This window comes from Lithobates pipiens, unplaced genomic scaffold, assembly GCF_037356315.1.
Source record: "Lithobates pipiens isolate NorthernLeopardFrog02 unplaced genomic scaffold, aLitPip1_a1.2 Scaffold_25, whole genome shotgun sequence".
In the NCBI taxonomy this organism is placed as follows: domain Eukaryota; kingdom Metazoa; phylum Chordata; class Amphibia; order Anura; family Ranidae; genus Lithobates; species Lithobates pipiens.
Genome location: NW_027507787.1, coordinates 39,727,746 through 39,871,924, shown reverse-complemented (window position 1 = coordinate 39,871,924; position 144,179 = coordinate 39,727,746). Strand labels below are relative to the sequence as shown.

The window sequence follows — 144,179 nt, the reverse complement described above, 5'->3', positions numbered from 1 at the left end:
AAATTGTTGCTCTATTTTTTTTTTTTTTTTTTGTAGCGCAAAAAATAAAAAACACAGGGGTGATCAAATACCACCAAAAGAAAGCTCTATTTGTGAGGGAAAAAAAGGACGTCAATTTTGTTTGGGAGCCACGTCGCATGACTGCGCAATTGTCAGTTAAATTGACGCGGTGCCGAATCGAAAAAAGTGGTCTGGTCTTTGACCAGCAAAATGGTCTGTAAGTGGTTAAAAAGCTCACCATGCTACTTACTTAATACCTTGTTAGGCCCGGTTCACACCGCTGCGGGTGGAGATCCGGATGTGATTCGCACAGCAAATCACATCCGATCTCCGTAGCGATGCGAGTTCAGCCATACAGATAGTATGGCTGAATTCGCAGCGCTCCCGCAGCAAACTCGCACGGGACCCTTTTTTGGGTCCGCAACAGAATCGGATCGCATGGGGGTTCACACCATGCGATCCGATTCCTGTGCGAGTCGGCAGATCGCACTGCGATATGCCGACGGATCTGGGGGTGTCATTAACATAACATTGACACTCCCAGCCGTCCGCATAGGGCAGTGTGAACTGCCGGCGGGAGGTGTGCGATGCGGGTAAACGCCGCAGATTCGCGGCGTTCCCGCATCGCTATAGTGTGAACCCGGCCTAATGTCTACTTTCTAAAAAAAAAAAGGGTAATTTGGAGGGTATTTGTACTTTCCTGACTTGTTAGTGTCTCAAATGAGATTCACCTGATGTACTGAAGGCCTAATCAGATCAATTTTCAGTGATTGGCACCATAGTTTGTAGACTCTATAACTTTCACAAAGAACAAATAATATACACTATTTTGGGTCATTTTTTTACCAGATATGTAGCAGTATGAATTTTGGCCAAAATTTTTGAAGACTTTTTTTTTTTTTTTTTTTTTACTAATTAACAAAATTTTTATGACCGAAACAAAGAAAGGTATTTTTTTTTTTCCACAAAATTTACGGCTTTTTTTTTTATTTATAGCACAAAAAATTTAAAAAACTCAACAGTAGTGATTAAATACCACCAAAAGAAAGCTCTATTTGTGTGAAAGGACAGTGGGTACAGTGTTATCATTCAAACTGTGAGAGTGCTGAAAATTGGTCTGGGCAGGAAGGGGGTGCAAGTACACTATTGAGGTGGTTAAGTTGAAAGAGGGGGGGGGGGGGGGTTTAAACCCAACTTTAGCCAAAAGATGTTTGTTTTTGGATATAATGGGGGAAGGTTGGAAACTCAGATTTGTTCAACTTGTTGGCATTGGGAGAGAGAGAGAGAGATTCATCTTTCTGTTCCAGTATCAAAGCGAACAGGAAGAGGAAGCAATGGAAAATCCCTTTTAATAGGGGTGAATTTGGCTACGTAAAGAAATGTTTCTGGTACAGTTGGGAAGTTTAAAACCTCAGTCAGGTTTTTATTGCGGAGTATGCCTTCCTGTCCAGTGATCCGTTTCCTATTTCTTGGTTTCACAGGCGCATAGAGTCGAGAGGCAGAATGGAATTGTCCCTAATGGAGTTTAAAAAAAAAAAAAATTTGAGTTTCTAACAGTTTCTCACTATAGAAATTGAATAGTGTAATTCTGTTTTTAGTTTTGGATAAAGCTTACCCACACCTTTTTTAGTGGCATTGGATGCATTTATTCCTGTTTCTTCTCTTCGCTTAGTAATCCTGCCAATGATTTCTAGACTTGGGATGGCAATGCTCACTTACTGTACTGTATCTATGAAGGGCCACCAACATAATCCTAGCTGGTATTTTTGATATGGACTTACAAATACCTCTTCCTTATAAGCTTTCTTGGATATATAACTTTGTATGACAACACTTGATTTATGACAGAATCACCAGCTGTGTTGTATTACTTTAAAGTGTAAGTTTACTTGTTCAGGAAAAAATAAAATGTGATTGGATACACTACACTCTCCCTGGTCCCCACAGTACGTCCCTCCATGGATAATGAGCTGTCAGTGCCCTTGTAGCTGGTGTAATGGTCCAGGGATTTGAAAGCCCCACTCTTCACCCTCTTTCTGCAAGGCTTCCAGGATGGATCAGAGCGATACTCTGCTTTGGCACTGACAAATGAGAATTGCTCTGATACATTTCAGAAGCAATGCAGAGGGAAGAGGGAGAAGAGCAGCAACTACACACCAGCTGTCTGGACACTGACAGCTTATCACCCACGGGAGGGTGTAGGATGTTCGTTCACCTTTTTTTACTCTTTTCTGAAAAGGTAAACTAAAGCTTTACGTACAGAAAAATATACACTGCAAATTTTTTATTTGGTTTTAATAAACTGTTAAGTAATGTTTCAATGTGGATTAAGAAAATATCAGGACGCATTATGCTCATCTGCATACTTGCATTGGAGTAAGTTATTCTAAAGCTGATGAAGCACAGAATCTGCACCACACCTGCCATTTCCAGAAGAGATCAACTGGGGCAGAATACATCTTTTAGTGTAGGTTTCCTCCAAAGTAATTCCAAGGTATATCTGGGTGGCACATAAGTGGCACAAAAAAATGTTTTAAATTTTCTTTATTTTTTTTTTTTTAAACCATCTGTGGTTTACAACCACTTTAACCGCTTAAGGACCGCCTCACGCCAATATAAGTCGGCAGAATGGCACGGCTGGGCACAATCATGTACAGGTACATTGCCTTTAAGTGCCCAGCCGTGGGTCGCACTCACGACCCAGTCCTGAGCTCCATGACCGTGGCCACGGGACCCGGTCCCCGCCGGTATCCCGCGATGGGGGTCACAGAGCTGAAGAACGAGGAGAGGTAAGTGTAAACCTCTCCTTGTGCTTCCTAGTAAGGATGTCACTGATTGTTCCCTGTTATAGGGAAAGACGATCAGTGATGTCAGACGCCAAGCCACACCCCCCTACAGTTTAAAAAACAAATAAAAAACACACACTTAACCCATACACTGCCCCCTAGTGGTTAACCCCTTCACTGCCAGTGACATTTTTACAGTAATCGGTGCATTTTTAATTGCACTGATTGCTGTATTAATGCCAATGGTCCCAAAAATGGGTCAAAATTGTCCGATGTGTCCGCCATAATATTGCAGTCACAATAAAAATCACTGATCGCCGCCATTACTAGTAAAAAAAAAAATATTAATAAAAATGCCGTAAAACTATCCCCTATTTTGTAGATGCTATAAACGCTTATTTTATTTATTTTTTCACCAAAAATATGTAGAAAATGTATCGGCCTAAACTGAGGAAAAAAATGTTTTTTATATATTTTTGGGGGATATTTATTATAGTAAATAATATTGAATTTTTTTCAAAATTTTCACTATTTTTGTTTATAGCGCAAAAAATAAAAACCACAGAGGTGATCAAATACCACTAAAAGAAAGCTCTATTTGTGGGGAAAAAAAGATGCCAATTTTGTTTGGGAGCCACATCGCACGACCGCGCAATTGTCATTTAAAGCGACGCAGTGCCGAATCGCAAAAAAGGGCTTGGTCCTTTTGCTGGAAAATGGTCCAGGGCTTAAGTGGTTAAAGCAAGCTTAATCACTTGCCGACTGCCGCATGTATATATACACGTCAGCAGAATGGCATGGCTGGGTAAATGGGCGTACAGGTACGTCCCTTTGAATTTGCCGCCGTGTGGTCACGTGCGCGCCCCTGCCAGGAGCTCTGTGAGTAGGATCGTGGGTCCCGCAGACTTGATCGCCGCAGGGATACCCACGATCGTCTCATGGAGCTGAAGAATGGGGAGATGCTAATGTAAACAAGCCTCTCCCCATTCTGCCTAGTGACACTGTCACTGTTCATAGCTCCCTGTGATCGGGAGTTATGATCAGTGAAGTGTCATTTGTAGCCATGCCCCCTATCAGTTAGAATCACTCCTCAGGACACACTTAACCGCTACCTAGTGGTTAACCCCTTCACTACCAGTGTAATTTTTACAGTAATCGGTGCAATTTTATATCGCTGATCACTGTAAAAATGACAATGGTCCCAAAAATGTGTCAATTGTACGATGTGTCCACCATAATGTCGCAGCCACAATTAAAAAAAAAATAAATAAAAATAAAACAATTTATAAAAATGCCATAAAACGAACCCCTATTTTTGTAGACACTAACTTTTGCGCAATACACGCTTATTACAATATTTTTGGTAAAGAAAAAACAAAAAAAGTAGAAGAATATGTATTGGCCTAAACTGAGGAAAAAAAATGTGTTTTATATATTTTTTGGGGATATTTATTATAGTAAAAAATGCTGTTTTTTCAAAATTGTCTCTATTGTTTATAGCACAAAAAATAAAAACCGCAGAGGTGATCAAATACCACCAAAAGAAAGCTCTATTTGTGGGAAAAAAAGGACATCAATTTTGTTTGGGAGCCATGTCGCACGACCACGTAATTGTCAGTTAAAGCAACGCAGTGCCGCATCGCAAAACGTGCTCTGGTCTTTGGCCAGCAAAATGGTCCTGGGCTTAAGTGGTTAATGTGACATTAAACTACTTTTTTTTTTTTTTTACATCTATAATACCAAATGGATGTTTTTTATTTATTTATTTTCAATGAAAGTATTTTCAGGCATATTTATTGTCCTGTGCTCTTGGTCTGGCACTGATGCACCTCACTGCTGTTTTCTGGTCACATGCTTCGCGCTATGCGTACTTCAATTGCCATAGACCTGAATGTGTCTACAGGTAGATGTGTAGTCTCAGGGCAAAAAGCAAAGGCTACAGTCACATACTGGGGAATGGAGAATGCATGTAGCCACCCCTAAATCAGGAAGTCTCAGAACCACAAAAAAAAACAAAAAAACTTGCATTTGAGATAGAAGACAAGACAGATAGAAGGTATATTCTGGAGGTTATATGTAGACTTTATTGCGTTTTTATTTAAGAAAAAAAAAAAGTCTAGATTTAACTAGAAAATACATTCTATCTCTAGTATTCTCTCAAATGCAAGGTTTTTTATTTATTTATTTATTTATTTATTTATTTTTTGGGAGGGGGGGGGGGGGGTTGAGGTTCTGAGACTTGCTGATTTAGGGGTGGCTACATTTCATTTTCCATGCCCTCTTTGTGCATGTGAATGTAGCCTTTGATTTTTGCTCTGAGACTACACATCTACCTGTAGATACATTCAGGTCTATATTGAAGTATGCATGTACGAGCAATATATCATTTAGTGACAACTTTGTGCAAACAAAAAAAAAGTTTTTAATATTCCCGCAACTTGTGGCAAAATACTAAATATTTCATGGACTCAACATGCCTCTCAGCAAATAGCTTGGGGTGCCTACTTTCCAAAATGGGGTCATTTGGGGGAGTTTTGTGCTATTTTGGCATTTTATGGCCTTTGAAACTGTGATAGGTAGTGAGGAGTGAAATCAAAAATTTGCACCCTTAGAAATCCTGAAGGCGGTGATTGGTTTTCGTGGTGCCGTACGCAGCTAGGCTCCCAAAAAGTCCCACACATGGGGTTGTATAACATTTTTCATACTAGGCCTTTCCCCTCTGAGGTTCTCTGCACCCCATAAGAAACTAGTACGCCATGTCCTCACAGCAGCACGATGTATGGCAGTGCTAAACTGGAAACGCCGCACACCCCCCTCTGCAGATGCCCTCTTCTCCAGAATTAAGGATGTAGAACTGATGGAGAAAATGACAGCTAGGATTCAAGACAGGCTGGAGGCTCATAACAAGGTCTGGGAGCTGGGGCACCTCCAGGAGGATCCATCCTAAACAGGTAAAAATAAGGAAAAAAAAAAAACAGAACAATGACTCACCCCCCTCTCTCTACCTCTCTTCTCCCTTCTATCCTCTCTTTTTCAATATAGAATATTCAAAACGGTTAAATACAAGATGTTACAGCTTAGTAAACATAAGGCCCCTTTCAAACTGGGGCGGTGCGGGCGTCGGCGCTTTACCGTCGTTTTAGCGGCGGTCTGCGGGCGCTAGCGGGGTGGTTTTAACCCCCGCTAGCTGCCGAAAAAGGGTTAAAACCGCCCGCAAAGCGCCGCTGTAGCGGCGCTTTGCCGGCGGTATTGCCACGCTGTCCCATTGATTTCAATGGGTAGGAGCGGTGAATACACCGCTCCTTCACTGCTCCAAAGATGCGGCTAGCAGGACTTTTTTCACTGTCCTGCCAGCGCACCGCTCCAGTGTGAAAGCCCTCCAGCTTTCACACTGGAGTGAAAGGGGCCGGTTTTTTTCAGGCGCTACACAGGCGCTATTTTTAGCGCTGTAACGCCTGAAAACCGCCCCAGTGTGAAAGGGGCCTAATAGTGAAGCATGTTAGACAAAACGGCAATGCGAGTGATCTTCCTAGCCTAGCATCAGCATGCATACATGAATACTTGACTGTACTGATGCACAAATTGTTATGCACCTCTTTTTATTTTGGATCGCAACCACAAAACTTTAATAAAAAAATGTTACTTGGAAAAAAAAAATTTAGTTTAGCGTCACATCAAGCTTTCTTTAACCACTTCCCAACCAGCGTCGTCATACTGCGGTGGCTCGATCCTGCAAATTGCTGTAGGTGTAGGTTGGCTCTTACACGTCAATTCGTGGGCGCATGTGTGGCTCCCCTGCTGGCCAGTGGGAGCAATTAGTGGGTCCGGTGGACTCCACTTCTGCCGGCCACCTGCGATTGTTCCCCACAGTGACAGAAACACTGCTGGTAACGTCACAGGCTACTCCTCCCAACTAGGTTCATCACGTGTCTGGTGATGAAACTAGTTGGGAGGAGTAGCCTGTGACGTTACCAGCAGTGTTTTGTGTACACTGTCCGTGTATGAGGAGATCCCAGTGTTATGCTGTATGCAACTGTGGGAAAGTGTGAGTGAGGTTCACCCCAACTAAATAGGGATCACTTTGTTATAATATCTGCAATGGTCTTGTTTGTTCCTTGTTTTTCATGTTATGGAAGCCTGCTGAAAGCTGGAAATTCATCCATGGGTATCAGCAGTGAAATCTCTGAATGAACCATCTGTTACTCAGAAGACTCATTAAGGCTTGATTATCTAGTCCCACATATGTGAACTTATTGGCAGAGACTTTGGTTTGTACACAGTGGAATGTGATATTCGTTTACTTGTGGCAAAAGTTTGCTTTGTTACACAGAAGGAATTTTTTATATTTTTATATATTTCTTATATTTTGTATGGTTCACTATATGTTCATAATTATTCACTTTACTTTATTTGGTGGTACACTGTGCAATATTAGTAGGTTAATATTAGCGCAATTATTCATTAAAAACATTTTATTTTTGTGCATGAAAATTCCAGTAGATCAGAAGTTTTTAAAATACTCAGACCCAGCCCTTCTGGCACCAACAACCATGCCACCATGTTCAAAGTCACTGAAATCCCTCTTCTACTCTATTCTGATGCTTAGTTTGAACTTCAGAAAGTCATCTTCACCACGTCTATATGCATTGAGTTGTTGCCATGTGATTAGCCGATTAGCAATTTGTGTGACTAAGCAATTGAACAGGTGTACCTAATAAAAAGCGGGGCTGGTGAGTGTACAAGTTTAATGTGTTTCTTAAATTTTGCACCATTACCAGTGGCAAGAATACTGCAGTGAGGAAGGTGCAGGTAGCAAGAAGCAGTGCTGTAGGATGGAGAATTTGCACTGTGGTGATGGCTAATTTGACTTTGCTCAAAAGAAAAATGACCGGGAGATTTAATAAAAATCCGGTGCAGCTGTGCTTAGTAACCAATCAGCTTCTAATTTTATTGTCAAAGCCTAATGGAACAAGCTGATGTTAAAGCGGTTGTATAATCTTTTTTTTTTTTTTTAAACCTTTACCTACAGGTAAGCCTATAATAAGGCTTTCCTGTAGGTAAAAAAATAAATAAAAAATATCTGCTAAACCTGTATGGTTTAGGGGATATTCACTTCGCAATGAGCCACTGACTGCAGCGGGGCGCATGCGCACAGGGGATGCTCGGCTGAAAGCCGGGCAGACGCCGGACCCTGCTGGAAAGAAATCTCCTGCATGCATGCACGGGAGTGACGATATTGCGGCTCCAGCCACTCACAGCGCCGGAGCTGCGATACCCGGAAGACACGCCGAGGGAACATATCATCTCCCTCGGCGTGGATCGGGTGAGATGTCGGGGCCTTGTTCTAAGGTAAGTATTTCATAATGAGCTAGTATACGGTGCATACTAGCTCATTATGCCTTTTGCTGGTCTGGAAAAAAAAAAGTCGGGTCCCGCTTTAAAAGTCAATTGGTTACTGTGCACAGCTGTACCAGATGCAGTGTGCACCAGTGTTAAAGCGGTTCTGCACCTTAAAAAAAAAATATTAAAAGCCAGCAGCTAAAAATATTGCAGCTGCTGACTTTTAATAAATGGACACTTACCTGTCCCAGGGTCCAGCGATGTCGGCGGCAGATCGCTCGTCTCTCTGCTGCCCCCGCCGCCATCCTCTGTCAGGGAATCGGGAAGTGAAGCGTTGCAGCTTCACTGCCCGGTTCCCTACTGCGCATGCGCGATTCGCGCTGCGCGTCTCTGCTGGTCCCCGCTGTGTCCTGGGAACTGTGTGTTTCCCAGAACACAACGGGGGGGGGGTGGGGCATCTGCGGCGGTCTGTCCCGGAAGTGGGTGCAGATACCTGGATTATCCAAGTAACTGCACCCCCCTCCCCCCTGAAAGGTGCGATTGTGGCACCGGAGGGGGGGAGGGATCAGATGAGCGGAACTTCCCCTTTAGGGTGGAGAACCACTTTAAGTGTTAACACGATCAGACTTTTTGACAACAAACATGCAAATTAGCTGTTTTGAGGCAACATCCGACCGTGTGTACGCTCCATCGGACAAACTTTTTTTGGTTTTCATCTGGCTTTTGTTGGCTGTGCGAACGGACAAACTTTTTGACAACATAAGTCCAATCGCGTGTACACAAAACCATCTGACTTTTGTACAAAGTACAAACACGCATGTTCAGAACCAATGCAAAAGATCAGACAACAATACAGAAGTTGACCAAAGGTGGCTCTGGAGTAATTGAATGTCCTCTTTTGAAGTTTCGTCAGTATGCTGAAACGTCACTACGTTCGTGTTTGTTGCCTAAAAAGTCTGATCGTGTGTATGCAATACAAACTTACAGCCAACGCCCTTTGTACAAAAATCCAAGGGAAATTTTGTACAAAGTCTGATCGTGTGTATGGGGCTTTAGTAAATTTGTGTACCAGGTTCTTCTGGGCCAATTAGAGCAAGGGAGGAAAATGCATTCTAATTGCACCAACTTCTAGCAAAAGATCCCTGGCCTGGAGCCTAGGAAATCTATTGTCTGGATGTAGTCTGAGCCATTAAAATGATTGTTATTTAAAAAAAAAAAAATACAAGGGTTTACAAACATGTCATACTTCCCTCCACTTTGCAGTTCATTTTGCAGAGTGGCCTCGATCCACCTGTTATAGGGTCCCCTGGCGGCGCTATCAGTTCCACCTTGCATCTGTAAACCCTGTAAGAGAAGCACTCTCCCTGGGGGTTAACGCACGGGCGCGTTCCCAAGTCCAGCATTTGCATCCATAGACACAGAATGCCAGCTCAGCCCCGGTTATTGAATTTGATTGACAGCAGCGGGAGCCAATGGCTGAACTGCTATCAATCTATCCAATCAAGAGCCGAGGCAACGGGCAGAGAGGAAGAGCGCGTCTCTGCCGAGGGAACAAACGGGTCAGCTGATTAAAACAGGGGGGCTGAGAGACCGGTCAGTGTCAGAAGTTTTTCTTTTTTTTTTGCAAATATGGTTTTATTGATTTTATCAGTATATACAACAAAAAGAAAACAGTCTGGCTTCTGTAACAGATAGGTAAAAGAGAGTGGCGACACCCGGTGCGCAGCACAGGTGGAAAACAAGATCCAGCATATAGTAAACATTAATGAGTGCCTGAGAGTTCAGGGTAATTCACATATGCATAGTAAAAGTAGCCGCTGCGGCAATCATCATCTGTACACATAAAAGCTACCCTAGCCGTATATCACCACTCTGTAGTATCAAATGGGTAATCAGGAATCACCAGAGAACAAAGAGAAGAGATAGTCAGAAAAGAGAGAAGGAAAAGTAATAGGTAGAGAGAGGGATTGGGGGAAGGGGGGAGGGGGGGGGGGGCGGCAGGTAGATATGCCGTTAGCGGTATGTCATAGGCTCTCTCAGGGTTATTAATAATATCATACAATATTATCTTCCCTCTGCAGAGTATTTAAATATATTCCAACGGGTCCAGGTCTGAAGATATGTCTCATGTTTGTCTGCTGCTGTCAGAATAAAATCTTCCATTTTATTTATTTCTTCAACTTTTCTCAACCACAATGCCACCGTAGGTGGGTTTTGCTGTTTCCACAAGAGGGGAATGCAGGCCTTGGCTGCGTTCACGAAGAGTTGCAGTATAGATTTTTTATAGGTTTTGATAGACATGGTAGAGATATGTAACAGGAAAAAGGCAGGGGGTCATCAGGGATCACGAACTCTGTGAAATCCTGAAATATAGTGCGTACAGAGTTCCAAAATGTTAAGAGCTTGGGGCAGGCCCAAAAATATGTAGAAATGTCCCCTTATCCGTGCCACATCGCCAGCACCTATCTGAGGTCTCCGGGAACATAGCACGGAGTCTGCTGGGGGTCAAGTACCATCTCATCAAAACCTTGTAGTTAGTTTCCTGTGTTTTTGTACAAATGGAAGACTTGAGCGACAGGTGGATCATCTTTTCTGTCTGTTCTGTATCAAAGTCAAGGTGGAGATCTTCGCCCCATTTCTTTATGCATGTCAGTTCAGGGAGGACTGGGGGGGGTATTGAGAAGGGTATATGCCTCAGAGAGGGTCAGAGTCAGTGTCAGAAGTTTTTCACCCCCTTTAAATACTGCCTGAATTACAGCTTTGATCAGACATTTGTCCTGTTCCCTGGTCCTCAAGGGACACCCCTGCCTCTAAGTCTATTGCAAAAAGGATTAGAAGTGCCATCACTAGAGCATACATTCTCAGGCCCAAATATACTTACACTATCCCCAGGGATCAGTGGGAGGTGGGCTACTGAAGCCTGGTGCTGAAATGCCAATCTGTGCAAGGGTGCCAGGTTGTCAACTGGTCCTCTGTTCATACCTTCTACTAGGTGAAGTAAAATCTGTAAAAGCAGTTTCAGTTGCAAGGTTCTTTCAGCAGAACTCTGAAGTTGGTCTGAGTCTTGTTTGGCCTAGTAGTTGCCCATCCTTCTCAGTCATTGCTTGGGGACATCCCAGGGTCTGAATACCTGTGCCCTGTACACCAAGATATGGAATTTTAGAGGCAATTTCAGTTTTCTCAGTTTGATGTAATTTTGTATCTTGGAGTACAGTACAAGACTTGATCCATAGACCATGGGTTATATGCTGCTATCCTCAGGTGACATTAGTAAAAGCCTTGTTGGGTATAGCCTCTAGCGCCCCCACACAACCCTGCCCACGCAAAGAGGCTCACGTTATGTTAGCATGCAATAAAGAAATCAGAAAAATAACCAGGGGAGGGATCTTTTGTCCTGTGCTTTAAGATGAGAAAAGCAGAGTTAGTTCTTACCGGTAACTCTGTTTCTGGTTCCAGGGCAGCCCTTGAGAGATGGAGCTCCTCCTCACACACAGGAACACATTGCCAATAATTTTTTTATTGCGGGTTTAGCTAGAAGAAACGCTTCACCTGGGTGTTTTTCCGGGATGCAAACAGATCTATATGTGGTATTCCCCAACGGGCTGTAACTTCCCTGAACACCTCTGGGTGTAATACCCATTCCTCTTGGGAGATCTCCTGGTGGCTGAGGAAGTCCGCCACTTCATTTGTTTTCCCCTTTAGGTGGACCGCTTCCAGCGACAGTAGATTCCCCTCTGCCCATTGACAGATCTGGTTGGAGATGTGGTTTAGGGAGAAGGTCTCCTCATGCACCCTTGTTTGTTCACATAAGCTAATGCCGTGGCGTTGTCCAACAAGATCAGGGTGTGATGACTTCTTAGTTGGTCTTGGAAGTGTTTTATGGCTTTGGCTATTGCCATAAGCTCCCTCCAATTCAAAGATGCCTGGGCTTCTTCTGGGGACCATCTCCCCTGAGCATGTTGCCCTGCTAGATGGGCTCCCCATCCCCAATGGCTCACATCTGTGGTCAACTTCCATGAGGTTGGGAAAGACCATGCCAAACCCTGGTTTAAATTTGTGTGGATCCTCCTCCACAACCAGAGCGACCTCGTCACAGGTGGTTGAGAGTAAGCACCTGTACACACGGTCGGAGATTCTGCCAACCAAATAGGTCGGATTTTGTGTGCGAAATTGTTGCATACACACGTTCGGACTAAGTTGTCGAAAAATCCAATCTTTTAGAACGTGATGACGTAATTTCGTTACGATGGGACTGCATTCAGGCTAGTAGCCAATAGCTTTGATGTAGGAATTTGATCTGAGCATGCGTGGCACTTGGTCCGATCAAAATTCTCTACACATGATCGAAGTATGTCCGATCGAACCAGTTGGTCGGGAAATATTTCCAACATGTTGGAAAATTGGGTCCGACGGATATTCGGACGGAATCAGTCCGATGCATACCACACACAGTCGGATTATCCGACGACACGGTCCGATAGGACACATTCCGACAGATTCTCCGACCGTGTGTACAAGGGCTAAGAGTGTCCTGTCCAGATCCTGTTGATTTCTTAGGAGAAAGACTTGTAAAGGGCCTTAGATGATACTTGGCACATTGTATTGCTGGTATCGTTGAGGTCATCAGACCCTTGATGGATATCAGTAGGTTGTTCTGTACAGAACTTATTCTCTAGGCCTTGAATCTTCTCCTCTGGTAGAGACGCCTTCTGCTCTATGGAGTTGAGCAGATATCCCAGAAACCTGATGTTCTGAGTGGGACACAGGTTGGATTTTTCGATGTTTAAAATCCAGCCTAATGACTTTAGCTATAGTTGAGCTTCTGCCGGGTCTTTTACCAGCTGTACTTCTGACAGTGTTGCAAATAGTAGGTTGTCTGAGATTGAAGAAGCTGACTGTAGTACCGTACCTAGGGGGCCAGGGCTTCTGCTAAAACTTTGGTAAAATGGGATTTTTGTACTCACCGTAAAATCCTTTTCTCTGAAGTTCATTGACGGACACAGCTCTTGACCTTTAGGGTTATCACTCCACCTTCAGGAGAGGACTAGGCACAACGTATAAAACATGTAAAAACAGCAAGACTGAACAGCACCGCCCAGGGGCGTTCCCTCTGGTTATAACCCCTCACCCTGCTTCCTGCAGCTCAGTTCGTCAAAAAGCAGTACAAACATAACTAGGAGAGGTGGGTGCTGTGTCCGTCAATGAACTTCAGAGAAAAGGTTTTTACGGTGAGTACAAAAATTGCATTTTCTATTTTGTTCATTGACGAACACAGCTCCTTTAATTCTTGACCTTTGGGACGTCCCCAAGCAGTGTCAAAAAACGAGGGGTGGAAACAGTAAAACATAACTTTACCCACAACAAAAAGAACACTTCAACAGGGGAGTTGCCATCTTAAATGGCCTCCATCAAAACCTGCGGCCAACTTATGCATCAAAAGATGCGTTCACAACAAACTTGTAACTGAAAGAAAGTGTAAATTGCAACCTTACACAGCCGCCTGTAAAACCTTGTGGCCAAAGCAAGCATCCAAAGATGTGCTTACGTCAACTTTGTAGAATTTAGTGAAAGTGTGAATGGACGACCAAGTCACCACCTTACACACCTGGGAGACAGACGCTTGATGTCGGAAAGCTCAGGAGGTTCCAGTTGCCCTGGTGGAATGAGCCGTGACAGGAAAATGGGGCATCCACCCCTTTAAGGCATAGGCCTGAACCACGATCTGTCTGATCCACCGAGAAGACCTTTTTTCGGACCAGCCACTGAGACAAACAGAGAGTCTGACTTCCAGAAGGGAGCCGTAGCAGACAGATACACCTGTAGAGCCTGAACCACGTCCAGAGAATGTAAGGCAACTTCTTTCTGGTGTGTCAGCTTAGGACATAAGGATGGTAACACGATGTCCTCATGTAGATGAAATGCTGAAATCACCTTTGGAAGGAAAGACGACTTCGGACGTAGCACCGCCTTATCCTTGTGGATAACTAGGTAGGGAGACTTGCATGACAAGGCCACCAACTCAGAAATCCTCCTGGCAGATGCAATAGCCACTAGAAAGACTACTTTCTGAGAAAGAATTAACAAGGGAATCTCCCTAATGTTTTCAAACGGCGGTTTCTGAAGCGTCGATAGCACCAGATTCAGATCCCACAGAGGTATTGGTGGTTGAACCGGAGGAACTATGTGTCAAACCCCTTGCACAAAAGTACTCCCAATGAGTGAGTCACCAAGGGATGTAGGAAAAATACAGCCAAGGCTGATATCTGCCCCTTGATGGTGCTTAAGGCAAGTTTCTTTTTTTAATAAATTCTTTATTTTTTCATCTTTTCTTTCCATAGATTTCACATTACATTTCGTTATATATCTACAACTTCTTTAACAGCTATGTCTTATAATATTTCAATCCATACCTCAATTCCACATCATCCTCCCCCATCCCTCACCCTTCCCTCCCAAAAAAAACAAAAAAAAACAGAATTTTCATAATAATCCCCCCCATGACCCGCCAGCTCTCCCATATTTCAAATGTTTTACATCATACTTTCTCCATAATTTAAGTATGGAGCCCAAATCTTCTGATATTTCTCATCTTGATCTCTCATTGTCATTGTTAAATTTTCCATTTGTTGGATTTCTACAATTCTCTGAAACCACTGTGCTCTAGCTGGAGAGCTGCTTTTTTTTTTCCACAGAACCGGAATACATGCCCTTGCTGCTATCAATAAGTGTCTCAGCAAAGAATTTTTGCATCTTTCTATTGCCATTGGAATATCCAGCAACAAAAAAGTTGCCGGTTTATCTCCCAGGTCAATTCCTGTAATCCTTACAATAGTATCAGCTACCATCTCCCAGAACACTCAAATTTTTGGACATTCCCAAAAAATATGTAATAGTGTTCCCTCTGCTCCACGACATCTCCAACATGTCTCTGATATCTGGGGGTAAATTTGATGTAGCACTTTTGGTGTTCTATACCACCTAGTGAGGATCTTATATCCCCCTTCTTGATATCTGCTTGCCATCGAGGCCTTTTGATTAAACAGCAACATCTTATCCTTTTGTTCTGGGGAAAACATAGTCCCTAAGTCTCTTTCCCAAGCCTGCAGAAAAGGCAATTCTTGTGGAGTCTCCTGTTCTATTAACATACTATAAAAATAAGACATCAAATGTCTCAGTTCCTCTCCTTTCAAACAGATCTCTTCAAACTCAGTCAATGCCCTTATTTCTACATATACTTTTGATTTAGATCTAATAAAGGCTTCTAATTGCCTCATTCTGAAGGGATCTAACTCTAATGTCATTCCTTTTTCAATATCTTTTTTTGTCATTAACCGATTGCCTACCGTGAAAAGTGAAAAATTCTGCTCATGCCTCTTGTCTCGTATTGTTTTGAATTTTGGATCTGTTATTCCCGGTAGAAATGCCGGGGTACCCAGGATGGGAAGGAGCGGGCTGGGAATTCTTGAAATAGATGTTTTTCTAAATACTTTTTTAGTTATTAGAAATGTCTCCCCTAGTATTGGATGTTTTCTCATTTCTGCTGGTATTTCTATATCTGGAATCCACACTTATCCTTCCAATGGGATATCTATCGCTGCTTGTTCTGTCTGTATCCACGGTTTTTCATTTTTAAGCCTACACCATTCCACTACTCTGGCTAAATGTGAAGCTTCCTGGTATTTTATTGTGTCTGGGAGTCCTATCCCTCCTTTTCCTTTGGGGAGTACTAAGATATCTCGGCGTACTCTTGCTGGTTTCCCAGCCCAGATGAACTTCATAAATCTTGATCTAAGATCCTTGAAAAAGCTTAGAGGGATCTTAATCGGTATAGTTTGTATTATGTATAGAAGTCTAGGCATCACATTCATCTTAATAATATTGGTTCTCCCAAACCATGTAAAAATCTTTGTCCAATTTTTGAAGATCACTTTTGATCTGTCTTACCAATGGGATATAGTTAAGTTCGAACAGCTCATTTAGGTTTTTTGACATTTTTGTTCCTAAATAACTTATATATGAATTCGTCCATCTAAAATCAAATTGCGTGGATATTGCTTGTAGCTGAGATGAATCTATTTCTACCCCCATTGCTTCTGATTTTCCATAATTTATTCTAAAGTTAGATATTTTCCCATATTCTCGTAGCTCCATTAGTAAAGACGGGAGAGATGTAATTGCGGACGTTACAAAAAAAGATCAAATCATCTGCATAAGCTGCCAACTTCTGATCTTCATTTTTTATTTTTACCCCCCTAATATCCACATTGGCACGTATTTTCCTTAAAAAAGGTTCTATTGTCAGAATGAATATCAGGGGTGAGAGGCAATTTTTGTACCAGGTAAATTGTGTTCACCACTCGTTGCATATTTTCTCTTCCTTCTCTCCCTGGGACGAATCCCACTTGATCTGGGTGTATTAATTCCGGTATCAAATTTACCAATCTCATAGCTAATATCTTTGTGAACAATTTAAGGTCCACATTCAACAACGAAATAGGTCGGTAGCTGGGACACTGAGAGGGATTCTTTCCTTCTTTTGGTATTACTGTTATATGCGCCAGTAACGTTTCTGTTGGAATTTGCTTCCCTTCCCATATTAAGTTATAGGCTTCCATGAATCTCGGAGCCAATTTCTCCGCGAACATTCTATAATATGACAAAGTAAATCCATCTGGACCTGGTGATTTTCCTAGTTTCAATATTTTTAATGCTTTTGCAACTTCCTCTAGAGTGATTGGTACATCTATTTCTCTGGCCATTTCCTCTGTTATTTTTGGCATTTTTGTCCTTTTAATGTATTCTCTAGCTATCTCTCCTTTTTTTAACTCCTCTGCCAAAGTAGATTTCTTTTCCAGCTGATATAGCTTCTCATAGTATTCTTTAAATACCTGAGCGATTTTCTGCGATGTATTAACCATTTAATCTCTGTGTCTTAATTTGTGTAATTTGATTCCTAGTTGTGCTTTCTCTTAGAGCATTTGCCAGCAGTCTCCCTGGTTTATTCCCAAATTCATAGAATCTCAGTTTCCCTCGCGTTAGCTTTGCTTTCACTTTTTCTATTAATTGGAGATTTAATTTTTCACGCAAACCGTCTAATTTCTGTTCTACTGCTTGTGCTTGTGATTTTTTATGTACTATTTCTAGTTCCCTAATCTCTTTAAGCAAATTATCGATCGTTTCATTCAGTCTGCGTTTTCTATGTGCTCCCAGGGATATAAATATTCCTCTCATAACACATTTGTGTGCTTCCCATATACAAAAAGGTGTTGTTTCTCCTACTTTATTTTTTTGCGAAAAAAAACATCCAGTTCTTGTTCTAATTTTACCTTATATTCATTATCCTTCAGTAATGTTTCATTTAACTTCCATTGCCATTCCCTTGGTTCCGCTTCCCCTAACTCTATCACACAACTCGTCGGGGCGTGATCTGATAGTGTAAATAGGCCAATTGAGGCTTCCACTAGGGATGTAATCCCATTCTGGGAGATTAAAATGTAGTCAATTCTAGAGTAAGATTTATATTTTGCCGAGAAAAATGTATAATCTCTGCTCTGTGTATGAACAGCCCTCCAGCTATCAATCAGCTGCAATTCTTGCATCATTCTCTTTACTTTCCTTAATTTGACATATGATAGATGAGACAAGCCTTTTGATGTCTTTTATTGGATCCAAAGCCATATTTAGGTCGCCTCCTAACACTAGTATTCCCTCTTTATGTTGTTGAATAATCTGTAGATAGATTTCTAGAGAGGTTACTTGCTCTTCATTTGGCAAATATATATTTACCAATGTCACTTTTTGACAACCCAATGTACCCTTTACTATCAAGAGGCGACCTTCCTCATCAATGTGTACCCCTTGTTCCTTCCATGGTGTCTGTCTTGCTATTAAAATAGACACCCCACAGGATTTCGAGTTCTGTGAGGTGCTATGATATGCCCAGGGGAAATAGTGACCTTTACTCCAAGGGATCCTATCCATTTTAAAATGAGGCAAGTTTCTGATCCACTCCTCGCTGCAAAAACAGCAGGATCCTGGAAACTGAATATGTGCACGTGGAGATGTAAGCCTTCCACGTACAACTGTAAATCTTTCGAGAAGATGACTTCCGTGCCCTCAGCATAGTGGAAATTACCCAGTCTGACAGACCCCGGTCCCTTAGTACTTTGTTTTCCACAGCCATGCCATTAAAACCAGCGACGGTAAAGCAGAATTAAGTATCGGACCTTGCAATAGAAGGTCCTATCGCATCGCCAGCCGCCAAGGAACATCCGCCAACAGTTGTACTAGGTCGGCGTATCAAGGACGTTGAGGCCAATCTGGGGCAATCAGAATCACTAGAATCCCCTCGGCCTTCACTCTGGGCAGCAGATGTAGAAATTTGAGGGGGAAAGGCATAAATCAGCCGATAATTCCCCCATGGAGCCACCAATGCATCTGACGCGTCCACCCAGGGGTCTCTTATCTTGGACACAAACCTGTGCACCTTCCAATTGAGCCGAGAGGCCAAGAGTTCCATATCTGGTGTGCCCCACTTTAGGCAAAGGAGCCGGAATACATCCGGATGCAACGACCATTCCCTTGGGTCCAGCATCTGATGACTAGGGATGAGCTTCGTGTTCGAGTCGAACGTACGTTCGACTCGAACATTGGCTGTTCGGGCGTTCGGCGAAATCCGAACTCTTGGTCCGTTCGCGTCAAAATTTGTGTGGCGCGCGCGGACCACAATGCACTGCGGTGGCGCAGTGCATTGTTGGCTCGTGATTGGCCAAGCATGCACTGTGACCCCGTATGCTTGGCCAATCGCAGCGCCAGCAGCGAGGAGAGCCATGATTGGTCACAGGCATCCTGCCTGTGGCCAATCATAGCTCAGGCTGTGTAGTGCACGCCCCACACTATATAAGGCCGCCTTTGAGGCGGCCTCGTTTAGTGTGTTACTTAGCATCTGAAGCAGTGAGCATCCGTGATGCACTCGAGAGCATCCGTGACCGCCGGGTCGCATCACGGATCACGGTAAACGGCCGCTCGTAGCGGCCGTTTACCACGTGATTGCTCCGTCAAATGACGGAGTGATCACTTGGAAACAAACCGGCGTCATGTTATGACGCCTGTTCCTCCCTCCCCTCTCTGTACCGATCGGTACAGCGGAGGGGAAAGAGATCGGTGTCAGCAGCGATGTGGGCTGCATCTGCAGTGCCCACATCGCTGCTCACCGAATTTAACCCCTCAATTCCCTGCCAATACTCTGCAATACCAGTGCATACTCTGCAGTACCCTGCCATTACTCTGCAGTACCCCGCCATTACTCTGCAGTGCAGTACCCTGCCATTACTCTGCAGTGCAGTACCCTGCCATTACTCTGCAGTACCCCCCATTACTCTGCAGTACCCTGCCATTACTCTGCAGTGCAGTACCCTGCCATTACTCTGCAGTACCCCCCATTACTCTGCAGTAACCCCCATTACTCTGCAGTACCCCCCAATACTCTGCAGTACCCGCCATTACTCTGCAGTACCCCCAATACTCTGCAGTACCCTGCTATTACTCTGTAGTACCCCACCAATACCCCGCCAATACTCTGTAATACCCTGCCATAAATTGCCATACCCAGCCATACTCAGAGATACCCAGCTATACTCGGTGATACCCTGAAATACCCAGCCATAGACGCCCCCCACCCCTCACCGCCCTCCGGTGCTTCTACCAACTCGCCAGTACGATCAAAGCCAGAATCTTTTTTTTATTTTTTATTTCAGGCTTCCCAGCCTAGAGGTGAGATGTGGGGTCATATTGACCCCCCAGATTTCACTGTAAAGAGGACCTGTCACCCCATATTCCTATTACAAGGGATGTTTACATTTCTTGTAATAGGAATAAAAGTGATCAAAAATATATTTTTGGGGAAAAAAATGTCAAACTAACATAAATAAAGTAAAATGAACAATAAAAAAATAAAATAAAAATTAAAGCGCCCATGTCCCCATGTGCTCGCATGTGCCACACATGTGAGGTATCGCCGAGAATGTTAGAGCGAGAGCAATAATTCTAGTCCTAGACCTCCTCTGCAACTCAAAACATGTAACCAGTAAAAAAAAAATTAAAGCGTCGCCTATGGGGATTTTTTAAGTAGCGACGTTTGGCGCCATTCCACGGGCATGTGCAATTTTGAAGAGTGACATGTTTGATATCTATTTACTCAGCATAACTTCATCTTTCACTTTATGCAAACATTGGGCTAACAAGTGGTTAATAATAGAGCTTGCAGTCAGTAGTGTTAGGAGATAGTGCGTGCTGTCTGCGTGCTCTGTACCCAGTACATACCGCTATAATATAGGGCAGGCCCCTACTTTCAAACATCCAACTTACAAACATCTCCTACTTGCAAACGCAAGGAGACAGCAGCAAGTGAGATGAAAAAAGATGGACGACAAAACAAATTATACAGGGGTGATAACCCTTCCCTATGTTTTCCAAAAAGCTTAAAGATAGTTTTTTTGACTGGAGCTACACTTTAAAAATGTACCGGTTGAAAATGACAAACAGATTCAACTTAACACAACAAACCTACACAGTCCCTGTCTTGTTTGCACCGCCTGTATACTGCTGTTCTGAGTATATAGGGCCTGGGGGCCACACGCATTTCCTTTTTTTAATATGGGTACGGGGTTCCCCTTAATATGCGTACAAGACCCAAATAGGCTGGTAATGGGCAGGGAGGGCTACCCATGCCATTTTTCTTAATGATTTTCAACCATATTGCAGGAACCAGATATAACATTAAAACCGCAAGCAGTTTTAAATGGTGTTATTTCCGTTTAATGTCATTTTGTGCAGGGACTGTTCTAAACACGGGAAACACGTGGCACTTCACAGGCATACTACAGACACCCCCCAGGCACCATATTTAAAGGAATATTTCACTTTTTTTTTTTCACTTTAATCGTCATTAAAATCAGTGCTCCCGCCAAAACGGCAGTTTTTAAAACTTTTTTTTGCAGTGACCCATGTCCCCTGAGGCAGGAGGCAGGTCCCCAAACCCTTTTTAGGACACTATCTTGCATATTAGCCGTTAAAATAAGCACTTTCCAATTCGAACGTTCGAGTCCCATAGACTTCAATGGGGTTCTAACGTTCGTACCGAACGCGGGGGTCGTTCGCAAGTTCTGGTGCGAACCGAACCGGGGGGTGTTCGGCTCATCCCTACTGATGACTCAGGTAGTCCATCTGCCAGTTTTCTACGCCCAGAATGTATATGGTGAACAGGGCCAGCACGTGCCGCTCTGCCCACTGGAGGATATGAGCGACCTCCTGTGCTACAGCCAAGCTCCTTGTTCCTCCTTGATGGTTGACATATGCCACCGCCATGGCATTGTCCGACTGGATCCTGACCGGATGCCCCTGTAGCCTCCTTGACCATGTGGAGTGGCACTGCCTGATTGCCCAAAGCTCGAGCACATTGATCGGCAGTTGGGATTCTTCCCACGACCAGAGGCCCTGGGCTGACTGTATGCCCAAACCCCCCCCCCCCAACCGGTCAGGCTGGCATCTGTTGTGATCACCGTCCAAAGAAGAGGAAGAAACAATCTCCCAGACCGAAGGGCCGGAGACCTCAGCCACCAGAGAAGGGAATCCCTGACTAGCTGGCTCAAATTTGACAATCCAGGGATAGCGGAGATTTGTTCCATTCTGACAAAATCTCCTTTTGCAGGACATGAGTGTGAAATTGAGAGTACGGTACCGCTTCAAAAGTGGCTACCATGAGGCCCAGAACTCGTATACAGAAGCGCAGCGACAACCACCTGAGGTTCACCAACAACTTCACCACAGCTTGTAGAGTCTGCAGCTTGTCTGAAGGTAGAAAAACCTCTTGCTTCTACAGTAAGCCCAGGTACTCCAGCCGTTGAGTCGGCACTAACACAGACTTCTTTAGGTTCAGCATCCAACCAAACTCCCATAGAGTCTGTATGGTGATCGCTACATCCTCCCTTAATTCTGAGGCGGAAGCTGCTCTCAGAAGGAGGTCATCTAAGTAACCCACGATTGCGATCCCAAGTTGCCTTAACAGCGTCAGAATTGGAGCCAACACTTTGGTAAAGACTCGGGGTGCTGACGCCACGCCAAAAGGGAGAGACACAAACTGGTAGTGCTCTTCCCCCACTGCAAATCGCAGAAACCTCTGATGCCTGAGGCATATGGGTACATGTAAGTACGCATCCTTGATATCCAAGGACGCCAGGAAGTCCCCCTGATGGAGTGCAGCAACCAGGGAAGGGAACTGATTCCATCCTGAACCTTTGCACTTTCACAAAGCTGTCGAGGGCCTTCAAGTCCAGGATTGGACGTACCCCTTCCTTTTTGGAGACTACAAACAGATTGGAGTAGAATCCCTGAAATCTTTCCAGTGTTGTATCACCCTGCGCAGCAGGTCCTGTACTGCCCCAAACAGGGCTTCCTGACGAGCCGGTGTTCTGCCGCATAGTGTCCGGCTATCAAATAGTGTCCGCCCCGTACTGCGCATGCGCAGTACGGAGCAGACGAAGCTTCGGAAAATCTCCGAAGCTGAACAGCCGTGAGTGGAGGTGGTAGTCCCACCATCCAAGTGGACATAGGGTTGTGAATATTAGAGGGCCCCTCGCAGGCGAGCTTCGCTCACCCCGCTTCGGGCTCGGCCTCGCTGCGCTTGGCTCTTTTATATTCCTACTCTATGTCCACTTGGATGGTGGGGCTAGAACCTGGACTCACGGCGCAGGCGCCGTTCATCCTCGGCAATTTTCGGAATCTGTGTTGCTGTGTACTGCGCATGCGCAGTACGCAGCGGACACTATCGGATGGAGGACATTATATGACAAGACACCGGAAGCAGAGGTTGGTTGGAGGGGAAAAAAATCTGGTGGACAAGAAAGAAATTCTATCTTGTATCCCGATGAAACCAGTTTGCAGACCCATTGGTCGTACAATAGGGAGGTCCACCAAGCTGCAAAATTACGAAGGCGACCCCCTACCAGTCGGGCGGGGGGAAAACCTTCATACGGTAACATTTTTGCTCACAGACTTGTTTGGCTTGCGAAACCAGGGATGCTTTTGTCCTTCAACAGGCGCCTTGTCGGACTGGGAACGCTTACCTGCTAACCCGGGCGGGTGAAAAAGCCATTTCTGAGCAGAAAAAGAGGGCCCCTGCCTACGGTGTGGCTCCTTACCCTTCCTGGACTGTGGGAGCAACATGCTCTTCCCACCAGTAACATTTTTAATAATGTCATCCAGCGAAACTCCAAATAGCCTCTCACCTTCGAAGGGCAAATCCGCCAGTGCTTTTTTAGATGCCTGGTCCGCAGACCAGCATTTCAGCCAAATCAGGCGCCGTAGCACCACTGCTGATACTGATGCTCTAGAGAGCAGGGGGACTGTATCCAGGGCTGCATCACAGACATACTTAAGGCCATGCACTAACTGATCTGCCAAGCTCTACGCAGACTAGGGAAGACTGTTGCTTCTCCAATTCACAGTGCAACAACTTTGCCCACTCAGTAAGCCTCTGCGACACCAAGGCCGTGGCCACCACAGGTCGTAACGCTGACCCCACCACTATAAACATGGACCAGGCCACGGCCTCGGTCCTCCTGTTGGCAGGGTCCTTGAAGGCAGGAGTCCCTTCGACCGGAATCGTGGTTACTTTATTTAACCTGGATACCGGGGGATTAACGACCGGAGGAGAGGCCCATTTTTTTCAGGAGGCTCTCCTCAAAGGGGTAACGCACCTTTTCTTGGGACTGAAAAGGCCAGTTGAGGGCTTCCCCATTCCTTGTAGATGAACTTATCAAAATAAGTCAAATACGGAAATGCCTTAGGTGTATGGGCCGGTTTGCGGGACCCAAAAGGGGCCGCCACCTCAGCAGAAGTTCCTGCTGCATCCCGTAACTTCAGGATATCCCGCATCGCAGTGATAAGTGCTCCTACTAGCGCTTTTTCCTGTGCTAACCTGGACACAGAGTAATTCTCACTGTCCCAATGGTCCTGGACCGCATCCTCTGACACGTCAGAACAGGGGCCGCCAGTCACCGTGGGGCCCTAGTCTGAAATCAGAGCTCTCCCCAGAAGACTGGGGGGGGGGGGGCGTTTTTTACCCCCCTTGCACCCGCATGCTGCTTCCACCCTGGCAACAAAGGTCTCCAGGATCGCCGACAAAGCGTCCATAGGCACCACATTTTGAGCAGGTGAGCCGGTTGCAATAGCAGGGATGTCTGGGGAAGAAGCGCCAGCTTCTGACACCATGCTGACCCTCATTCGCCTGCCACAACTTAGGGACTTAAGGCAAGGTACACAAATCCCACCCTCCTAGCTGCTCGCAGACTGAGGGCCCCCCCCACCCCACAGGACTCACCACCCTGACCGAGTGCTGCTTTGTGCTGCCGCCGTCCACTCTGCCCTGTGTCAGTCACAAAGTGCCCAGAGTAAAAACCGTGCTGTTCTGAGGTACACAGACACCAGCACTAGAGGTAAACCGCATTGAAGCTACAAGAAAATGGCCGCCGGATGTCCTAGCAAAAAAATCACAAAGAAAATGGCCGCCGAACCTTTTAGAAAATGGTTGACAGTATATAAACTGCATAAGACTATAGGAAAATGGCCGTGGCCCGCGCGGCTGCCTCTCCTCATGTAAAATAGCCTAAGCACCTCACAGTGAAGGATAAAAGGCAGCGAAAGAAAAAGCGGACCCTAACAGCCAGCGCAGTCCCCCGCCAAATCCCGGAGGACCCCCTGCCAGGTACATACACCGCACCTCATACCCAGTCACACAGCGGCCCCAGCAGGGGGAGGAGGGAATGAAGGATAAGTAGAGAGGAAAGGGAGAGTGAGAGTCCCCCTAGTCGACCTCCCAGGGAATGCCCAGCTGCTCCATCCTGCCGAGACAGGGAGAGCCGTACTTACCCCTCCTGTCGGGATTGCTGGATGCATTCCACCACAGACCCATCACCCGAGCAGTATGGGGTGGCTGTTGGTCATGGCACACTGTGACATGGACAGCAATAGCCCAGTCATATGTGTGCCCCAAAGCATATAACTCACCTGCCGCCCCTGGAGCAGAAGGGGCATGTCGCGGTCGACTCAGCACGTAGCTAGTCTGCTCACGCTCGATGGCCAGGCTGGGGAGACTACAAGGATCTATATTATCCAGCCTGTCACCCAGCCCGGCTGTTGATTGTAGATTACAGGATCAAAATTGCAGAAGAAATGAAAAAATTCCCAGGACCAATGGTCCCCTCATGGAGTCAGGTCCTTCTAAACTAGAAAATAAAAATGAGCTGTGTTTTACATGTTCTGCCTAGTCCTCTCTGAAGGTGACGTGATAACCCTAAGGTCAAGAATTAAAGGAGCTGTGTCCATCAATAAATGAAAGAGAAATATCTTCGTCGCCAAGGATAGCCCGAAAGGAAGACCCCTGCTCTGGAAATTATACTCCTTTCCATCTATCTCCATCACCAACCTCAGGTATCTCTGGGATTCTTCTTGTATGGGGTTGTGGAGATGGGCATCCCTGAGATCCATGGACACCATGAAAGTTCCTGGTTGAAGGGTATTCTTGACTGAGAATATGGATTCCATTTTTAATTGTATTGCTTGGTTCAGGGGGTTTTAGATTTAGTATCAATTGAAACTTCCCAGAGTGTTTTTTGATGCAGTAATACTGTGGCACACTGTGGTGTAGTGGTTAGCACTTTCGCCTAGCAGCAATAGGGTCGCTGGTTCAAATCCTGACCATGACACCATCTGCCTGGAGTTTGGATGTTCTCCCTGTGCCTGCGTGGGTTTCCTCCCACACTCCAAAGATATGCTGGTAGGTTAATTAGACCTTGTCTTAAAAAAAAAAAAAAAAAAAAAAAATTGGCCTTAATATGTGCATGTTAATGTTGTATGTGTTTGTAAGCATGTCAGGACCTTATGGGGTAAAGGACCACAGATGGTGGCAAGAAAGCGCCATGAGGAGATTCAGTTCGCATAGGTAGCGCTATACAAGTCACTCACTCACTCTGATCACAAAAATGTGAGTGTAAAAACGCTTTTGTTTTTCACCCTCTGGGACTGAAGTCAGTACATTCTGGTCTATCATCTCCCCCAGTAACCACGGGAGAGCCCTTGCTTTTTCATGATCCCTGGGAAGTTTTGTTAATAGAAATCTCTGGAGGATAACAATTGAATTCCAGGGAGCAACCCCTTTGCGACGATGTCTATGTTAAATTGGTTGGCTGTTGTCTTCTGCCATTGAGGTAGGAAGGTAGCCAGCCTTCCTCCTACTGGCGATCTGTCATTGTTTTGGGGTTAGGTTAGACGAGCCAAAGAAGACATTACTCTTCCTTTGACTTCCCCTTGTGACAAGTACAGTGCTTTTTTTGGGGGGGTAATCTCTTTTCCTTTTGTGGACTCTCTCTTCACCCATGAAAAATAGGATTTATAGCAGCTTACCTGTAAAAAATCATTTTCTTGGAGTACATCACAGGACACAGAACCACAGTAATTACTGTATGGGTTATATGGCATCCCCCATATAACCCCTCCCCTTACCGGTAGTACCTCAGTTTTGTAGCAAAGCAATACATGTGTAACCAGAAAGAGGGGAGGGACCTCTGTGTCCCGTGATGTACTCCAAGAAAAGGATTTTACAAGTAAGCTGTTAAAAAAATCCTATTTTCTTTATTGTACATCACAGAACACAGACCCACAGTAATTACTGTATGGGATGTCCCAGAGCAATGCCACCTGAGGGGAGGGGACAAAAACAAAAGTAGGGTGCAATCAGACCTGAGGACCCATACTGCCGCCTGCAGTACACTGCGCCCAAAGGCGATATCCTCATGCCTTCTTGCATCCACCTGATAGAATCTTGTGAATGTATGGACTGAAGACCAGGCTGTGGCCTTGCAGATTAGAGCCATGGAGGCTTGGTGGTGCGCAGCCCACAAAGCACTAACAGCCCTGGTGGACTGCGCTTTGATTTGAAAAGGTGGAACCTTCCTCTTCAAGCCATAATCTTGAACAATTACACGTCAAATCTATCTGGTAATAGTGGACTTTGACGCTGCCTGTCCTTTCCTAGGACCTTCAGGCAACAGGAAGATGTGTGTGTCCTCAGTGTACAAGATGCACACTTTGGGGTGAAATATTTCTATTTCCCCCTGAAGTAGATGCACAGTCCCTGCATCAATAAGTGTTGGGGATGGGTCAGGACGGCACAGCAGGCATCTTGTGCACTGAGGAGGAGGCCCGCATCATCCTGATACCATTGGTAAACCCCAGTATAGGCTTACTATAGAGCGGTGCACTGACGCACCTAATCTGTGTGAGTACCCCTGAAGGGGATCTTTTTTTTGCTTTATTTAATAAACGGTTCAAACTGTACTTCCACTAGCGAGTTTTTCCTGTTTCATATCCCAGTTGATGTATGCTGAGGAATCCAGGAGCCCAATACCATCATAGAGCCCAGAGGCGTTTAACATGCATGTTTTGACTTAGCTTAATCGCAAAGTCATACGCTCCAAGGTGAGCATTTATTACCTAAGTGGGGCACCTGAGTGATGACACCTCAGCACGGCTTGGATCACAGCTTTTGGATTACACAGACCTTTATCAATACTAGATTAGTGATGCAATTGGTCGCTACTTACATGCACATGAGCACTTTGTTATATGATTTAAATCACTTGCAGCATTGTTTCTCAGCACGGTCATTATTGACTTATTTGAACACTATATGAAAGCACAGAAGCATTTTGATATATTGCTGATTTTTTTATGTATTTGTTTTTTGGCTTGTAATACAGTTATGAACTAGGCACTTTTAACTATATCCATAGTAATATATGTGCATTAACATTTATAATTCACTGGTTCATTATTTATGAGATTATTTACTGTACACTGAAAGGTTATGTTAAGCATGCATCTTGTTTCTGTCAGCCATCTTAATATTCACAAACTTCCATTTTACAATATGTACAGTTTGAACACCCCTTTAACTTCTCAGATCGCTGTCTCAACATGAGATTCTTCTAACTCATTTGTTCTCACACACTTATCTAAAACGTTCACACATTTTCTCAGCATTCCTTCAGCTACTGGAGAAATCATGAACTGTCTCACGTTCTTGCTATCTTTTTTTTCACATTATTTTAGCCAGTTTAGAACAAATAACAATAGCGTTTTGTCTTGACCAGCTGTAATCGTCTTGATGTCTACTGCGCATGTCTTATTCTGTGTGACGTGTAATTTACTATATGAATCACTTTGTGATAACTCAATACAATTAGTTCTCAAGGGACAGCGTGGTGTGAGTGTGGTTTTATTTGTCCTTTGAAGGTCTGAGAGGTTGAAGGGACCACCCTAGACACATGATTAACCCTTTCAGCACTGGGGGCTCGTCCAAAGGATGGATGTTTATTTACTATTAACGGAATTGGAAAGCTACTTTTAACGGTTAAAGGATTCGGTAAGTTAATTCTATTCTTATTGAGTGAAATTGACTTGCCGGGGTCCAGGTGTCAGGTGTGTGACTTGGCTTCTATTCCACAGAGATTTCTGTTGGGTTATAGAACCTCTCATAAGTATAGATAAGTTGACCGGTCATGACCTTGGGGTCATATAGTGTTTTGGTGACCTTAGAAGAATTTACAGAGTACTCTAGAGTTTTAGTTCTGTTCGGGACAGAACTGGTGACTGATGATCAATGTATTGTGTAAACTCTGTGTATGATTGTATAACTGCTTTGCTTTAAAAGTATCACGCTGAAGGAATTGCGCTGAGTGTGTATATGTGAACTGCTATTTTGTTTCAAGAAGCAAAAGGCATACTTGGTGAGTAGTATTCCCGGAGGTTATAAAGCTACAATTTGGGTAAAGCTATTTTGGGAAAGGTAAACAGATTAAAGAGGAAGTAAACCCTGATGGGTTTACTTCCTCTTTTTTTCCCTGCAAAGGTAAAGCATAATGGACTACTATGCATCGCATAGTAGCTCATTTTGTGTCACTTACCTGACACAGGAGCCAGCGAAGTCGCCGCTGTCCCCTGTAGTCCGCCGCATCCATGTTGCTTGTGGCGTCTCGCAGCTCCGACGAATCACAGCAGCGCAACCGCGATGACGTCACTCCCACGCATGCGCACGGGAGTCGCGCTTTGCAGCTCCGCCGCTGTCATACGGCGAAGCCGCGATGACGTCACTCCCGCGCATGCGCACGGGAGTCGACAAATTTGGCAAATCCATGCACCGTAGACAGCGGTGCCCATTTTCGGGCAAATATCTCCTAAACCATATAGGTTTAGGAGATATTGCTTGGACCTACAGGTAAGCCTTAATCTAGGCTTACCTATAGGTCCAAGTTGTTTGGAAGGGTTTACTTCCTCTTTAATGTACATTGCAAAGTTAATTTCATAGGTGGTTTAAATTTGTCTGAAACAAAACGGCAGCTCCATGAGCAAGATTGTGCATTTATTGTATGTCTGAAATACTCTTGAACTTGTTCCACATGTATTCTGTTACAGACTTGAAGTTATTGTAGCTGTATTAGTATAAAAAAAAGTATCATGGACAGTACGAATTTTTTTGTTAAAGGAATCCAAGTTGAGGTATTGTCTGATTCACACTGTTGTCTGCACCGCTAGGTGACAGTCGAGCACGATAAATTGTTTTGTTTTCATAGGAAAATGGAATGTACATCACTGCCTAGTTAACCCTTGGTTGGATAATATGGCAGGATGGACAGAAAGCCGGATTGGGTATTCTGACAATTTTGGATCCATTATCGATTCAGACTTTCCTGAGTAATCTCAAACCCCATTTAGTGGTCCCAGTCAAACAAATGATTACTGAATGTTCAAAACTTTCTAGAACTGACTTTGGCAAAGCTCTTTCACAGAAAGATGCAGCAGGTGGTTTTGATATACCAAAGCCATCGCCTGTCTCCACACAACATTTCCAAGGGAATATGAAGGGGAACTTTAGAGGCAGAGGAAATTTTAGAGGCAGATTTAAAGGCAGAAATGGAATTGGGATAAGTCGCTCTAGAAACAATGGATGTTTCAATTGCAGTGCTGAGGATCACTGGGTGAGTCAATGTCCTCACCCCACCCCACCCCTCCTCAGACTCCCGATTCCAGCTCTGTCCCTAACCAGACACAACAACCACAGGCATCCATCCAACAAGGTCCAACATTTCCAATCAAATGGAAAATCAACAATGATGGGGCTCGGAGGGTAGTGTCCCAGCTTTTCCTTTTGTCTGACAGTCCAATGGTTGTTATTTCAATAAATGGGAGACTCCTCCCCTATCTCGTCAATAGCGGGGCCACTAGGAGTACTATTTGTGAAGATCATTTCAAAGGCAAGTGGGAACCAGCGGAACCCTCTTTGGGAATTAATGGGATACTGACAAAAACATATAGGACCCCACCCCTACCAATAGAAGATGATGAAGGGTACACCATATGCACACATTCTTTTAGGATAATACCAAGGTGTCCTGTAAATTTGTTGGGAAGGGACTTGTTTGGGCCACTAGGAATCACAATTAGAACCAACTCAGGAGGTCTAGACATTTCCTCAGATAAAATCACTATAGTAGCATGCAAACCAGGTTTATTGATGCTGTCACAATAGTGAAGAAGATTTTGAGGATATAGACCCCCACGTTTGGTATACATCAGATCTGGCTGTAAGACTTATTTCATGCACACCATACAAGGCCACTCTCAAAGAAGGTGCATTTCCTATACATCAAACAGTATCCACTCTCTAAGGAAAAGATGGATGGCATAGTGCCAATGGTGAAAAAGTTTCTGCAGGATGGAATCCTGGCAGAAACAATTTCTCTCTTTATTACAACACGCCTGTTAATCCTGTAAAGAAGCCGGATGGCTCCTTCAGATTTGTACAGGACTTGAGGGCCATAAACGACCCCATAGTCCCAATAGCACCCATTGTACCTGATGTTCCATCACTACTGTCCTCCATTCCAGCAACAGCCAAACGTTTTACTGTAATTGATTTAAAAGAATGCTTTTTTTTTTTTTCTTTTTTCTCTGTCCTTGGAGACAAGGCCACTCTTTGCTTTTACTATGTTGATTGACCGACACAATCGCCAGTTTACCTAGTGTAGAATGCCCCAGGGTTACATAGACTCACCTGTGGTCTATTCTGTAGTACTCCAAGCCACCCTCAGGCCTTGGACTGCCCCTCATGGTTCTGTACTGTTGCAATATGTTGATGCTCTTTTGATTTGTAGTTCTTCAGAGGAGGACTGCCCAGCTGATAGACACTTTGTGACCACATGTATGTAACCATTTCAAAAAAGGATAGACTAGGAAAAAAATAAAATGGTGTAAACAGGAGGTTGAGTACCTAGGGTTTGTGCTGGCTCCGGGAGTTAGGAAAGTCAGTCACAAAAGAACTGTTGCTAGAGTGGGTCTGCCCAGCCCACTTTCCAAGAAAGACCTGCTAACCTTTCTTGGAATGATTGGTAACTGCCGCCAATGGATACCTGACTGTTCTATGACAATATATTGAGACAAGCAACCCTCTCTGAAATGTCTGATAATGTAAAATGGTCTGATGAAATGTTAAATGCTTTTTGCCATGTTGAAATGTGCAATGGTTACCAGCCCGAGCCTCGGCCTCCCTGATTTTGGCAAAATGTTTCACTTGTTTACCAGGGAAAATTGCAGCACCACGGTAGGAGTACTGGCCCAGGAACATGGTGGGAGACTGCACCCGGTAGCTTTTTTTTTTTTTCTCCTCAAAGATGGTTCCAGTACAGGTGCAAGGCATGCCTGCTTGTCTCAGAGCATTGGCTTCTTGTTCTATGGTTGTAGAGATGGCAGCACCATTTACCTTGGGCCATAACACTACTTTACACACCTCACATAATGTTACCACACTCCTCAAAACTTTACATACTCAGCACAAATATTGAGTGGGTATGAAGTCATCATCCTCCTGTCTGTTCCAAACCTGAAAATAAAAAGTTCAAACAAACTCTGGCGCAGCTCCAATTTTGAATGCCTTATTAGGTCTTAAATGAGAACAGGATGACTTACCGCCACCTCATGACTGTACACAATCAATACATCAGGATGCTTCACCTAGAGCAGACATGCTTTCAGTAGCAATTCCTACTGCACAAATGGTCTGCTGCAAGAGCCATCAACAAAAACTAAGTGAATTTTGTAAAAGTGTAAACAGACGACAAAGTCACCGCTTTACACACTTGCGCGACAGACGCTTGATGTCGGAAGGCCCAAGGCATTCCAACTGCCCTGGTGGAGTGGGCTGTGACCGGAAAGGGGGGCACCTGCCCCTTCAAGACGTAGACCTGTACTACAATCTGTCTGATCCACCTGGAAATGGTGACAGACAAGACTGCCATGCCCTTTTTCAGACCAGCCACCGAAACAAGGATTCTGGCTTCCAAAAAGGGAGCCGTAGCAGACAAATACACCCTCAGAGCCTGGACCACATCCAGCGAATGGAGGGCTACCTCCTTAGGAGGTGTCGGTTTATGACACAGAGATGTTAATACAATGTCTTTATTGATGTGGAATCCCAAAACCACCTTCGGCAGAAAAAGGTTGCAGACAACACCACCTTATCCTTGTCTTGCAAGTCGCCTTATCCGTTTATCCACAAGGCCGCCAGTTCCAAAACCCTCCTGGCTCATGTAATGGCCACTAGAAAGACCACTTTCTGAGAAAGGGTCAGAGGGATTTTTGATATTTTTAAATGGCGGTTTCTGGAGCAGGATGGAGAATCGGACCTTGAGACAGCAGGTCCTCTCGTAATAGCAGTCACCATAGGTCATCCGCCACCAAGGATGCTGGGGCCAATCAGTATTACTGGAATCCTCAAGCCCTACTCTGCGGAGCAGATGTAACCGATTCAGCGGAGGAAAGACATAGATCAGCTGGTACTGATCCCACGGAGCCACCAACGCATCTGCCCAAAGATCTCTTGTCCTGGACACGAATGCAAGCACATTTTGATTGAGACGGGAGGCCAGATGATCCACATATGGTGTTTTCCCATCACAGGCACAGTAGACTGAACGCCTCCAGATGCAACGCCCATTCTCTTGGGTCCAGCATCTGGCGACTTAGGTAATGCACCTGCAAGTTCTCCACTCCCCGGATGTAAAATGCTGATACATGTACCTCTGCCCACTGAAGGATATGAGTGACCTCCCGTGTGGCAGCCAAGCTTCTTGTTACTCCTTGACGATTGACATATGCCATGGCATGGTCTGACTGGATCCTGATCAGACGCCCTCAAAGTCTTATCAACCATGTGGAGAGGCATAGCCTGAACGCTCGCAGCTTGAGCACATTGGTCAGAGGATGAATCCAAGTTGCCGATCAGAGGCCCTTGGTCGACTGAACTCCCATTACTCCACCCCAGCTGGTTAGGCTAGCGTCCATTGTGATCACTGTCCAACGTAGAGGTAGGAACGACTTCCCAGACCGAAGTGCCAGGGACCTCAGCCACCAGAGCAGGGAGTCCTTAACTGGCTCACCTGAATCTGCCGATCCAGGGATAACGGAGATGTCCCATTTTGTCAAGACCTCCTGCAAGACTGATGTCAAACTGGGCATATGGTACCGCCTCGAAGGAGGCCACCATGAGTCCCAGGACCCGCATGCAGAAGCGTAGCGATGACCACATATGGTTCATCAGCAGTTTTACCCGAGTCTGCAGCTTGTCTGAAGAGAGAACACTCTCGATTCCATGGAGTCCAGCAGCAAGCCTAGGTACTCCAAACGCTGAGCTGGTACAATCACCAACTTTTTTTTATTTAGTTTCAACAGATTGCTGAAGGGTCTGCATGGTGATAGCCACATCCTCAAATTCTGAGGCAGAAGATTCTCAGGAAGAGATTGTCTAGGTAACCTACGATAACGATCCCACATCTCTGCAGCCATGCCAAAACAGGAGCAAATACCTTGGTAAAGACTCAGGGAGGCTGATGCCAAACCAAAAAGGGGAGAGCCACAAATGGGTAGTGGGCTTCCCCAACTGCAGAAATTTGACGCCGAAGGCATAGGGGTATGTGCAGGCAAGCATCCTGGATGTCCAAAGATGCCAGGGAGCACCCTTGGAGTGCAGCAACTACTGAGCAAACAGATTCCATTCTGAATCTCTACTTTTACAAAGTAATTGAGGGCTTGTAGATCCAAGATTGTAGTCCCCAAAAAAGGGGTACGTCCAAACAGATTGGAGTAAAACCCCTGGAAACACTCCGGAACTGGTACCATCACCCCACAACTCAGCAGGTCCCTTATTTCCCCCCATTAGGGGCTCCCAGTGAGCCAGGAGTATGGGTATGCTGGAGGGGAAGAATCTGTTTTGCAGCCAAGAGAGGAACTCCATCGTGTAGCCTGAGGAAATCAGATTGCAGACCCATTGGTCAGACAGCCAAGAGGCCCACCAGGCTGAAAACTCCTGAAGGCGACCCCCCACCTGAGTTGCCTTCATGCGTTAGCAATTTTACTCGCAGGCTTGCGGTTCCAGGGACGTTTGTCCTTCAAAAGGTCATCTGTCAGGCTGGAGACATTTAGCAGAAGACCCGGGCGGACGAAAAAGCAGTTTGAAAATTGGAAAATGAGGGCCCTTGCCTACAGCATGGTTCCTTAGTCTTCCTGGTCTCTGGGGAGTAGTGTACTCTTACCACCTGTGGCATTTTTAAAATATAATTATAATATATTATCAATTTTAAAAATGCCACAGGTGGTAAGAGAGAGAGATTATATATATATATATATATATATATATATATATATATATATATATATATATATATAAAAATCCAATGAGGCTCCAAAGAACTGCTCACCATGGAAGGTTAGATCTGTCAGGGCTTTTTAGATCTGTCAGGGCTTTTTAGATGCCTGGTCAGCCGGCCAGCATTTTAGCCAAATCAGGTGCCTCAGCACCACTGAAGCCCTGGATAACTTAATCCTTACACTAACTGGTCTGCTAGTTCCACGCAGACAGGAGAAGCCTGTTGCTTCCCCAATTTGTGGTGCAAAAGTTGTGCCCACTCAGTGGCAGTGATAAGTGCGGATGGCACTACTGGTCACATTGCTGACCCTCCACAACCAAGGAACACATCACTGCCTCTGTCCGTGGGATCCTTAAATGCAGGAGTCCCCTCTACTGGGATCGGGGTTACTTTGTTTAACCTGGATACTGGGGGGGTCCACGACCGGAGGAGCTGACCATTTATTTTTTGAGAAGGCTCTCCTCAAATGGGGGGGGGGGGGGTAACACACCGCCATGCATTTGGGGAACGAAAAAGGTCAGTTGCGGTCGACCCCATTCCTTGTATATGAACTTATTGAAATAAGTCAGAGACAGAAACACCTTCGGTGTATGGGCTGGCTTACGGGACCCAAAAGGGACCACTACAGCAGAGGTATCTGCTGGCTCCTGAATTTTCAGAGCATCATGCACAGCTGTGATAAGTGCTCCAACAAGCGCTTTATCGTGCACGGACCCAGACGGGGAATCATCCCACTATCCGAGCGGTCGTGGTTAGCGTCGTCTGAAATTACAGAGCAGGGGGTCACCAGCCTCAGCAGGGACCAAGTCTGCATCAGAGCTCTCCCCTGAGGATGGGGGGACGGGACCATTTTTACCACCTTTGCGCCCACGCACCGCCTCCATCTTGGCAACGAACTAATTAAGGACCACCGACAAAGCGTCAAAGACAAAGCTTCCAGAGGCACTGCACAGTCTGCAGGTGAACCGGTTGCAATTGCCTGGATTTTAGGGGAAGAAACATGAAGCCATGCTGACCCTACCCTGTCTGCCACCTGTTGGGGACTTAAAACAGTGATGGTCCCACCCTTCTAACTGCTGCAGACAGAGGGGCCCCTACCGCAGGACTCGCCACCCTGACAGTTCTGTGCCATCCAAATAGGTGTGCCTGTGTCAGCTCCCAGCTGAAGGGACAAAACTGTGCTGTGCTCCTCAGTATAGCGCTGAAGCAGAAAAAATGTTTCAACAAAATGGCCGCAAGCATCCAGTATAAAGGACATAATCACAGGAAAAATGGCTGCTGGACTACAGTAAAATGGAGACCAAGCATGCTGCTCCCTGGTAACAAAAATGGCAGCTGAACACTGTATGCAATAAACAGTGGAAAAACAGGTAGAGAAATGGTGGTAAACAGTGCTACAGCGATCAGACAGCCTCCAGGGCATAGCTACCCACCGCAGGTGAGAGCCGCCCCCGGGAGCCCCTGTATGACACACTGCTCAGCAGCCCATGCAGCATCCCCCGCAGGGAGGGGTGGTGGGGACGATAGGGTGGTGAGGGACCCCCGAAGCCACCTCCCAGGAGAATGCCCAGCTGCTCAGCTCCACCGAGGCAGGGAGAGCTGTACTTATCAGTCCTGAAGTGCTGGGAGACATTCCATCATAGACCCACTCTCCGTACGGGGTGGCTGCTGGCCCGGCACACTGACGCAGACATCAGTAGCCCGGTCATGTGTGCCCTGGGGCATTAGGCCCACCGGCCACGCCTGGAGGTGGGGGCATGTCGTGGGTGACGCATCGCGGAGCTCTGGTCTGCACATGTTTGCTGGGCAGACCAGAATAAGGGTATCCAGCCCGTCACACAGCTGGCAGTTGATAGACCACAGGATCTTTAAATCTTGCGCAAAAAGCAAGACTTCTGCAGAAAAATCCACGGACCAATGGGCCCGCAGGGTTCCTAGGTCCTTCACTAGGCAGAAAAAACCTGAGGCTACAGTAGCAGGCTGGGGGTTGTTAACTAAGGGACCGCCCCTTGGGTGGAACTAGAAAGTTCTAGTTTTATTAGAACATAAACATGTTCTGCCTAGTCCTCTCCTGAAGGTGGCGTAACAACCCAATGGTATGAGAAAGGAGCTGCGTCAGTCACTGAACGCAAGCAAAATGGGAGATTACATAGTTTCATCTTGGATGCAGGACCCCCTGACCAAGTTTTCATCCAGATAGCCAACCTGATCTCACAGCCAGTTTGACAGATTCTGCGGATGCATACGTCTTGTAAACAACCACCTTGGAGAAAACCAGTAGGGTTTTCAAAATCTTCCATTTCTAAAATGGTCCTGAAGTTGAGCCAAAAATCAAACCTGGAATACTTTGGACTTTCTTCCTTAGACCTTGGTACATCAGGTAAAGTTTTGATGGAAGTTTTTTCTTCCTCCATTTCTAAAGTCCTGTTTATAGCCCCAAGCAAGTTCTCTACATCTTCTCTGGACAATTTATACTTGGGCCCCCTTTCCTTCCCCCACATGTTCCTGCTCTGAATCGGAGCTGTCAGTGGCTCTAACCGCTCACTTGCTCCTGATCTGGGTGAGGCCAAGGAAGAGGAACTTCCAGGTTTTACCTTTATATATATTTTTTGGTATTAAAAAAAAAAAAAAAAAAAAGAAATTACAAATAAAAAGTCTGTAATTTACAATCTGTCTAAGCAGACTTCACATAGTGGCTGTGTATCCCAAGGGTATCTTGGTGGCAGATTGCGTGAGGAAAAAAAAAAAAAAAAAAAAAAAAAAAAAAAAAAAAAAAAAACACACCTTTAGTGCCCCAGGGTGCTAGAGACCACCAAGTAGCCTGCCGTTTCCTATATGGACAAGGTCCAAAATCTCAGCCCTTCTAAAGCACCCTCCTTTTTAAATAGGCACAGCTTTTTTCATTTTGGTGTCATTCACAACACAGTAGGAGTTAAACATTTTTATTAACAGATTTTGTAACAATTAAAAAAAACAAAAAAGACAAAAAACAAAAAAACATAAAAATACTTCCACAGGAAGACTGTTCATCAACACAACCTTGAAGTCAAGTAAAAAAGTGCAGTGATGGGCATGGCATTTCAAAATGCTAGAAAGACACTGGTACATTAAAAACAAACCTCATCAGGTCTAAATTAAACTACTGTGATAAGGCAGGTCAACCGCTCTCTAACCTAGTTAAAAAGCAAACAGTAGAAAGAAGTGCAGCAGAGCAAACTAGTCTGGGCATCTCAGACTGCAATTTCCTCCACGTCTTCAAGAACCATAAACGTCTCACTTTCTTTGCAAGGTGCATTTTTTTTCATTTGTTCTAGAAAAGAATGGAATAAAATATTAAATCACAACAATACATCATTTTTGTATTACAGGAATGCCCAACTATTTGTTATAAAATGTATTTCCAAGCACCAAGAACAGGTACAATTACAGTTAAAACAGATAAAGCCTATATTCACAGATGGGCCACATTTCTCCACTGAAAGTAGCAGAAAGGCAGGGTTCAGTTGGCTGGCACATGCCCTTTATTAGTGTTCATATCATGGGAAAGCAAGCCATGCACATTTCTCTTTTGTACGCATCATCCAGAAGGTTCAACTCACCAATGAGGTCACTTCTATCAAGTAACAATTCGAGGTCTTTGTCACTCATGACTTTTCCATTGGATCCGTTTACTTCTCTGAAAATAGAAAAACGCTTAAACTTCACAAAATAAAAAAAAAAAAGTGTAAAAGCTGCCAGGCAATTTAAAAGTACTCAGATCATACCATGGCTCAAGCAACTATGGAATTACACTGCTGTATGCTGTATGTGCAGGAGCCTGAAACCTACTTGGGCCATACTTTGCACTGGTACAGGTTTGCTGCACAGCATGCTTTATAATCTTGATTTCCCCATGCATTTTAAAAATGGCCTCTTCTACTCAATGGTTAAAGGATAGCTTAAAAAAAAATTGCATCATTTTGAAGGTAAAAAATTTGCATTTTTCTCCAGAACTTGCAATCGATTGCAGGTAAAATGTCAAGCTCCTGCAGACTCCAAGACCCCATTACACACTACACAACTTTTTGCTCAGATTTCCTTTAGACTTACCAAAACCATGTAGTGCCCGATTGCATATAAAATAGACCCTCTTAAGGTTTGACCTCGGTTTTGGTAAATCTGAAAAAACCACAGAAATTTTATAGTGTGTATCCAGCCTGTGTCCTCACCTCTGAACAGGCGATCAGTTTCAGATCTGTAGCTTTCTGTGGAAAGCACAAAGTAGGAGCATGCTGATCAGCATTCTGACAGTGAAGAGTGCGGCTGCGTGGGCAGAACACGTTACTAAAAACAGAACTTATTAAAATTTTCACATTGAAGTTAAAGGATAGAGTATGGACATCACTTTCTCTGCAGCCCCATCTCTTTCAGCAGCACCCAGCACCAACTGCCAGTGCCTAGGGTCCCAAATGGGCATTGGTCAATATCTGCTGATACTTTAACCCACTTGGCTACTGGGCACTTACCTCCTTCCTGCCAACACCAGTTTTCAGCTGTCACGCTGAAAATTACATGGTGATGCTACACTGTACCCAAAATGAAAGCTCATGGAAAAGCATAACCGCTAGAAAATTTTAATTCCCCCCCCCCCCCCCAAAGACAGAACCCCCAATTCTTACCTTTCATGATCCCGGGACTGAAGCAACTCTAGTAATTCTTTTGGATCAAGACAGCTTTTAGATTGGTTCATTCCATTGTGTCCACCTTTAAATTTATCTGGGGGAGAAAAAAAAAAAAAAAACACATTTATATACAAACTAAGCTAAAGCTGGGTATTTCACATTCAAAACCTAACCCCCCCCCCCCACACACAGACACGTGGAAATCAAGAAACAAAACCCCGATCTGCAGACCTGAGAGCACAAGCACCCTAATCCCCCCGGGTCAGAGGGATGAACCATGGGGAGAACCACACCAATGGTTCACCATCAGAACTAAACAGTGGTTGTAAACCCTTACAATCTACTTTGACCTACAGGTAAGCCTAGATTAAGACTTACCTGTAGGTCCAAGAAATATCTCCTAAACCTATACAGTTTAGGAGATAGCAGACAGCGGCGATATGCCACTCTTGTAGTCAGTCTTCAAGCAGGAAATGTGATACTCCTAAGAAACAAGGCCTTAGGGGTGCCTCTGCTACACCCAGACCCGAGAATGAACTGCTTGTGAAATGAGATTATACGTGAGGGGAAAGAATAAGGCCCGAGGAACCCCTGCAAAATGGCAAAATACCTCAATGAACACCAGTGAAATAGCCCAGACACATACCGCCCCAAGAGGGTGAGTGGCAAAAAGACCAATAGCAGGAGTGCGAAAAGCTGAATACCCGGGAAAATAGTCCCATGGCATGATACAGACATACCCAAGCCCCCTCCCCCTACTTGGAACAAGCTGGGGATCAGAAAAGAACTGGACTGATGTCCCCAAGTAGAACTCCAGGCAATAAGTTTAAACAAGATCAGAGCCAAGAGTGGAATCCAAAACCATTATGACATCTGCCAAACCTACCCCCCCAAAGACCGTCATGGGGGCGTGGCTTAGAAAACACCCTGAGAGAGACTATACATTCCTGGGCGGTAACCAGGGCCTCAACACAACAGGACATCAACTGAAGAAAAAGTTGCGACTGCTTCTGACCCAAGGGTGAGCCCAGTGGTGAAGTGACATCAGCACCAATCAACTAGCCCCCAACAACGGCTGGGCTGATGGAAGTGATAGCAAGCATGGTTAATATCGGTATGGATGCCAAGACGGCCCAACCTGAAACAAACTAGAGAAATGGCAGACAACCAGACATGAGAACAACAACAATACCCCCCCGCCTAACTAAGAATGAAACATGAGCAGAAAAGTCAAGACCACCATGTAAAAGAACCGGATGGACCCCCCCACCCACATGTAAGTGGCAAGAGAGCCAGAGTTACCTGCAGTGCAGAGACCGGTAATTAACTGAAAACTCAGGGCTAGTGTACCCACAGGCAATGGTGGGTAGTCGTATAGATGTGGTGAATGAACATGCAACATATGACGTATGGTATATGGGTGAGAAGATTGTGGACAATCAATTAACAAACGAAACCTCAGCCTGTATGGATCTATAGACTTGACAGATCCTGATGTGTGAGCCCTAGCTACCTGACCCAGGTACAAAACACGACACAGACACGATGGGACATGACAATCAACAGACGAAAGACTACGAGTATGCCATGAGTGAACGCCGCCCCTCTGAGAAACTCTATCATAGTATTTCAGCCTTGGTGTTCAGTCTCAGACATGCTGGCAGCAACGCCAAGACAAACACAACTCGCCGTGACAGAACTGCTGGACCAAGCGCCATGACAGAAATGCTGGACCGAGCGCAATGACGGAGAAAGCTGGACAGACCGCTATGACAGAAAATGTTGACTGAGCCCAGGAAGTAGGTGCGCGGAGGTGGACGACCATGACGGTCGTTGTCCCCCCCCCCCCATGCAATGCACATGGGAGAGAGGAGCTGGGGCAGCCGATCACCCCATCCTCATGCTGGAAGAATCATCCCCACACTGGAAGCCTGGTGAGGCTGAGGGACCCAAGTGAATCCAATCTTGTGGGTATCGCCAAACCAGCTGGAAGATCCAGGTATTACATGTGTTCTACAAGTCCTAGATTCTTACATGCTCTACAACAATGTCTGTGGCAGAGACTTCTTCCCAATTTAAGCACCTTGTTGGCTGCTAGGCCTTGCGAGAGGGACTATACAACCTGAGTGAACATCCAGCTGTGAAAGGATATTCTCTGGATTTAGTCAAAGAGTTCTTCATTATTGACTTTGACACTAAGAGTACCTGAACTTTCCTCCTAACCCTCTGATCCCATTTTAATAAGCTGTTAACTAAGTTTTTTGCAAATAAATAAATCCCTTTAAGTGGATGCGTCGTCAGTCTCAAGTTACTGGGCCATCTACCACGGGAAACCCCTTGACATAAATAGAGAAGGCAAGGGCAAGCCCAATCAAACCAGCAGCTCCTTCGGGGGTTAGTGCTACATACATCTTACAGGTTTGGTACTAGAGCAGTGGTTCTCAACCTAAATGCTGTGACCACTTGATAAAATTTCAAGTTGTGGGGGCCCCCAACCGTAAAAGTTTTCGTAGTCTGGGTTGTCAGCACTAAAAGGCAAGATAAGCAATTTGCACCCCTAACCCATGGATATTTAGTACTCCCTGGTTCCTTTCCACTCGTACAGTATTAAAAACCCTTATGGTACATTTTAGGATGTATCTGTTCATCTGGGGATTTGGCAACCCCTGGCAAATTCAACCAACCAAAGGGGGTTCCTGACCCCAGGTTGAGAGCTACTGTACTATAGAAACAAGTTTCTCTACCATCCCCCATGCAAATGTAAAATGTTCATGCCACATGCAAGTCACCAGGAACGTCAAAGTGAGCACAATGATACCAGACCTGTGTAACTGGTAACCTGTGAAAGGTTTAGGCATCACCTATGGAGATATTTAGGTACTGTAGTTTGTCGGGTGTATGCAACTTTAAACCGACAGGTATCCATTTACTTGGCGCATCATTTATATTTAACAAAAAAAAATGAAATATTTTAATGTGTGCATATACACACACACACACAATATAATCAAACACAAATTTCTCTATGTAAATAATTTCTGAAGGTGCCATTGACATGAATCCATGCAACCCCCCCCCCCCCCATTCAGAAATTAAGTGTAATAAAATAGTGTGCGCAATATTCTTCATTCCAACTGAAATGTAATACTTTGTACAAAATCCTTTGTTGGTAATGACAGCCTCAAGACACTTCCTGTATGGAGAAACTAGTCGCATGTATTCAGGTGCGATTTTGGCCCATTCTTCCAGTCTTCAAATCTTGAAGGTTCTGTGTGCCTCTATGAACACTGATCTTTAGACTCACCTGACTTGAATCCAAGAAGAACTAGCAGCTTTATTTTCTTTGAAAGGAAGTTTCATTGGCCGTTTTTTGAAATCTTGCTGAAATGTCTACCCTCATTTCCTTGTAGATGGCAGCTATTCAAGAAGAATGTCTTGGCATTCTCTTCACCCCCCCCCCCCCCCCAAATTCATCCTTCCTGCAACGACGGTACCTGATGCAGATCCTATATCTGGCACACACACAGCTGGCCCACACCTCTGACAAACACACCCCCTGTACACAAACAGCCTAGTCTTTCCCCTTGTACTCACAGCCCCTAGTGCTAAGGTGGTCTTCCTTCCCAATGTCCCTGTGTAAATTGCTGCCAGCAAACAAAAGCAACCAGAGGTGGCAGAATAGAGCCTGATGTGATCAGTGACACTGAACAGCAGACACTGCACGAACAGAGCCAGCAGCCCGATACATTACCCCACTCCACGGATCGTGGTGTGTGCCGAGCCAAACAGGGTGACCCGTTCAGATCACCGATCATGGACGATCCGTTGCACCCCTACTGGATGGCATGGCTTGTTACTGACAAGTGGTGAAAATTTCAGTCGCTAGCACCTTCAGAAATATTTACTCATCTTTACATGCAGTCTCACAAACATGGGCTTTTATCCACACAAGCAAAAAGCCCCGGGGGAGGGGTTCATTTAAAACTTTTGCTCTAGTTTTTTTTGGCCCAAAAATTGCCTAAGACCCCCAGGAGCCTTAGGTTTTCTGAAAGCAGAGGCCTTGTAGAATAAAACAGTTGCATATTTGCACAACTGTTTATCAAATGCATTTTTCCTGAAAAACACCCACTATGGTTATGTTTTAGGAAATTGCTCTCACTTGTGTTTGCATGATAACCCACGTGTGGTGTGATTGCAGTTTACCCAAGATGCACATGTTTGCATTTGGTACATGTAATTTTGTTAATATTTTTTTTATATTGATCTAGGGGTTAAACGCCATTGTAATAGCATTGGGCAGGTGATCCTTATCCTTTATGGACCCAAGGTCTCTCCTGCACTCCAAAAGCAGCCAACACAGACCTGCTCAATTAGCCACTTTACATCCAGTTGAAGGAACAGCATAACCTTGTGGCTGCTATATGGAATATTAGATTGCGTGGGATAGCAGGCATTACAAGTATTGTACTAGATTAACAAGATCTAAACTATTGGTAAACTACAAGTGTAGGCAACTTACTTTTGTGGATCACCATCTTCTCTAGCTTTCTTTTGGCTGCTGCCCTTTCCACAATCTTTTGATCTACAGTATTTGCAGTCACTAGTCTATACACCACAACAGGTTTTGTCTGACCAATTCTGTGGCATCTGTCCTGGGCTTGAAGGTCAGCTTGAGGATTCTGTGCAAGACAGGATGGACATTTTAGAAAATGCATCTATACCAAGGACACAAACAATTTGTGTAAACATGTAACTGGTAATTAAAAAGTTCCACTATGCACAAGTATTAGGCTAACAAACCAGAGTAATGAAGGTCCCTTTAACCGCACATACAATTATGACACTCAATCTCAAGATTCAAGGCAAGAACCTTGTTGCTGAGCGGAGAAAGATGCTACCCAGTAACCTGTACTTCTAGATGCAATTTACCACTAGTGCTGTATTTGATTTAAAGGAGCCAAGCAGCATTAAACACATGGTACTTGAATGGAGAACTAGGGTGTTGGAAGACCACAACTAGAACATCAGCTAGTCGTAATTGAAATCTCCACAGTTCTGCTCCGACTGAAGTACTACAGAAACACCAGGATCTATTTGGTTTACATGCTAGCAAGAAAAAACACTTAAAATATTGTCAATATAGATTACAGAATTAACATTTGCTGCATCTTACATTGAGACTTTTGAAAAATGCATTTACCCAGTCACTGTCATAAAGGATTACTGTATCTGCTGCTGTCAAGTTAATTCCCAGTCCCCCTGCCCGTGTGCTAACCAGAAAGATGAAGACATCAGGGTCAGTATTAAACTTGCGCATCTGCGAGAAAGGGAAAAAAAAAAAAAAAAAAAAAGTTAAAGTTAGAGGGGTATTGCAGAACACATCAATAGGTAAACCGTATCCATATACAGAGCTGAACCTTACATTCTCTTCTCTTTCTGCATATTTCATAGTGCCATCCAATCTACAGAAGGTGAAATTTCTGTAATAGCAGTAATCCATTATTATGTCCAACATCATTGTCATTTGTGAGAAGATCAAAATCTAAGAAAAGATGCACAATAAAAACAGATATTACAAAAAGGCAGGATTTTTACTAAACGCACAAACGGATAGGTAAAAAGCAAGCAGCATTAATACCTTGTGTCCCCTTTTCTTCATTTCTGGCAACATCCGATCCAAGATCAAGAACTTTCCTGAACTATTTATCAGCTCCTTATCAATCTGGTGGAAAAAAATTAACAAATGCTTGTGTGACTTGTATGGTATTTTGCACAGAAACACACTGTATTTATCCCCGCAATATACATAGCCAAGTGTACTCAGCTAGGCTCCTCAGTCACACCCTATGATGGACATAACACAGGGACTGGGTGTGACTGAGCGGAGCCGAGCACACTCAGAAGGCGCTTGGCTCCTCTCAGTCCCGCCACTGGACCTGTTCCATCATGGGGGTGGGACTGCAAAAGGAGCCGAGCACACTCGGCTTTGTGTATGTCGGCAGCACTCGCTCCTCTTAGTCAGCGGACATCGGCGCCAATTTTTAATAATCAGGCTGCAAAGAAACTGGGCATTTGAAATGTAAGTTTTTTCCTTAAAATTACCTTCTAAACTCAGGGTGCATGTTATACGCCGATAAATACGGTATGTGGTGTGGGAAACGCAACAAATCCTCAACACTGCCATACACTGAAAAACTGCACTCAGTTCATGCATCTGCCACCAGTGTTAAATGTTAATGACACCCCAAAAAGATAGCAAAATGTAGTGAGATTGTAAGAAATCACATAATTCAGAATGCAAAATATAAAATAAAAGATGCCTGCACCTTATTGCACGGTGCAAACTGAATGGGCTTAAATCGCATCTGAGCATATGTGAACCCAGCCTTTGTTGCAGCTATAAAAATGTTCTCTTCAGTTACACATAAAGACCTCTTGAAACCTCACCTTGAACTCCTGGGTTACGGGATCTAGAGGATATTCAATCAAATATGGGTGGTTACAACATTTTCTCAACAACATCATGATATTCCTCATTTTAAGGTTCACTTCTGCACTCCCTGGCAGATTGACTTCCATCACAGCCCTGCAGAAGACAGAATGTTTAATATACACTAAACATACAGCTGGTCCCCAATAGAGCAGAGTTGCATAGCAAATACCTTTCTTGCTCAGCTTCCTGCTGTTTGAGGAGGCGGCTAAAAAACTCATCCGGAGTTTCTTTAGCCGCCTCACAATAATTCACCACTTTGCGACTTCTTCTTCTCCCTCTTCCATTAGTTATTTGCACTGGCTCCGTGGGCTAACCAAGAAAAAAAAAAAAAAAGGATGCACATTAGGCAATGTTTTATAGCATTAACAAAAAAAAAAAATGTCCGAGGGGGAAATTAGATTACAATTCCAAAACACAGATAGACCCAGAACAATTCAGTTAAGCTCTGCGTAAAATATCTTAAAGGGGAACTTTTCAGCCTGGGTCCCTAACTGACAACTTCTCCCTGTGTGCTGTCTGAGCAATTTGACCAGCACAGGATGAAAACTCCTGTGCAGGGATGATGGCAATTTAAGCTGAGCATGTGCAGCAGTTTACATGTTGCAGAACTGTGAGCAGGCAGTTGTGGATTTTATGGAAGATATTTCATGCCTTAGATACTGAAGCCATTTTTCAAGACTGAAACTAGGCATGCGGTTTATATTATTGGAAATACTGAAATTAAAAATTTGGCTGCCATGGGAAATTGCTTTTTTTAATCTTCAGTTTCACAAGTCAGTGTTTTGTACTAAATGCTCAGTTTTATTCATAACAGAAAACCCTAGGAATACATATGAAAAGAATTTTACACTGTTACAAAGCATACAACCAAATCTTTAATGCCAAATACACCAAGTGTGCCAATGCCTACAAACCGACTAGTGGCGCTATTAATATAGTGTACTGTAATAACTTCTAAAAACACAAGAAAACTCGCAAAAGTTTACCTATAAAATTTGTGCATGAATTTAGTGATTTCCTACTCCGAAAGGAACAGCAATTCACATGAGAACTGAATATGGGGGGGGGGGGGGGGGGTGTAGGAACCCCACACATGCATGGCCCCAGCTGATGTCGCAATGCAAAAGGAGACAACATTTTCCAAGGCAGACCAAAAATAAAAAATACAACTTAGTGATTACCTTATCTTGTCCCACAATTTTTTCAATGGTCCGATTCACTATAGCTGTGTAAAACTCCTCTTGTTTCTTTGTTAACGGAGCATAGACAATAACTTCACGTTTTGGTGGCACCTCCAATGTTACATCAGTTTTTAGTCTTCTTAACAGGAAAGGTGTTAAAATCTAGAACAACAAAAAAAAAAAAAAAAAAAAAAACACACAACCCATTATAAATATATAAAGTTTGCTTGTGCCAGAGAACCAGGGATTAATGTAATGGCATATTATGGGGCATGGGGACTGCTCGATTCAACATTTAAGATATGTTATTACCTGGTGCAGCATATGTAAAATGTTCTGTTCACGTTCCTTGACCACAATGTCTTTAGCATTCTGAGAGATACCAGTTATATCAAACCAGGATTCAAAGCTTTAGAAAAGTAACGAAAATGGAAGGGTGAGAAAGCACACTGTAAATAGCCAATACGGTGAATTCAGTCAGTGTTTAGTTACCTTCTCAAATCATCAAACACATCTGGTAGCAGGAAATTCAAGAGAGACCACAGCTCTGCTAGGTTGTTCTGTAGTGGTGTGCCAGTGAGGAGCAGCTTATTGTCAGACCGAAATTGTTTTAATTCTCTTATAAGTCGACAGTTCATATTTTTAATCCTGTGCCCTTCATCTAGAATCATGTATTTCCAGGATCTATGCTGTAGAATTAAAAAAAAATAATAAAATAAACACCCCCACACACCATGCAATACAGACTACCTCTCTCCCCCCACCCCCCCCCCCCCCCAAAAAAAAGTCCTTCTGCCCAATTGCCAAGGCTAATCCAATCACTGATGTAGCTTCCACCACCCCATCCAGCACTATGTTGCCTCCCGCTCTCTAGTGAATGGGTGGAAAGAGGCAGAGCTGTGGTGACGACCTAACAGTCTGCTCCCTGCAGCCAAGAGCGACAGCTTGCCGACCCCTGCTTTAATGCACATCTGTACAATATTATACAATACCTGCAAGACTGGACGATCTCTCATGGCAATCTCAAAAGATGTGATAACCACAGGATAAGTCTGCAAAACCCCATCTCGTTTATTAATTTTTTGTGCCAATTCACGACGTTCTTGTTGGTTACCATGGTAAAGCAGCACTGGAATCTGGAACACATTACAAAATGTATATTTTCAGTGGATTTCAATGAAATTAAAAATAACCTGTCTGCACATTGTTGGACAGCTTTTTTTTTTTTTTTTAATGGTGTTGCAAGGGGTTACTCTAGTGTACATCCACAATTGTTCTATTAGTTTTCTTATAGAAGTTCTTTATACTATAAATCACTGCTCAAAACAATGGCAACAAGTGACGATTGTACTAGTTTGAGTAACAAGCTGCCCTATTCATTTGGCTCCTTCTAATGGGGGGACCCACAACTCAACATTTAACCACTCCCAGACCAGCTGCAGTTTCACTGCGGCAGGTTGGCTCGGCAAATAGTCGTTACCTTACGTCACTTTCGCCTTTTGGCCACTAGAGGTGTGCACGCAGAGCAGATGCGATGGTTTGTGACAGAGCAAGAAACAGGATCTGTGTGTCAACACACCGATCCCAGGCGTCTCAGGAGAGGAGACAGTATGAACCACCGATCTCTTCCCTACAGTTAGAACACACCTATGGAACCCAGTTAATACCTCTCAGTGAAATTTACACAGTTAGTGCATTTTTTAGAGCACTAATCACTGTATAAATTGTCAATGGTCCCAAAAATGTCCAACGCAATATCACAGAAGGAGAAGGAGGAGGAGGTTTTCAAAATAGTCGCTCCTTTATCTGGTTCCCGACCGGAGCACGCCGATGTACGTCGGCAGAATGGCACGGGCAGGCATATTGGCGTACAGGTACGTCCAATCTTCAATGCCGCCCTGCCATCGCGAGCGTGCCGCCAGCGGTGTGCTCGCATGCCGGTCGGGACCCCCGTGAGTCCGGTCACAGGTCCTGCGGACTCAATCGCCACGGGCATAACCGCAATCGTCTCACGGGGCAGCTGAATGGAGGAAATGCCGTGTAAACAGCATTTCCCCATTCTGCCTAGCAACTAGTGACGCTGATCTCTGCTCCATGTGATTGGAGCAGAGATCAGTGTTCACTAAATGAAAGCGCATCCCCCCCCCCCCCAGTTAGTAACAGACCCCTAGGAACACTTAACCCCCTCAATGCCAGTGTCATTTACACAGGAATCACTGCATTTATATAGCAGTGATTACTGTATAAATGACAATGGTCCCAAAAAAAAAATATATATATAAAAAAAAAAAAAAAAAAAAAAAAAAAACTTAAAAATGCCATAAAACTAACCCCATTTTGTAAAGGCTATAACTTTTGCACAAACCAGTCAATCACTTGTGTTTTTTTTTACCAAAAATATGTAGAATACGTATCGGCCAAAACTGATGGAAAAAAGCGTTTATATATTTTTGGGGGATATTTATAACAAAAAGTAAAAAATAAGTTCTCAAAATTGTCGCTCTATTTTTGTTTATAGCGCAAAAAATAAACCGCAGGGGTGATCAAATACCACCAAAAGAAAGCTCTATTTCTGGGGGGAGGGGGGGAGTAAATTTTGTTTGGGAGCCACGTCGCACGACCGCGCAATTGTCAGTTAAAGCGACGCAGTGCCGAATCGCAAAAAGTGGTCTGGTCTTTGACCAGCAAAATGGTCCGGTCTGTAAGTGGTTATATATTGCAAAAAAAAAAAAAAAAAAATAGAAACGGCAGAGGTGATCATTTTGTTTGGGTACAGCACAATTGTCAGTTAAAGCGATGCAGTGCCATATCACCAAAAAAAAAAAAAAAAATTGCCTGGTCATTAAGCAGCCAAATCTTCCGGGGCTGAAGTTGCTAAAAAAGGGCTTTTGCACACGGTAGTGTATTTATAGACAATTCAACAGTCCACGATCTGTGAACCTGTGTCCCGAGACGCGTCATTCCACTGGTACAGCATAGAGAAGCAACCAGCTGCCCCCCTCAGAGCCCACTCAGGAGGTGCCTCTGCCCATCCTATACCAGTCATATATGTTACTGCTCTTTTCATACTGCAATGTTCAGAGAACAGTTAAAATGGATTGGATAACTGCATATCAGTTATTAGCCATGTTTAGTGTATCAAAACAGCTGAAGCCCATCATTACGTTGTCTTGAAAACTAACTGGTAACATTTATTTTAGGGACACAACTATGAAACATCCCTTAAGTAAAAGTACACAAATCCACGAGTACACTTTTGAACTAAGGAAGCCAAGCATGCACAGCATTAAAACAAGCTTAGTATAGTTTAATACAAAAATAAAATTACCCCAGGAGAGAACCGTTTAAACTCAGATATCCAGTTAGGAAGAGTAGACAAAGGGCCACAAACCAAGAACGGTCCAGGTACACCTCTTTCAATCATCATTGCTATAGTAGCAATACATTGGACAGTCTTCCCCAATCCCATTTCATCAGCCAAAATGCCATTAATTCCATTCTCCCACAACATCTGTTAAAGAGAAAAAAAAAAGGCTTACTACATGAACAAAGTGAAAATGTTACTAAAGCAGTAAAAGACAATTAGCAGAGACTCCATACAAAACAAGACTTTGTAACAGATGTACCAGTCTACCTACTCCGTTCCTGACCGACTTTAGCATTTGTCTGTACCCAGGCTGCCACGCAAATTCCTCTGGCCAAATCGGTAACACAATATAAAACAAACAATTGGAAGCTTGGATACAATTTTTTTTGGCTTGGCAGCCTGTTCAGATTTTCATTAAGCCAAGTGTGATATAATGGAAGCACTATTGGATCTAGAATTTCAAGGAAACTGACAAACTTGCACCAAAAGTAGCTTGTATAAATACAAAATGTGTAGCGCCGATCTTGAATAAATGTCCAAAGTGAAAAAACTACAGAGGAAAACTTCAAATTATGATTGACCATAAACTGCATGAAAATTAGCCTCTTAAAACCTCTTATTTCAATGGAAATGTGAGGCGTTAATCTGCAGGAGGCAGGCATCTCCTGTAGAATGTATTTTACCCAAAGTGCGGTCTGTACATTCTACACAGTGACATCCCACGCCAGTATATAATGCACTCACCAGAAGAGATGAGCCTTCTGTTATAAAACACATGGATCGGTGGTGATGTCAGCCAGGTCTTGATCCCCTGATCAGCATCCAGGTGGAAGTGGAATAAACAGCAAACTTTTTGTACTTTGCCATGTTAGCGCAGTAGCCCCCCCTCCCAATACTTAGGCTGCTTATGTGCATCTTTACTCCACTGCCACATTTCAGCCCCTGTAATCCAGCTAGGCTCGTGCAGTAGGGAGCTGGCTGTGAAGACTCTTCACTGTCCCTTACTGGAGATACCTGCACCCTAAGCCAGCTAGAGTCGGCTTGGGTGAGGACATAGATGGATCCCTGTACAGGTAAGTGTCCTAAAATAAAAAAAATAAAAAATAAAAAAGTCAGCAGGTGCAGTATTTGTAGCGGCTGACTTAACTGGGAAGCCTGGAGCTCCAACATGTTGGACAAAGTGCCAGTGCAGTCATTCAAGGCGGGGAAAAACCCTCATGAAAAATACAGACTTGAACATTAAATATTTAATGGGATAACAGTAAAATGCCTGCAGTTTCATGGAATTCCCTTAAAGTTAACCTACCCTGAGCCATTCCATGCCTTCCACCTGGTACCAGCGCATCACACCTCCAACAAAGTACTTTGGCTGCTGATAAGGAACTGGCTGGCCATCTACTTTCCTCACAGGGTCCAGCATATGCTTAGCACTGTCCCTCACAGTTTGAGACAGGCGATCTTTAATTACGGTGTTCGAATCTCCCATCTGCTCAATTTCTTCAGATGTTAGTTTACAGGCAGAAGAATTGTTCTATTGGGGTGGGGAAAGGAGAGCAATATGAAAAAACAAAAAAACAAACACCCAAACCCCCCCACACACCCCAGTACAAATTCCTCACACACATACCTCAGACTCCTGCTTGGATCGTTTAGAGGCAGTTAAAATATCCTTAAAAAAAAAAAAAAAAAAAAAAAGTTAGATTCCAATAGAATATTTTGCAGTGCTGCAATTCTATTAAGATAAAAATGCTCTTCTTACTTCTTTTGACATGACATCTGAGATGCAATAGCTTTCCTGGCGTGGTCTTTTCTTTGCCTGAGCTGTAGGAAAAGAAAAAGCACCCCTTAACTGCCACATAGCACACACTGGGTGAATGTACATACAAATACCATAACACACCAACCCACACACCACAAAGACTCACCTGTTTTGCCAGAAGTTTCTTTTGGCTACAAATAAAAAATAAGAGCTGTAAGCATATCCCATATTTCACAAAGTGAGTGAGTTACTAAATAATGTAATACTACATACACATTATCTGGATGACTGAAGTCATGCCAAGTTCACTTTGCAAAGTGAGAATTTTCCCCTGGGCTTAGTGATGGATGAAGATGTACAGACTTCAATCACCTAAATTAGGTGCACGCAGATATGATTTTTTATTTTATTTTTTTGTACTAAAAAGTTGACTGCTACCTACAGGATTAGCAAAGAAAAACTAAACGATAGCCCAAGGTAACCTGTCTCACTGGGTCTGTAGCAAAATATTAGAAAGCACGATTGTAAAACACAGGTAGGACCTAGTCCCCCAACAGACTCCAAGAAAAGTATCTTACAGCGAGTGTAAAAATATATATCTAATTCATAGAAAATTTACACAGAATTATACCTTGGAGATGTCCAAAAGCAGTTTGAGGTATGGGCACCCCTAGGGTGGAAACCAAGTCAGCAGCTACAAATACTGCAGCTGCCAACTTAGTCGGACACTTACCAGTCCCAGCGATGTGGGGAAACAAAGCGCTGCTCGTGTCCCCCTCTGCGGCACAGTGACTGGCCAGGCAATCTGGGACATATCCCAGAAGATTGCTGAAGGAGGTGATCTCCCTTCCGGTGCACCAGGAAGTGGGATACCAAAAAAAAAAAAAAAAAAAATCCGCTCACCAAAAAAAAAAAAAAAAAATTGACATGCCAAAATGTGGCATGTCAGGGGAGTCACCTTTCCTTATAGTGCAAGTTCAATTTTTGGGCTGAACTCAGCTTTAATATTGCATTGCCCAGGTAGCATAACAGCAAGATCTAAATCTCTTGTATACTCTTAGAGTAGCTGTTAATAGGAACAAATAGGAATAAACATTCCTAGATAGAGTTCCAAACTCGCATTTTGTATGCTTCTGGCAATTCCCTCAGCTAAGGGGGGAGACAGAGCATGTGGCCGCATTAAGGGTCTTCAATCTTCTTCCGCCATAGCCCTCTGAGCTTTTCGGAGTGCATTCTTGTTCGCATCTATCCATGCTGAGGCTTCAGCACCATGTTCAAATTAGTGCGTTTGCCCCCTTAAGGTTATGTGTAGTTTAGCTGGGTAAACCCTTGCATATGAAGCCTGCAGCTTTTGCAGGCTTTTTTTAATCTCAGAACCATGACCTACTCTTCTGGACAGCAGCTGAGAAGTCAGGGTAAAAGGACTCTTAAACAAGATGTTTTTTTACCTCTGGCAAGCGTCAGAATAGTTTGTCCCTGTAGTTCAATAATTGCACCAATAGTGGGCAGGGAGGGTGTCCTGGTGGTAATTGTCTTGCCAGGACTGAGCCCTTTCCACCGCATACAGGTGTGCACAGTAATCCACTGCTCCACAAATTGGGTCACCGCCCTCCATCTCAGGTAACCCCCCTATTCACACATGGAGAATTGCTTAAGACGCAACAAAGTCATCTGCACACATCAGTGGCTTTAGCTAAGCGTGTAGTGGATTGGGACTGAGCATTTTGGCAAGTTTGGGTGGGATGGGGGTGTCCAGTCTTTTGGGTATTTAAGTTGACACAAAGCATGTGGTAGGGAGAAAGTGAAGGAGGGGGCGCGAGTAGATACCAAAGCGGTGCCATTTTGGTGATCCAGCCGCAGGCCGTCTCCTCGAGTCAGCATTGCCACCGTTCAAGGGTAGATGTCTGGGTGTGAAGGAAGATGTTCCCCTGTGTTTAACAACTGAAGATGGATCAATTCAAATAGCACAAGCTCTGAAGAGGCATATGCTCACAAGCCGCTCCCAGGCTAGTTAGAAGGGGGGGGGGGGGAGAAACACACACACACACACACACTTCCTTCATCTTGATCCCGCAAAGCTGACAAGAAGCTTTGGCTATATTGATCCAAAAAATACCAGATTATCTTCTGCTTCCACTAGGATCCCTGTACCTGGAGACCATCCTGTCCAATGGATCCACATCCAGTATCCCCAAACTACAATAAGTGCTGAACAAACCAAGTGAAGGAACCACTACTCCAGGATTCAGGTGCTGCCGACTGTGGAAGCCTGCATACCAATTATCTACACCTGTAACGCCCTTGTCTGACATTCTGCCTAGAATAGGATCCAATCCACCCCTATCCAGTAGGACTTGTCCAAAGCTGCAGACAGACAAAATGGCCTCAAGTTCAAATTGGGCAACTGGGAGAGGAAACTCTTTAGCGATCACAGGTGAGTAGCCACACCTCTGCGGAAGCTGGAAGCTTACTGCAGCTAATTACGGGGTTCTCATGTGCAGTCAGTATTCACAGGCAAGAACGCACCCCTAATGTTCCTGCTTTAAAGCAGGTTTAGCCATGTTGACATGTCTTAGAGTACGTGTCAAACCAGGTCTCAGGGCCAAATCTGGCCCACCAGACCATTTTATGTGGCCCCTTGCATCCAGGGCTTTTGCTGGCAGAACATGGTGGAACTCACTTTCTCCACTTCCCATTCACCACTGTTACTTGTAAAGGTAGAAGTCTGTGTTCACAAGGACAGCCTTCCTCAGAAGCTTGATGCTCTTAAATCCCTGCCTGCCCTCATGGCGGAGAGATGCCGACAAATGAGCTTCCTGCACGCCAAAGCCACCTACACTGCTGGAAGGTACTAGAGCCAGGCCAAGTAGGTGAGATACAAGGAAACTTGGGGGGGGGGTACAGAGGTCAGAGAAGAGACGGGGGAGGAAGTGAGATGTGGACAGCCTGTGAAAGAGCCAAACCCTGCACACTGCATAGCACACCCCTAAACCATGCACAGCCCTTTGGAGGATAACCATAATGCTGATTCGGGCGCAATGAAATAAAGTTAGTTTTCTGCATACTAGGGCAGGGACAACATTCTCTGCCTACACCTAAAAAGTTCCAGTAAACATTGAAAAATGACATGCCTTGCAGTATACGCATATAGAAGTAGCCTTTAAAAAAAAAAAAATCAAAGGAAATCTAAAAATTTTATGTAGAGCCCGCTTAAAGAGCAGAAGGAACATAAAAACCCCACACACCAAATATGCCAACAGCACAAACCAGGTGCTACAGTGGGCTTACTGAAAAGCATAGTAGCTTGTGTTTTGAGAGCGCCCTTTTCTCCAGCTGCAATCATCCACAACCTAAAAGTTCTCTTGTCCATTCCCCTGAACAGCAGGCCAGATTCTTTACCAACAAAGGGCTATAGAACCCTCTACCTTAGGTAGGATATGCTAGAAGCAGCGGTTTTGTTTTTAGTCAGTGCAGGTAAATTTAGGCAGGCCCAACAGTGAGCTAGGCCTGTTTGTTTTTGAGAGTAGCAGCAGGTGACAGAAGGTGCCAGAGATGAAGTACATGTCAGTTTCTGGAAGAGGCAGGGCAGAGTGCATCTGAGAGCCATGAACAATCCCCAGCCAGGTTTGGCAGGCCTCATACACACACTCATGGTCAGCCTGCTGTGGGAGGAGTGAACTAGTGATAGCGTTAGGCTGTCAGGGCCCTTAACGGAGCCCCCCTTTCTAGGTCTTTCGGGACTGGAGTTTGGAAGGAACCACTCCATACATGGTCATTGAGAGGTGTCTGGAACAGGAGGAAAGCAGTAGGGAGCATTGCCAGGACCCATTCTGGGGTCAGTCAGTGACAGGCAGTGTGGAGATCTGAAAGACATGCCAGGATTGAATGTGAAGCCAGAGGCAGAGACTGATGTCGCTGGGGTTTGAGTCAAATTGCTGCAGCCAGGACTTGCTGGGATCAGTAGTCCAAGATTCAGTTAGCACAAATACTTATTTTTATCGCTATTGGTTGCTAGTGCTACATCAAAGGGGCCTGCAGACCCCTGACAGAAAATTGTGGCTATTGGACAGTTGACTTATTCAGAGTGAGGCCTAACAGGATTCTAGGATTGTGCAGTAGAGAAAGTGAAGTTGACTCAAGTGATGTGCTGGAGGAATAAGGCGCTATATATCCCTCTATATAGGGAAACCAAGTTAGAGGACTGTTCATTGACTGATGCATGTATGAAGTGAATGCCTGGCCAAGATGTGTGGAACCATTACGTTTAGCAATCCCACTACAAGGAGATAAGGAGAGAGTGCCACAGAATGCAGAGGCAGCAGGATTTAGGAGGGGGGTGGAGATAGAGCCAGCTATGACAGTGTTCAAATTTTAAAACAGAAACTGCTGTAACATAGGGATCCCTGGGGATTTAACAAGCCATTTTATTTTGCCGACCTTTTTATCTTTGCGTTTTATTAAATCTATAAATAAAATATATCGTATCTTTTGCACTGCAGGCTTATGTTGGATTAAATAAGGCAGTTTAATATTAATTGGCAGATTGCAAGAAGATTTTTCCAAGTTATACACCTTTTATGTCTATAAACTTTAAAATTCGGATACCTGTCCAGATTTCGGCTTCTTTTCAAGTTTTTCTTTCCTTTTAATCTCCTGAAAAAAAATAAAATATATAATTTTGTTTAAAAACCCAAGAGGAACGCTGTTACACAGAGCTGTATCAAAAATTCAGTCATCTCTGGCTGTACCCAACTCTACAGCAGCAAATGTTACCTGAACAAGCAAAATGGCTTGCCTTACTTATCCACCACAGTGCACATCTAGACAGCATAGCATGACTTTATGTACATTAACAGTGCATGTAAATAACTTACCTCCAGCTGCTGCTGTTCCATTTTAGTTAGAAGGAACTTTGAATAAATGTTACTTTTCTCAAGCAAATGCTGAAGCCTTTTATAGCGCATTTCATTGGAGTCTCTTTCCCAAGACATCTGAGCCTGCAAGAGTAACCCAGATAAGAAACTTGACAGAAAAGAATAGTTTTGTACATCTTTGTTAATGGGGGTACACAAAGTATTGTGTAGTACAAATAAAAGTTTTTACATAGAGAAAAAAATAAATAAAAAAAAAAAAAAAAAGGCACTAAAAACTAGAACTCCATTCACTTTTCCCACTGTCTGGCCAGTTTGGGGAAGAAAACACCCCCCCCCCCCTCTTCCAAAAGCTGCTTTGTAGTGCTGGCCAACACTGTACCCGGTCAAGGAAGCCCATCTAGTCAAATGGCCCTCCATGGCTAGTGTCCCATCACCTTAAGGTGGCAGCACAACTTAAGTAGTCAAGAATATGAAGAAGCCTTGTGTTCGGTGATGTGCAATTAGGTCTAAGGCGAGGGATATGCAATTAGCGGACCTCTAGCTGTTGCTAAACTACAAGTCCCATCATGCCTCTGGCTGTCATGCTTGTGGCTTTAAGAGTCTTGCTTTGCCTCATGGGAATTGTAGTTCTGCAACAGCTGGAGGTCTGCTAATTGCATATCCCTGGTCTAGGCCCTACAGTTTCCCCACATCTACCTGTATAAAATTTCAAGCTACCATCTGTAGACTGAAGGAAGGAACAAAGATCTTGAAGTTAAGTTTCAGCTGGTTTTCTAACAACTTGGAAACATCTGCAGATTTAAAATAGAGGACTGACAAAATATGTTCTTAAAGGGTTAGTTCAATAGTGCATAAAAACAGAAAATAAAATTGAACAGCGGACACACCCCTATACCCTTGGTCCCCACAACCTATGGAGCTGCTCTAAGCAGTAGATCTTTTCAAGCCCCAGCTTGCCATCTTTTAGTTGCACTTCTATAGCAAAACTAAAATAAATATACCTACATTTATATTGTTAGTTTTAGGTAGTCTATAAATAAAAAAAAACTAATGTTTTAAAACATGGTCATGTATTAAAGGAGGTTTTACTTTGCAAGCATGCTACTAGAGATAATAAAAAATAAAATAAAAATCCAAACATATTTGCACCTTTTCCATCATTTTGCGCTCCTCAACTTGAGCTGCTTGCTCAAGTTTTTCCTCTTCCTTTAACATTGCTGGCGTTATTAATCCATCCAGTAATTGAGCCATCTCAGATTCTGATGAAGCTGCAAACAAGAACATTTGTTTTAAAATTTGTAGTCCCATTTCTTTAGCTGCAAGGTTTAGATATTGAAACATAAAATTCCTGTTCCATTTTCATTAATGTTCCAGTGGGACACTTCACATTGCAAACTTCTTCAGTCACATATGGGCTGAAAGTCTTTTAGGGCTCTACTACAATGATGGTATTCCAAAACAAAGTTGCCCATTATGGAACACAGAAGCTCATTGCATGCGTTATGAATGTCCCCCCATAAGATCCCATTTTCAAAGTTAATGGTTTCAAGAATCCTGCCATTACATGAAGCAAACAAATACATTAGCATTCGGTTTACCTACAGGGCCAAAGTGGTTAGCACTTCCGCTTAACTGCACTAGATTTGTTGGTTCAAATCCCAACCACATCACTACCTGCCAGGAGTTTGCATACTCTCCCTATGTGGGCCTCCTCCCACACTCACAAGACATGCTGGTGGGCTGGTAGGTTAATTGGCTCCTGACCAAACAGGCCCTAGTATGTATGAATGAGAGTTAGACTGGCCATACACCAGACAATTTTCTTTAGATTTACCTTCAACTGTAGTGCCTGATGGCATACACATTAAAAGTGTTTAGATTTACAAAAACCATATGAGGTCAAATCTAAAGGAAAAAAATTGGAGAAAATCATAATAGCAAGTTAGGAGCTAGTTTTTTGTAACTAACAAACCTTATGGATTTAATGTCCCCAAAGGTGAACTTCTTTAGCCCTTTCATAGCCAAAGTATTTTTTGTACACGTAAAAAACCCACACATTCTCCATATCATTTTAGGCTTGAAGATTACATAAACACGATTAGGACAACGTCTCACAGCTTGTGATTAGCGCTCCACAGTGCACGTGCTGTTTGCAAACATGCCTGAGCTCATCCTTGGCCTCCACCTTCTCTGGGTTCAGATGCTGATCTTCCCTGCATGCAGTCTTTTTTCCCCGCTTGTACTTGCCTGCTCTGTGTAATGGTTTTGCACAGAGCAGCCCTGATGCATCGCTGGGGGACCCCAGAAAAGATTCTGGCTCCTGCCTTCAGAGTGCCCCAATTGCAAGCTGCAAATTATAGCAGTGTGCCCCCTACAGCAAGGACACAAAAGGTGTATAATGAAAAAAAGCTGCCAACACACAAACAAAGTCCAAGAAACAATAACAGGTAACTAGTGTAGAGCTAAACAAAATGCGACTAGATGAAATGACAAGTCAGTCGCCTCAAATAGACATGGGTTAAACTAAAATAAGTGGCATAAAAACCCTACACCAAAAAAGGAGGTAATACTAATGAACCACAATAGTTCAATAACCAAAATGTCCACATATAAAGTGTCCAATAAATGGAAAACTCTTCAATCTCAAACTGAAGTAGGGAACATGTGGTCAAGATGGATAAATGAGCAGCACCTCTTTGCTAAAGAGGGACCTCGCCATGTCCACCTAGATTAAGATCCTGACCAGCACAGGAACTTCCAGTGAGTGGATTTGAGTTACTTTCATGGCATCACCATCCCTTTTGGCTCCATCTCATCACTGCGGATCCAGTACTTATAAGTGCATTAGACGCACTGCCGTACGGTAAGTGCATCTACCTGGTGTGGCAAGAGTACCCATCTTCACATTTGAATACCTTCTAGATGTATACCATTATATATTCAATCCATCTGCATTTCTGATTTATCCATCTTGACCATGTGATCCCTACTTCAGTTTGAGATTGAAGAGAAAGTTTCCCCATTTATTGGACTATTGTGTTTCATTAGTAATACCTCTTTTTTGTGTATGTTTTTAGGTCATACTTATATACACGTTTATTTGGAGGAGACTTAAAAATGTCATTTCATCTAGCACTACACCATTTACCTGTTGTGGTATATTGCGTTATAAGTGAAGAGCGGGTGTTTAATATAGCAAAGGCGCATTTAAGAAAATAAAAGAACCCAGGCACACCGAAGTCTAGAGACAGAATCCGGATGGTAGTAGTGTCCTCAAATAGGATATGCTGCACACCCATGTGGTGTGCAGCATATCCCTTTGATGCCATGATTTATTGCGCCACTGAATGTATTGCTCATCACACCGAGTTACATTCTTTCCCAGCCCCTGCTTCTGTACTGAGTGGCACCCGCTATGCCGGTCCCAGAGGGCCCCAGATGGGCAAGCATTCAGGCAGCAGCCCAAGCGCCAGGTCAAAATTTCTTGTTATGTCGGCTGACAGCACTATAAAAGAACCTGAAATCAAAACTGACAAACCAATGGCCTAGGAGGAATAACCATCATGATGATCTAGGAAATGCTTTAGACCTTTTTACACTGGAGGAGTTTTAGCACTAAATGGCACCTAAAACACCTCTAAATGCTCCCCATTGTTAAAAAGTCCTGCAGTGTCTTTGGGGGCGGTGGAGGAGCAGCGTATACACCACTCCAACATCCCTGCCCATTGAAATCAATGGGCAGCACTGCTTAAGCAACGGCGCTACGCAAGCGCTAGTACGTACCCCTTTTCTTTGGCCACTAGCAGGGGGAGGGTAAAAGCACCCTACTATGGGGCTGAAAATCTAGCAGTTCTTTACTGCCGAGGCTCAGTTCACATATGTGCATGCATGTTTACACCCATGTAGTGGGTACAGCAGCCCATTCATTTACTGCAGGCATGTTAAATTTGTGCAGCTGCATCCTCTTGTATTGGCTGCTGTGTGCATCTCAGGGGAAATACATTGGGCGTTAGTTGTTGGTGCTGTCCCCATGCACAGCATTGGGTGGTGCCAACTGTTGACAGACCACAAGATCATACTCTCTGCCTGACATGTGTGCAGGGGTGCATTTCATAGGGAATGATACAGCTGTTTAATAGAATCTGAAAGTAGAAGTGAACATATATATAAAAAAAAAAAAAAATCTGCCCATACATGCATCTATAGTGCTGCCACCCTTATGTATATGCAACACCAATATTTCCTGTACAATCACATAGCACTGATATGACAGCCTGGAGGACTTAGTCTAGGTCAGTGATGGCGAACCTTGGCACCCCAGATGTTTTTAAACTACATTTCCCATGATGCTCATTCACTCTGCAGTGTAGTTGAGCATCATGGGAAATGTAGTTCCAAAACATCTGGGGTGCCAAGGTTTGCCATCACTGGTCTAGGTGAACCCATTTCTGATAATATGGGTGCGCGTATGTATGTATACACATTCTACATGGGGAATATGGGTGGAATACTAAGAAATACTAAAGAACTGCTGGGTGCTACAATTTATGTCACATGGTATTTGCCCAGCAGTTTAAGCCCAATTTTTTGGAAATATAGTAAAAAAAAACCCCACCAAAATACATAACTACATTTTTGATAAAATATAAAAGAATTTTATGCAGAGTAAATAGATACCAAACACATCATGCTTTAAAATTGCGCATGCCAGAGCAATGGTAACAAACGGCGTCAATGTTATTAACTATAGGAAACTCTTTAAAAGCCTTTACAGGTTACCACTTTAGATTTACACAGGAGGTCCGGTGCTAGAATTACTGTCCGTGATCTGACATTCATAGCGATTGAGGTACGCCCAATAGAAGCAATACCCAGAGATACCCTCACTGATAATGAAAGGTTCTCCCTTCTTTGTCAAACCTTCTGGATTTATCGTTTGGGTTCTATCGCCTGAAGGTATGAAGAAATTGATGTTCAGTATTATGTAGTGGTAGTTTTTAATTAACTTTGACTTTTAGGTGGTTTTAAGCAATTCAATTAATGTTTTTTATTGGCGATTAGTTACATCGTATCATGAGTGCATTTTCATTAGTGGTTATTATCTTAGCGACTGTATTTATTAGTGACATTTCATATACATATTCACCATATTTGTAGTATATTCTTATAGGGTTCTTTTGTGTAATCAATTTGGTATTTGTGACTAGTCACAAAAGTACCATTACGAGTGGTCACCAGATGGACCAATTTTTTGATTGACATATTATATACTTTATATATTCATAGTAGAGTTTTTATGATAATTTATTTTTTTTATCGGCGATTACTTACATTACACAAGTACTTTTACCATTAGTGGTCACCAGATGGATCATTCTAGTGATATTTATAATTAGATACTACTTTATACACTTGGGGTGCGCTGTAAATCGGACACGGTTTCAGCTGGTGCGTGTGTACACCCTGCACCACGTGTATCCGAGCGGTTGTTTGGTCCTAGAACTTTGGTGACGTTACTCTAACAGCATACATTTTTTATTCTGACTACGATGTATGGAAAAGGGCCAATCATGGGCATACTGTGCGATATATTGTTTTAATTCATTAGATGACCAGTTTACCTCTATCCGAATGTGGGCATCAGCGTCGGACTAGGCATTTTCATTTTTTCGCTGCACCACTTGGCGGGGGTCTGATATTTCTGTTACAAGGAACCAAATATCTTCAATACTACTCCCAGAGATGTTCTGCTCAGTGCATTATTGAATGCATCAAAATGGTTGCAGATATCCAATTTGCACACATGGAAATATTTTTATTAAGGATGCAACGGATCGTTCCTTAGATCAGATTTTTTTGGATCAGCAAATAATCTGCAAAAACCTGTGAAAATTCCACCACCATATAGTCCCCACTGTAATGGACATCTCCCCCATTGTAGTATTGGCAGGGTATGGCAGAGTATTGGGGGATGACTGACTGCAATTGTCACAGAGCAGCGCTGTGGGCACTACAGATCCAGCCCACAGTGCTGCCGCCATCCAATCATTTGACGGAGCGATCACATTGTAAACGGCCTGGGTGTACAAAGATGGCCGCCACGCCAGAGCTAGGCTGAGGTCACAGCCTATCCTAAGGCCGAGGCCGCAGAGGGCTCCGTGGCATGTGCCGTTTCGAACAGGGTGACCCGTTCGGATCACGGATCGGTGACGATCCGTTGCACCCCTAATATTTACATATATTTTTATTACCTGGTGAGTTTTCTTGCAATAGCTTTTCTAATACTTCCTACCAATATTGTATGTTATTAATATTCATTAACTTATAATTACTTCCTTTATCATATTACACACCCCCATTGTTTGTGAGGACCAATTGGGTCCTGTGGTGACGGCAACGCCTATTAGGCGGGCCTTGGCATTTTCATTTAGTTCACCTCAGAGTTTGTAATTATTGTAATAATTATACATTTCTTTGAATCTGTTATGTTTTCCCAGCGAGTCGCTCTCTGAAGCTCCCGAAGAAGCGCAAGTCGCATAACATGTAGAGCTCCAACAGTTGTAATACTCAGTTGCAAGCATTAAGTTTAACCTATTAATTTGATGTAGTATTGGATACATTTGGTATGACCATTGTATTAATCACTAGAACTATATGGTTCATCTATATATGGGTCTTGCATACTGATGTTATATTACCTGATTTTGAGACATGGCTGTGCTCGGTTTTTAATGTTTTTTGTATAATAAAATTTATTTAATATACTAAAGTGTTTTGTGCCTATAAAGTCCGAACCCTCCTCCCTTTTAGTCCCCCCCCCCCCCCCCTTTTCTTACTTTATACACTTACCCATATATAGAATTTTTTGGGTTGTTGGTGGTTGTAAAAGTGCCTTGTGTTGTAAGTAAGGGGTTAACACTGCTTGTTTCATTAATTATCCCCTCCCTTCATTTCCCCAGCCTTTTAAACAAGTCTATGCCGGTGGCTCCTGTGACTTTGACAAAGAGCAGGCACGTGAAACATGTCAGTCACGGTCACCACTGCAAACTGACTGAGCACGCGTACCGCCCAATTGTGTTCCAGTTGGGGAGCCGTTGGTCTTCCGGGTTCTCTTCTGACATCTGGACGAAGGGTTACCAAGGACGCCGGTTAGTGCCATCTAGGATGTGTAGCAAAACTGGAGGCAGTGGATCCGTCTAACCTACAGCAGATATCCGTCTAGCCATCAGATTAGTGGCTGTTCCAGTGTCACTCCTTGTGTCACTGCTCACAGCTTATTGTATCATCAAGCCCCCTGCATCCAGATTGAGATGAGCTATGGTTACACATTCAGGTTAACCCCTTGCTTTCATCTTTTAAAGGTGGTATTGCCATTTTGCTGCATTCCTGTGATGAACTTTCCATGGCATCTGACTATTGATCCTACATTCATCCGTCAGACTGTGTTGTATGTTTCTGTGCATTATATTAAATATTTTTTAAACATAAATTTATTTCTCGACTGGTCCCATTGAGCGCTGTTATATGTATAGCCTTCATAGTGATACCTGAGACGTGAGAGTTGATCGTTGCATGTGTGGCACACCGATGCATGCATCTGCGCATGAGCATGTGGGGTGAGGGTGCTTTAATTTTTTTTTTTTTACACCGTTAAATTTTAGTTAATATTTTTACCACTTATTGCTGCCACATTGCCTGTTGTCACAAAAAAAAATGTAAACATGCAGAGATGGACACTTTATGGAGACCCCAAATCTCTCCTCTGCCCTTAAAAGCAATTTATCCCACCAAAATCAGTGATCAAATGCTTTCCATTTTTAAAACCCATGCCAGGGAAACCGGAAGTAATGTAAGCTAATCTCTTCACATTTCCTATATCAGAGGCTGTTCTGGTCTTTGAACGCCTCTGATCAGCCAGTGGAAGTGCTGGCTGGTCGATCAAGTGTCAGGACAGCTGGCTGAAGGCAGCAGAAGGGGAGGAACGTCCCTTCCCGCTGCTTGTAAAAGTGGTCAAGTGGCTAGTTAGCTGCTTGGATTGCTTTTACAAGAGTTGACCGTCAGTGCTAAACCTTGCTACTTGCAGGGCTAAAGAGGGAAAAAAAAAATAATTCTTGCCTGGCACCCAGAACTGCATGGCCTGGTGATAGGAATTGAACTTATCTGCAAAAAAACACATTTGACCAGATTTTGATAAGATGGGTACAATTAATTTTATATATGGAGATTAAGGAGGGAAATCTCATGCTTAAAGGGGTTGTAAACCCTGGAGGTTTTTAATCTTAATGCATTCTATTCAGCCCCCCACCCCCCTTTTACTTACCTGAACCTGGTCTTTCCAGCAACAGGATGAGCACACCAGCTCTAGCCGGTGTCTTGGGTCCCGATTGGATAGACTGAAAGTAGCACAGCCCCGCTCCTGTCAAGCGGATACAACATGAAAGTGTGGGTGTGGGTGTGGGGGGGGTGTCGGGGTTAGGGCCGAGTCCTGCTGTCTGTCAATGGATGCAGGAGACGGACATGGGAGCTCCCCTGCACAAGTTTACCGAGGGAGAGGGCTCTCCAACGGGGCACTCGAGAAGAAGAGGAGCCAGGAGAGTCACTGAGGGACCCCAGAAGTGGAATATTTGGCCACTCTGTGCAAAACCAACTGCACAGGAGGCGGCAGTAAAAAAAAAAAAAAAAAAAAGCGTACGTTTCATTTTCAGTGGAACTCCGCTTTAACAAACATTTAATCTATTTCTGAAACAAATATGCGCATAATTATTTGTTTACTTTGGTATTATGGGTGGAATATCATATTTACACATTCCAAGTAACATTTAAACTGTTCGATCAGAATATTGGAATTTTTATTAATTTAATTTGTTATGCATTACGGGGGGGGGGGGGGGGGGGGGTCATAGTGATACTAAACATATGTTGGCATCTTTTTTTCTACATGAGGATTATGGATGGAACATCATGGCTACACTTGACAAGAAATATATTTAACATGTTCTTGATAAGAGAATGGATCAGAAATAGGTTAAACATGTTCCTATGCAGGGGGGAATATATTTCGGCTATCAAGGCGGTCCGCTCTGAGATGTCATCTCGGATGCGGCAGCTTGAGGGGAGCGAGGCCGAGGCGGCTGAGGCTTTTTCCGCCTCGCCGACCCCGGAGCGCTTTACTCGGCTGGCTGATTCAAGGCGGGCCCTATCCCTTCATCTTGCGGAGGCCACACACTTAGATCTGAAGTCTCTGGCAGGGAAAATCTTCGAATCCGGGGACAAAAATGGTAAGCTTCTGGCAAATTTAGTAGCCGATTCTAAAATGCAGACAGTTGTCTCGGAGATCTATGGATCGGATGGTCAGTTGGTGTCCGCGCCTGACATGATACTTTCTGAGTTCAGGGCCTTCTATGAACAACTGTATGCTGAGGTTCCAGGGGGGTCGGTGGAAGCGCAGAGGGAATTTCTTTCCTCAAATTTGCCCTCTCTATCACAGGAGGACCGGGAATTCCTTGATAAGGATTTTACCTTGGAGGAAGTGGAGGAGGCAATTCGCTCACTCCCTGGTGGGAAGACTCCTGGACCTGATGGTCTACCTGGCGACTGGTACAGGATGTATGCCCCCCTGATTGCTCCCAAGTTGTTAAAAGTGTTCTCCGATAGCAAACTTCGGATGGGGCTTCCCCCATCCATGTATCAAGCACATATAGTGCTTATCCCCAAGCCTGGCAAGGATATCTCCCTGTGTGCTTCCTATAGACCGATCTCCCTGCTAAATTACGATCTGAAAATTTTGACGAAGATTCTGGCCACCAGGTTACGGACGGTCCTGGCATCCCTGATTGAGATGGACCAAACTGGATTTATGCCAGGGAAGTCCACTGATATAAATCTACGACGGGTGTTTACACATTTGCAGTTGCCGGCCACGGAGTCTTCTACGAGGGTCATAGTTACACTAGATATTGAAAAAGCTTTTGACTCTGTGGCCTGGCAGTTTATGTCCTTAGTTTTGGAGGCCATGGGTTTTGGAGTGGGATTTTGTAATTGGATACATATTTTATATAAGGAGCCCCTGGCGCAGATTAAGATGGGTGGCGCCTTGTCAGATCCTTTTGCTGTTAGGAGAGGAACGCGGCAGGGTTGTCCATTGTCACCGGCTCTGTTTGCCCTGGCAATGGAGCCACTCGCGTCGGCCCTCAGGAAGGCGGAGGGAGTTAGAGGGATACAGGTGGGTTCCATACAGGAGAAGGTAGCCTTATATGCGGATGACCTCATACTCTTTTTAAGTGACCCGGCCCAGTCTCTCAGGGAGACGCTACTTATTCTTTCTCACTTCACTGACTGTTCAGGGCTCAAGGTAAACTGGGATAAATCTCAAATTATGTCAATAGATAGGGAAGCCAAGGCAGCTGCGGATCCCAACCTGCCACTCATGTGGACAGATACTATGAAATATTTGGGGATTTACATTTCCCCCTCTACCTCTGATTTTTGTTCCCTCAATCTGGATCCACTGGTGCGGCGGATGAGGACTAGACTGAAGGCATGGTCGCATCTCCCTCTCACCGTGATTGGGAGAATTAATTTATTTAAGATGAAGCTTTTGCCTGCTTTTCTCTATGTTCTCAGACATGCTCCAGTCTGGATTCCTAAAAAAATATTTCGCACGATAAATTCTCTTTTGGTGTCCTTTCTCTGGGGCGCTGGTCAGCCACGGTTTAAGCTCACGGTATTGCAGAGGCCTTGGGGGGAGGGTGGATTAGCTTGCCCGGATTTGTACTCCTACTATGTGGCGGCTCTTCTGACCCATGCTCATAATTGGCTGGTTTCAGACGAGTCCAATGCGGCGGTGGTCCTGGAAGCGGCGTGGTTGGGGTCATATGAGGCACTAAGACACTTGGTGTATCGCGGTCTGCGAGCCCCTTTTCCTCTTACTGCTGCAATGAGGGCGGTTATAAGGGCATGGAAGGCTGCCAATCTGATGCGCCCCGTACCCTCGGGACACATCTCCCCGCATAGTCCTCTTTGGCTCAACCCGAATTTACCGGAGTTTGGCTCTATTCCCGACCCTAGTGTATGGGCAAGCAGGGGTATTAAATATATTGATCAACTCTGTGTTGAGGGTAAAATTCAGACCTTTGACAGGCTGAAACAACAGTATACACTGCCCAACTCACACTTATTCAGATACTTACAACTTAATCATGCCTTTCGATCGCAGTTTGGAAATGCCCCCGTCGCATTTTACACCTCAAGGTTGGAATCTCTGCTCAGAGATGTTGATCTGTCCAAACCGTTGTCTGCTATCTACAAGGTATTACTCCCAGGTGTCCATACCGGTCTGGAACTCCAAAGGGCAAGGTGGGAAGCTGATTTTCCCTCCTTGGACACGGAGGACTGGGAAGATGTATGGGAGTATCCTTTCCTACAGTTAGTGTCAGCCAGAGATAGATTGGTGCAATTCAAAATAGTGCATAGGGTATATTACACTCCGCAACGTCTTCACAGAATCTATCCATCTGTCCCTGATTCTTGTTGGAGATGCAACTCACTTTCGGCGGATTTCATACACATGTTCTGGAGCTGTCCTCAGATAGCTGGGTTCTGGGTGGAGGTGACTAATTTTATTCTGGCGGTTACCACCGTTAACGTACCTTTATCGGTCGAGATATGCCTCTTAGGACTGGTCGAGCCGCTGGCTACACGCCGAGCGCTCAGAACACTCCTGGGCTTATTGCTGTACTATGCCCGTAAGTCGATTGTTCTCAAATGGAAGGCCCCGGTAGCCCCCTCTATTAATTTTTGGAAGAACTTAGTGAATACGGCTCTCCCTCTTTACAGGGCCACCTACCTTTCGCGAGGGTGTGGCACTAAATTTCATAAAGTATGGGGCATTTGGACGGAGTCGCGCGACACCAACGCTGACTTGAATCCGGACTGATGGAGTTTCATTAGTGACTAGGGGAAGAGTTCTAAGTTGTGTGCTATTCATGTAACCTTGGGTCATTATTTACGTGGGCAATAGGGGATTGGTAGGTGAAGGGTGATGTATGCATATTTTATCCTGGGTCTGAGTGTGGACTGCGGTGGAGCAGGGGCGAATTAAGTAACTGTCCTGAGTAATGTGCAGTGGTGCTGGAGCGTACAGGGGGAGGGGGGGTATTTCTTTTTTCTGTTTGGATGCACACGCCGGTGGCGGTGTATCGGGTGGGGGGAGGGGGAGGGTTCATTGGTTGTTCCCTGATTGTTTGACTCAGGGGGGGTTTTGTAATAATCAGCCTGGGTATGCCCAATAGGCTGTAGGTTGTTTTATTGTTTTACTTGCAAATTAATAAAAATAATTAAAAAAAAAAAAAAAAAAAAAACATGTTCCTATGTATGCTTAACTAATTTTTCTGCTATAATCCCCACGTAGAACAATTATATGCAAGTTCTTATCAAAAATAGGTTAAATATATTCCTAGGTATGTTTAACTATGAGATGCCACCCATAATCTCCATGTAGAAAAACGATATGCATATTCTTATCAGAAATGGGTTGAATATATTCCTATGTGTGTTAACCAGTTCCCGACCGGCGCACGCCGATGTACGTCGGCAGAATGGCACGGGCAGGCATATTGGCACGTCCAATCTTCAATGCCGCCCTACCATCACACCGGCACGCTCGCATGCCGGTCGGGACCCCTGATCGCCGCCATTACTAGTTTAAAAAATAAATAAATGTATTAATAAAAATGCCATAAAACTATCCCCGTTTTGTAAACGCTATAACTTTTGCGCAAACCAATCAATAATCGTTTATTGTGATTTTTTTTACCAAAAATATGTAGAAGGCTACGCATCGGCCTAAACTGAGGGAATTTTTTATATGTTTTTGAATAATAATGCGTTTTCAAAATTGTCGCTCTATTTTTGTTTATAGCGCAAAAGATAACGGCAGAGGTGATCAAATACCACCAAAAGAAAGCTCTATTTGTGGGGAAAAAAAAAAGGAAAAAAAAAAGGAAGTCCATTTTGTTTGGGAGCCACGTCGCACGACCGTGCAATTGTCAGTTAAAGCAAAGCAGTGCCGAATCGCAAAAAGTGGTCTGGTCTTTGACCAGCAAAATGGTCCGGTCTGTAAGTGGTTAAGTACAATATTCCACCCATCATCCCCATGTAGAAAAATGACACACATTCTGAAAAGAAATAGGTTTAATACATTCCTATGCATGTTTAACTACAATATTCCACCCATAAGCCCCATGTAGAAAAATTCCACCCATATTCTTATCAGAAATGGGTCGAATATGTTCCCATTTTTAATATTCCACCCATAATCTCCATGTAGAAAAATCATATGCATATTCTTATCAGAATAGGTTAAAGCGGAGGTCCACCCTAAAGTGGACCTTCCGCTCATCGGAACCCTCCCCCCCTCCGGCGCCACAATTGGCACCTTTTGGGGGGAGGGGGGTGCAGATACCTGTACAGTACAGGTATCTGCACCCACTTCCGGGATAGCTCTGTGCGGAAAAGGGCGTAGATTACGCCCCTTTCCGCAAGTGCCCACCCCTTTCCGCAAGTGCCCCGCTGCCTGCTGGGAAACACAGATCCCAGAGGCAGCGGGGACCGTCCTTATTGTGCAGCGCGACTCGCGCATGCGCAGTAGGGAACCGGGAAATGAAGCCGAAAGGCTCCATTTCCTGATTCCCATACCCAAGATGGCGGCGGCAGCACCCTTGAGACGATCTAGAGATCGGCTTCGGGTGCCGACATCGCGGGCACGCTGGACAGGTAAGTGTCACTATTTTAAAAGTCAGCAGCTGCAGTATTTGTAGCTGCTGGCTCAAAAAAAAAAAAAAAAAAGCGGAGTCCCAGCGGACTCCCGCTTTAAATATATTCCTAGGTACCGCATTTATCGGCATATAACACGCACATTAATTGTAAAAGGGAAGTTACAGGAAAAAAACCTTGGGTCAGTGGCTATCAATGCAGCCTGATCAATGCCCATCTGCAGCCTCACAAGTGCCATCAGTGCAGCCTGGTCGATGCCCATCAGCAGCCTAGAGGGGAGGGGCAGGACAAGCGCCGACAGATTACATAGAGTGAGACTCTCCTATTATAGACAGAACAGTGGTCCAATGGCAGCCCAGGAGACAGGAATTCCTATTACAGAGGCCGCCAAGTAAAGAGGAGATTCTCACTGTTCGTAATCCAACGTCACTCATGCCCACCCCCCCTCCCTCTCCCCTCCGAGGCCGCGGCGTATGACACGCACGCGCCATTTGCAACAGATTTTCATGGTGAAAGTGAGTGTTATACACCATTCCACCTATAATTCTCCATGTAGAAAAATTATATGCATATCAGTAATGGGTTAAATATGTCCCTATGTATTTTAACTACAATCTTCCACCCATAATCCCCATGTAGAAAGATTATATGCATATTATCAATAATGGGTTAAATATGTTCATTGCCAGGTGTTAACATGATATTCCTCCCATAAACCCAATGAGAAGTAATTCTACCCATATTCCCTATCAAAAACAAGTCAAAACGTAATTTTTCCATTACTTCAGTATAATTTACAATAATTCTGTTGTACATCTCCATATATGCATCAGCAAGTGAACAGTTAAACATTAGCAGCTGCTCCTTGCAACACTATCAAGCACTGCAGGAAAAAATTAACATATATAAGGTGTATAACCTACATTGACATCTCGTGAGATTTGAGTATTGCAGCCAATAATCCAATCATCCCAATATGCAGTTTAGCATGTCCCGTGCACACACGTGGGTCCAGTAACGAGTATAACAACGATTCTATCCGCCAGCACACAATAGATCACAAATGTCGCACAGAAGGTCGTTTTTATTGGAGAATTCTCACAATCATTGAAAGAAAGGTGCAACGTTTTGGTGCCTTAGGGGGCAAAAAAAAAAGTGGGGAAGAATATCGGGACATTTCACTGCAGATAAAGCAGCCTATTCAAAATGGTCTGTGCGCAACTGCAGAGAGACGCAAAAACATGGACCCTTGGCTACGTTCCTACCTTTGCACTTTTGGGAGAGTGTTAAACAACTTACCGAAAACACATTTAGGGTCCTTTCACACGGGGCGGATCAGTTCTGATCCGCCCCGTGGATATCCGCTTGCTCAGCGGGGATCACTCCGTCGATGCCTGTTGAGCAGGGAGATGACAGGTCCGTCTCTGCACACTGCGCAGGGACGGACCGGTCACAGCGCCGCTCTCCCCTATGGGAGATCGGATGACGACGGACCGCAGTGCCCGTCGTCACCCGATCCGATGACGGATGGAAAAATAGCTTTTTCCTCCGTTACACTTTTTCGGATCGGATGTCAGCGGACATGTCACCGCTGACATCCGACGCTCCATAGAGCTCTATGGAGCACCCGTTCAGGTCCGCCTGAAAAACTGACAGGCGGGCCTGAACGGTACGTCAGTGTGAAAGGGGCCTTAAGTGGTTGTATATTCATTTTTTTAACTTTTACCTACAGGAAAGCCTATAATAAGGCTTACATGTAGGTAAAAAAATATCTCCTAAACCTGTACGGTTTAGGAGATATTCCCTTCGGTATGCGCCGCTGACTGCAGCGGCACATGCGCACAAGGGGATTCTCGGCCTGAAAATCCGGCAGTGGCTGGCCGGAATGAAATCTCCCGCGCGTGGCCGTGCGGTGCATACTAGCTCATTATGCCTTTTGCTTTGCAGGTGTTAAAAAAATAATTAGCGGGTTAACTACGGCTTTAAGGTAGATTTATAATGCACTTTTGAGGCTCAGTTCACATCCACGTGTTTGGCATGTGCAGATCTACAGGTAAGCACTGCAATGCATTTAAACCTTATTTTCTAATGCATTTTTTGAAGAAGGTACATGCTTTTTTTTGGCAACGGCATGTTTTTGGCTTCACAGACTTTAATAGAATTGCATCAGACAAATCTAGGTGCTTTTGATTTTTTTTTTTCTACACAACACCTCTTTGCAACACCAACAGTCTCCATTAGCCAAAAACATGCAAAATGCAATAAAAACCACACCTGAAAAACTGCCAAATGTGCAACAAAAACACATTAGCCGCACATGCAGAGATGTAAACCTATAGGGAAAAAAATCCCTGAACCTCCAAAAACATACTGCAGGGGATGCATAGATGTGAATGGGCCCCATAGGAAGCTCCAATCACCTGATTGTACTGCCTTCCTGAAAAGGCTCCAAAATTGGGAGACTTTGGAGTGCAAAGTTGAATGGGTGCGACTTGGATGGGACTTGCCCCTCTTCAAAGTCAGACCCACTGTTGCATATAATTATTAACTCTTTCGGGTACAACTTTCTTGCAACTTGAGAGTGAAGAATCTTTTCACACTAGCCTACTCTTCAGTGCAACTGGAGTCCGTAACACAGCTTTTAAGTGACTTTGATAAGACTTTGACACCCTCTGACATTGAAGTTGTGTCAAAGTCAGATCATAGTGATGTAGAAACCTTTTCTGAAGTTGCAGTGACTTCAATAGTGTCAGTTAGACCTGCTCAAAGAGATGCATGGCATTTCACATGTCCTGTGACTTGGAGGGGGGGGGTCTCACAAGTCACACCTTAAAGTGGGTGTAAAAACTTAAATCACTTTTCACTACAGGTAAGTCTATAAATAAGGCTTCCTTTCAGCGTCTGTCTGGCTCTGTTCTCACAAATCCCCAATAGGAGAGCTGCTGACTGTCAGTCGGCATCTCTCCTCTGTGCTCCACCACACTCATTGGTGCGTTGAGCTACAGAGGGGTGTAAAGCGGCTTGCTGAGAGACTGAGACAGCCATCACTCCAAGTAGCTGGCGGATCCTGACTTGAGAAGTCGGAATGACGTGCCTCGCAGTGATGTCAGCAGACCGCTCTCTGATAAAAACAGGTGACAGGAGTGCAAAACGAATTACACTTCTGAGACCCAGAGAAGCCCAGGCTTCACTTCTCCTTAAGTCACATATATATGAATGGCTATTGTTGGAAAACATGGGGTAAGACTTGTCATGCAACTCTGATGTCCAAAAATCGCACACCAAGTTGACCAAGGGGGTGATCACGGTGTAAACCTCCATAGATGTGCCACCCCACAATACATACATACATACATACATACATACACGTCTGAGGGCTGCTGACATCAACTGGCTGTTGCCATTAGAGAATTCTGAAGTCTGAGCCAAGCCTGTCCTACTCCTAATAGCTTAGTGGGCAGCCAGGCAATTAGCATTTCCAGAAGAAAGCCTGTCAGCCAACATAACCCTCTTACTAAAAGTTTCCTTCCCTCGTGAGGAGGGCAGAACCCCTCGGCACCCTCAGGGCACAAGGACCACGTGGTGTGTTATAGGCAGAGGACATTACCGGGGTCGGAGAGCGGCACTTCCACAGCAGGCATGGTTCGGTCCCGGTACACACAGCTCACACAAACTTCCACCACGACCAACTCGCGCCAAATCACCTCACAGATCTCGCGTCCCAATCAAAAGTCTGACAAACCCCGCCCCCTTTCCTTTGAAGTTTGCCCACACTCCGCCCATTCCTATGTTGGAAACATCGCGAGAGCAGACTTAGCTGTGTGCAAACGGCGCGAGTTTTTTTTTTCCTTCTCTCAGTGCAGTCATGTGACCTTCATTTTTGGTGGGGAAGTGTGATATAGCCGTGTATTGGGGGAGAGGCGGGAGTTCTGACAGATAGGAGGTGAGGAGGCACCTCAGGGAGAGATGGAGGATACGACAGTTCTCTTTATTATTGTCTAGAACATACAATTCTCCTCCATTGCTGTGCTGGCAGCTGGAGGGAAAAGTCTGAACATGTCCTATATGGGGGAGGGGCCTGTGCTCATATTATATAAACCTTTATGTCAGTCACAGCGCCCTGTTGAAGTATAGAAGTGTGTGGTCAGGGTGGAGGGCTCATTCCCAGCAGGGACGCGAGGTGAGGGGCTGCTATCAGCCAGGTACACACAGGTTACATATTCACAAGCTACATATTCCATTCTCATTCTACAAAAATATTTATAAACGCTGTCCGTTTAGCCACGTGCTGACCAGCTGCTGTCATTGTACTGCGGCACAGCTCCCAACTGTCCCTGATAAAGGAGCAATGCCCCTCTCCCCCCCCCCCCCCCTCATTTGCCCCTCATTTTGGTCTGATCTATATAAAATGCACTTTTTATCTTTCAAATAGTGTTTCCCTGTGCAAAACCTGTTTCTTCCAAATTCTAAAAAGGAATAGTAGTAGTAAAAAAAACTTGTGGATTTAATTAATCTTTTTTGGGGGTTAATTCTCCTTTAAGGGGGTGTGGCAGGGGCCGTGTCCTATGCCTACATACATTTGCTGGCAGGTGTCCCTCATTCCCATCTCAAAATGTTGGAAGGTATGCTGCAGCAGGTCAGCTCGTTCCCACGATCGCCGTCATTGTACCGTGGCAGGTCAAGTCATTCCTACAAATCGCCATCGTTGTACAGAGGCAGGTCGGCTCATTCCCAGAAATTGTCATCGTACTGCGGCAGGTCGGCTCATTCCTGCAAATCACCATCATTGTACTGCGGCAGGTCGGCTCATTCCTGCAAATCACCATCATTGTACTGCGGCAGGTCGGCTCATTCCCACGAATCATCATCATTGTACTGCGGCAGGTTTGCTTATTCCCAAGAATCACTGTCATTGTACTGCGGCAGGTCGGCACATTCCTGCAAATCACCATCGTACTGCGGCAGGTCGGCTCATTCCCGCGAATCATCATCATTGTTCTGCAGCAGGTCGGCTTGTTCCCAAGAATCACCGTCATTGTACTGCGGCAGGTCGGCTCGTTCCCCACGAACCACCGTCATTGTACTCCGGATACTCGTTCCCATGAACCGCTGTCATTGTACTGCGGGTGCTCATTCCCGCGAATGGCCGTCATTGTACTGCGGGTGCTCATTCCCGCGAATCGCCATCATTGTACTGCGGCAGGTCGGCACATTCCTGCAAATCCCCATCATTGTACTGCGGCAGGTCGGCTCGTTCCCGCGAATCATCATCATTGTTCTGCAGCAGGTCGGCTTGTTCCCAAGAGTCACCGTCATTGTACTGTGGCAGGTCAGCTCGTTCCCCACTAACCACCGTCATTGTACTCCGGATACTCGTTCCCATGAACCGCCGTCATTGTACTGCGGGTGCTCATTCCCGCGAATCGCCATCATTGTACTGTGGCAGGTCAGCACATTCCTGCAAATCACCATCATTGTACTGCGGCATGTCGGCTCGTTTCCGCGAATCATCATCATTGTTCTGCAGCAGGTCGGCTTGTTCCCAAGAATTACCATCATTGTACTGTGGCAGGTCGGCTCGTTCCCCACGAACCACCGTCATTGTACTCCGGATACTCGTTCCCATGAACCGCCGTCATTGTACTGCGGGTGCTCATTCCCGCGAATCGCCATCATTGTACTGCCGCAGGTCGGCTCGTTCCCCCGAATCACCATCATTGCACTGCGGCAGGTCGGCTCGTTCCCGCGAATCACCCTCATTGTACTGTGGCAGGTCGGCTCGTTCCCGCGAATCACCCTCATTGTACTGCGGCAGGTCGGCTCATTCCCGCAAATCACCGTCATTGTACTGCGGCAGGTTTGCTCATTCCCAAGAATCACCATCATTGTACTGCGGCAGGTCGGCTAATTCCCGCAAATTGCCATCATTGTACTGCAGAAGGTCGGCTCATTCCCGTGAATCGCGTCGTACTGCGGCAGGCCGGCTCGTTCCCGCAAATCGCCGTCGTACCACGGCAGGTGGGCTCGTTCCCACGAATTGCGTCATTGTACTGCAGCAGGTCGGCTTGTATGTCCGCTCAGGAACTCTATGTTGTGTGCGCGCCCACTGGTCAGCGGTCAAGGCGGACTTGATGTTTCACCGGCCACCCGCAATCTTTCCCCGCAGTGACAGACTGGGGATCTGCCTGTGTAAACAAGGCAAATCTTCGTTCTGACGGGAAATCACACAGATCCTGTCTTTCTGCTATGCAGGAGCACGGATCTGTGTGTTTACCCAGGCAGCCCATCCCCCATACAGTTAGGAAACATCTGCAGGGGACACGTTTAACCCCTTGATCGCTCCTGATGTTAACCCCTTCCCTACCAGTGTCATTAGTACAATAACAGTGCATATTTTTAGCACTGATCACTATAATAATGTCACTGGTTCCCAAAAAAGTGTCAAAAATGTAATTTAGGTGTCTGATGTGTTCACCTCAATGTTGCAGTCCCACTAAAAATCACAGATTACTGCCATTACTATTAAAAAAAGAATAATAATAATACAAATGCTATAAAGCCCCTATATTGTAGACGCTATAACTTTTGCGCAAACCAATCAATATACGCTTATTGCAATTTTTTTTTTAACCAAAAATATGTAGAAGAATACATATCCGCATAAACTGAGGAAGAAATTTTAGTTTTTTTATATATTTTTTGAGATATTTATTATACAAAAAAAAATTGCTTTTCTTTCTTAGATCAGGGGACACAGAGCTGTAGTACTTACTACGTGGGTTATATCGGCATATCAGGTGATGGACCCTGGCACGCCCCTTAAGGCATGAACTTCCCCCATATAACCCCTCCCACTACTGGGAGTCCTCAGTTTTTTCGCCAATGTCTAAGGTGTTGGTCTCATGTAAGGATGTGTGTACTGAGCTCCACGGGCAGTAATCCTTTGATGAGAGCCAGCCATCCTGACCGGATCCATTCTGATGTCTCCGTAATAAACTAAATGAATGGTAACTGGGCCTCGTCATCCAAAGACAAAAGTTTTTGCTTGCAAATGCTTTTAAAGCTGGGCCCTGGGATCCAGTACTTTTTGGTAGTAAAGCCAATAAAAGTTTACTGGCAGGGTCTTCTCGCAGGTCCAGGATTGCGGGATTATCTGAGTGTACCCCTGTTCCTGAAGGGTTCCTTTCAAGGTCTCGGAGCCTATTGAGAAGGGCGAAAATTTGTTTTTTTATCTCTGATAAACCCTGCTGTGAGGAAAAGTAGGGGAGATTTTCTCAGGAATCTCTTCTTCCATGTATTATGTTGTCATGTCATGTCTATGTGTCACCACTGGAGGCTGTATTGAGCACTCACCATTCTGACGCTGGAAACAGCAGAAGCTCCACTCTCCTCTGAAGGGGGGTTCTGATCACTTCCTGGGCCCCCAAATTGGTAGTTTTTGATCCTTTGAATGCCAGCCAGCTGCCTCTTTTTTCTTAAATAAAAAAAAAAAGTTTTTTGGGCAGGTCGTGGTCGTTCGTCAGGCGGAGGATTTACCCCTCGGCACCTCCCGCCATGATGCCGGCGCTCACACACTTCCCTGTTGAAAGAGGGGGGGCATTTTCACATAGGGGTGTGGCTAAATGGCGTCAGATGCCAGCCACACGTGGAGGAAGTAATTTAAGCTATACAGGAAAAGCTGCAGTCTGGCGGTGGAGGGACAGAGCAGAGTGGTTGCTGGTCAGTTTTGGTGACACAGGCATCCCCCTTTTGTTGACAACATTGTACTGTATAGCTAGGACTAATAGCAGCTTTTGTACTGTACTATAGCTTAGCAAGTGTAACATTCTTTTGCTGGTAGTGTCTCTGCTTTGTACTGTAAGCTATGTGTGGCAAGGGGGCCAGAAACTCCTCTAAGGGTTCTAAGGGGTCACAACAAACTAAGACCCTGTCCAAAAGAATGTCTTCCTCCTCTGAGAGTGTTGTGGCCGGTCAGATTGAGCCGTCAGGGGAAGCTGTTATTGCAGTTGCTCAAGACGCTTCAGCCCCTGAGTATGTCATACATGAAGTCTTGTCATCTACCATCGCTGGCTTAGAGAACAAGCTTTATGCAATTTTATCCCTTCAGAACGGGGGTTAAATGCAGTAGATCCCCATCAAGTGCACAAGATCCTCCTCTGGAGGTTCAGGATGCTGGGGATCGGGCAGATCTTCCTAGAGATCATCTGAGGATCCTAACACAAAAGGAGTATCTCCGCAGGAGAGGTTGCTTGTGCTCGCTCTCACTAAGTTGGTTTGTTCAACTTTTTTGCTACCTGCAGCGCAGGCCTCTGAAGATCCCATCTCTAAGTTAGGATCATTAAAACCTCCTCCTGCTGGGGATGCCTTTCCTATCCATGCGTGTCTAAGAAAGCTTATGTATGCAGAGTGGGAGCATCCGGATAAGCAGTTTTATCCTCCTAAGAGATTTTCCAAACTGTATCCTATGGAAGAGGATTTCTATAAGAAATGGGGGATTCCAGCGGTTGATGCCACGATTACCTCTGTAAATAAGAACCTCACATGTCCGGTTGATAATGCGCTCATGTTGAAGGACTCAGCGGATAAGAAGCTGGAGCACCTTTCTAAGAACCAGATAGCTTTAGCAGGTTCAGCAGTGCAGCTGGTTCTGGCCGCAATGGGTGTATCCCAGGCCATTAAGGAACAATTTGAGGAGATGCTTACATTTTTACCTGTTGAACAGGTTCAGCAGTACGCTGATTTAGCAGATGCACTGTGTTTCACAGTAGATGCTTTGAGAGATGCGTCCATTCAGATTTCACGCCTGATGTTGGGACTAGTGCATTCTCGCAGAGTTCTTTGGCTTAAAGTGGTTGTAAACCCTTACAACACACTTTGACCTACAGGTAAGCCTAGATTAAGGCTTACCTGTAGGTCCAAGAAATATCTCCTAAACCTACACGGTTTAGGAGATATTTGCCGAAAGACAGGCACCGCTGTCTACGTGCCGCCGTCAACGGCGATATGCCGCTCGTGGCGGCTTACATGCGTATTGCGCGGCAGTGACGTCATCGCGGCTTCGCCGAATGACATCGGCGGAGCAGCGAGACCCACGAGAAGATGGATGTGCCGGACTACAGGGGACAGCGGTGACTTCGCTGGCTCCTGTGTCAGTTAAGTGACACATAATGGACTACTATGCGATGCATAGTAGTCCATTATGCTTTACATTTGCAGGGAATGAAAGAGGAAGTAAACTCATCAGGGTTTACTTCCTCTTTAAGAGTTGGTCAGCCGAAGCACCGTGTAAGAAGCTTTTGCCAGTTTCCCTTTTCATGGTGAATGGCTATTCGGAGAAGATTTGGATAAATACAGAACATTTTCAATGGCAAAAGCTCTCTTGACAGTAAAGAAGAAATTTAGACATTTCTCATTTAAGCGGGCCTCTTCTTCTGTATCAGGGACATCAGCCTCTAGGCAGTCTCGACGGCCTCATGGACAGCACCAAGGTCAGAAAAGATCTTGGGGAAAGAAACCCACCAAGCAGAGTACTAAAGCTTCCTTATGAAGGGGCGCCCCTGCTCGCTCGGGTGGGGGGAAGGCTCCTGCACTTTTCAAAGATCTGGCAGAAGCAATGTCAGGACAAGTGGGTGGCTTCTGTGGTTTCCCTAGGTTACGAACTAGAGTTCCCGAGTTTTGCTGTCTCCCCAGTTTCAAAGGTCAGGGGTTCCCAAGGACCCAGAAAAGAAGAAGGCTCTCCTAGCACTGGACCATCTGCTAGCCAAGGCGGTTATATCAGAGGTTCCCTGAAGCCGCGTACACACGGGCGGATTGTATGGCCTACTTAGTCCGTCATACAATCCGACGGACAGTCCGTCATACTTTCGAATGAACGGACTTGACCACACACGGATGCACAAACAGTCCGTCGAAAGCTTGCGCGATGACGTGTACAGCACGTACGACGGGACTAGAAATAGGAAGTCCAATATACAGCAATGCAACCTTTCGCCGTGTAAATCCTTTCTGAGCATGGGCCATTCTTAGTCCGTCGAACTAGCCGACTGATGAGCGGATTGTCCGCTGAAACCAAAGTATGACGGACAGTATTTCGGAAATTCCGAAATACTTAGTACGCCAGACTGCACGCTGAAAAAGTCCGCTGAAGCCCACACACAAGCGGACTGTCCGCTGAAATGTGTTTCGACGGACTAAGTAGGCCATACAGTCCGCCCGTGTGTACGCGGCTTTAGAAGAGCAGGGCACAGGTTTTTATTCAAACCTCTTCACAGTCCCGAAACCAAACGGAGAAGTAAGACCTATTTTAGATCTCAGAGATCTAAATCAGCACTTGAGCATCCGATCCTTCCACATGGAGTGAATTCGTCAGTAGTAGCCATCCTCCAAGGTGGAGAATTTTTGGCTTCAATCGATATCAAGGATGCCTATCTTCATGTGCCAATATTTTCTCCTCACCAGAGGTTTCTACGCTTCAAAGTAGAAAACCGTCACTTTCAATTTGTGGCCCTGCCATTCGGTCTAGCCTGAGCTCCTTGAGTATTCTCAAAGATTATGGCTCCTGCTTTAGCCAGATTAAGGGCTCAGGGCATAATGGTCCTAGCCTATTTGGACGATCTACTCCTAGGTCCTGGTAATCTTATTCCAGGGTCTGGTGACAACGTTAAACTACCTGGAATCTCTAGGCTGGGTTCTCAACCTAGAAAAAGCCTCCTTGAGGCCATCAAAGAGAGTACAGTACCTGGGACTAATCATAAATACCCGGCAGGGAAAGGTATTTCTACCTCCAAAGAGAATCAGTTCCATTGTAGAACTAATTCATCTCATCAAGGCAAAGAAAAAGCCTTCCATTCAGTTGTGCATAAAATTTTTGGGGAAGATGGTGGCCTCCTTCGAGGCCGTCCCTTACCCACAGTTTCATTCAAGATTGCTACAAAGCTCAATCCTGTCAGCCTGGAACAAAAGGGTTCAGGCCTTGGATTGTCCAATTCAGCTTGCTCCTGAAGTATGTCAGAGCCTAAATTGGTGGCTGATATCCAGCAACCTTCAAAAGGGAAGGACGTTTCTACCTTCCACCTGGAAGGTAGTAACCTCGGCTGCCAGTCTTTTAGGCTGGGGAGCAGTCCTGGAAGAAGATTCTATCCAGGGAAATTGGTCCAGGTTGGAAAGGACCTTGCCTATCAATATTTTGGAAATTCAGGCAATCCGTCTGGCTTTAAGAGCCTGGGCGGTCAGACTGAAGGGCTGTCCTGTCAGGATTCAGTCCGACAATGACACAGCTGTGGCTTTCATCAATCACCAGGGGGGCACGAGGAGTCATGCAGCCCAGAGAGAGGTGAATCACGTTCTGTCTTGGGCAGAACACAACGTCCCTTGCCTATCGTCAATTTTCATTCTCGGGATAGAGAATTGGCAGGCGGACTATTGAGTCACCAACAATTATTTCCAGGAGAGTGGTCTGTTCACCCCAACATCTTTCTTGCGATATGTCAGAGATGGGGTATTCCGGACGTGGACCTGTTTGTGTCCAGATTCAACAACAAGGTCGACAACTTTGTGTCAAGGACAAGGGATCTTCCCATGGGATCAGTTTTCTCTGATCTATGCATTTCCTCCAGTTCTGCTATTTCCGCGTCTTCTTCGCAGGTTCAGGCAGAAACAAAAGGAAGTGATTCTCGTGGCCCAGAAGGCCTTAGTTCGCCGAGATCATAAGGATGGCAGTAGGAGTTCCCTGGACTCTGCCAATACGGCCAGACCTTCTTTCGCAGGGTCCGGTATTCCATCCTACCTTACAGACACTAAATTTGACAGTCTGGCTATTGAGACCCACATTCTAAGGGATCGCTACGGGATCGTGGGTTATCTCCTTCAGTCATATCTACCTTGATTAATGCCAGGTAGGGATGAGCCGAACACCCCCCTGTTCGGTTCGCACCAGAACCTGCGAACAGACCTAAACTTCGTGTGAACTTTAGAGCCCTATTAAAGTCTATGGGACTCGAACCTTCACAATCTAAAGTGCTAATTTTAAAGGCTAATATGCAAGTTACTGTCCTAAAAAGTGTTTGGGGACCTGTGTCCTGCCCCAGGGGACATGGATCAATGCAAAAAAAAAAAGTTTTAAAAACTGCAGTTTTTTCAGGAGCAGTGATTTCAATAATGATTAAAGTGAAACAATAAAAGTGAAATTTTCCTTTAAATGTGGTACCTGGGGGGTGTCTATAGTATGCCTGTGAAGGGGCGCATGTTTCCCGTGCTTAGAACTGTCCCTGCACAAAGTGTCATTTGTGCAGGAAAAAAAGTCTTTTAAAATCACTTGCGGCTATATTGTCAGCTCCCTGTAATACAGAGAACACTTAATGAGTGTTCTCTGTATTAGCCGACAATTCATTCATTCATTGCTAAAAAAAAATAAAAAAGCGTGGCGGTTCCCCTAAATTCAATTACCAGGCCCTTCAGGTCTGCTATGGATATTAAGGGGAACCCCGTGTCAAAAAAAAAAAAAAATTGACGTGGGGGTCCCCCTAAATATCCTTACCGGACCCTTCAGGTCTGGTATGGATATTAAGGGGAACCCCGCATCAAATTTAAAAAAAAATTTGACGTGGGGGTCCCCCTAAAAATCCATACCAGACCCTTTATCTGAGCACGCAACCTGGCAGGCCGCAGGAAAAGAGGGGGGACGAGAGAGTGGCCCCCCTCCCTCCTGAACCATACCAGGCCACATGCCCTCAACATTGGGAGGATGCTTTGGGGGTCTGTGACCCCTCAAAGCACCATGTCCCCATGTTGATGGGGACAAGGGCCTCATCCCCACAACCCTGAGCGGTGGTTGTGGGGGTCTGCGGGCGGGGGGCTTATCAGAATCTGGAAGCCCCCTTTAACAAGGGGACCCCCAGATCCCGGCCCCCCCTGTTTGAAATGGTAAGGGGGTACAAAAGTACCCCTACCATTTCACAAAGAAAGTGTAAAAATAGTTAAATAAGACAAACACACTTTTGAAAAATTCCTTTATTAAAAATAAAAAAAATAAAAAAAAAGATTCCAGCAGGGCTAATCCACTCTTGCTATCCAGCGACGGATCTCCGGGGTCCAGCTATGGATGATCATATCCAGCGACGGGGGATCTCTCAGTCCAGCGCTGTCCATACATCCGTATTCTGTCTCCACTGCGGAGACACTGCGGGGATCCCAGCGCTGACGTTTCTTATATTAGGAGGGCGGGGCCACCCGCCACCTGACCCCGCCCCCTCTGACGCTGGTGAGGGAAGCCAGGGGTTCCCCAGTGACGTATGGGTGACCCCGCCCCCTCTGATGTAACGGAAACCTGCGTTACATCAGAGGGGATATTGGATATTTAGGGGGACCCCCACGTCAATTTTTTTTTTTTATTTGACACGGGTTCGACTTAATATCCATATCAGACCTGAAGGGCCTGGTAATTGAATTTAGGGGAACCCTCACGCTTTTTTTTTTTTTAATCAATGAATGAATGAATTGTCGGCTAATACAGAGAACACTCATTGAGTGTTCTCTGTATTACGGGAGCCGACAATATAGCCCCAAGTGATTTTAAAAGACTTTTTTTCCTGCACAAATGACACTTTGTGCAGGGACAGTTCTAAGCACAGGAAACATGTGTCCCTTCACAGGCATACTATAGACACCCCCCAGGTACCACATTTAAAGGAATATTATACTTTTATTGTTTCACTTTAATCATTATTAAAATCACTGCTCCTGAAAAAACGGCCGTTTTTAAAACTTTTTTTTGCATTGATCCATGTCCCCTGGGGCAGGACCCAGGTCCCCAAACACTTTTTAGGACAGTAACCTGCATATTACCCTTTAAAATTAGCACTTTAGATTTATCCCATAGACTTGTATAGGGTGTTTCGGCTTTTCGAATTTGCCGCGAACAGCCCAAATTGTTCACTGTTCGCTGAACAGGCGAACAGGCAATGTTCGAGTCGAACATGAGTTCGACTCGAACTCGAAGCTCATCCCTAATGCCAGGAAGCCAGTTTCCCGGATCATTTTACTATATGAGCCAAAGCATCTGGAAGGCATATGTTGCCTGGTGCAGATCCAAGGGTTGGCACCGCAGGAAATATGTTATAGGTAGAATTCTTGATTTCCTACAGATGGGATTAGAGATGAATCTGGCCTTGAATACCATCAAGGGCCAGATCTCGGCCTTGTCAGTATTTTTTCAGCGGCCTTTAGCTTCTCACTCTTTAGTGCGTAGCTTTGTGCAGGGGGTAACACGGATCAGTCCTCCTATCAGGACACCCCTAAAGCCTTGGGATTTGAATTTGGTCTTGTCAGCTTTGCAAAAGCAGCCATTTGAACCCTTATGGGAAATTCCCTTGGTTCTGTTGACCAGAAAGATAGTCTTTCTGGTTTCCATTTCTTCTGCTAGAAGAGTTTCTGAACTAGCGGCTCTATCTTGTAAGGAGCCATATCTGATTATGCATAAGAATAAGGTTTTTTATGCCCTCATCCTGAATTCCTGCCAAAGGTAGTGACAGGATATTGTTCTTCCCAGAGCCTCAATCTTGGAAAAAGAGGTTGCCACTTTTCCTTGATGTAGTAAGGGAGGTCAGAGTGTATTTAAAGGCAACCGCTCAAGTTCGTGAGACAGATATTTTGCTTATTCTGCTGGATGGTCCAAGGAAAGGACAGGCAGCATCTAGATCCACTGTTGCCAAGTGGATTTGTCAAGTCATTGTGCAAGCTTATGGTTTAAAGAGGAAGATTCAAAAAACACAGGAAGTTTCCCCACGGTTTTTTTTTAGCAGCAGAGAATTTGTATAAAAATGGTAGATGTAAAAAATAATTTATTTAACAGACAATAATAAATCATCCATATAGGTAGTGTGACACAAAAACAAACATGGAACATCACTTATAGCAAAAAACACTCTATGTACAAGCATGGTTTGCCAATTGTATTTGAAACATCTGTATCCACATGAAACACCCCGATGCATTTCCACCCTTGCGATTTCCGGTCTCTTCAGAGGGATTTATATTCTAGGAAAATTACAAAATATCTAATTAAAGACTTTGGACAATATAAAAAATATATATAGGTATAGCATTTCAAATTGAGCAAAATTATATCTCCATACACATAGAGGTATAGTTACCAATGGGTGGATGAAGACATGAGGATGTATTGCACAAACCAACATTGCAGGATTGTAGCTGTCCAGTGATCCCATCGCTGCCGCATGTCCCCCCGCGTACTCTGGGTGGGTGCATAGTCCACTGAGCTTGCAGGGGGCCATGTTCTGGGAACCAGAGAGGAGGATGGGGGGTAAAACACCTGCAGATGGACATGCAAAAACTTTTTGTAAGTCGTCATTAAATGATGTTGGAGGGAGTATATAGAAGTGCTTGGCAGCAATAGGCTTATTGTTACTTGGTCATTAATGGATTCATATTATAGAAAAATTAAGTTAGTTATACATAATATGGCGTAGATTATTCGTTGGTTGAATTTATTATAAGAGGGATTAGCTAACGGTGAAAAGAAGGTGGGTGAGGAATGGGGTGTGGTTATGTGATTAGTGAAGTGAAAGTGTATAATGATGTGGGGTAGACTGATGATGGGACAATAGAGGTGTGAAAGTGAAAACAAAAAAGCTGCTAAAAACGAATAAACAAATATTAGAAGTGTAAAAGTGAAAAGTGTGGGCAACTAAAGAGTGGATATGAGTGTGGAGAGCCTAAATTGATGGGGGGATATATATATGTGTGTGTGTGTGTGTGTGTGTGTGTGTGTGTGTGGAGTGAAAAGGGCAGGGGGATGATAAAGTGAGATGGATTACGGTGCCAAACATAAGTGATATGACACTGAATACTATATACATAGTAAGAGGGTAAGACTAAGGTTATATTACAAAAGGATAATATTGTATAGGTTAAATAGAAATGTTAGAAAATGAAAATAGATGGGTGTCACATAAGTACAAAGATTACCCAGTCAAAAGCATTCCAAAAGCTGCACTTACCAAGCACTCCATCAGTCTTGTATGACATCATTACCAGGGAACACCTCAGGATCTCCTGGGAGCTGTGGGGTTTTAAAGTGTCTGCATGATTTGTCCATTGTCTGCAGGTGTCGGGCCCCACCCAATACACCCTCCAACAGGTCTGCGGCACCAAAATGGCATCGTCCGCGTGGTCCCCTCGGCGTTCCGGAAGGCATGAGCCCTGGTTTAAGCCATCGCCGGCACAGAGAAGGCCCCCCACAGTGGCCCAAAAAGAACTCAACTGTAGGAAAAGAAGCATTGGTGAGAATCGCAGATGATAGCTGCGTCTCCCCACCGTGCCGGGAAGCGGGGCAGAAAAGAGGCATCCACCCAGTGCCGCGAGGCTGAACACAGCAGCCTGCACCAGGGGGATGGACAAAATAGAACACTGCAATGCATGCAAAGTAATAAAAATAAAATGATTTACAAATAATCATATGTTATATAGAGGTGTATTGTTGGTTGAAGGAACCAAAGGCATGTACAGTGCCATCAATTAAATAAGAAAAGTGTGGGGGGGGGGGAGAAGGTAGCTTTTTGCACCCCAAGAAAAAGGATATACTCTTACGTTCAAACAGTGATTCCACCTGTTTGAGCCAAATGCAGGTGCCTTTCATTATAGGCTTTGTCTACGTCCCTTTGTCACCTCAAGGGTGACTGAAGGAAAATACCTGCATTTAAATTTTTTTAAAAATTGGCGATATGCTTTGGCTCATATCAGGGCTCACATGTGTTAGAGGGGGGAAGAACGGGTGTTTAGCCACCCAATTGGGATATATAAAAAGGAAAAACACAATAAGGGAGCCCCCAAAGCTGCATAACCCAAAAGTATACAAAAAACACAGGGAGTTTCCCCAGGGTTTTTTTAGCAGCAGAGAATTTTTATAAAAAGGGTTGATGTTAAAATCATCTATCATAAATAATAATTTATTTAACAGACAATAATTTCAAATGAACAATGATAAATCATCCATATAGGTAGTGCGACACAAAAGCAAACATGGAAGATTCCTCCTTTTCAGATTAAGGCACACTCTACCAGGGCGATTAGTACCTCCCTGGGCAGTGCATCATCAGGCCTCTGTGGCTCAGATTTGTAAAGCTGCGACATGGTCTTCAGTTCATACATTTACCAGATTTTATCAAATCGATGTTAAGGGTCAGGAGGATTCTGCCTTTGGGCGCAGCGTACTGTGGACTGCAGTATAAGTCTCCTGACTTCCTTTTTTTGTTGTCTCCCCCCCTTCAGTTGCCATTGCTATGGGACATCCCACGTAGTACTACGGGTCTGTGTCCCCTGATGTAAGAAAAGAAAATAGGATTTTTACAACAGCTTACCTGTAAAATCCTTTTCTTTGATGTACATCAGGGGACACAGAGGTCCCTCCCTTCTTCTCCTTATACACTTTGATTGCTTGACTACAAAACTGAGGACTCCCAGTAGTGAGAGGGGTTATATGGGGGAAGTCCACACCTTATGGGGCGTGCCAGTGTCCAGCACCTGATACGCCAATATAACCCACGTAGTAAGTACTATGGCTCTGTGTTCCCTGATGTACATTAAAGAAAATGATTTTACAGGTAAGCCGTTATAAAAATCCTATTTTTTTTTTTAATTGTCGCTCTTCTTTTTTTTGTTTTTTTGTTTGCTAGAAAATTACTTCGAACCCCCAAACAGTATTTTTTTTTCAGACACCCTAGAGAAAATTTGATTTTGTCTGACGGATTTTGTCCGAAACTGTTGCATACACACGGTCGGACAAAGTTGTCGGAAACAGAACGTGATGATGTTATTTCGTTACAACGGGACTACGTTCACGCTAGTAGGCAATAGCTTTGGTGTAGGAATTTGATCTGAGCATGCGTGGCACTTTGTCCAATCGGAATTCTGTACACATGATCGGAGTATGTCCGTTCGGAGCATTTTGTCGGAAAATTTTAACAACAAGTTGGAAAACTTGGTCCGTCGGATACTCCAATGGAAACAGTCCGATGGAGACCACACACAGTCGGAATATCCGACAAAATGGTCCGATCGGACACATTCCGTTGGAGTCTCCGACCATGTGTACAAGGGCTAATACTTTATGTCACACTGTATTTGCGTAGCGGTCTTACAAGCGCATTAAAAAAAAAAAAAAAGTTTTTTGACTTAAAAAAATGAGACAACAGTAAAGTTAGCCCAATTATTTTTTTATATTGTGAAAGGTAATGTTATGCCAACTAAATTGATACCCAACATGTCATGCTTCAAAATTGCGCTGGCTCATGGAATTGCAACAAACGTTGACCCTTAAAAATCTCCATAGGCTATGTTTAAATTTTTTTAAAGGTTACCAGTTATGAGTTACAGAAGTGGTCTAGTGCTAGAATTATTGCTCTCGCTCTAACGATTGCGGTGATACCTCACATGTGGTTTGAACACAGTGTTCATATGCGGGAGCGACTTACGTATACGTTAGCTTCTGCCCGCAAAGTTAGCGGTACAAGGGCCCTTTAAATTTTATTTTATTTTTAGACTGTTCTTTTACAAAAAATATTTTTGGGTCACTTTTCTTCCTATTACAAGAAATGTAAACTTCACTTGTAATTGAAAAAAAGCATGACAGAACCACTTAAATGTGAGACCTGGGGTCAAATAGACCTCAGATCTCACATTTACACTTAAATGCAATAAAAATAATTAAATGTAATTTTTTATTTTTTGCAAAAATAAAAAAAATTTACCCTTTAAGACCACTGGGCAAAAGTGGCGTTTCACGTTGCTTCCCCCATCCAATATAATGGAGCCCTGCAGGGGCCATCTTTTCCTCACTCAGCTCCAGGCCTTTCAGGGGAGAGGACGCGATCGTCTCTGCTGCTACTGACGGCTCCGGTAAGCAGAGGAGACGACCAGAGCGCCCCCAGATAAAAGTGATCTTGCGTGAATCCGCCGCAGAGACCACTTTTATCTTAAAGAGAACTGCCCGCTGTTGCTGAAAATACCCGGGTTATGGCAGCTGTCAAAGTAACAACGTACAATGGCGGCGGTTTGCAGTAAGTGGTTAAAAAAGCACCTTTTCAGCACCAGCAGATTCTCATTCTCCCTCTTGACTGTGTAAGAAAGCCATGGGATTGTGGGTAAACCTTAAATCCATAAACCCATATTTTTTTCTTGTAGTTAAGAGGGCTGGGCTGGAAGGGAGAATTTGTTCTATAGACAGATGCCCCTTCTATTACACTGCAGTGAGAGGCGTGCCTCCACTGCAGCATGGATCAATAGTGCTTTACCATTGGTCCAAGGCTCCAAGCTGTCCATTGAGCTCAGTGCCTTTGGCAGGAAGTCATCCTCTCAGTCTTCTGCAAACAGAGTGTGCCAGCTTGTATTTAAACTGGCCGCACTGTATGTAGCTTCTGACAGGCTGTGCAAGGAGCCCCATAGCTCCAGAACCAAATGTGGCAGTGGAAAGGGGGGGGGGGAGTGCGAACAAGAGGAGCTTCCCTCTTTTGGGTGGAACTTCACTTTTACCACTTGCCCTCTGGCAAATGTACCCCCCTTCTGAGGCACTCTGATCGCATTTCAGAGTTCCAGGAGCCTCTCTGAAATGCGATCTGAGCATGGGTCACTTTTGAAAGGAGCAGCAGTACTAAAAAAAACAAAAAAAAAAAAACAGTTCTGATTGTATACAATGTAGGGGTTGATTAAAGAGGAGGACAAATTTAATTTACAAATACTGTAGCTGCTGAGCTTTAATATACCTGTCCAGGGATCCAGTGATGTCAGTACTCCAAGCAGATTGTTCAGTAAGCTTCAGGTGCAAGCGCTGGCATGGATCAACCAGGTGTTACAGGGGGCAAAATTACACAGCATTATCACTGTGCTGTTATTCATGCTTTAAAGGAGCAGGATCCATTTTTTTTTTAAGGTTAATAAACGCTTTAACCACTTGGCACCTACTGGGCACTTTCACCCCCTTTCTGCCCAAACCACTTTTCAGCTTTCAGTGCTGTCACACTTTGTATGACAATTGCGCAGTCATGCAACACTGCACCCAAACATACATTTTTATCTTTTTTTTGCGACAGATAGAGCTTTCTTTTGGTGGTATTTTTATGTTTTGCTAAACATACGAGAAAAAAAATGGAAAATTAAAAAAAAGAGAGAGTTTTCTTAGATTCTGTTATAAAATTTTGTAAGTTCATTTTCTCCTTCACATATGTGTGCTGATGAGGCTACACTGATGGGCTTCACTGTTAGGTGCCACTTGTGGGCACTGAAGGGGCAGCACTGATGAGGAGGCGCTGATAAGTCTGCACTGATATGTAGGTGGCACTGATTGGCAGCACTGGTGGGCACTGATTGGCAGCACAGATGGGCACTTATTGGCAGCACTGGTGGGCACTGTTGGGGCTGCGCTGATTATCAGGGCACTGATGATCAGTGCCCTGATTATCAGTGTAAATGTCCCCATGTGAATTTTCCAGTTATCGGCTCTAGCGTGTAAGGAGAGGAATGCTGATAACTAGTGATGGACGAACTTCCGACGGGACGTTTCGCGAACGCGAAATGCGAACGGACCCAAACGTTCGCGAAACCGACCGTTCGCCGCGGGCCCCATTGACTTCAATGGGAGGCGAACTTTGCAAACCTTCATGTCGAATTTGCGGCCACGTGGTAATTATTAGGGGGTAAAACGTAGTCCCACCATCTGGACAATGACATAATACATGTATGAGGTGAATTTGGGATCGATAACTACAAGCATTTTTATTTTATTTGGGAAATTGTTCTAACAATTCAGGACTATGGAGCTAATGAAGGCAATGGAGGAGAGGGAAGGTCAGGGACCAGGGTAGGCAAAGAAGAGGGTGCAGGAGATGATCACCAGCAGCGTGACATACCGGAATGACACATGCACCGTGATAGAGGCATCTGACAGCAGCACCGTAATACAGAGCACTGACAGCAGCACCGTGACATACAGCGCTGACAGCAGCACCGTGACATACAGCGCTGACAGCAGCACCGTGACATACAGCGCTGACAGCAGCACCGTGACATACAGCGCTGACAGCAGCACCGTGACATACAGCGCTGACAGCAGCACCGTGACATACAGCGCTGACAGCAGCACCGTGACATACAGCGCTGACAGCAGCACCGTGACATACAGCGCTGACAGCAGCACCGTGACATACAGCGCTGACAGCAGCACCGTGACATACAGCGCTGACAGCAGCACCGTGACATACAGCGCTGACAGCAGCACCGTGACATACAGCACTGACAGCAGCACCGTAAGCAGCCCCAGGAGGAAGTCAGCACAGCACAGGGATGGTGTGATCCCCTCATAATAAGAACCCCCAGGAGGAAGTCAGCACAGCACAGGGATAGTGTGATCCCTTCATAATAAGAACCCCCAGGAGGAAGTCAGCACAGCACAGGGATATCATAAGCAGCCCCAGTAGAAATATGACACCGCTCAACCTCTTCAAAGAGGAGGGTAGGGGCATATAGTACGGTGTGCTTTTTTGGGTCAAGGAAGTGAGCCAAATGAATTAAGAAGGTCTGTGTGCTTGATTAAAAAAATAGTTTATAGACATATACATGGTCTACTGGTCACATGTGTTGAATTCCTCCGAGATCCATGCCTCATTCATTTTTAGAAATGTGAGGTAGTTAACACTGTGGTGAGCTAGGCGAGTACGCTTATCGGTCACAATCCCCCCTGCTGCGCTGAACGTCCTTTCGGACAGGACACTGGATGAGGGGCAAGCCAACAGTTCGATTGCAAATTGGGCAAGCTCTGGCCAGAGGTCAAGCCTGCCCACCCAGTAGTCTAGGGGTTCATCACTCCTCAGAGCGTCCACATCGGCCGTTAACCCAATGTAGTCGGACACCTGACGGTCTAGGCGTTCCCTGATGCTGGATCCGGATGACACCTGTCGATGGGTCGGCTGAAAGAATGACCTCATATCCGAAGTCACCAACACATCTTCAAACCGGCCTCTTCTTGCAGGCGCTGTTGGATTGGTACCCGCAAATCCTTCTCTGGGAGTGGGAATTGCTCCTCTGCCAGCGCACGCAAAAGCAGAATGCAGCATTTCTCGAAGCAAGGCCTGGAAGTGCTGCATTCTGACAGCCCTCTGCGACGGCGGTAACATTTCCGCCATTTTGTGTTTGTACCGGGGGTCTAAGTACGTTGCCACCCAGTACTGGTCCTTGACCCTCATGCTTTTTATACGGGGGTCCCTATTAAAACACTGGAGCATGAAGGCCCCCATTTGCACTAAAGTGGAAGCGGTGTGGTGGCCTGGCTCCTGCTCATCATCCAGGATAATGTCGTCCTCTTCATTCTCCTCTCCCCATCCTCGCACAACAGGGATCCCAGAAAGGTTTAAAGCATGCTCTTCTTGCTCCTGCTCATCCGCCCCGGCACCATCCTCCTCTGACTCCTCATCAGACTCCTGTTGTTGACTTGTCTCAGATAGAGTAGCCCCCCCTGGGAATTCATCCAGCATTGCGACTTCCTCATCTTCCCGCTCCTGCTCCTCCACAGCCTGATCAATGACACGACGCAATGCACGCTCCAGAAAGAAGGCATAAGGTACCATGTCACTGATGGCGCCATGGCTGCGACTGACCAGTTTGGTGATCTCCTCAAATGGCCGCAGAAGTCTGCATGTGTCGCGCATGAGCAGCCACTGGCGCGGTGAAAAAAAACCCAGCTCCCCAGAACCGTTTCTTTCGCAGAGTTCATACAGGTAGACGTTAACTGCACGTTTCTGCTGGAGCAGCCTATCAAGCATATAGAAGGTTGAGTTCCATCGCGTCGGGCAATCGCAAATAAGACGTCTGACCGGCAGATGGTGTCGCCGCTGAATGTCAGCAAGGCGAGCCATGGCCGTGTAAGATCTTCTGAAATGGGCCGAGATTTTCCTTGCCTGCCGCAAGATGTCCTGGACCCCAGGGTATTTGACAAGGAATCGCTGCACGACCAAGTTTAAGACGTGTGCCATGCACGGCACGTGCGTGATTTTGCCCTGTTTCAATGCGCTAAGCAGATTGGCACCGTTGTCACACACCACTTTACCAACTGTCAAATTGAGCGGTGTTAGCCACTCATCTGCCTGTGAACGCAAAGCTGAAAGGAGTGCCGGGCCAGTGTGGCTCTTTGCTTCCAGGCACAACAGACGCAGCACGGCATGGCAACGTCTCACCTGGCATGTGGAATAGGTTCTGGGGAGCTTGGGCGGTGCAGTGGAAGAGACGCTAGCAGCGGAAAAGGAGGAGGCAGCTGAGGAGGAGAGGGAGGAGGATGGAGTAGGAGGAGGAGAAGAAGAGTCAGGCCTGCATGCAATCCGTGGCGGTAAAACCAAATCTACACGGGTGCCACGGGTTACATGCTTGACGGCCGTCAGAAGGTTCACCCAGTGGGCAGTAAAACTGATATACCTTCCCTGCCCGTGTTTGCTAGACCACGTGTCTGTGGTCAGATGTATCTTGGCACCGACACTGTGTGCCAGAGATACATTCACTTGCCGCTGAACATGGCCATATAGCTCTGGGATGCCCTTCTCTGAGAAATACTTCCTTCCTGGGACCTTCCATTGTGGTGTTCCAATGGCCACAAATTTGCGAAAGGCCTCCGAGTCCACCAGTTTATATGGCAGTAGTTGGCGGGCTATGAGTTCTGACAAGCCAGCCGCCAACCGTTGGGCAAGAGGGTTATCCGGCATCATCATTTTTTTACGCTCAAACATTAGGCCCACGGAAGCCTGCCTTTTTGCAGAAAAATGTGAGCTTGGCGTGATGGAAGGTGGAGTGGAGGACAATTGTGAGGAGAGAGGAGAAGGAGAAGTAGAAGACGAGGCTGGACGGTGAGAGCCTGCAGTGTGGCTTTGTGTGTTCCGTTGCTCCCACTGGGCTCGGTGATGGCTGCTCATGTGCCTTCTTAAGGCGGTCGTCCCTAGGTGAGTATTGGGCTTACCGCGACTAACGCGTTGACTGCAAAGATTGCAGATGGCAACGCTATTGTCAGCAGCGGACACGTTAAAAAAAGCCCACACTGCGGAGCCATGTGCCGGTGTCCTGGGAGCGCCAGATGTGACCGTACATGGTCGATGACTCGCTCCTGATACATTTGCAGTCTGCTTTGTCCCTGCTGTGCAATGTAAGTCATTGCTGCTTCTCCTCCCTATCTGCTGGTCCATATCTCCCTCTGAACTCCCCTCCTCTTCCTCTCTTGTGGGCACCCACGTGACATCACTAGACACGTCATCATCAACGTCACCTTCCCCACCGCTATAAGTAGAGATCTCGGAGTAGGCAGCAACACCGGGGACCAACCTCCTCCTTGGGCTGATCTGGGTACTGGCGTCAGACTGCTGAGTAGCGCTTGTTGCTACCTCCTCTTCCTGATCCAATACCAAGAGTGGCTGCGCATCAGAAATGTCCTCTTGATATGGATCGGAAAATAATTCCAGTGACTCAAGCGGAAGGTATGTGGTGGTGGTGGTGGTGGTCGTGTTGTTGGTGGTAGTGTCTTTGGGGGTGCACATAGCAGAGAGTGAAGAAGAGGGTGCAGATCGAGAGGATGAGGAGGGTGCAGAAGAGTAAGGCTGAGCGAGCCACTCAACCAAGTCTGGTGCATCCTTTAAAGTAATTGAACGCACCTTCTGCAACTTCCCACTTTGGCTCAAGCCTGTTGCTCCTGCCCTACCCCTACCACCCCTGCGGAAGGGCCTGCCTCTTCCTCTGCATGTCATTTTTTAAATGACCCTGTGACAAAACTCTTAGTCCCTATACCGCTGAAGGACTGCTGCAGTATAGGTGAGCGGTCAGCAGTGGTGCACGTCAACCCTATCTATTGTGGACCTATAGCGGTCCTTACAGAACAGCAGACTGTACCGCACTCAAGCCTATGTACCGTAGCACCCTATACCAAGTTACCAGTCCTTATAAGAACTTTTGTGGACCAAGCAGGTTGTGTATTAGTGTTTAGCAGACTGTACGTCAGTCCCTATACCGCTGAAGGACTGCTGCAGTATAGGGCAGCGGTCAGCAGTGGTGCACGTCAACCCTATCTATTGTGGACCGATAGCGGTCCTTACAGAACAGCAGACTGTACCGCACTCAAGCCTATGTACCGTAGCACCCTATACCAAGTTACCAGTCCTTATAAGAACTTTTGTGGAACAAGCAGGTTGTGTGTTAGTGATTAGCAGACTGTACGTCAGTCCCTATACCGCTGAAGGACTGCTGCAGTATAGGTGAGCGGTCAGCAGTGGTGCACGTCAACCCTATCTATTGTGGACCGATAGCGGTCCTTACAGAACAGCAGACTGTACCGCACTCAAGCCTATGTACCGTAGCACCCTATACCAAGTTACCAGTCCTTATAAGAACTTTTGTGGACCAAGCAGGTTGTGTATTAGTGTTTAGCAGACTGTACGTCAGTCCCTATACCGCTGAAGGACTGCTGCAGTATAGGGCAGCGGTCAGCAGTGGTGCACGTCAACCCTATCTATTGTGGACCGATAGCGGTCCTTACAGAACAGCAGACTGTACCGCACTCAAGCCTATGTACCGTAGCACCCTATACCAAGTTACCAGTCCTTATAAGAACTTTTGTGGAACAAGCAGGTTGTGTGTTAGTGATTAGCAGACTGTACGTCAGTCCCTATACCGCTGAAGGACTGCTGCAGTATAGGGCAGCGGTCAGCAGTGGTGCACGTCAACCCTATCTATTGTGGACCGATAGCGGTCCTTACAGAACAGCAGACTGTACCGCACTCAAGCCTATGTACCGTAGCACCCTATACCAAGTTACCAGTCCTTATAAGAACTTTTGTGGAACAAGCAGGTTGTGTGTTAGTGATTAGCAGACTGTACGTCAGTCCCTATACCGCTGAAGGACTGCTGCAGTATAGGGCAGCGGTCAGCAGTGGTGCACGTCAACCCTATCTATTGTGGACCGATAGCGGTCCTTACAGAACAGCAGACTGTACCGCACTCAAGCCTATGTACCGTAGCACCCTATACCAAGTTACCAGTCCTTATAAGAACTTTTGTGGAACAAGCAGGTTGTGTGTTAGTGATTAGCAGACTGTACGTCAGTCCCTATACCGCTGAAGGACTGCTGCAGTATAGGGCAGCGGTCAGCAGTGGTGCACGTCAACCCTATCTATTGTGGACCGATAGCGGTCCTTACAGAACAGCAGACTGTACCGCACTCAAGCCTATGTACCGTAGCACCCTATACCAAGTTACCAGTCCTTATAAGAACTTTTGTGGAACAAGCAGGTTGTGTGTTAGTGATTAGCAGACTGTACGTCAGTCCCTATACCGCTGAAGGACTGCTGCAGTATAGGGCAGCGGTCAGCAGTGGTGCACGTCAACCCTATCTATTGTGGACCGATAGCGGTCCTTACAGAACAGCAGACTGTACCGCACTCAAGCCTATGTACCGTAGCACCCTATACCAAGTTACCAGTCCTTATAAGAACTTTTGTGGAACAAGCAGGTTGTGTGTTAGTGATTAGCAGACTGTACGTCAGTCCCTATACCGCTGAAGGACTGCTGCAGTATAGGTGAGCGGTCAGCAGTGGTGCACGTCAACCCTATCTATTGTGGACCGATAGCGGTCCTTACAGAACAGCAGACTGTACCGCACTCAAGCCTATGTACCGTAGCACCCTATACCAAGTTACCAGTCCTTATAAGAACTTTTGTGGACCAAGCAGGTTGTGTATTAGTGTTTAGCAGACTGTACGTCAGTCCCTATACCGCTGAAGGACTGCTGCAGTATAGGGCAGCGGTCAGCAGTGGTGCACGTCAACCCTATCTATTGTGGACCGATAGCGGTCCTTACAGAACAGCAGACTGTACCGCACTCAAGCCTATGTACCGTAGCACCCTATACCAAGTTACCAGTCCTTATAAGAACTTTTGTGGAACAAGCAGGTTGTGTGTTAGTGATTAGCAGACTGTACGTCAGTCCCTATACCGCTGAAGGACTGCTGCAGTATAGGGCAGCGGTCAGCAGTGGTGCACGTCAACCCTATCTATTGTGGACCGATAGCGGTCCTTACAGAACAGCAGACTGTACCGCACTCAAGCCTATGTACCGTAGCACCCTATACCAAGTTACCAGTCCTTATAAGAACTTTTGTGGAACAAGCAGGTTGTGTGTTAGTGATTAGCAGACTGTACGTCAGTCCCTATACCGCTGAAGGACTGCTGCAGTATAGGGCAGCGGTCAGCAGTGGTGCACGTCAACCCTATCTATTGTGGACCGATAGCGGTCCTTACAGAACAGCAGACTGTACCGCACTCAAGCCTATGTACCGTAGCACCCTATACCAAGTTACCAGTCCTTATAAGAACTTTTGTGGACCAAGCAGGTTGTGTATTAGTGTTTAGCAGACTGTACGTCAGTCCCTATACCGCTGAAGGACTGCTGCAGTATAGGTGAGCGGTCAGCAGTGGTGCACGTCAACCCTATCTATTGTGGACCGATAGCGGTCCTTACAGAACAGCAGACTGTACCGCACTCAAGCCTATGTACCGTAGCACCCTATACCAAGTTACCAGTCCTTATAAGAACTTTTGTGGACCAAGCAGGTTGTGTATTAGTGTTTAGCAGACTGTACGTCAGTCCCTATACCGCTGAAGGACTGCTGCAGTATAGGTGAGCGGTCAGCAGTGGTGCACGTCAACCCTATCTATTGTGGACCGATAGCGGTCCTTACAGAACAGCAGACTGTACCGCACTCAAGCCTATGTACCGTAGCACCCTATACCAAGTTACCAGTCCTTATAAGAACTTTTGTGGACCAAGCAGGTTGTGTATTAGTGTTTAGCAGACTGTACGTCAGTCCCTATACCGCTGAAGGACTGCTGCAGTATAGGGCAGCGGTCAGCAGTGGTGCACGTCAACCCTATCTATTGTGGACCGATAGCGGTCCTTACAGAACAGCAGACTGTACCGCACTCAAGCCTATGTACCGTAGCACCCTATACCAAGTTACCAGTCCTTATAAGAACTTTTGTGGAACAAGCAGGTTGTGTGTTAGTGATTAGCAGACTGTACGTCAGTCCCTATACCGCTGAAGGACTGCTGCAGTATAGGGCAGCGGTCAGCAGTGGTGCACGTCAACCCTATCTATTGTGGACCGATAGCGGTCCTTACAGAACAGCAGACTGTACCGCACTCAAGCCTATGTACCGTAGCACCCTATACCAAGTTACCAGTCCTTATAAGAACTTTTGTGGAACAAGTGAGTTGTGAATGTTTAGCAGACTGCAGCAGAAGGGCAGCAGTCAAGTATAATATCCTTTCTATATTTGGAAGAAAGAATATTATACATGTACAAGCCTATTACTGTACCACTGATACCAGTCCTGAAAAGAACCTTTGTGGAACTAATAATAACAGCAAGTCTTTAAAATTACCCTCACTGCCTGACAACACTGCTTCCTTCCTGTCCCTATACAAATTGGCAAAAAAAGAGAACGATTAGTGGTTACTGGAACAGCTCTTTTGTGGACCTTGATAGTAACAGCTAATGATGATGATGATGATGATGATGATGAAAGACTAATCTGGCTGTCCCTGTAGCATACACCGTCCTTTCCCTTTCTCTAAACTAACAAAAGACACTCAGGCTGCTGCAAGAATCAGCAGCACAGCAAACCTATCAACACCTAACACCTATACCAGTCCTGAAAAGAACTTTTGTGTACCAAATAGCTAGTGGTTTATCTCTCCCTACTCCACACAGGAACCTGTCCCTATCGTAACAGAAGAAAGAATGTAAAATGGCCACCGGATCGGGTGTATTTATAGGTTAGGGGGAATGTACAAGTGTCCATGTGCTGTCATGTCTCAATTGGCTGTCCTGTATCACATGATAAACGTGTCACCAAAGGTTAAAGTTCTTGTATACATTAAACACGTAAGTCCGCCGCGGCGAACGACAGAAAAAGGCGTTCGAACGTGCGGACCGCGAATGTCGGAAATTCGCCGCGAAACGACCGCCGGGCGAACCGTTCGGCCATCACTACTGATAACAGGCAAATCATGTTTACATTGTGACCAGCTGTGATTGAACACAGCTGGTCACACGATAAAGAGCTGCTGTGATTGGCTATTTGCCCCAATCTGTGATGAACTGTGTCCTAATGCGATGCATGCCGCATTTACAGGAGGATGTCATGTGACGCCCTCCCGACAATGTGCAAATGATGGCTATAGCGCGGTCATGAAGAGGTTAAGGTAATTGTAAACCCTTACATATACCCAGTGAAGTGACTGGCCTCAGGTGATACACAGAGATTAACCACTTAAAGACCGCCCACTGCATATATACTCCAGCAGGGCAGCTCTATTGCGGGAAGCAACTTACCTATACATAATTTCGTGCAATAGATACTGTGGGCATGCGCGCAACCGCTGCATGGAGGGAGAGTCAATCAGCAGGCCCGGCCACCCGCGATCGCTTCTCAGAGAGGCAGAACAGGGATCTGCCTACAGTATGTAAACAAGGCAGGTCCCCATTTTGTGAGGGAAGAGATCTTCTGTTCCTTGTAAGCAGGAACATGGATCTCTGTGTTCTTCCATTCAGTCCATCCCCCACACAGTTAGAAAACAGTCCCAGGGAACAAAATTAACCCTTTGATCACCCTTGATATTAACCCCCTTCCTGCCGGTGTCATTTATACAGTAACAGTGCTTCTCAGAGAGGCAGAACAGGTATCTGCCTACAGTATGTAAACAAGGCAGGTCCCCATTTTGCGAGGGAAGACATCTTCTGTTCCTAGTAAGCAGGAACATGGATCTCTGTGTTCTTCCGGTCAGTCCATCCCCCACACAGTTAGAAAACACTCCCAGGGAACAAAATTAACCCTTTGATCACCCTTGATATTAATCCCCTTCCTGACGGTGTCATTTATACAGTAACAATGCATTTTTTTAGTACTGATTGCTGTATTGGTGTCAGATTTATCCGCCGCAATGTCACAGTCCTGCTAAAAATCACTGATTTGCTGCCATTACCAGTAAAAACAATAAAAAAAATAAAAAAAAATAATGAAAAAAGTCCATAAATCTAGCCCATCGTTTGTAGACAGGATAACTTTTGCGCAGACCAATCAATATATGCTTATTGGAGTTTTTGGATTTACCAAAAATATGTAGAAGAATACATATTGGCCTAAATTGATGAAGACATTTTTTTTTGGATATGTATTATATCAGAAAGTAAAAAATATATATATATATTTTTTCAAAACTGTTGGTCTTTTTTTGTTTATAGTGCAAAAAATCAAAACCACAGAGGTGATAAATACCACCAAAAGAAAGCTCTATTTGTGGGGAAAAAAGGATGCCAATTTTATTCGGGTACAACGTCACAAAACCGCGCAATTGTCAGTTAAAATAACACAGTGCCGTATCGCAAAAAAATGGCCTTTTCATTAAGAGGTTAAAACCTTCCGGGGCTGAAGTGGTTAAACAAATCCTCCTATGTACAATGTATCTTTATCTGTAGTCATCTCTTCTCTACATCCAAGTCCAGAATTTATAAGGCTTGCCTCAGCTGCCAGAAAAAAGGGGATGGGGAGCTGAAGTTGCACTCTTCAGAGCTCAGTGAGGAAAGCTCTGAGAGCTGATTGCATGAAAGGGACACACACCCCTTCACACAATACACAGGAACAGGTCCCTCCCCTGTGACATTTTTTCTCTTGGTGTCAGGACAACTTGTCAGAAGTGATTCATGCTGATAGCAGAGGAACAAAGCAGCAGAAATGATACTTGGTGCTCTTAATTGACACAAGTACACACTATAGACTAGAGCAGTGATGGCGAACCTTGGCACCCCAGATGTTTTGGAACTACATTTCCCATGATGCTCAACTACAATGCAAAGTGCATGGGCATCATGGGAAATGTAGTTCCAAAACATCTGGGGTGCCAAGGTTCGCCATCACTGGACTAGAGGGATATGCTTTGTCCATATTTCATGTTGGAGGTTTACAACCACCTTTAAGTGGAACTAAACCCATCAATTTAACAGTTTCAAAAAAGAGTTATATTTCCAGAATGTGTTGGGAATGTAACTGTCACATTGGATGTGCTCTCAACCAAAATGTCAAACCATCCAATTTCTGGTGTCATAACTGATTACATGTGCAGCACCCTGGCAGCTGAAGATCAAACAGAGGCCAAGATGGCAGCTTCCTTGGCTGAAAAGAGTAGGGGGGTTTAGTTCCAGTTTAAGTCCTGTAAGTTGTGAGGTGGGGCCTCCATGGATTGGACTTGTTTTTCCAGCACATTCCACAGATGCTCAATTGGATGAAGATCTGGAGAATTTGGAGGCCAAGTCAACACCTCTAAGCCCTTGTACACGTACGATCAGAGATTCCAATGGAATGTGTCCGATCGGAGCGTTTTGTCGGATATTCCGACTGTGTGTGGTCTGCATCGGACTGTTTCCGTCGGAATATCCGTCGGACAAAATTTTCCAACTTGCCGGAAATATTTTCCGACAAAATGCTCCGATCGGACATACTCCGATCATGTGTAGAGAATTCCGATCGGACAAAGTGCCACGCATGCTCAGATCAAATTCCTACATCAAAGCTATTGGCTACTAGCCTGAACGTAGTCCCATCGTAACGAAATTAAGTCATCACGTTCTGAAAGATCGTATTTTCCGACAACTTTGTCCGACCGTGTGTATGCAACAGTTTTGGACAAGATCCGACGGACAAAATCCGATGGAATCTCCGACCGTGTGTACAAGGGCTAACAAATTGTGTTCCTCAAACCGTTCTTGAACCATTTTTTGCAGTTTGGCAGGGTGCATTATCCTACTGAAAGAGGCCATGACCATCAGGGAATACCATTTCCATGAAGGTACAGCAACAATGTTTAGGTAGGTGGTACGTGTCAAGGAAACTTCCGCATGAATGGCAGGACCCAGGGTTCCCCAGCAGAACATTGCCCATCTGCTTGCCTTCTCCCCATACTGCATCGTGGTGCCATCTTTTCCCCAGGTAAACAATACACACGCACCTGGCCATCCTCGTGATGTAAAAGAAAACATGATTTATCAGACCAGGCTATCTTCTTCCATTTCTCTGTGGTCCGGTTCTGATGCTCTTGCGCCCATTGTAGACACTTTTGGCCAGTGGCGTAACTAGAACCTTCAGGTCCGATGCAAGAAACCATGAAGGGCCCCCCTGACCCCCCTAGACAGAGCCCTTTCCTCCGAGCCCGGTGGTGGAACAACAGGGCTCGGTAATACAAGTGGGTGGCTGCATATAAAGGAAGTGATTCCTCCCCCCCGCATCCCCTCCCAGTAGGCATTCAGCGGCTGCAGGAGGGAAATGGAGAGATCGGTTCCTCTATGCCATTGTTTCTGAATCTTTTTTCCAATTGAGGCACCCTTGAAGTATACCCCTAGGTGATTGGGGCTGCACTGCAAACACTCTGCAACTGTGTGCATGCAGTTGCAGCATAGTGATGATGCATTTAAGGGGTTAAAACAGGTGGTCAGGAGGCAACATATTGCATTTCTACTGGCTCTCAAATGCCTCTGAAAAGCTTTCTGAGCATGGATCGCTTTTTTTTTGAGGAACAACCTTATTTGCCGACACTATGAACAAGCAAGAAAAAAAAGCAGCATGGGGCCCAGTCGCCATTGCGACCTCAGCGACCCCTATACTTTGGCCACTGCTTTTGCTTGTGAACACGGGTCAGCATGGGCACCCTGGAAATTTTGCAGCTACTCCCATACACAACAAACTACAATGCCCATTTTTTCTGCTTTCAACACATCAACTTGAGGGTCAACATGTTCACTTGCCTAATATATCCCGCATTGATGTGTTGTTGCTTAATTCTTCATAATCAACACACGTGAATGAGCCCTAGAGTTACTACAACATCAGACAACTACAAGGAGTTTCGGTGGTAACCGTTTGAGATTGGGATACCTTAGTCACCAATCTATGTGGTTAATGAGAAAAAGAGCAGTTTCTCTTTGAAATGTGAAAAGTGTGGCCTCGGAAGTATCAGTAAAATAGCAGAGGGATTTATATCTCTTTTTCACTGCAATGGTTAGTAGAGTATATATGGGGGCCAGAAAATGACTGGGAGAACTGATATTGCATTTGTGAATTTTAGGCAAACCATTTTTTTTAGAATGCATTAAATACTAACATCTTCATGGTTTCCTTGCAGCTGTGTTTTGAATGGGCTTTCATTTTAATGCGCTGCTGTACCTGTGGGGAAATGCAGGGGAAAGGTCCATGCACCTTTCCCAAATTGCAGCCGCATGGAAACTGCATGATGCTATTAATAATTAAGAATTAATTGCACTCCAATGCGTCTGCTAGTGTGTTTTTGCTGCAGGTGCAGAAATGTGTACAATTTACACGTAGTCCTGCACCCACATAGATGTGAATCTAGCCTTAGCTAAGGGGGATAGTGCATACTATTGCCTGCCTGGCACCTATCCTGTCACAGGAGGATAGCTGGTACAACTTAGTAAGAGATCAATTAAAAGCTGTCTGTATGATTCCTTCTATTATGGGATGACAATTTTTATGAATTCCCAACTGCATGGGTAAATGAGCTTAAATCAGTGGTAGCTTAGCTATAAATGAGATGACCCCTGTTGAGAAGTTCTCTGGCAACCACTCAAAGATTCCCCTGAGCCGGAGGTATATAATAAAGTGAAAAAAACAAAACAAAAACGGATGCAAAGTCTAAAGGAAGTAGCTACAAAAATAGAAATGTAAAAGATTCTGGTAACTGTACAAATGTCTACAGTCTTCATCAGCGCAATAACTTATCAAGAGTTATGGCTTCCTGCAGGTGTCCGTCCCCCACCCCCCCCCCCCCTATTAATTTTTTGGGTTGGCTAATGTGTCTTTTTCCACTTATTTTTGGTTAACCACTTAAGGACCAGGCCTCTTTTTCAGATTTGGTGTTTTCATGTTTAAAACTGTTTTTTTTGCTAGAAAATTACTTAGAACTCCCAAACATTTTATATTGTTTTTTTTCTAACACCCTAGAGAATAAAATGGCAGTCATTGAAATACTTTTTTTTACACCGTATTTGCGCAGCGGTCTTACAAGCGCACTTTTTTTTGAAAAAATGCACTTTTTTGAATAAAAAAATAAGACAACAGTAAAATTAGCCCAATTTTTTTTTTATATTGTGAAAGATAATGGTATGCCAAGTAAATTGATACCCAACATGTCACGCTTCAAAATTGGGCCCGCTCGTGGAATGGCGTCAAACTTTTAGCCTCAAAAATCTCCATAAGCGACATTTAAAAAATTCTACAGGTTGCATTTTTTGCGTTACAGAGGAGGTCTAGGGCTAGAATTATTGCTCTCGCTCTACCGATCGCGGCGATATCTCACATGTGTGGTTTGACCACCGTTTTCATATGCGGGCGCTACTCACGTATGCGCCCGCTTCTGTGCGCAAGCTCGTCGTGACGGGGTGTTTTTAAAAAAATTTTTTTTCTTCTTATTTATTTTAATTGATTTTATTTATTTTTACACTGTTTTAAAAAAAAAAAAAATGGATCACTTTTATTCCTATTACAAGGAATGTAAACATCCCTTGTAATAGAAAAAAGCATGACAGGTCCTCTTAAATATGAGATCTGGGGTCAAAAAGTCCTCAGATCTCATATTTGGGCTAAAATGCAAAAAAAAAAAAAAAAAGAAAATCTGACATTTACAAAAAAATATACCTTTAAGAGGTATGGGCGGAAGTGACGTTTTGACGTCGCTTCCGCCCTGCTATGGTATAGAGACGAGTGGGGGCCATCTTAGCCTCACTTGTCTCTATGCCCAGCAGATGGAAGGACCCGATCGCCTCCGCCGCTACCGACGGCTCCGGTAAGCGGCGGAAGGTGCGGGAGGGGGGGGAGCACCTCTCCCGCCGCCGATAGCAGTGATCTCGCGGCGAATCCGCCGCGGAGACCACCGTTATCGTACAGAGGACCGCCGCCTGAAGAGATGGACATCTCGGTTGTGGCAGCAGCTGCTGCCGTTACCGAGATATCCCTCTTCAAAAAAATCACGTACATCCCCGGTGGGCGGTCCCCAAGTGGTTAATAGAGCCACTTTACAATATGATCTTTACTCATCTGTTTTCTATTACCAGACAGTTTATATACCAGTTTTTGCTGAGCGTTGTATATTATTGCTGCTAGACTTCCATCTGTAAGAAAGCTCTGGATAATTTCTGGATCTTCCTTCTCTTACATACATACATGCAGCAAACAGCCATAACACCCCCTCCCCCCGGTCAGCGTCAGCAACCTCCCTCCCTGGAGGACAGTCGGGACATCAAAGCCACGCACTTACACCATCTAGGAAGCAGGCAAGCAGCATGTTCCGGCAGCTTTCTTCCTCCTCCTGTGGTGTGGATCATGGCAGCTTCCGCCATGCATCCCCCTCCTCCTAGGTATTCGACTGGAACGCCTGACCTTTCAGCCAATGGGGAAACGGGTGTAAGACTTGCGCTTCTTGAATGGCGGAGAGGAGATTCAGTGTTAGAAAAGCGTATATTTATTTGCTGTTGTACCATACCTTTGCGCGCAATGCTCTGCGCCTATGGCTCTAAAACACCCCTGCCGCTGTAATTCATGCGCCCGGCATCCTGAAAGAGGCCGGACACATGAATAGGGGGTGGCCGTGGATAGATTCATGCTATGCATGAATCTATTAATCATATAGGGGGCATGGATATCCAAACAAAATAACTCGCTGCTCCAGGTACAGAGACAGGAAGCCTAATGATATCACAGGTGCCTGCCTTGGCTCGCCTCCGCATACGATCAACACTGAAGAAATGGCTGCACTCCAAGATCCATCAAAATTCTTATTTAATAATGAACATCCCAAGTGTTACAAACAGTTCAAATGGTAGACGCGTTTCACATACTAACAGGTACGCTTATTTATTAGAGGGGAAAGGACAGAGGGGGCAGCGCTCGTGCACCCTTAACTAGATGCTGACCGCCGGCCGTCAAATGGCGGCCAGGCGGCACACCTATTGTGGCAGGAGGCCGTCATATGACGGCCTCCCATTTAAACAGGGAATGCGCGCGATCGTGCGCACGCATCCCCGTTTCTTCGGTGGCGGCGTGTCACGGAGACACCGCTCGCCACCGAAGGGGGTGAACAGCCATTGGTTATGGCTGTTTACCACGTGATCGGCCGTGATGAAGTCACGGCCCATCACAGATGGTCACACCCCGACTGTGCACGGCGCATGCGCGTGATCGTGAGCACGCTGCGCGTGCACGTCGGTGGTGGCGTGTTCCCCGGGAACAATGCTCATCACCGACGCTGGTAAACAGCCATTGGCCGGCTGTTTACCCACGTGATCGGCTGTGATCCTTTCACAGCCGATCACTAAAATGGAAACAAACCGCGGTAACGAGATGTTACCGGGTTGTTCTCCTCCTCACACACCGATCGTGTGTGAGGAGGAGATTGCGGTAACATCTCGTTACCGCCTAGTGTATACCAATCACACTGATTGCCTGCCTGCCCCCCCCAATAAAGAGGACCTGTTACCACCCCTCATAGTACCTGTCAATCACAGTCCATCAGAGTACCTGTCACAGTCCATCAGAGTATTTGAGTACCTGTCACAGTCCATCAGAGTATTTGAGTACCTGTCACAGCCCATCAGAGTACCCGAGTACCTGTCCCAGCCCATCAGAGTACCCGAGTACCTGCCCCAGCCCATCAGAGTACCAAGTACCTGTCACAGCCCATCAGAGTACCCGAGTACCTGTCACAGCCCATCAGAGTACCCGAGTACCTGTCACAGTTCATCTGAGTACCCGAGTACCTGTCACGGCACATCAGAGTCACCGAGTACCTGTCACGGCCCATCAGGGTACCCGAGTACCTGTCACGGTCCATCAGGGTACCCGAGTACCTGTCACGGTCCATCAGGGTACCCCGAGTACCTGTCACAGTCCATCAGGGTACCCGAGTACTTGTCACAGTCCATTAGAGTACCGAGTACCTGTCACAGTCCATTAGAGTACCGAGTACCTGTCACAGTCCATCAGGGTACCCGAGTATCTGTCACAGCCCATCTGAGTACCCGAGTACCTGTCACAGTCCATCAGGGTACCCGAGTACCTGTCACGGTCCATTAGAGTACCGAGTACCTGTCACAGTCCATTAGAGTACCGAGTACCTGTCACAGTCCATCAGGGTACCCGAGTACCTGTCACAGCCCATCTGAGTACCCGAGTACCTGTTACAGTCCATCTGAGTACCCGAGTACCTGTCACAGTCCATCTGAGTACCAGAGTACCTGTCACAGTCCATCTGAGTACCAGAGTACCTGTCACAGTCCATCTGAGTACCCGAGTACCTGTCACAGTTCATCTGAGTACCCGAGTACCTGTCACAGTCCATATGAGTACCTGTCACCGCCCTTCAGAGTACCCAAATACCAGTCACCAAACCATCAGAGTACCTGTCACCAGACCATCAGAGTACCTGAGTACCTGTCACCAGGCCATCAGAGTACCAGAGTAACTATCTCCAGCCCATCAGAGTACCCGAGTACCTATTTGCAGCCCATGTCTCATAGAATATACGTTGGGGTGTTTGCTTTCCAAAATGGGGTCATTTTGTGGGTAATTTCACTGTCCTGGTGGTCCAGGACCTTCAAAAGTGTGATGGGTAGGAATGAAATGAGATGTGTCATTTATGCTCCTAGAACGCCTGAACGTACTACTTTAACCACTTAACAACCGCCCATTGCCGATTAACGGCATCAGGGCGGTTGTTTAACTCTGAGAGGCCGTTAATTAACGGCCTCCCAGAATTCTGCTCTCGCGCGCCCCCTGGGGCGCGCACACGAGAGCATCCGTGACCGCTGGGTCCAGTGGACCCGGCGCATCACGAATCACGGTAAACGGCCGCTCATCGCGGCCGTTTACCACGTGTTCGCTCCGTCAAATGACGGAGTGATCACTTGTAAACAAGCCGGCGTCATGTTATGACGCCGGTTCCTCCCTCCCCCTCTCTGTACCGATCGGTACAGCGGAGGGGGAAGAGATCGGTGTCAGCAGCGATGTGGGCTGCATCTGCAGTGCCCACATCGCTGCTCACCGAAAATTAACCCCTCAAATCCCTGCAAATACTCTGCATTACTCTGCAATTCCCTGCAAATACTCTGCATTACTCTGCAATTCCCTGCAAATACTCTGCATTACTCTGCAATTCCCTGCAAATACTCTGCATTACTCTGCAATTCCCTGCAAATACTCTGCATTACTCTGCAATTCCCTGCAAATACTCTGCAATTCCCTGCAAATACTCTGCAATTCCCTGCAAATACTCTGCAATGCCCTGCAAATACTCTGCATTGCCCTGCAACACTCTGCATTGCCCTGCAACACTCTGCATTGCCCTGCAACACTCCGCAATGCCCTGCAACACTCCGCAATGCCCTGCAACACTCCGCAATGCCCTGCAACACTCCGCAATGCCCTGCAACACTCTGCAATGCCCTGCAACACTCTGCAATGCCCTGCAACACTCCGCAATGCCCTGCAACACTCCGCAACGCTCTGCAGTACCCTGCAACACTCTGCAACACCCGCCAATACCCTGCAACACTCTGCAATGCTCTGCAACCCCCGCCGATACCCTGCAACACTCTGCAATGCTCTGCAACCCCCGCCGATACCCTGCAACACTCTGCAATGCTCTGCAACCCCCGCCGATACCCTGCAACACTCTGCAATGCTCTGCAACACCCGCCAATACCCTGCAACACTCTGCAATGCTCTGCAACACCCGCCAATACCCTGCAATGCTCTGCAACGCAGTACTCCATGCTCTGAGATACCCAGCCATAGTCGGTGATACCCTGCAATACCCAGCCATAGACATCTCCCGCCGCCCTCCGCCCTCCGGTGCTTCTACCGAATCGCTAATACGATCAAAGCCAGAATCTTTTTTTTTTTCAGGCTTCCCAGCTTAGAGGTGAGATGTGGGTCTTATTGACCCCACATCTCACTGTAAAGAGGACCTGTCATGCCATATTCCTATTACAAGGGATGTTTACATTCCTTGTAATAGGAATAAAAGTGATCAAAAAAATTATTTTTGGGGAAAAAAATGTCAAACTAAAATAAAGTAAAATGAACAATAAAAAAAAATGTTTTTTTTAAAGCGCCCCTGTCCCCATGTGCTCGCATGCAGAAGCGAACGCATGCGTAAGTCCCGCCCACATATGAAAACGGTGTTCAAACCACACATGTGAGGTATCGCTGCGAACGTTAGAGCAAGAGAAATAATTCTAGCCCTAGACCTCCTCTGTAACTCAAAACATATAACCAGTAAAAAAAATGTAAATCGTCGCCTATGGGGATTTTTAAGTAGCGACGTTTGCCGCCATTCCACGAGCGTGTGCAATTTTGAAGAGTGACATATTAGGTATCTATTTACTCAGCGTAACTTCATCTTTCACATTATGCAAAAATTGGGCTAACTTTACTGTGTTTTTTTTTTTTTTAAGCACAAAACAGTCTTTTTTCCAAAAAAAAGCATTCGAAAAATTACTGCGCAAATACCGTGCGAGATAAAAAGTTGCAAAGACCACCATTGTATTCTCCAGGGTGTTTGCTAAAAAAACATATATAATGTTTTGGAGTTCTATGTAATTTTCTAGCAAATAAATTATGATTTTTACATGTAGGAGAGAAATGTCAGAATTGTCCTGGGTGCTCCAGAACACCTGATGGCGCTCCATGCATGTTGGGCCTCTGTATGTGGCCACGCTGTGTAAAAGTCTCACACATGTGGTATCACCATACTCGGGAGTAATAGCAGAATGTGTTTTGGGGTGTAATTTGTGGTATGCATATGCTGTGTGTGAGAAATAACCTGATAATATGACAATTTTGTGAAAAAAAAAAAAAAGTAAAAAGAATCTTGATTTTGCAAAGAATTGTGGGAAAAAATGACAACTTCAAAAAACTCATCATGCCTCTTACTAAATACCTTGGAATGTCTTCTTTCCAAAAAGGGGTCATTTGGGGGGTATTTGTACTTTTCTGGCATGTTAGGGTCTCAAGAATTGAAATAGGCCGTCAGTCCTTCAGGTGTGATCAATTTTCAGATATTGGCACCATAGCTTGTGGACTCTATAACTTTCACAAAGACCAAATAATATCCACCAATTTGTACTTATTTTTACCAAAGATATGTAGTAGTATAAATTTTGGCCAAAATTTATGAAGAAAAAATTACTAATCTGCTAAATTTTCTAACAGAAACAAAGAAAAATTCGTTTTTTTACAGAATTTTCGGTATTTTTTCTTTTATAGCACAAAAAAAAAAAAAACCCAGCGGTGATTAAATACCACCAAAAGAAAGCTCTATTTGTGTGAAAAAAAGGACAAAAATTTCATATAGGTCCAGTGTTGCATGACTGAGTAATTGTCATTCAAAATGCGAGAGCACCGAAAGCTGAAAATTGGTCTGGTTAAGGGTGTTTAAGTGCCCAGTGGTCAAGTGGTTAATGTTCGGCCTCTCTATGTGGCCAGGCTGTGTAAAAGTCCTACACATGTAGTATCACCATACTCGGGAGGAGTAGCAGAATGTATTTTGGGGTGTAATTTTTGCTATATACATGCTATGTGTTAGAAATATCTCATAAATTGACAATTTTGTTTAAAAAAAAAATGCGTTTTAATTTTTTTCCACATATTACAAAAACTTCTGGAAAAAAATTAACCATTCAAAAGACTCATTATGCCTCACAGATTATACGTTGGGGTGTTTGCTTTCCAAAATGGGGTAATTTTATGGGAAATTCCATTGTCCTGGTACTCCAGGGCCTTCAAAAGTGTAATAGGTGGGGGCGTGGTCTCGGCATGGAAGTGTGAGGACGGGTTTTCCCTGAGCTCCCGGGCCACGGCTCCCTGACAGCCTACCCCACACAGATTACCGCACATTCGGTCTTCTCAACTCCGTTCCTCGTGCCGATTCAGCCGGCCGCCTCAACCACGGACCCGTCCAAGATGGCGACGGCGCCTGCCGCGAGGACGGAGCTCGCTATGTCGGCGCCTATCAGCAGTGAAAGCTACGAGGGAGGCAATGATATGCCCCTGTTCTCCCCGGCCAGTGACCTCTCCCCATGCCTCCCACGGTCGCTGTCACTAGCATCTCTGGGCAGCCCTGGAGGGGACATGGGAGGCTCCACGCAGTGGACTTCCAGGGACACACAGGCCTCCCATTACCAGGCCTCCACCAGAGACTCACAGCAGCTTATGGAGCAGGGCTCTGGCACTGCCACTCCCCTGTTAGAAACCCCAAGAGGCCCCTCCGCCACACTAATTAATGAACAGACATTATGGGCACTATTACAAAAGCTCCCCACTAGAGATGATCTGGACTTGCTGGCGTCCAGAATGGAGGCGGCACTTCGTGGAGAGCTTGCCTGCATCAAACAGGAGGTTTCCGATGTTTCCACGCGGGTCTCCTCAGTTGAGGCTGAGGCCGCCACCCTCCGCCAAGATGTCACCGGCCTCCAGGCCATGAGAGGGGAGGTGGTAGATCAAGTCGCACAGCTGCATCTCCTGGTAGATGACTTGGAGAACCGTAATCGCAGGCGTAACATAAGAATTTGTGGCCTGCCGGAAGCCACCCACCAGGCGGACCTCAAAGCGACCGTTACTGCCATATTTAATAGCTACCTGGAGCGCCCCTCGGAAACATCCATTGAAATTGACAGGGTGCATAGGACCCTGGGTGCCAGAACGCCGGCTGCAGACAGGCCCAGAGACGTTTTATGTTGCTTGCATAACTACTCCCTCAAGGAAAGCATATTGCAACGGGCTTGGCACAAAGGACAATTGGATTTCGACTGGAGGACCCTTCAGATGCGACGATGTATGAAACCACTTCTGGAGAAGCTCACCGAACACGGGATCACGTACAAGTGGGCCACCCTTTCCACCTTATAGCGAGGAAGGGCGGCCGCTCGTACGCCCTACGACACCCGGCGGAGGTCCCTGCTTTCCTTAACTCCCTGGAACTGCCCTCGGTGTCGCTACCCAATTGGCTGACAGTGGATTCTCCTCCAACTAGCACCATCCCAGTGGCTCACTCGGTGGGAAGGCCGCAGAGATCCAGACGCAATCGGGGACCCCGAAACAGAAGACCGCAGGCCCCGCAAGACAGCGAGCCGTAGGTTCCTGTGGCCGTATTGGCCCTGAGGGGCTTTTCACCGGACTGAACGGGCTCCTCCTGAGCGTAAGTACTATTTTAGCTTAACTCTGTTCCTGTTGCTTCCCCCTACCTCAGTTGCATAGACTTGCGGGATGTTCCTGGAACCAACTGTATCCCACCTGGTTGATGGCCTCGGTTCAGGGGCATTAACCGTTCTGGGGGGAAACCCTAAGGATTCAGTGGCTCAGGCTTGAACTACCAGGGATTGTGAGCCATCCTGATTACAACAAGACTCTAAGTTAGTGCACACCTGCGCAAGGTGGCCTGGGGTGAAGTGAGACCTGACACGGGGTGCTGCCACAGACTGTGCGAGGGAGGGGAACGAGGGGCAGACACCTGGGCGATATGCTCATCTACTTCTTGTGTGCCGCAAGTCTGACTCAACTGTTGTCCTTACTCTGGACCATGGTTCTGGGGAGGGGATTTTTTTGTGGGGGGGGGGGGTTAAATGTAAAAAATTTTTGTTGCATTTTACTCCTGTAATATTCTGTTGAGCTCAGGGGCTGGGGGGGGGGGGGGGGGTCCCTGGGGGGACAGCCGGTGCACCCGCCAATTTTACAGTGCTAGCCCTATCTAAAGTGTCCAGGGCGCGGCGCCGAATGCTGGCCTCCGGGGGATCTCCTCTTGCCACCATTATATCAAAACAATGGTTGTCCTGGGTTTACTGTTGGCCGCTGGCCTGGGGGTGGGGTACCGGTGATGGGGCACCATTTGCAAGTCGGGGGGAACCGGGGTCCGTTCCCATGAACCGGGGTGTCGCGCGGGGGGGGGGGGGAGTTCCCCTGCTGGAGACACATCCGGTGTGATTATGTTCGTGTTTGATGACATATTATTGTTTTATATTTTGTTAGTACTCCTTGTATTCGTTGCATTGATGTAGTAGCAATGATTATTTCTTTAAATTGAGAAGCTTAACCTGGCATAGCGGCTCCAAAATGGACCGCCTTTAAAAGGGGGCTGTTGGGGGGCTCCACTCTTGAAGTGCCCTACTTCTTCCCCCAATAGGCCCGAACTGCCCGATCAGGCAGTAGTTCTCCACACGGAGCTTAGTTCTCTTTCCCTGCATTTGTCGTTTCTCTTTTTCTCTCTGTATCCCTTTTTCTCTTTCTGTTCTCTTTCTCCCCTGATCATTCCAACCTCCCTCCTCTCCCCGCCTTCCCCTTCCCCATCCTAATATCTGTCTCTGATTCCGGTAGGCTCTGACAGCCCGGCCTCACACGGTTAACATGTCATTGAAGTTTGTATCATGGAACGTGCGGGGCTTAAATGTTCCCGAAAAACGGTCCAGTTGTCTAGCAGAACTATGGAGGCAAAGACCCCAAGTGGTGTTTCTACAAGAGACCCACTTCTGGGCCGATAGGATTCCAAAACTGAACAATAAGCATTTCCCGGTAGCGTATCACAGTGTGTCCCCTACAACAAAATCAAAGGGCACGTGCATCCTCCTGGCAAAAACTGTACCTTGGCAGCTGATAGACATTCATACAGATCAGGAAGGTAGATACCTTTTTATTTTGGGAACGCTACACTCGCAAACGTACACTCTGGCTAACTTATATTTACCAAATGTGGACCAGCTTTCAGCCCTGGATTCCTGCCTATCCGCTCTGGCTTCCTTTGCTGAAGGTACTCTGGTGGTGGGGGGGGACTTCAATTTACCCATCGACCCTCGGAGGGATTCCTCGTCGGGGAGCTCGACCTTATACCAGAGAACCCGAATGCAAGTTAGGGAGCTGTTACACTCTCATCGGCTAGTTGACATTTGGCGTATCCTTCACCCGCAGGAGAAGGACTACTTTTTCTCAGCGGTGCATGGATCATATTCCAGAATTGATCTCTTTCTAGTCTCTCACGCCACGATCCCATTAGTAACTAATGCCCAGATCGGTCACATCGCGTTGTCGGATCACGCGCCGATATCTATGGTTCTAGCACTACATAATCGGACACATAGTTCCACTACATGGCGACTAAACGATTCGCTCATCCAAGACCCTGAGGTGAAGGCGGATATATTGCGCCACCTAGAACTTTTCTTTGATCTCAACAAAGATTCGGTCCCTAATCCCCTCTCTATATGGTCGGCGCACAAGTGCTACATTAGAGGAATGCTTATTAAACACGGCCACAGACTTAAAGTGGCCAGAGCGAAAGTGCTGTCTGAGCTGCTTTCAAAGCTGCACGATTGCGAAAAACGTCATAAAGCACAACCAAACCGAGCCCTGGAAGCTGAAGTTACTGAACTTCGGGAACAAATAAGGGAACACTCCTTATTCCAATCCAAGCTTGGGCTTATGAAAACCCGCAGAACGTTCTACGAATTTGGAGACAAATGTAGCAGAACTTTAGCGAATGCCATTAGAACTCAACGCAACTTGTCATACATATCGGCTTTGTCCTCCCCCACAGGGCGCAGAATTCACGATTCGGTGGATATGGCGGAGTCTTTCCGCTCTTTTTACGAAGCGCTATATAATCTTCACTCCTCCCCGTCGAGTGCTCGGACTCAGGATAGGGGAGCGGCGCTAGACGCCTACCTTGAGGCAGCTAATTTACCTTCCCTCAATGCGGCGGAGGTGGACCGTCTCTCGCAGCCTGTCACGGTGGAAGAACTTGCAGGTGCCCTAACGGGATCCCTGAAGGAAAAGGCACCAGGCCCTGACGGGTTCACAATTGCATATTACAAAACCTTTCAAGCACAGGTGGCGACTCACTTTGTGGCCGCCTTCAATGCTATACTGGATGGTCATCACATGCCACAAGATCTTTTACAGGCTAGCATCACCGTGATCCCCAAGCCGGAGAAGGATCCACTTCTTTGTGCGAGTTATAGGCCTATCTCGCTACTGAATTGTGACCTAAAGTTGTTCACCAAAATTTTGGCCACAAGGCTAGGGACAGTCCTACAGCGTATAGTCCCCCTGGACCAGGTGGGCTTTATACGCAATAGGGAGGCCCGGGACAATACGGTCAGGACAATAAATGTTATTGCTAGAGCCAAACAACTAAACACTCCATTCATCCTTTTGTCTACAGATGCCGAAAAGGCATTCGACAGGGTGAACTGGACTTTTCTCCTAGCCACTCTGAGACGCCTTGGGATGCCGGGCCCCATTCTGTCCTGGATCTCTGCAATTTACTCTACCCCTACAGCTTCGGTCAGAGTGAATGGGGTCACCTCAAAATCCTTTAATATAAACAATGGAACGAGGCAGGGATGTCCACTCTCCCCGCTTCTTTTCATACTCTCGTTGGAACCCCTATTGTAACATATTCGGCTTAACCCTGACATCAGGGGGCTGGAAACAAGCACATACCACCATAAAATCGCTGCGTATGCGGACGACCTTTTGTTCTATATTTCCGATCCACATACCTCTCTCCCGATCCTCCTATCGGAGATTCACCGATATGGTGATCTATCGGACTTCAAAATCAACCTTCAAAAATCAGAGGCACTTAATGTCTCCCTCCCTCCCAGCCACTGGAATCGCCTTAGTGGCAACTTTCCCTTTTGCAGGGCCCCCCAAGCAATCAAGTATTTAGGTACCAAAATTCCCTCAGATCCGCGACTTATCTACCAACTCAACTTTCAGCCTTTACTAAATAGTATTTCTCTGGATTTAGACAGATGGAGGAAAACCGCCAGATTCCTCCATCTGTCTAAATCCAGAGAAATACTATTTAGTAAAGGCTGAAAGTGGTTTGGTAGATGCAATGTCTTAAAGATGAACGTTATGCCGCGATTGCTCTACCTCTTACAGACACTGCCGGTAGGGATTCCGCGTAGCTTCTTTGGTAAGCTACGTTCGCTCTTTATTAAGTACGTCTGGCAGGGTGGGCCGGCGCGGCTTAAGGGTTCGCTATTACAGAGACCGAAACTTAGAGGGGGGGTTGGGCTCCCCGACCCTGCTCTGTATCACACAGCAGTCCATATGAATAGAGTTGTGGACTGGTGCAGACATTCCCCCAAAAATTGTGGGTATGACTAGAGCAGGAGTCGATATCGCTTCCCCTGGCGGGGCTACCCTGGAGTGGGTCGCCATTTTCCAGATTCTCCTCACCGCACCCTTTAATCGAACCCACCATGCGAGCACTCCACACATATTTCAGAATTGCGGGGACGGCCAGCTCCCCATCTCCATTGACGCCCATAATAGGACACCCGGACTTCCCACCAGGAGTATCGGACAGATCATTTAGACTCCAATCGGATCAGAGTTTGGTTAGAGCCTCTACTTTTCTCAGCCCCTCGGGGTGGGTTGACCCGGCGAGCATATATCCTGTCCTTAATTCTTCAATTTTGGGGAAATGGAAGATTGCACAACTTGCACACTTCCTCCGATCCCTCCCAGACAGCGGCTGCTTTCGCAGACAATTGACTCCCTTTGAGGGCCTATGTTCGGGTGAGGGGCCCATAAGGGGGTCTCTTTCCTACTCCTATAATATTTTACTCGCTCACGCGTCGCAAGCTGACCCTCCATACTTGAGGAAGTGGGAAAGGGATCTCCATACCACATTCACGGAGGATCAAAAAAAACGTATTCTCCTGTTTGCACACAAATCATCCTTGTGTAGCAAATATCAGAAGATAACCTACAAGATTCTGACGCGTTGGTACAGGACCCCATCAGTTCTGGCGTCCGTATTTCCAGGTCTTAGCCCCCTATGTTGGAGATGTAGCACCCACAATGGCACACTGCTCCACATTTTCTGGGAGTGTCCAGATCTAGCCCAGTTCTGGAGACAGGTTTTGCAGATCATTCACAAAATCACAGATATCTCCCTACAGGATAATCCAGCAGCTATATTCTTAAACCTAACCCCAATGTCATGTAAGCAGTACAGCAAATCCTTGTTGAGGCATCTGCTGAACGCGGCACGGGCTTGCATTCCCAGTGTATGGAAGCAACAATCTCCACCGACTGTGTCTCTGTGGTTCACCAGAGTGTGCGATATACAGCGGATGGAGCAACTTACAGCTGCCCTAGGGGACCGTGAAGAGGAACATAATGCACGCTGGACACACTGGGATATGTTCCGATACTCTGACGAATACAAATCTTACATTTGAGTGACTGATCATGGCCGGGGCTGCGGGCCCTGACGAAGTCTGTCCCCCTCCCACCCCTTCCCCTCTTGTGTACCCCCTACTTCCTTTTTTTTCTATGTTCCTTATCTCTATCTCTTTTTCTCCTCCTTATGCTAAAATACCCTTGGAATGCGGGAAACCTAGGGCATTACACCGCAAACCCAGTCCGATGGGCTAAATACCACGATGGGTGCATTTTCCGAAATACAAGCCCACACGTAATGATGAGTAGTGGCCTACCACAAGGGGACAGTACTGCCCTGATTTACAGACGGTCTACCCCCCCTTTAATGTCCCACTCTACCATTTGATACAGGTCCGGCGGGCCCCCCCTCCCTTTTTTTGTTTTTGTTTTGGGGGGAGGGGGGGGGGTTGGATATGAGGCCTGGATTTATTACAAAAATTCATAAGGGGAGGGAAATGAACATATCCGACTTCCGGAATACCACATAGGAGTGATAGTCCTGTGAATATTGGTCTTATTAGGTATTAATTACGGACATCGATGATCTACTGTCTTTGGTTTGGCACCGAAATTTTTTTGTTGGTGAACAATTTGTTATGAAACTGCGTTATTTGTACCGCATTCCTTAAATAAAGATTTAAAAAAAAAAAAAGTGTAATAGGTGGCTGTGAAATGAGATGCGTCATTTTTGCTCGTAGAACGTCTGAAGGTACTACATCAATGTTGGTGCTCTGTATGTGGCCAGGCTGTGTAAAAGTCTCACACATGTGGTATCGCCGTACTCGGGAAGAGTAGCAGAATGTATTTTGGGGTGTAATTTGTTGTATGCATATGCTGTGTGTGAGAAATAACCTGATAATATGACAATTTAGTAAAAAAAATCAAAATAAAAAAAAAAATCTTCATTTTGCAAAGAATTGTGGGAAAAAATGACAACTTAAAAAAACTCACCATGCTACTTACTTAATACATTGGAATGTCTACTTTGTAAAAAGGGGTCATTTGGGGGGTATTTGTACTTTCCTGACTTGTTAGTGTCTCAAGAAATGAGGTACACTTGATGTACTGAAGGCCTGATCAGAAGTGATCAATTTTCAGTGATTGGCACCATAGTTTGTAGACTCTATAACTTTCACAAAGACCAAATAATATATACTAATGTGGGTTATTTTTACCAAAGATATGTAGCAGTATAAATTTTGGCCAAAATTTATGAAGAAAAATTACTAATTAGCAAAAATGTATGACAGAAACAAAGAAAAAGGCATTTTTTTCACAAAGTTTACGTTTTATTTTATTTATAGCACAAAAAATAAAAAACCCACTAGTGATTAAATACCACTAAAAGAAAGCTCTATTTGTGTGGAAAAAAGGACGCAAGTTTCATATGGATACAGTGTTGGATGACTGAGTAATTGTCATTCAAACTGTGAGAGCGCTGAAAGCTGAAAATTGGTCTGGTCAGGAAGGGGGTGTAACTGCACTGTATTGAGGTGGTTAAAGGACGGGCCACCCCTAGAAAGCTTCTGTTTAACAACACATAATACTGTAAAGCCCAGTACACACAAATTGAATGTCGGGAGACATTGGCCGCTTAAAAAAAAACGAACAGGTGCACTTATTTATTAGAGGGGGAAGGACAGAGGGGGCAGCGCTCGTGCACCCTTAAAGGACGGGCCACCCCTAGAAAGCTTCTCTTTAACAACACATAATACTCTAAAGCCCAGTACACACAAATTAAATGTCAGGAGACATTGGTCGGTAAAAAAAAAAAAGTCAGACATTCGGCCCGTGTGTATGCCACTATGTCCAGAGGCTGGGGGGGGGGGGGGGGGGGTATCCCCCTATCAGAATACAATAGCTCAGAAGGGGTGATCACTATACTAACTTCACATTTTCATTCAACCCAGAAAAAAAAACCTCATAGTGTGTACCAGGCTTAATACTGCGCTTGCTTAGTTGAAATAAAAATTCTTACGATTGTGAAGTACAGAAGACTGTTGACTGCCTTTAATGATTATTATAAGATGCAATCAATGTGCCAGTCCTTACCTTACCCTGTATCCGCTTATTTTATACTGTATCTTAGACCAGTGGTTCTCAATCACTGGGCCATGGTCTGGCTGTGGGTCGCTGCTTCCCTGCTGTCTGGACATCAAATTCAGCATCTGATGTGCCCCTGTCTGCCCACCAATCAAATTACTTTTGGGCATCACTGCCATTCCTGCAATTATGTAGCCTGGGCCTACATTCTGTGGTCTGTTGTGGATAGCACCTGTGTCATTTGGCTCCACCTCAGCAACACCCACACCCCCTGGTACCTCCACCAGCAATAGTAAATGGTCTGCCTATGTCCCTTACAATTGAGGTAAGCTGTAAGCGATTGGGGAGGAGTGTGCAAAGGTTGCAGGAGTGAGCAGAGTTAGGTCTGTTTACCCTAAACAAAAAATTGGGGAAAGAACCCCCAGAGAAAGAAGGTACTAAATGCAGCCCATGTAGTATGACAGGTACAACATGACTTTATTAAAGTTACCAAACAATTCAAATAACAATAACAATAGGTGAAAATAACCACCTTCAAAAATAATACCTCCATCCCACGCTCAATATATAAAGTGGATGTAAACCCTCACATATACCCAGTGAAGTAAACAGCCTCAGATGATGCACAGGGTTGAAACAAATCCCTCTACATAAGTTTTACATGTATATCTGTTGTCGTCAGCTTTTTATACTGTTTAGAAAGTGCACGTGGTGTTAGGCGATTTTCTCTTCCTGGTTAGCATTGCAGTGAAGCCTGGACATACAGCCAAGACAGCTGATTGGAGGAAAGGCACACACCCCCTCTCTTCATAGGTAGATACTTTCAGCTCTGTTCATTAAATCGTTCAGGGCTCTGTTAATCTATTTATAGCATCCTCCCCAACACAAAACTCTGCCTGCATTTATCATATGTGACAGAGAGTTTGTCAGGCTGATAACAGAAGAACGGAGCAGGAGACAGCTACAGGACTTAGTGCTTTGAACATAAATAAGAAAATACCTCAGATATATGTGCCCAGCTCAAATTTTATGAATTGGGTTTACATCCACGTTAAAACTGACACCGTTGTCAATCAATAAAGGGCCGTGTTTACCCACATGAGAATGCATAGTTGTTCTGCATCCCAGTGTAGCGGTCCCATTAATTTCAATTGGGATGCAGTGGCTGAATGGACACAGCTGCTGCTCCCAATTTGCCATCCATGTAGGTGTGGTGCACAGCCCTGAACATACATTGTCTGCACCCTGGGGGGCTTAACAAGCTTTTTTTTCTCTTATGATAGCTTTCCTTTAAAATGTTCCTTCTCCATTCTGTCTCAGACACGGTTCTAATGGTGTTAAGGCCTTCCATGATAGCGATGGGCTACTAGGAATGTGTGGTGGCACTGTGGGACTTACTGCAGTTACAGTGTTGCAATCTAAACACTAGGGGAAAAAAGACTGAGGAAATGCCTGCAGTGGACTGATTATCTCATCCTAGGCAATGTCACTTGACTAAATCTCAAGGATTGCCTTTTAATGAAAAAAGAAACATCACTGAGTAACAACTTGTTGACAAGATGGCTAAGAAATCATGGAGAATGTATTTGGACTACTCCCTCCTAAATTGCCAGGTTTAGCCCCAAAAAATTGGATACCCACATCTTAACAGCATCCAGATGTCTCATAGCCCTCCAATGGAAGATACAAACACCAAGTGACCTTTATGCTGGGATTAAGGATGTGGAGATCATGGAGTCCCTGACAGCCTAACTGGCTGACAGGGTTGATTGCCACCGTGCGATCTGGGAACCCTGGTATCTCAGGGAAGACCCTCCATGAGGCTCTTAAGCCCTTCTTCCAATGTTGGCACTCTCTAGACCCAGGAAAGACAAGCCATGTCTGTCTACGCCTACTTCTCCTCCTTTAGTTTCTTCATTCTTCTCTTTCTTACTTCATATAACCCCAATAGGCACTTCCCATACCTCCTTGGGTTCGGAATCACTGGTTAAACTACTTCAAGAAATCATATTAATTCCATGCTACTGGTTTGCTTGACTCCTCAGCACTAAAGGCAATATCCGGCTACAGAACTGTATAACAAATTTTATTGGTTTTACTCAAGACCCACGTGTATTGCTATGTGTGCATTCTATGTCGGTTCGCTATTGGAAGTTTGCATGATTTCCAGTGATCGTTACCCTTTTCTATTTTTGTATTGTAAAATATAAAACTTCAATAAAAATTGTCAATTATAAAGAAAAAAATCATGGAGCAATTGAGGTGGAGCATAAGGAACTGAGCATTTATGGTGTTTGGACCGCAATTATCATTGGAGAAGGGTGAAGGACATCATACAAATTTTAGTGTTCAAATCTAAAAAGAAAAGTAGCATTTCAGAAATAAACAACCAAAGAACTTCACACCATGAGATACTGTGGATTGGAGGCGTTTTAAGCCAAGGCTGAAGGGATCTCTAAAGTGGCATCACAGACTGTCTGCATCAAAATGTGCTTATTATAACTTCTTCAAACCCGTTGTGACTGTAAATCTAAGATGGGATCCTTAAATTCAGCAGGGGTAGGGAGGCAAATTATTCAAAGAATATCCATAAATAAGAAACAGTCCTATGCCACGTTTGGTCTTGTGTTTGATGTAGCGTTACAAAAATTCACTGCAGTTCAATGCATTCTATTTCAGATAGGAATCATTGTGAGAAGTGTGCAGTACAGTCAGATGTATTGGAAACAGACACAGCATTGTGCATGTACCCCCTAATATCTAAATGAGCACGTAAGTATAGGTTATATTGTCATAACAAAATGCAAGCCTGTGTTGCATTGGACTGTGAAAAACTGTGAATTTGTTTGCTTTATTTTATTATGATACACTCTTTAAGGCTCGGCTCACACTGCAGCGATGCGGGAACCCTGCAAATCCACTGCGGGTTCCCTATTGCATATCTCCCGCTGACAGTTCACACTGCCCTATGCGAGCTGCTATGAATTTCAGTTAAAGGTTAATGACACCCCCAAATCAGTTTGCATATCGCATTGCGATCTGTAAATTCAGACAGGAATTGGATCGCATGGGTGTGAACACCTATGCGATCCGATTCTGCTGCTGACCATAAAAAAGTCCTGAACAAGTTTGGTCCGAATGCAATGCAAATTCAGCCATACTATCTGTATGGCTCTGTGTATCTCACACAGAGATCGCATGTGATTTGAACTGCAGTGCGGTGCGAATCACATCCGATCTCGGACATCACACCAGTGGAAACTGGACCTAAAGTAGAACTTTACCCATAACAACTTGATAAAAAATAATGTTCTATAGCAGCGGTCCCCAACCTTTTTGACACCAGGGACTGGTTTCATGGCAGCCAATTTTCCCAGGGACCTGGGGGGCTTCGGTTCTCAGTAATCCTTTACATCACAACCCCCTTTACAGCACAGTCCCTCCTTTATATCACAGTTGCCCCTTTAAAGCAGTCCCACAGTGTTCTCAGTTCCCCTTTACATCACAAACCCCTTTTCATTATAATGCCCCTTTACAGTGCAGTCTCATTTATATCACAATGCCCCTTTACCCTGCAGTCCCCTTTACATTGCACTGTGAGACAGTGTTTTACTGGATTTTAAACTGTATACAGACTTATTTTTAATGTTTTACATATCTATACCTACAAAAAGGGCCAGTCTGAAGCAACTAAAGTTCCACTTTAATAATTACAAAACTCATCTGATTTGACATAAGTTGATTGATCAGCATTTCTTCACTAGATGGCACTATAATACAGTACTGTGCCTAGCTCTGTACCAATATGTTCTGTAAAGCCTGTTAACAGTTTCAGCTCAGCAGATATTTTTTATCTTCTAGATTTTACATTGCCTTTGTGCAGTTTAACACTTTATTTACTATTATTATTCAGTAGCAGATGTATTCCCTGGGTTATGATTTAGCTTGGTTTCAAGTGGTTGTAAACCCACGAACAAAACAAACAAAAAACAAACAAACACACAAACAAAAAAAATCTGCAAGACAAAGGCATAATGAGCTAGTATGCATAGCATGCATGTTTGCTGTAGGCAGTATCTGCATGAGCCTGACATTGCACCCACAATCTTCTGATCGCAGGTGCAATGCTCTGCAGGCTCATCAGAAAAGAATAATAAATGCATTATTTTTTTCTAAAAGGTGAACTTATCTTTTAATACCACTTTCGGTTTTGCTGTCTTCCACTATCATAGTTACTTACTTCTGCCTGTTCCTTCAGCTTTGATTGACTGCTGCTGGTATCTTTAGGAGATCCTTCTGTTGGGGACACACATCAGATTACTCCTGAATAACAAAGGGGCTTACAGCGGGAGTCCACCGGGACTCCGCGTTTTTTTTTTTTTTTTTAAAAGCCAGCAGCTACAAATACTGCAGCTGCTGACTTTTAAATAGTGACACATACCTGTCCAGCGCGCCCGCGATGTCGGCACCCGAAGCCGATCGCTCGCTCGGCTGCCGGGTCCCGCCGCCATCTTGGGTATGGGAATCAGGAAATGGAGCCTTTCGGCTTCATTTCCCGGTTCCCTACTGCGCATGCGCGAGCCGCGCGGCGCAATCCGGACGGTCCCCGCTGCCTCTGGGAGCTGTGTGTTTCCCAGCAGGCAGCGGGGCACTTGCTGAAGGGGGCGGGCGCTTGCGGAACGTACGCCCCGTTCCGCAGAGAGCTAGCCCGGAAGTGGGTGCAGTTACCTGGATTATCCAGGTAACTGCACCCCCCTCCCCCCTGAAAGGTGCCGATTGTGGCGCCGGAGGGGGGGGGGATTCCGATGAGCGGAGGTCCATTTTAGGGTGGACCTCCGCTTTACTCTCCTTATGTTAATTAGAAGCAGCATCTGATCTGCTTTCTCAACTTAGAAGAGTGCTGCAGGCATGAAGCCTGTGCCACACATTGTTAATACCCCAGACAGTTTCAACGCTTATTTGTGACTCTACACCTATGCCAGCAAAAAGATTGTGGTGTTTTTGTTCTCCATCAGTATTAAAGTGTTACTAAACCCACAACAGTAAAATCAGTCTGTAAATGCATTAAAGCATGCTTGTTATACTCACTGTGGAACCTAAGGAGTTAATCCTCTGCATTGTGTAAAAAAGCTGTTTGATCCTGTAGGTACAGATCCTCCCCTTCTTCCACTCTTTCCAAACCATCTCCTGATAGAACAGAGCCTTGGGGGGCAAGCTGCACATGCTCAGTTTGGTGTGTATTGCTGCAGAGTTTTTTTTTTGGGAGGGTGCATGTGATCAGCACAGGGCCAATCAGCACTGTCCAGACAGAGGGTCAGGGGTCCTGCCATCTCATAGGACAATCAGGGGAGAATGGAAATCCTCCTACAAGCTTTAACCAGATACTGATAGAAGTCACAAGACTGCTCTAACTGCCAATGAGAAAAGGTATTTAGCCGTTTGTATTTACTAAAAATAATTGCATTTACATGTTCTATGTACTGTGGGAGATCAGATATAGTGAATGCAGGGTCTTGGGTTTAGGAACACTTTAAATGTGACTATGTTATGTAGATTAGTCTTAAAGAACAATTCTAGCACCAAATAGCATATCTAAAAAGCTGAAAAATTACCTGGTGAGCGGGGGGCAATCTAGTAGGAAAGTGGTAAGACGCCACTCATGCACACACAACCCTCTCATGAGCAGACTCGTAAGGCTCTTCTCTTGAATTGTTTTGGAACTGTAGTCTTTCTTTTATTGTAAAGTGCTGCACAAATTGTTGGTGCTTTATAAACCTACGGGTTCATCACCTACCCTGGCTGTGCCTCCCATTCGCAGTAAATATACTGTGGGCGGGTGGGCAGCGAGCAGTAAAGTGTATCTAGACCCCAAAACAAATATTTCTTTCTCGTACATCACGGGACACAGAGACTCAGTAATTACTGATGGGTTATAGGGTATCACTATGTGATTGGACACTGGCACACTCTAGACAGGAAGTTCAATCCCCTATATAACCCCTCCCCTTACTGGAGGTACCTCAGTTTTTTCGCCAGTGTCTTAGGTGTTGGTCACAATTAAAGTCATGCTGAGCTCCGCTGGACTATTCTCACTGGGGCTAGCCATGCAACCGGATCCATTCAAGGTGTCTTTCCCAGGCCGAATTGGATGGTGCCCGGGCCTTGTGGCCGAAGAAACAAGGTTTTACCTGTAACGCTTCACTTTTTAGAGAGCTGGACCCCGGGACCCAGTATTTGTTTTTTTCAGCCATATTTCTGGTGGGGTGCCTTACAGGCCCAGAACTGCGGATCCCCCTATTCAAGGGGGCCCCAGTCTCTGAAGGTTTTTTCCTAACAGAGCCCACCGTGAGAGGTGAAGATTGGTCTGGTCTTCAAACCCTGCAGCTAGATAAGGTAAGGGAGACTCCTCAAGAATTTTTCTAATTCTAGTAGGTTTTCTCCTTTAACGTAAATGTATGCTATGCCTAAAGTCACCACCGGGGGCTGCCAAGAGCACATTCATGCCTGTTCTGTCTGCTTGGTGTCCACGCTCTATGCTCCTCCAGCCATGCTCCAGGAAGGATGAAGGTAAGGGGGTTTTTCCTCTTGGTAATCTTCCTCTAGGGGGCTGAGGCAAGCCTGGGCAGAGAGCGGTAGCATACTGCACCACCCGCCGCCATTTGCCCCCACCATTACAGCGGTTTCGCGTCCACCGTCCCTTCCCTCTCCTCAGTCCCAGCCTCCCCTCCATGCTTGTCTGCAGGGATTAGAGCCTCGGCTCGCGCGGGAAATGCTCGTTTTTGAAAAACGAGCGGGGGCGGAATTAGTCGGAGGACGGGGGTGGAGTGCTAGGCCACACAGACTTTAAAGTGCACTCTTTTTCAGGTACACACAGCCTATGGAGGGTCACAGAGCAGACAGGCACATGTGTGTGTGCAGGACACAGGCATTCCCAGGCAGCATTCTGAGCAGACAGCAGACTGAGTCTTGGTAGCAGCAGCAGTTGCTGAACTACAGTGCTCAGCAGTCTGCATTTTTTTTGTGGTACCTCTACTTTTTGTTGCTTTGGGTAGAAGAGGTACAAATACCCCGAAGAATAGGGGCTCAAAGGGGTCCCCTTCAGACTCTGAGGACCCCCCTCTGCAGCACCTTCCCCCCCTGCAGGACCCATGGAGGCTGACCAGGGCGAGCCGTCGGGGTCAGGGGCTGCAACTGCTTCTGGCACTTCAGCCCCTGTATACATTACACAGGAGGTTTTTTCCTCAACCATAAATGGATTTGAGGAAAGATTAGTGGCCTTAATCGCGTCTACACTCAGTGGAAGAAAACTCACTAGGTCCCCCTCTGTCACCCAGGACCCTCAGAGTGAGGAACTCTGGGATAAAGGAGAGGAATCCCCCTCAGAAGTTCGGGATGAGACTGATGATTCCACCCCTGAGGAATCTAGTGGAGAAGGGCCCTCTTTAGCTTCTCAGGATGAGAAGATGTTGGTGCAAATTCTTGCTGGATTGGTCCGCTCCACATATAAGTTACCTGAGTCAGTTAAAGAATCCACTTCTTCTTTGGGTTCACTGAAGCCTCCTCAAACCGTGCATGCCTTTCCTGTTCATAGTTTACTGGAAAAGTTTATCTATTCTGAGTGGGATCATGCAGATTAACATTTTTTTCCTCCTAAAAAGTTTTCTACACTTTATCCTATGGAGGAAAAATTTACTAAGATGTGGGGTATACCGGCGGTTGACGACGCCATATCCTCTGTAAATAAAAGCCTGACTTGTCCTGTTGACAATGCTCAGATGCTTAGGGATCCAACTGAATTCCTATTAAAAAACGTTTTCTCCTTGGCAGGTTCAGTAACCTTTGTGGTGACCAAATTTTGGTCCAAGAGGGCTACTGACCGGTCTATCAAGAGCAAGTCGTTTAGGTATTCTATTATTGTTATACCTTGGGCCCTTAATCTGGCCAGAGTAGGGGCCAAGATCTTTGTAAACACCCGAGGCGCAGTAGCTAGCAGAGCTACAATCTGAAAGTGGCATTTTTCTACTTCAAAATGCAGGTATTTTTGATGAGCAGGGAAAATAGGTACATGGAGATACGCATCCTTGATGTCTATTGATGCCAGAAGTTCTCCTCCTTGCAGGATGGAGACTACCGATCGGATCGATTCCATGTGAAAGGACCATATCTTTAGAAATCGGTTTAGATCTTTGAGATCTAGAATGGGTCTGACATCTCCATTTGGCTTTGGTACCGTGAAAAGGTTTGAATAAAACCCCATTCCCTGCTCTTGCGCGGGAACTACCATGACAACTTTTTGCGACAATAGTCGCTCCAACACTAGAGAGAGAGACTTCTTTTTCTCTGGGTCTCTGAGTACATTTGATCTGAGGAAACGAGGAGAAGGGAATTCTCGGAATTCTAGTTTGCAACCTAGAGTTATTGTGGAGACCACCAATTTCTCCCGAAATTCCTCCTGCCAGAGCCCTGAGAACTTTAGTAGTCTTCCCCTCCACTCGAGCGAACGGGGGCGCCCCTTCATAAGGAGGTCTTAGCATTTTGTTTTGAAGACCTTCTCCCCCAGGACTTCTGTTGTCCCTGGTGTTGACTCTGAGTTTTAACCTTTGAGCCTGACGGAGGAGGCCATCGTGACTGCCTGAAGACTGATGCCCCTGGCATCGGAGAAAGAGCCCCTTTAAAGGAGGGAAGTTTACTCTTTTTCTTGACTGGTAAAAGGGTGCTTTTCCCACTAGAGTTGTCCAAATCCTCTCCAAACAGTCTTGCACACAAAAGGGAAATCCAGCCATGAGTTTCTTACATGGTGATTCAGCTGACCAATTTTTTCAACCATGAGATTCTACGCATATGTACCAACCCAAGGGTAAGGCGAGAGGTCTGAAGGATAGAATCTCTGATAGCATCAACAGCAAAACACAAAGCCGCTGGTAGGTTGGACAACCTCCGAGCTGTTCAGGTAAAGCTTTAAGCACCTCTTTAACATGGTCTCTCAAATATTGACAGACTCCAACTGCTGCCACTGCAGGTTGAGCTACTGAGTGTGGACTTGTTATTGTATTGGTAGACCAATGTCAAAATTTGTCTATGTATGATCTCTTAGTATGATATTTTTTATTATTAGTTTAGGGTGCTATGCCACTTGCATTATACGATTTCATATAATTAATTCTGTGTGTAGCACGTATGCATATATAGATCATGGCTGGAAATCTATTTCCCATTATAGATTATAGGATTTGGTGAGCGTGACATTTAAAGTGTGATTGGCGTCCTCCAATTAAAGTTGGTCTAGCCGTTAGCTTGTTCCCCTGGTTTTATTATGTTAGTATTTTTTTTAATATTTTTTTTATATTTTTTATATTTTTCATATTTTATAATGTTCATCTAATTATTGTGCATAATTACTTTTCCAGGACTTTTCCAGGAGTACGAATTTTTGCCCTTACTCAATATTAGGGACTCTATACACTATTTAACTTACTCTCCCATAAGTAAGATGGCCCCTGAGTGTTGCGGCCCGGGACTCAGAGCGAGGCTTGGTTTTGTTATTTTATTTAATGCGGTGCATCAGGACACCACCCATGCCCTGAGACCACATCCTCTGTGTGACGAAGCGCATAGGGCGTGTGACATGCTGACGTCACCGCGTGTTGTCTCGCTCCATACTGCATGGGCGAGCTGCTTGTTTGAGCTGGCCGTCTACTACTTTTATGCTTTTTAAGCATCTTTTATATGTTTTTGTCGCTATAGCTTGTTCTGTTTTAAATAAAACGGTCGGATTTTACTGATGTCAGTCCCTTCGGATTTTTCTTCCCCTTTTTATGGCTTTGGATCTTTGATCGCCATATCTGCATATTTCATAGTTTCATAGTTAGTTAGGTTGAATAAAGACACCAGTCCATCCAGTTCAACCTGAGTGAGTGCACACTCATGTCAGTCCCTACCCTCAAGGAGCCCACAATCCAAGGTCCCCATTCATATACTAAGGCCAATTTTTGACAGAAGCCAATTAACCTACCTGCATGTCTTTGGATTGTGGGAGGAAACCTGAGTACCCGGAGGAAACCCACGCAGGCACATGGAGAACATGCAAACTCCAGGCAGGTAGTGTCGTGGTTGGGATTCGAACCAGCGACCCTTCTTACTGCAAGGGTGCTAACCACTACACCACTGTGCTGCCCAATATTTACACCTGTCAGATTGAGTGTCATGAGCAGCTGTGCAGAGGGTGGGACCTGTCCATCACAGATCATTTCCTCGAGGAGGACATATACTCACATGGTTATATATCATTTTTCAGCGCAGTTCCAATTTTTTTCATTTGTTTGTTAGTGTTGTATATCACTTTGAGTTGCAGCTATTGGAGGTATTTTTATAGCACGTTTTTTTCTACACACATTTTGGCTCTCATACGTATCACTGCAGCTATATTTTGCTTTTTGATTTTCTTTTTCAATGAATATATTTGAATTTAGAGCCTCCTGGGTGGTCAACACTGAGGGGGTTTTAAAGATTTTTAAGGGGGGCGTGGCCTGGTGATGTGCTAGAGCAGACGTGTGCTCTGTGAGCTCCGAGGCCGACACAGAGAAAAATCCATAAAATCATCCAAAAATTCATATTTTTTGCTCCCTGAGTGATGGGTCGGCGGACGGGCAAGTCTCTGCCCAAGAAAGGAGCCTCGACGGGGTCGATTAAGCGATTCCTTTCCGTGGAACCGGACGAGGTGGAAGAGCAGGACGACCTAGGCCGCAAGCCGCGGAGTAGAGTAGATTCCGCATCCCGCGATGGGCCGGACCGGAGGTCGCGCTCGCCCGAGTCCTCGGCGGGCTCGGGGGCTGAGGGTGAGTTACATCCTTCCGCTGAAGCGGCGCCGAGAGTGAGCGGTCTCCCTACCACCTCCGATCTCGCCGCCATGCTTCTGAACCTCGAGCGGGTCATCAGGAAGGAGGTCTCCGCAGTTCGTTCGGATCTCTCTCAAGTATTGGTTCGTGTTGAAGAGTCGGAGCAACGTCTCGATCGCCACGCGAACGCTATCCGATCCCTCCAGGCGACTACACGTCAACTTGCCATTTCGCATCGTACGACCGTTTACAAGATCGAAGATCAGGAGAATCGTAACAGACGTAATAACGTTCGGATTAGGGGACTTCCCGAAGCGACTGGAGACGACGATCTGTTACCATCCGTTCGGGGCATTTTTAATAGTCTTCTGGGACGAGCACCTGACGCCCCTTTGAAGATTGACCGGGTGCACAGGGCACTCCGCCCACGCAATCTTGCTTCAGATGTCCCACGGGACATCATTTGCCGGGTCCACCATTATCCTGAAAAGGAACTGATTATGCAGAAAGCTAGGGGAGCTAATCCGTTTGATTTTCATGGAGCGATGCTATCCTTTTTCCCGGATCTCGCTAAGGAAACCTTGGATCGACGCAGGGCCCTAAGGCCCCTCACGGAACTGCTCCGGGCGGCGTCCATTAAATATAGGTGGGGCTTCCCTGCGGCCTTGATCGCATCTAGAGATGGCAAAACCGCAATACTTCGATTTCCGGAGGAGCTGTCCAAATTCTGCACGGATATGTCCGTTTCTATTCCGGAACTACCTGGATGGCAAGAAGGCATCCCGCCCCTGCCCGCTGGGACCGACCAGGGCTGGCAGAGAGTGAGCCGTGCCCGCCGTACTTCTGCACCTGACTACCGCCCTTGAAAGGGCATCCTGCCCGTCAACTTGTTCAACTTGGTTGCCTGTTCAGGACGTCTACTTGCATTTGTGGGACATACCGCCTGAACGTGAATGGGGGGGCTCCTTTTACTAAGTTTGTGCGAGGAAGCTGACCGCCTCTGGCGACAATGTGTTTTTGCAGGCCAGGGCTGAGTCACCCTTGGCCGTGTGGCCAGAGACCCGGTACCCCTAAGGGGCCCTCAGTCTGGATAAAAACATCGCTGCTCTTTTGCCTTTTTTTTATTTTTTATTTTTTATTGGCGTGACATTTCTTCATCTTCCTCGCTGTGCCTTTGGAGCGTAGCTGACTCACGGTACCCCCCTCCCCCCCCCCCCCATTGGGTATCCTACCGCCTTAGCTTCATACCAATATTGTTCTGTACAGGCGCTTTAGGTTTTGGATGATGTTATTTCTAGATTTTTATGCCTAGGTGTCGGCACCGGACCGCGGGGCGCTGACTTGGACCTTTATGGTGTGGTTTGCGCCCGGCTGCCTGCGTCCCGCCTCCCCCTTTTTGAGCGGGGGCTGCCCGGCGCAGGGCCTCGGCGTCCGTTCCCCTGTTGGGGTGGCGGGCGTGGGGGCCCTGTGGCGGTTACGCAGCCCGCTCTTGCACGGCATGGTAATGCGTGCACTAATGGCTGTTCTTCGACAGCACCTTTTTTGGTTCATTTTGTTTTTCCCACTAAGGTGGGGCCTTGCATTTTCTTGTTGCCTTTCTTTCTCCTTTCCTTTTCTCTTTCACCTTTTCTGTCTACTGCCTACACCTCCTCTGTTCCCCTCCCCCCTCTTTGGCGGCAGACCGCCTTGGTATTGCATTGATAATGTTGTGGTGATCGCGGTTCCTCCTCCTGAGACCCCATGGCTACTGTGAATATTGTATCTTTTAATGTACGGGGCCTTTACGCCCCAGGGAAGAGACACAATTTATATAGGGAACTGGACCGTTTGCGGGGGGACGTGGTCTTCCTCCAGGAGACCCACCTCACACAGACGACTCGAGTTAGGTTGCACTCACCACAGTACCCTACGTGGTACTACAGCCTCTCCGACATCTCTAAAGCCAAAGGTGTGGCCATCGGGCTTCGTAGGGGAACCGCGTTCACGTTTGAGGAAATGTTGTGTGATCCTGCGGGACGTTTCTTGTTTCTGCGGGGCACCTTGGGCAGCATGCAGTGTACTTTGGCCACCTTATACTCCCCTAACAAAAACCAGGTGCGTTTCTTGGCTTCCACACTTAGCTCCCTGCGGAACTTTGCACGTGGATGCATTCTCCTAGCGGGCGATTTTAATGTTCCCTTGGAACCTACTCTGGACACCTCTAGGGGTGGTTCCTCGCTCTCCGGCAGGGGAATAAGGTATATCCGTTCCCGACTCCATGACCTACAATTGATGGATGTCTGGAGAATTGCTCACCCGCGGGAAAGGGACTTTACCTACTTTTCCCCGGTGCACCAAACCTATTCTAGAATAGATTTATGCTTCATTGATCACCAACACCTTCCACTCATAGTGAAGTCAAGCATTGACTCATCCCCCATTTCGGACCATGCTCCGATTTCCTTAACCATTAGCGTGGCGTCCATACCCCTGAAGGCCACTAACTGGAAGTTGAACGAGGACCTCATAGCCGAAGAGGCGGATAAAAAGGTGATGGGTGACAGTTTGGAGTTTTATTTTAAGACTAATGTCAGTCCTGAAGTTTCACCGGGAGTGCTCTGGGAGGCCCACAAGGTGTATATTAGGGGAAAGTTCATAGAATTGGGTTCTAGGAAAAAAAGGGAGCGCTTAACTCAACAGTCCAATTTGTTGCGTGACATTACTGACTTAGAACGCCGACATAAGTTGAACCAGACTCCGGCCCTTTTCCACGCCTTAACGGAGAAACGGGAGACCTTGAAGTCTCTCCTTCATTTAGATCACAAACGTCGCGCGCGGTTGGTAGCTCACCGTTTTTATGAGTGGGGCGATAGGCCCAGTAGACTGTTGGCTAATTCGGTGCGACAGCGGAAGAATGCGGCGTTTATTGCCAAAGTTAAGACCCCCTCGGGAGACTTGGTGTTTGAGACACCCCGTATAGCCAAGACATTCAGGGACTTTTACCAGCGCCTGTATCGGGTGCACCAGGGGGACCATGATAGAGAGGCTCGGGGACGCCTTATTGGGGACTATCTGGCCCGTGCCGCCCTCCCGAAACTCTCCGGGGAGGTATTAGCTTCCTTGGAGGTGGAGTTGACGACTGCGGAGCTTCTGGGCGCCATGAAAGCTATGGCGCGCGGTAAGGCACCGGGTCCAGACGGCCTCACGGTATCGTATTATAGAGCGTACGCTGACATACTGTTGCCGTACTTGACCAGATATGCTAACGTGACCTCGGACGGCGGGGACCTTCGCCCGGAGACCACTCATGCACACATCACGGTATTACCCAAGGAGGGCAAGGACCCTAGTGACTGCGCGAGCTACCGTCCTATTTCGCTCTTGAATATAGATGCGAAGATTTATGCTAAAGCCATAGCGAATAGGCTGCTCCCCCTGGTGCCACAGTGGATTTCACGGGATCAGACAGGATTCATCCCCGGGAGGGAAGCGCGGGATAATTCTCTCCGCACACTCTCCTTAATGGCTTATGTGCGGCGGACTGCCCAGCCCACCCTGTTACTCTCCACGGATGCTGAGAAGGCGTTTGACAGGGTGGACTGGGACTTCCTTATGGCTACGCTGGCGCACCTGGGCATAGGTCCCACTTTGCGCTCCCAAATAGCGGCGTTGTACCACTGCCCCACAGCTCAGATACGGATTAACGGAACCCTTAGTGACCCCTTCACCCTATACAACGGCACTCGCCAGGGGTGCCCGCTCTCGCCGATTTTATTCGCGATATCCCTAGAACCATTTTTATCCCTTATTAGACAAAATCCGAATATACGTGGCTTCACCATAGGTACGACGGAACACAAATACGCGGCTTACGCGGACGATATTTTGTTCTACGTGCAACAGCCTCTGATCACCCTTCCAAATCTTATGTCCGAGTTTTCGGCCTACAGCGCGGTGTCAAACTTTAAAATCAATATGTCCAAATCGGAAATGTTAAACATCTCTGTCCCCGCCAAACAGGTATCCCACCTGAAAAAGAACTATCCCTTTAAATGGCAGCTGAGTTCCATGAAATATTTGGGCATTCACCTCACGCCCTCACTATCGTCTCTTTTCCGCGCTAACTTTCTGCCTTTGCTCAACACTCTTAGGTCCGATATCCAAAAGTGGTCCCAGCTACGACATTCTTGGCTGGGCAGAATTGGTCTGGTTAAGATGAACTTGCTGCCCAGGGTGCTCTTCATGTTGCAGATGGTCCCGTTTGGGATACCGGTGGGGTTTTTTACAATTTTGACATCTATGGTATACCGGTACATATGGAATAGGAGAAGGCCCAGGTTGAATAGAACACTCCTCATCCGCCCTAAGTGTAGCGGGGGTCTGGCTGTGCCAGACTTCAAGCTCTACTACAGGGCCGTTGTGCTGACCAGGCTCTCTGACTTGAAGTATTGCAAGGACACGAAACTCTGGGTAAATGTGGAAACAGACCTTTGTGGAGCTGAACCCTCCACACTGATGTGGATACCGAGGAAGTTCCGGACCCTTTTGCCTACCACGTCACCACTTACACACTCCTCCTTGCTGGTATGGGACTCTATCTGTAAGAGGTATGGCTGGCTGTATAACTCCCCCCTGATGCCCTTGGTGGGTCATAACTTTTTCCCACCGGGTAACATGGACCCTCAGATTCACCCGTGGCGGCTGGGCACTAACCTCTACATCAGTTCACCGGCCCATCCGGGGTGCTACCTCTTTCTTCCATTATGGGTGACTCCTCCATTTCCTACATGGATCGCTGGAAACATCATCAACTGTTGAACTTTGTTCGCATGCTCCCAAAGCCCCTACGCACCTTGGCGGAGCTTACACCTGTGGAAACCGCATTTGCTGAACCGGACCCGATTGAGCGGCCGGTTTCGTATTTCTATCAGGCCTTGTTGTCCCTCACTTCTACGGGTACCCCCTCCTTCCTACGGTACTGGGAAAGGGAACTACAAATGGCGCTGTCTCCGTCCCAGCAGTCACAAATCCTAACACTGGCTCATGCCTCCTCTGGATCCTCTAAGACATCAGAAATGGCGTACAAACTTTTGACCAGATGGCACTACACACCGGTTGTTTTACATAGGTTTTCTCCCCAGTCCTCCCCACTCTGTTGGCGGGAGTGCGGGGAGGTAGCCACTCATGCCCATATTTGGTGGTACTGCCCGAGGATCCGCCCATTCTGGTTGGCGATCTTATACACAATTAAAGAAATCCAGGGGTGGGAGGTACCCAATGACCCGTGGTATGTGCTGTTCCATTGCACGGGGAGGCCGACAGGCCCCTACAAGAGGTCGATTACACCACATCTCTTAAACGCTGCTAAAACCCTCATTCCTCAGTTTTGGAAGCTGAAGACGATCCCCACGCTCCGGCGTTGGTTGCTCAACGTGGATACCACATATTATATGGAAGATATGACTCTTTCCCTCCGGGGTAAATCTGAGTTGTCAACAAAGATCTGGGCCTGTTGGGTTGCCTTTAAATATTCCTCGAGTTATGCAGCCATAATGTCTCAACCAGAGTGAGGTGAACATGACGCTTGTTCTTACTATGTTTACTGTTATTTTGCAATAGGTTGTCTGACGGTGGTCTGCCCCCTCCCCCCCCCCCCCCTTCTCCCCTCCCCGCCCCCCCCCCCCACATCCCCCCCCCCTCCCTTCTTTCTCTTTCTCTCTCTCTTTCTGCTTTTTTTCCCTTTCCTTTACTCTCCTTCTAATTCTGTCTACTATATTTCCTCTTTTATAATAGAAGAGGTGGGTGTATATTTCTGTGCCCATGTAACTAACGTTATAATGTTGTTGATCTTGCTATTGGTTTCTATATTGATCGTTATGCTCTGTACACGCTTCTCTTCTTTAATAAACATTAATTATAAAGATTTTTAAGGAGAGCGATGGAGATTTGGCAGGTCTGTTCATGAGGTTGAAAAACCTCACGGTCTCTGAAGTCCACACGCAATAGGACATCGATTTCCTTGAAACATATGTTAAGCTTCTTAGGGTTCCCCGTAGCTTAAGATGGGAAGTGAGTCCCCAGAAAGGTGAAGTTGAACTAAAGGAATGGTTCAAATATTTTAATGAGGCTGGGGTTAGCTTTTATAATTTCTGCTAGAGAGAAAAAACAATAAATTGAGTAGGTTAGATGAGGAGATTAAAATTATTAAGGAAAAGGTGGTACCTTTCAAAAGTAATGATGAGTATGTAGAGAGATCAAAGTCTCTGTTAAAACTTCTTGAAAAAGAACAAAAGATAAAAAAGAAAAAGAAGTTTAACAGGGATTTTGAGGATTACAATTCCCAAACAGTATTTGAATGGCAGAAAAAACTTTTGGCAGAACAGCTGACTAATGCTAATGTGGTGATGGATACCACTCCACAAGTAGAAAGTCAACCACAAGGGGTGCGGGATGTTCGGGCTCCGCCTAATGGGGATCAGATCCGCACACCAGCAATAGTGTCAAAAGGCCAGCCCACAGTGGGAGGTGGTAGACGCTCCTTTTTTCCGCAATACGGTCATCCGGGGAGAAATAACAATAATCAGATATTTTACCCGCCTCATGACCATACGGACGGGGGCAGCGGTATCATTCTGTTGCAGGCCCCCCCCCCCGGTCACAGGGTTGGGGTACTAATTATGGTCCACGACCGGTTCGGGGACGGGGCTCTCCCCATAATTGGAGACCAGGGTATTCAAATCGTCATCCAATACCCTAGAATCATTTCCCCAATGGGGGTTATAGTCAGAGTCAAATTTATAATGACAGTCAAGTAGTTCATTACGATATTGGGTATGAGTCCGAATACAAAATACAATATTCCCACTTGAAGTAACTGATCAATTCAGTCTATTCTTATTATCAGTTATGTATTCCTTTGTCTAGTCCCTATAGTTTAGCTAACAATCTATTACGCCGAGCACATGTTATTGTTAATACCACAATGCTACCACCGTTGGCTATGAAATCAATACACGGTATAAGGTCAATTAAATCTCATTTATTTCCCAAGGAAATAATACAGCGTGCATAAGGTATCAATAGAAGTTACAATAATACATAGCATACAATCAAAGTATAATATAAGCCATACTTATCCGACCTTCGCCGCTACACCTCATGATGGAATAAAGAGACAGAGCTCAGGTCGCAACCCTTTTTGTCAAACATACCTCAGCCATACCACACCCTACTGCCAGTCCCATTTGGTTTGGACCAATCAGTGTTCACATGACAGCCCTCCTAATACTACTGACTGCCTTGCCATACTTGGCTTCTATGGCCAGTATGCATCTGATGTTCCCTGGGCCGTCTTTGTCATCAATCTCTTTGAAGCTTGTGTGCACCAGTTGGGCTGAAGGTAACTCCTTTGATATGCAGATTCTGCCACATTCCTCTACACATTCTAAACATGTGTCATGCAAACATCAACATGGCTGAGTTCGGCTGTACCAACAAATGTGTAGAACTTTAGATATATAACATTACTTCTTATTCACTTCCAACATATTCCGCTTTGCGCCTAAAAGGCGCATACCACCCTTCTTTAGACACGGCTTCTTCTGAACAATCCATAACTGTCTCAACGTGTGTGGTTCCCCAACATGTGCTTCCGAACCAGTACCTGTAGCACAGTCCTTAGCTCGTGTAACGCATGGTTGTTTTCAACGAGCGCTCCAGAGACATCTCTCATGGAACAGTACACAATTGTCTTACCACGCTGTGTTTTCAACGTGTGCCGAAGCAGGTCCTATGGAGCAGCCCATAATTGTTTTACCATGTGATGTCTCCCAACACGTGCCGCTTTGCCACTGAGTGACACACCTCCACCATTCTTCAGCGACAGCTTCCATGTCACCATTCTGTATCTTGGGTATCTTCAGGACGGCAGTACAGGCAAGGGGTGCCCATTCATTCACCATTCACCAGCACCCATTCAGAGCAACATATCACCCAGCTTTCAGACCCAGAGTCTTGAGGAGGGCCTTTCTTGCCCATATTACTAGCCTACAATACCCATAGGTCACACTATACCACGAACATCAATCAACTTATTACCGTAATATATACATATATATGTATTACGCACCCCGCTCCCAACCTCCTATAACCTTTTGCTGTAACTACGAGTCGGGATTAGGCAGGCTTGCTCGCAGCGGCGTTGCAGGGCTCTGACTTGGCCGCAACGTCTCCAATTTGTACACAGAGAGCCCACCGTCAAATCATCCCTCAACTTGCATAGACAAATGGGAGACCCTTCTAGATAAATATCGCTTAACTACACATATAAGTTTACAACAATTACCAAACCCACACAATTCCACCCCTGTGCCTGGATTTCAGAGATCATGCCCATTGTATACCATGCACCTCTACCTACGGTTAGGTTCAAGGAACCCTCTAGTCCCTTGACTAACGCTACACCGGTATTCTTTAGGACAAAGAAACAAAACTCGCCTATGTCCTAAATAATACCTGGGTGCCTTCTTCCCAGCAATGACCTCTCCATCCAGAATACAGAGAGAAATAACTTCCCAACATTATTCGTTCCTCCCCATGTATTGACCTGGCCTACAAAGGACATCATGGTCATGCTTCCGACAAAGGGAAATATCAACCTGCCTCCAGCGTTCATCTTCTCTGATCACATGTGTGATATAACCTCAAATGCAACAAGATAGAGTCCCCAGTCAGTAAGCCCATTGATGCCACCAAATATACAGACCAAGTCTGCACTTCTGTATATGAGAACGTACAGCATAACACCTTTCACAATCCAACTTAGTACCACCCATACAGGCATTCGACCACTATTTTGGATTAGTGTAAGCCACGTGTTTTGGCAAAATCTTACTGAGCGGTGACGCTAACTCATCAGGCCCCTGCCCCTCATACAGAGACAGTACAATCAGCTTGATGTTGGCTGATATTTCCACCTGCCACAGAGTGCGCGCCAAAGCCAATGACAGGTTTCTGTCCTCCCTACCAACCTCTCAACATGGAATGGTTCTTAATTATGGGTTACTGGCGCTACCTCCAACCAACAACTTCCAATATCACTACTTATTTCCTCAAACTTTTATGTCTATTACCTCAAACTGACCCCAGGGGCTACGTAAATTGAACCCGTGTTCCGTATTTTAACTCAGCACCACCCCACTTATCCAATACCTCAAACTCAAGTCACAAGTGGTTATAACCACTTTATATCTCCTCTACTAGGTGTGCTGATACCACTTATTCTACATATAGTTTTATTACTTATGTGCTTTAAATAAAATGTGAGTAAGAAGTGAAAAAGTGAAAAAAGGGGAAAAAAAGTGATAAATGGTTAATAAAACCTCTACCGCACCCAGAACAAAAAAAATAAAAAATATTTATAAAAAACCCAAACAAAAAAACACAGGGGCAAACCTCACAAAAGGCCCAAGAAAATAGGGCAAAACACTAGAAAAAAAACCCAAAAAATGGGGAGAAGAATAAGCTTCCAAGTGTTATATAGTGCAAAAGTCACTTCCTTAATGGGAAGTAAAGCTACCTTCAATTTTTATACAAAGATTTGTGCTAAATATCCCAAATCCTCCTGCACTGGTAAATGTGAAAAATGTGACCAAAAATAAATGTGAACAAAAATATAAAAAATCCAAATTAAATCCAGTGATGTATACACAAAAATATGAAAAGTCCAATTAAGTCCAGTGATATATGCACCGATCCACAGCCATGTACAATTGTGTAAAAATCAATAAAACAAATATGTATACAGAATAACCAGTGTATATATCAGAAAATTCAGTCCACAGTGAGTCTTCTATAGCCGTATCAATGTGCCATTACAGCTCTTCAAAATACAGGAAAGGTGACTTTCGTGAGAGTGCCTGCGCTTATATTAGTGACTTTCGTGCTTGGTCCCCCTCAAGGATCCCCACTCACCAGATCCATTCACCCCCTAAGGGGTTATACGCCCATAATCTGTAAGGGCTGGTACATTTTTATTAGCCGTATATAATCATTCACATACGGCGTATGCTGATGCAAGGTTTGTTAAACTGCATCTTGCATAATATTTAAAAAAAACCCTTGTTTTGCATACAGTGTTGTATAAAGTTTTTTTGGTAATAAAGGAATTTTTTAAGTGGATACTAGCCTCCTACTGTTCCCACATAATTAAAGATACCTGCCTTTTAAGAAGAATATTAGATTGCTTTTTCCCCCCTTCCCCAAGTATAATCAAAAATACTACACCATGGGGGAATTCTCTTTTATTTGAGGAATTACTAGTGGATATAAAGATCTACCTGCATCTCGTTATAAAAAAATCCTGAGGAGGACCCGTGGAATATACAGCTGGTCGGTGGAATCTCCGGATAAACGGGATACAGATTATGGGCGTATAACCCCTTAGGGGGTGAATGGATCTGGTGAGTGGGGATCCTTGAGGGGGACCAAGCACGAAAGTCACTAATATAAGCGCAGGCACTCTCACGAAAGTCACCTTTCCTGTATTTTGAAGAGCTGTAATGGCACATTGATACGGCTATAGAAGACTCACTGTGGACTGAATTTTCTGATATATACACTGGTTATTCTGTATACATATTTGTTTTATTGATTTTTACACAATTGTACATGGCTGTGGATCGGTGCATATATCACTGGACTTAATTGGACTTTTCATATTTTTGTGTATACATCACTGGATTTAATTTGGATTTTTTATATTTTTGTTCACATTTATTTTTGGTCACATTTTTCACATTTACCAGTGCAGGAGGATTTGGGATATTTAGCACAAATCTTTGTATAAAAATTGAAGGTAGCTTTACTTCCCATTAAGGAAGTGACTTTTGCACTATATAACACTTGGAAGCTTATTCTTCTCCCCATTTTTTGGGGTTTTTTTCTAGTGTTTTGCCCTATTTTCTTGGGCCTTTTGTGAGGTTTGCCCCTGTGTTTTTTTGTTTGGGTTTTTTATAAATATTTTTTATTTTTTTTGTTCTGGGTGCGGTAGAGGTTTTATTAACCATTTATCACTTTTTTTCCCCTTTTTTCACTTTTTCACTTCTTACTCACATTTTATTTAAAGCATATAAGTAATAAAACTATATGTAGAATAAGTGGTATCAGCACACCTAGTAGAGGAGATATAAAGTGGTTATAACCACTTGTGACTTGAGTTTGAGGTATTGGATAAGTGGGGTGGTGCTGAGTTAAAATACGGAACACGGGTTCAATTTACGTAGCCCCTGGGGTCAGTTTGAGGTAATAGACATAAAAGTTTGAGGAAATAAGTAGTGATATTGGAAGTTGTTGGTTGGAGGTAGCGCCAGTAACCCATAATTAAGAACCATTCCATGCAAGCAGGTTGTTTATGCAGCCTGTGTATACTAGGATGGCAGCAACCTCATAAAAATTAGAGAAAACTCCTTTTAGAAATTTTTTTTTATATTTTTTCAATAGGATAAAGAATTAGAAAGTAGAACTTTAACCAATAAAGAATTTGTTTAAAAACCCATATAAAATACAAGGTTATAGTTATAAATTAACACCTTTATATTACTGCTGGTCAGAACCCACTCCATAGTGCGCTTTTACCTGCTTAAACCTCTCAACATGGTTGACAAAATCCGGAGCCACTCTAACCTGAGTGTTTCTGTGACTTCATTGAATGTTATCAAGGATACCACCAATCTCCCGGGGTAACAAAGTCACGCTCCTTCTCTGAAGCTATGGCTGTGAGTTTGTTCCTCAGGAGGCTGATGTCCCCTCCATTAACACCACCCATCCCAGCTATGGTCCCCCCCCCAATATAGTGCTGAATACATCCCTCCTCTTTCGGGTTACTCCTCAGCAATAAGCATCCTGCATGGACCTCATTCTCATCTCTGGGAGTAAGTCACTGGTACAATAACCGCACCTGATTCAGTGTATACTCAGCACATATAGGGTGATAGGTTTTTGTCAACCACCATGAGATGTTGCAGCACCATGTGGTGAAGTCCTACGGTACCCTGGTAGCCAGCGTTTGTTCCCTTTATTTTAACAGAGCATGCTCCTGTGTGTATTCACTGGCATTATCTGTGCAGGGTTTCAACCTCTCAGGTGAGACACCAACCGGGCGTATCTTCCTCGTGTCTAGTTCTGGTGTCCCGCATGTCCTGTAACCGAAAGCTTCTCTCTAGGACCGCTAGGATTGAGACACCACCCCTACGAGGAAGTTTTCACCCCATTGATGTATCACCTGGCACCCTTTAGTCTGACCAACAGCCACCTTATTATGCATAAGCGCCAGTATACCTCCTGGGTACCTGCACCATATTGTCTCCGTTACATCAATACATGTAATACATTAAAACCTTTCTTCTTTCAATTCCTCCTTCCAACAAAAAAACACATATTTTACATTTTCATGTTTTGACGGATTGGATGTGTCATAACTCTTCCCCAACCTCCAACCCATTGCACATGTATAAATAACATGTTTGCATTCATCAGGAGAGACTTCAGCAAAAATATTTCAAGAGTTCTCTTGCTAGGCACAGTCTTTCAGATTCAGCATTAGCACCAAATTGTCCATACGAAAAAACAGGTATTAATCTGAATCTTTCAGTTTTCCTTCTCTCCTGGTGTTTATCGGAACTAATTTGTGGTATGGTGTGGCACAGACAAACTGCCAACCAGATGATCATCTGTCATCCATGTTCCAGAAGCCTCTCCAATTCTCGCTCCACTTGGATTCTGGAAGTGAAAAACAAGAGCAGTATCAAATTCTTATCCACAATATCTGCTCGCTTACCATGTTTACTTATAGTTCCCTCCTTGGAGCCCAGGATCTCAGTATTCCTGGCTTCTGC

General features: G+C 45.4%; 1 protein-coding gene across 1 annotated transcript; it reads right to left on the bottom strand.

The window, feature by feature from the left end:
- Positions 1-37,865: 37,865 nt before the first annotated feature.
- Positions 37,866-74,792, bottom strand: HELLS (helicase, lymphoid specific). Its single transcript, XM_077454293.1, has 22 exons — positions 74,655-74,792; positions 58,424-58,542; positions 57,275-57,397; positions 57,006-57,053; positions 52,567-52,591; positions 52,401-52,462; positions 52,269-52,310; positions 51,948-52,172; positions 50,603-50,785; positions 48,267-48,410; positions 47,767-47,963; positions 47,587-47,683; positions 47,275-47,436; positions 46,263-46,402; positions 46,048-46,186; positions 45,239-45,322; positions 45,023-45,142; positions 44,801-44,917; positions 44,120-44,279; positions 39,598-39,694; positions 38,539-38,615; positions 37,866-38,249 (listed from the first exon to the last, which is right to left on the bottom strand). The coding sequence occupies exons 1-22, from the start codon at positions 74,686-74,688 to the stop codon at positions 38,170-38,172; spliced, it is 2,475 nt and encodes an 824-aa protein (XP_077310419.1). The 5' UTR covers positions 74,689-74,792; the 3' UTR covers positions 37,866-38,169.
- Between the last annotated feature and the right edge of the window lie 69,387 nt (positions 74,793-144,179).

What these genes read in the sequence shown, in the direction of transcription:
- HELLS (XM_077454293.1), bottom strand. Translation starts at nt 74,688, where the DNA reads ATGCCTGCTGTGGAAGTGCCGCTCTCCGACCCCG. An exon ending in CCGTAACCCAGGAGTTCAAG is followed by an intron (nt 45,323 to 46,047) that starts GTGAGGTTTCAA and finishes TTTTTCCACCAG; the next exon opens with ATTGATAAGGAGCTGATAAA. An exon ending in TCCTTTATGACAGTGACTGG is followed by an intron (nt 44,280 to 44,800) that starts GTAAATGCATTT and finishes TGTCTTGCACAG; the next exon opens with AATCCTCAAGCTGACCTTCA.